The 144,179-nt window shown below is 42.2% G+C and overlaps 1 protein-coding gene across 2 annotated transcripts; it reads right to left on the reverse strand.

Annotated features, from left to right (window-relative positions):
* Positions 1–32,820: 32,820 nt before the first annotated feature.
* Positions 32,821–106,123, reverse strand: LOC137381450 (D(2) dopamine receptor B-like). 2 transcript variants are annotated; one of them, XM_068054060.1, is made up of 8 exons: positions 105,986–106,123; positions 69,555–69,860; positions 51,471–51,580; positions 49,042–49,178; positions 47,227–47,423; positions 45,431–45,517; positions 40,170–40,509; positions 32,821–36,162 (listed from the first exon to the last, which is right to left on the reverse strand). In XM_068054060.1, exons 1-8 carry the CDS (start codon positions 106,121–106,123, stop codon positions 35,966–35,968), a joined length of 1,512 nt encoding a protein of 503 aa, XP_067910161.1. In that variant the 3' UTR covers positions 32,821–35,965. The 2 variants fall into 2 exon arrangements, with proteins under 2 accessions (XP_067910161.1, XP_067910162.1); XM_068054061.1 differs by having other exon boundaries at positions 40,335–40,509; positions 105,986–106,064.
* Positions 106,124–144,179: the final 38,056 nt, after the last annotated feature.

The following is a 144,179-nucleotide window of genomic DNA, read 5'->3' on the forward strand; positions in this document are numbered from 1 at the left end:
AGCTTGCTGGGCACTAATCTGAAACCAAAGTCATCCACCATCACTTTTATACTGGCAGCACAAAACTGAATCTTAGTGAGAAACCATGGAGAATGGCCAAATAGTGTTGATATCAACAATCATTGAAATCACTTATGGTAGCATTGTGGTTATGTTATTGGGCTGGTAATCTGGAGACGTGAGTTTAAATCCCACCACAGCAACTGAGGAATTTAAATTCAATTCATTAAATCAATCTGGAATTAAAAGCTAGTATCAGTAATAATGACCATGAAATTACTGGGTTGTCATAATGTCCTTTAAGGAAGGAAATCTGCTATTCTTACCATGTCTGAAACGATGAGATAAATTAATGGTTTGGTTTTGAAACCTTCTAGATTGTGGGAGGTAGGAAGGACTGCAGGTGGTAGAGAGTTCCACAGTGGTAAATTATTGGGAAAGAGTGAGTTAAAGTAGAATGAGTCTTGTGTTTACTGCAGTGAGGATGCATCAAGGAGAAAGAATGTGCTGGAGTGTTTAACTGGAGCATAGAAAGAGCAAGAGTGTGAGTGTTCAGATGGGAGTAACAATGTAGTGTTCATAAAGTAAAGAAAGACAGTGGGGTAACTCTGATTTATTGCTGCTTCCTGCAGCTGGAGAGGAGAATCAATTGGAGCTGGGGAGTATGGACGCTACACTTCTGGATAACTGAATGATTGGTAGATTATTCCCAAATGCCTTGGATGTTCTCTGGCACCTTTGTGCGAATCGGGCCAATATAATGGTTAATGGGTTGTGTTAAAGCTGCTATTTAATCACAAAGCCTGTAATTACCTTGCCCTTATCGAGTCCTTTTCTACTACATCTGATGGCTTGTCATAATGTAAAGAACAAAGTGAACTGAAAAAAAAACCCAAATAGAACATCTATCCTCACCCACATGAGACCCAGTGAACTTTTAACGCTTTCAGATCATTTTTCTGCTGTGCACTTTCAAGTGATGAATAGAAGATAATGCAATGTATTGCTCTACTTTGATTAATTCTGGACTATGCTGCTAAAATGAGGAGTTCAGAGAGTTTCAGCAACAGGTCACTTTGCTTTGTATTAATGAAGATAAAGGTGTGCACTTATTCAGAAACTTCCACCATGCACCTCCTGACCCCAACACACATCAAAAAAGATATTTTCTAATGTTTGATGTAAAACTGAAGAACATGATAATAAGTACAGATTAAAAACTGTACTGTTAATATATTTAAATGAAGGACAGATGACATGATTAAAGGGATTAAATACTTTTGATAAATAACAATGCGACCAGCTCATTCAAAAGGGAACAGGTTGTCACCACCTACTCTCATTGTAGTCAAAGGAATCATATTAATTAGGAACCTCTGTGCATTTCTGATTTAAATGTTAGTTAAAATTTTATTTGCATTCACATGAACACTCAAACTGGAATTTCATTAATGCTCATCTTCACCTTTCATCCTCTGATGGTTTTATGTCCTTGCAACAAGAGTTCCAAAGAGCAAAGTTGCAATAGAGAGGTTTAAAGTGGTAATTTATCCTCTTCCTGTGTAGATTTAATTTCCTGTGTATCACTGGTTGGTGTACATGGCTGCGCTAACTCCCAGGTGTACAGCTTGCCTGGGGTCCAATGTTTTAGAGTAGTTTAAGTTCTTGGTGAAAGAAGAGTGACATTTGAGACTGGGACTGGATGTTTTTAATGGTACCAATACGGGTCTGTATATCAGTGTTTATGCGCAGGAAAAAAAGGATAGACTTGCATTTCTATAGCACCTTTCATGACCTCAGGATGTCTCAAAGTGCTTCACAGCCAATGAAGTACTTTTGAAATGTAGTTACTGTTGTAATGTACCCCAGCATCTACCTCCAACTTGTTGCTCCTACTCCCATGTACTCCTTGCTTTCCCTCTTTCTCCATGCGGCAGCCAACGTGCGCACTGCAAGGTACCATAAAGAGCACTGCGATTAATGATCTAATACATTTTATTGATGTTTGTTGATGGATAAATATTGGCTAACACACCAGGAGAACTCCCTGGATCTTTGATATCCTCCTGAGAGGTTGGACAGGGCCTCAGTTTAATGTCTCATCCAAAAGACAAATCCTCTGTCAGTGCAGCACTCCCTCACTACTGCACTGAAGTGTCAGCCTTTGGCCCAGCTGGGCTTCTGGACATCTCCATTTCTCCTTATAAGGGGAGATCAGCTTGGGCTGGGATAACCATTGCTCAGCTTCCCTTTTAAGCACCAGTGTTTTATTCCAGCTACACAAGTGACGCTATCTCTGGAGCTTAGAAAAGGAGTGGGGTGAAGAGAGGGGTATCGGGGGGAACAAAAATTCCCAAGACAATGTCTTTCCCAATCGCACCATGTACATGCATAAAGGAGGGGGGTGGGGGGGGGGGGGGGGAAATAAGGAGAAGGTGGAAGGGTAAATTTTGTGATTCAGTGCTTCCAGCACAGAGATCTGCATCTCTGCAGTTTATAACAAGAACTCAGATGCAGAAATCTGCATCCCTAATTCTTGACTGCATGAAACTCCATCCATTAATATAATCAAGTAGTTGTCTCCTCGCTTTGGGATGGCTATGTGGTAGACAATTACTAAAATAATCAAATATTCATGTTTGCAGTTGTGGATTGAATAATAATATATCTGCAGTTTTTTTCAGACCATTTTTCCCATTACTTCTCTGAACTTTCCCCTCATGTTCCTCCAAAACATCACGTGTTTTGCAACATATTCCTTGTCTGACCTAAGCTTCTTCGCTCTGTTGAAATCTCAATTTACCCTGCACCATTTCCATCTCTAACTTATTCTATTCCGGGATTTCAAAGCTGTTGAACTGCTTACCTCCCTCAATCTTGCCTTCTTGCCACAGTTACCAGGCTTAACTCAAGCAAGAACAACATATCACAAAGTATTCAGTGACAGATGAAATGACAGGCAGAGTACATAATCATTAATTCTGGGAAGTGAATTATGTGCGGAGATGAAAATAGCTGAATTAAAATCACTGAAATATAAACATTCATAAAAGCTTCCCTGTAGTTCTGCAAACGTCCATTAAATAATGGGGATTATTGTCTGTGAACAGGAAGCCTCTAATTATTTTCTTTAAGCTTTTCTCTCTTACTTTTATTCCTGAGCCCTTCTCCCCTCCTCACTCAGTGGGATAGGAGCATAAGGAAGCATTAATTGAAAAAAGTTCTCAGTCCTATAGTGACAACTTGTATTTACGTAACATCTTTAAAATAGAAAACCATCCTTCACTGAGGGGGAAAAAGAATGGTGCCATGCCTTCGAAAGAAAATTCATGGACGTGATTAAAAATCTTTTTGAGAATATGAGCTTCGAAAAGACCTTTAAATACTGGGAGAGAGGTGGAGAGATGTAGGGGCTTGGGGAGGAAATTCTGTAAGAGTTTTGTAGGCACCTGAAGGCTAGCCCACCAGAGGCTGAATAGATACAAATGTAACATGCAGAGGCCAGATCCACAGACCGGTGGGGAGGAAGACTGCAGACAATGACAAGGATCTTAATGCAGGACAGGATGACAGCAATAGTGTTTTAGATGAACTGAGTTTTTTTATTCATTCAGGTGTCATTGGCAGTGCCATCATTTATTGCACAGCCCCAATTGCCCTTGAGAATGTAGTGGTGAACAACCTTCTTGAACCACTGCAGCACGTGTGATGTAGACACTCCCACAGTGCTGTTAGACAGGGAATTCCAGAATTTTGACTCAGCGACAGTGAAGGAATGGCGATATATGCCTAAGTCAAGATAGTGTCTGACTTAGCGATGAACTTGCAGGTGGTGTTCCCATGCGCCTGCTGCCCTTGTTTCTGGAAGGTGAAGGCAGGCAAAGAGGGCATGGAAGAAAACAAGTTTAGACGTTTGGATAAGTATTTCACTGAAGTGTTGGGAAAGATAATGGAAGCAAGTAATGTTGCAGAGATAGAAGTAAGCAGTCTTGGTGGTGAACAAGAGGTGACATTGAAGCTCATCTCTGGGTCAAACAGAAGAGTAGTTTGCTATTTAGTTTAATCTAAGCAAGCAGCTCTGGTGAGATTGGAGTCTATGGTGAGGGAACAGAGTTTTTGATGGACGTGCATGTGTGCAGCTACGGGGAAAGAGCAGAAGTGCAGGGTACAGAACTCCTGAAATCCACAAAGAAGATATTTTAGGATGGAATTTTCGATCATCAAAGTTTAGAAATAAATAAAAAGTTGACTTTACATAGCACTGTTAGCATAGAAAATACTCCAAGATGTTTTACAGAGGGGGGAGAAAAATGAAAATGGATTAAAGGAAGTAAGGAAACTTGCAATGAACTTGCAGTTTTTTCTATTTTCAACAGCAGTCATAACTTGCATTTATATAAAACCTTTAACGTAGTAAATTCATAGGAACATTATCAAACAATTTGACACCGAGGCACATAAAGGACAAATTAGGACGATGACCAAAAACGTACTCCACGAGGTAGATTTTAAGGAGCATCTTAAAAAGCAGTGAGATCTAGAGAGGGAATGTCATAGCTTCGGGCCGAGGCAGCTGAAGGCATGTCTGCCAATAGTGGAGCGATTAAATTTGGAGGAGTGCAGCGACTTCTGTCCACTTGCCAATTTAACCCTCTGCCTGCACCAATCCCCCTGGTCAGAGCTGGGGTAAAATTCCAGTTTGCAAATTGAAAGTCCCACCATTGGCAACCCAAACAGATCTTCACTGGAAGTGGTTAGTTAAGGGCATTTTCACATTATCACAGTGCCTTTTTCTCTGGGTTTGACATTCCTTCGAATTCAATCTCCCTTGACAGGCATTAATTCGATCAGCCACCCAGCACTTTCTCTTGTTTTGGTTAATTTCTCTAATCTGAAATGAAATCAGTGATAATTGGTTTAACGGCTTCCAGAAAGATTAAATGCACAGGATTGTTAGGACTAAAAAGCAAATTTCCTAGGCGCTGACCTTGACATTTTGTCATTTGCTTTTCTTTTTAATGGGCATAGACAGAACTCTGGAACAGTCCGAGATGCACTCTCTAAACTGGGGTTGATACTTTCAGGAAGATGAAGATACTTTCTTTTGGATTAGCTGTTATATTTCATAGAATCATAAAATCATACAGGGTTCTTTTTAAATGGTGAAAAGCTAGAAACAATGGAAGTCCTAAGAGAATTTGGGATCCAGGAACACATTGTTAACATGTCATGAAAGGGGTACAGAAAATAATCAAAAATGCTAATGGAATGTTGGCTTTTATATCTAGAGGAATAGAATACAAGAGGGTAGAAGCCATAGTTCAGCTATACAAAGCCCTGGTTAGACCACACCTGGAGTTACCATGAGCAGTTCTGGGCACCACACCTTAGGATGGATATATTGGCCTTGGACCGCGCACAGCGTAGATTTACCAGAATGATAACTGGACACAAAGGACTAAATTATAAAGAAAGGTTACACAAACTAGGATTGTATTCTCTGGAATTTAGAAGATTAAAGGGTGATTAGAAGATTGACGTTTTCAAGATATTTAACGGAACAGATAGGGTAGATTGGGAGAAATTATTTCCACCAGTTGGGAGTCCAGGACTAGGAGGCATAGTCTAAAAGTTAGAGCCAAACTTTTTTCAAGAATGAACTTCTTCGATATGCATAGGGTGGTAGAAGTTTGGAACTCTCTTCTAGAAATGACAATTGATGCTAGATCAATTGTGATTGATAGATTTTTGATAATTGAAGGTATCAAGGGATTTGGAGTGGGTTACAGATCGGCAATGACCTCATTGTTTGGCAGCGGCTAAATTGCCTCCTCCTGCTCTTGTGTTTCTGGTAGGAGGCCTGTGTCAGCTTTTGAAAGAGGTATTAGTCCCACTCCCCTACTCTTTCCCAATAGCCCTGCAAATTTTCTCTCATTCAATTATCTATTCAATTCCCTTTTGAAAGTCACTATTGACTCTGCTTTGAGGCTTCGCATTCCAGATTGTGGGCCACATATGGTCAACATAATCAGCTTAAAATAAGAAAAATATACATGAACAGCCAGTAACTGGTGCCATTTCGGGAGAGATGTATAACAGGTGGCTGATTCGATGTTACCCATTTTACACTCTCATCCAAAGTCAAAATGACCTCCTCCATATGTGTAGGATGTTGTGACAGAATTGGGCCATGATGTCCTTCATGATGGATAATCCTTCATTCAAGGCCATGTGAAGGTACAAGAGAAAAAAGGACTTGTATTTACATAAGGCCTTTCACTTCCCAAACATTTTTAGAGCCAATGAAGTACTTTGGAAGTGTAGTCACTTTTATGATGTAGGCAACACAACAGCCAATTAGCACACAGCAAGGTCCCACAAACAGCAAGGTCCCACAAACAACAAGGTGTTAATGACCAGCTCATCTGTTTTTAGTGATCTTGGTTGAGGGATAAGTATTGGCCCAGGACACCAGGGATAACTCCCTTGCCCTTCTTCTTTGAACAATACCATTGGATCTTTTGCATCCACCTGAGAGGGAAGCTGGGGCTTTGGTTTAATGTCTCATCAATAGACATCACCTCTGACTGCACTGAATTGTCGGCCTAGATTAGGTGCTGAAGGCTCTGGAATGGAGCCTTCTGACTCTGAGGTGGGGGTGCTTCCCACTGAGTCATGGCTGACATCTAAGATTGGGAACGTGTGCGAGTTACTACGGGATGCTTTTGAAATTGAAAGGAGCCAACACTTTTAGGAGGTACGACAATGGAGAACTGTTTATTTTAAAAATAGAGACATATCGAGGTTCCGTGACTGTAATTCCCAATGATTCTACTGTGCACTTTACCCACTGAAACAAAATTTAACAGTCTGGTTAAAGTGCCACTGTCATCTCTGTTCCCCTTTTTGCATTAAACCAACCAAGCTGTGGTGGAAATGGGCCTTATTCTTACGAAAAACAGAGTTCATTCTCAGAATGTTTGTGTTACTGTGGAAACGAGAGGAGCTCTTTGTATCAATGAATAATCTACAGTGTCAGATTGGAAAAGGAGCCTGAGCAGTATAAATCAGGTCAAAGCAGTTGCTGCACTGGGAACATTAAATCATCTCATAAATCACCTCACCTGCATCTGTGTTTGTTTCTTTTTTTCTGCTTGTTATTAATTGCTAATTGAAAAAGGAAAGTATTAGAATTGAAGAGCTGGGATAATGGAACAGAATTTGCTGGTGAAGTCATGGCAAGTCTTAATGTGCACTCCATTATTAGTGGGTAAATTGTTCAGCAATTTGTGAAAAAGAAGAGAGAGAGGGTGTGGATTGCCACAAGTTGCTGGACAATCTGTGCCAGTCCACCGTTAGCTTCATGAAAACGGGAGCTCACCCTCAACCTCCTTACGTGTAACACAAAATTACTGTATTTGCGCTACTAAAATGTATTAAACTCAACACAGAAACTTAGGGCTGGTACTTAATGTAAGGACCCATTTGATGACAAGAATTATGTTTTTGCAATGCCATTCAAACTCTCTTCATCCCATATGTGGGCATCACTGGCAAGGCCCGCATTTGTTGCCCATCCCAATTTCCATTGAACAGAGAGGCTTGCTAGGCCATTTCAGAGGGCAGTTAAGAGTCAACCATATTGCTGTGGGTCTGGAGTCACATGTAGGCCAGACCACATAAGAACGGCAGATTTCCTTCCCTAAAGGACATTAGTGAACCAGGTGTATTTTTTTTGACACTTGATAGTTGCATGGCACCATTACTGAGATGAGCTTTCAATTACAGAATGTTATTAATTAATTGAATTTAAATTCTACCAGCTGTGCTGGCGGATTTGAACCCATGTTCCCAGGGCGTTAGCCTGGGTCTCTTGATTTACTAGTTCCAGTGACAATACCACTACGCCACTGTCTCCCCTCAAATGTGCAGTCTCATTCTTGCGGGTAGTAAATTGTTCTTAGAAGTTTTTAAAATGTATTTTTTTCTTACTTTTCCTTTTTCTCTTTATTCTCTCTCTTTATGCAGTATTTCTTTCCCTCTCTTTATTTCATTCTGTGCTGAATTCACCCACTCTAATTCACTCCATTTCCTTCTCTGTCATTCCTCTGTTTCTTCCTCTATCCTTAAATCCTGAGATTTAAGGAGATAGACTTTTGGTCCCATTGTTCACCAAGGTCCCTGATGCCCTGTTGCCTTCACCATATCATTATCAGTTCACATTTATAGCAACTTACAGAGCAAAAAAGCTTTCGAGCTGAAGGGTGAGGAAAACAATCTGAAAAACTGGTCACGCTGCGAGATTCCCTGCTCCAACAAAATCTGGGCCAATATATTTATGTGAGCACATAACATTTACAGCATGTATCTAGCCAAAAAGTCTACTAACTATACCCACAGGAATGATCATTTTTTTCCATTGTATTTGTATGACATTATAAGATGTTATATATGATTTAAAACAAAAAGCAACTGCACAATCAAGTGAATAGTTACAAGTATTTGAATATCTTTTGCTCTGGGAATAACCATTTTGCAAATCTGCAACATTAGCAAATGTTCAAATCCATTTAGAAATGTTTTGTAAATTACTCCTGGGAATAGCTTTCTGGCATTTTATTGTATACCTGTTTCAATGTGTGTTGTCCAACTCTACCTGCTTATTTCAGCAGATCTGCTCTGCTAATAGAAAAAGACTGACTTGCATTTATGTAGCACCTTTCGTGGCCTCGGGATGTCTCAAAGCACTTTACAGTCAATGAAGGAGTTTTAAAATGTAGTCACCATTGTAACATAGGAAACGTGGCAGCAATTTGTACATAGCAAGCTCCCTTGACAACAATGAAATCAATGACCAGATTATCTCTTTGCTGAGTCTAGTCTAAATGTGACACATGTGCCATAATATATGGCTGACTCTTAATGCCCTCAAACAGGTAGGTTTGGTCAATCAATATTGCCTAGTTCGTCCAAGGGTTAACCTTGTCGGATGGTGCCATTCCTCTCATTATTTAAATATGGAGTTACAGAGAAGAAGGAGCTGCACTTACCCCTCATAAATTGATCGTAATGGATTCAGTGTTGTCCATATGCCAAGAAAAAAATAAAAGGGGGAAAACACTGGGGAGGTTAATTAAGGACTGCAAACATTCTGGTTCTGGTACTTTGTTATGGGACAGTTTCTTTGACGTTTGAAATTTTTTTTGAAGTGTAATGCCGAAAATTGTGTGTAATGCTCGGTGTGATGGACAAGAAATGCGTGCACGAAGAACTGTTTATTTATTATTATAGATAGAAATAAGTATTACAGATTTATTTTGTTAATAGATTATTGCACATACATGATTCATTATTACAGTTGTATTCTGTCAAACTCTGGGGGCTAAATTTTACCAGCTCCTCGACGTTGGGGGTCATGGCAGGGGGAGCCTTCATTTAAATATTACAATTAATTAAATAAACATGCAAATCAACTTACCTGGTCCCGGCTGCTGTCCCACGCCAATATTATGGCCGCCAGCTGCAACTTGGGTGCCTTCAGAACTCCAAACGGAGTTCCGAGGAGAGACACTGGTGGGGAGAGGGGGAGGAGTGAAATTATCAGGGCGGGTGTGGGGGGTGTGGGGAAAACACTTTTTGTTGTCTGTGAGGATGGTGGGAAGGTGTTGAAGGGCAAATCTGAAGAGGTTGAGTGGGAAAGTTTTGGGTTGGGACTTGAATAACTTTTTGACATATAGGCCATTAATAAAACCATTGAGGGGGGGTTGGGAAAGGGCCTCCAGCTTTTAATTTGTTTAACAAAAATCAACAATGATATAACTTTAAAAAGTGAAATTTTTGCCAAGAGCTTGAAGCCCTTTAAAAATGGCACTGGACTCCATTGCCGGGGAAGGAGCGTCTGCCTCCTCCACGTCATTGTGGGCGGGCGCTCCGCCCCCTCCATTTAAATGAGCCTCGGCATGAAATATCGCGAGGGCTCAGCAGCAGCGCTTCCATGCCTGAAGGCTGCCGACTTCAAAGCGTGCCACCGCGATATACAGCTGCCAATAAAATTCAGCCCTGGATGTATATACAAGAAAATTTAACCTCAAAGAATACATCCTGACTTGGACATGTATCACCGTTCCTTCATCGTTGTTGGGTCAAAATCCTAGAACTCCTCTGGGATCTCCTTCACCACACAAACTGCAGCAGTACAAGAGGAAGGCCCACCACCACCTTCTCAAGGGCAACTAGGGCTAGGCAATAAATACTGGCCTAGCCAGCAATACCCTTATCCCTAGAATGAATAAAGCAAATATGGAAAATTGTGGAAAGTGCAACTAATAAAGCATCGAAAGTTAGAATCTTACAGGGGATGGAGGTTAACGGTCCTTGTCCCAGACCCCACTCCAGCAAAGGAAATCTCTTTTCCGCACACACACTTCCTTGAAAAAGTGTCCAAATTCACCACTGATTTTGGGTTAGTATAATTTGGCCATAGCAGTCCTTTCTGCTTCACACAGCAGATCAGCCAAGTTTTCTACTGATGATTGCTAGTGAGTAATTTCCGCTGGAAAATGTGGGGGCAGAATGTTGAGTGAGAATAGGATCAGATTCGGCTGTAACCCTCCCATGAGCAATCATCCTGCCCATGTTCAATCATTAGGCTCGCATGAAGATTGATCATGTGGATGAAATACTGAAGGTCTGCTAAGGCCAGCAATGCTGTATTTCAGCTGTCTAAAGGCGGTCCTCTCCAAAATTGTCCTATGATATTGTGTGTTAAAAAAAAATTGAGCTTTGTGTAAGTAGCATAAGTGAAATAAATGGAAACCATTGTTTTAATAACAGAGTCAAAGGCTTACGAATAAAATTAGCAGCTTTCATTATTATTGTTCACAACGTACTCAGTAGGTTTTGACTACCTGAAGAATTCTCTAAGTTTATTCTAAGGGAGAACACAACATTCATTTTAAAGGGTGGATAATTGAGGGCCAGTGGTTGCACAGGTGAAGGCTGTGACCAGCAGTTTAATCCAGTTGTGCATCTAACTGGAATAGATGCTGGCCTGGTTACCTGCAGCACATACAAAACAGGATGATCCCAGGTACATTATGCAAACAAGCCTTCAAAAAATTGAGTGACATAAAACATACAGGAATTGCTGATGCATTTAGCTTGCAGAACATTTCACTGCCTTCAAAAATGTTTCCCCAAAGATTTATTTAGATACAATTCAATGACATCTACCCAGAGGTTTTATCTTTTCTTTGATTATGAGTATAGTGCCTTTCATGACCTAAGTTCCTATGGAGCCAATGCAGTGCTTTTTTGAACTGTCGTCACTGTTGTACCGTAGGAAACACAGCAGCCAATTAGTGCACAGAAAGATCCCATAAACAGTACTGTGATAACGACCAGATAATCTGTTTTAGGTGGTGGTTGGAGGATGACTGCTGGCCGGGAGACGGGGATAACTCCCCTGCTCTTCGAAATAGTGCCATAGTATCTTTTATGGCCACGTAAGAGAATCGATGGGGCCTTGGCTTAATGCATTATCCAAAAGACTGTTGTTTTGCTCAGAGTAAGTTAACTGGGGCGGCACAGTGGCGCAGTGGTTAGCACCGCAGCCTCACAGCTCCAGAGACCCGGGTTCAATTCTGGGTACTGCCTGTGCGGAGTTTGCAAGTTCTCCTTGTGACTGAGTGGGTTTTCGCCGGGTGCTCCGGTTTCCTCCCACCGCCAAAGACTTGCAGGTAATAGGTAAATTGGCCATTGTAAATTGCCCCCAGTGTAGGTAGGTGGTAGGGAATATGGGATTACTGTAGGGTTAGTATAAATGGGTGGTTCTTGGTCGGCACAGACTCGGTGGGCCGAAGGGCCTGTTTCAGTGCCGTATCTCTAAATAAAAAAAAATAAATAACTATAGGGCAGCGCAGTGGTTGGCATCACAGCTCCAGCGACCCGGGTTCAGTTCTGGGTACTGCCTGTGCGGAGTTTGCAAGTTCTCCCTGTGACCATGTGGGTGTCTGCCGGGTGCTCCAGTTTCCTCCCACAGCCAAAGACTTGCAGGTTGATAGGTAAATTGGCCATTGTAAATTGCCCCTAGTGTAGGTAGATGGTAGGAGAATGGTGGGGATATGGTAGGGAATATGGGATTAATGTAGGATTCGTATAAATGGGTGGTTGTTGGTTGGCACAGACACGGTGGGCTGAACGGCCTGTTTCAGTGCTGTATCTCTAAATAAAAAATAAAAATAAATAAAATATAGTTTCTGCGGAGCTGTGACCCTGTTCAATCATTAGAAAAATGGTAAATGTTTAAATGCATCATTTCCCTTGCCTGATAAATATGACTGCTGACTAATGGGAAACTGAGCCAAACAGCTCAGGAAGGTTGCAGGCCATGTTCTAAATTGGCAGAATTTAGAAGGAGATGGTAGGATTGCTACAATTTGCCTCATTTGTACCTGAACTTGGGAGGAGAAATTGAGGACAGTCTCATCCTTTTTTTCCCCAAAAATATATTTTATTCACAAAATTGGTAAAAATACATTATAAAACAATTCAAATTGGACATTTCATAAAATGCAATGCAGATCAGTTTCTTTCAATACAGTACATGAGGTGCCTCACTACACTTGGCATTTCATGTTATATTTACAATGTGCTATGTAGCATTACATACTAAAAATATTCTCTGGTGCATATAGCCTGAGGGGTTTTATATGGGTTCCAGCCCCTCGGTATTCTACGGCGGGAAGGCCTTACACAGTGGTCTTTCCCCATTGACCCTTTGCAGCAGCTGCCCCAAGCTTTATTGCATCCTTCAGCACGTAGTCCTGGACCTTGGAATGTGCCAACCTGCAACACCCAGTTGTGGGCAGCTTGCACTGGAAGAGCAGCAAGTTTCAGGCAGACCAAAGTTCGTCTTTCACTGAGTTGATGGTCCTCCAGTAGCAGTTGATGTTTATCTCGGTGTGCTTCCCTGGGATCAGCTTGTAGAGCACTGAGTCCCGTGTTACGGAGCTGCTCGGGATAAACATGGCTAAAAACCACCATTTCTTTACAGACCTGTTTTGCAAAGGCACATTCCAGAAGGAGGTGGATGACGGTCTCTTCCCCACCACAGCCACCTCGAGGATGGTGTGCGGAGGCAGTGATGCTCAGGGTGTGCAGGATGGAGCTGACTGGGAGGGCCCTTCTCACCACCAGCCAAGCTTGTTTGAAAGTTCTGATGATGAGGCATTCTACCAAATCAGTTTGACAATCTGCTCGGGGAACCATCCGACAGGATCCACCATCTCCTTTTCCCATAAGGTCTCGAGGACATTATGTGTGGACCACTGCTTGATGGATTTATGGTCAAAGTTGTTTTTCTGTAAAAATCTTTTCCACGAAGGACAGGTGGTACAGCACGGTCCAATTAAATGGAGCATTCCACGGCAATGTGGCCAAACTCATCCTTCTTAATACTGGGGACAGATAGAACCTCAACACTTGGTGTTTGCGTACCGGGGATCTGTGCACAGTTTCATGCAGCTGCAGACATAGGTGACCATCAGGATGAGGACAACGTTCGGTATTTTTTCTCCCTTTATCTAGAGGTTTGAACATCATGTCCCTGTGGACACGGTCCATTTCCGATCTCCAGATAAAGCGGAAGCTGGCTTGGGGGATCACCATGGCGCAGGAGCAGGGTGTGGGCCAGACCTGCGCCATGTAGAGCCACACAGAGAGTGCCTCGCACCTGATGACCAAGTTTTTCCTTCTATCAAGTGACTCCTGTTGGGAAGTCTGTTTGCTGAATGTGATTTAGGGACAGAGCCTGACTTACTTGTGATCCCATTCAGTAATTGGCCTCACACAGTGAAAACCCATCAACCATACTGCACCATGTATCCTGACCAATATTTATCCCTCAACCAGCATAACTAAAACAAATTATCTGTTTGTTATCACATTGCTGTTTGTGGAAGCTTACTGAGTGCAATTTGGCTACTGAGTGGCCTATATTACAACAGTGACTACACTTCAGAAGTACTCCATTGGCTGTAAAGCACGTTGGGCCATCCTGAAATTGTGAAAGGTATGATATAAATGCAAGATCTATCTATCTTTATGGGTCAATACTTTCAGTACAAGAGAGAAGAAAATGGTAGAGAAATTACCTTAATATTACAGTAATAAAGCTACCCTGATATTTGAGTGGCAAGCCACTATTGTTAAAAAATAAATATTATCAATAATATGCAATATTGAGCCCCAATATTATTTTTGGTGTTAGTAATTTCCTGTTACAAAATGGCAACTTAATATTTGCATGATTTCACTATATTAAAAAGAGACTGACAGCTCTGAACTTTACGGAGGAGCCTGGGTTCCACATTTATCTTGACTGGTCTCCTGCATCAGCTTTCTTATTTCCTGTGAAGATTTGTGTATAAAGTTAAAATTGTTAAAGAATTTACTGAAAAGGCAAATCACAAATCAGCCAAAGTTTGCAATGATAACTGCTGATTTTGATGCTTCCATTTCAAGTATGAATTTGTAAAGCACATCAATGATGGGCTTGGTTCGTCTCCATCAAAAATAGTAACTTCTCATTGTTTCCAAGGAATTCCTGACATCATTCAATTGGAAAGAAAACCCTTCCCAAATTCAAATACTGGTCTTGAAATGGCTTATAATTATTATCTTTTTCAATAGCACAATGTCCCCAAACAAAGATTTGCATTTATATAGAACATTTCATGACCACTGAATGTCTCAAAGTGCTTTCCAGCATGAAGTACTTTTTTGAAGTGTCATCACTGTTGTAATGCAGGCAACGCAGCAGCCAATTTGTGCACAGCAAGCTCCCACAAACAGCAATGTGCTATTGACCAGATAATCTGTTTCTGTGATGTTGATTGAGGGATAAATATTGTCCAGGACACTGGGGAGAACTCTAAAATAAAAGCAAAATACTGCAGATGTAGGAAATCTGAAATAAAAACAGAAAGTGCTGGAAATACTCAGCAGGCCAGACAGCCTCTGTGAAGAGAGAAACAGAGTTAATTTTTCAGGTCTGATGAAAGGTCATAGACCTGAAATGTTAACATACTAATTAGGAGCAGGAATAGGCCACTCGGCCCCTCGAGCCTGCTCCACCATTCAATAAGTTTGTGTTTGAACTGATTACTCCACATTTCCACCTACCCCTGAAACCCTTTCATCCCCTTATCAAGAATCTATCTACCTCGGCCTTAAAAAATATTCAAAGACTCTGCTTCCACCGCCTTTTGAGGAAGAGAATTCCAAAGACTCAGGACCCTCAGAGAAATAATTTCTCCTCATCTCTGTCTTAAATGGGCGACCCCTTATTTTTAAATCCTGACTCCTAGTTCTAGATTCTCCCACAAGAGGAAACATCCTTTCCACATCCACCCTGTCAAGACTCCTCAGAATCTTATATGTTTCAATCAAGTTACCTCTTACTCTTCAAACCTCCAGCAAATACAAGCCTAGCCAGTCCAATCTTTCCTCGTAAGATAGCCTGCCCATTCCAGGTATTAGTCTAGTAATCCTTCTCTGAACTGCTTCCAACTCATTTACATCCTTCCTTAAATAAGACCAATACTGTACACAGTACTCCAGATATGGTCTCATCAATGCCCTGCATAACTGAAGCATAACCTCCCTACTTTTGTATTCAATTCCCCTCACAATAAATGATAATATTCTATTAACTTTCCTAATTATTTGCTGTATCTGCATATTAACCTTTTGCGATTCATGCACTAGGGCACCCAGATCCCTCTGCATCTCAGAACTCTGCAATCTCTCACCATTTCGATAATATGCTTTTTTATTCTGCCTGCCAAAAATGGCCAATTTCGCATTCTCCCACATCATACTTCATTTGCCAGAAGTTTGCACCCTCTGCTTAACCTGTCTATATCCATTTGTAGCCTCCTTATGTCCTCTTCACAACTTACTTTCCTGCCTATCTTTGTGTCATCAGCAAATTTAGCAACCATTCCTTCGGTCCCTTCATTCAAGTCATTTATACAAATTGTAAAAAGTTGAGGCCCCAGCACTGATCCCTGCGGCACACCAGTTGTTCAATCTTGCCAACCAGAAAATGAATCAGGTGTAACGCTGGTTTTACACCCTGCCCCCAATTTTTTTTTTATCTCCATTGATGTCAACAAAGAATAACATTTAATGTAGTCTAAAACTGGCCTTCCACCCGATTCAGCGGGATTCCTATTCCTGCCCATCAAGTTAGGTTTCTCCCAAAATGGCACTCAACAAAAACTCTAGGCTTTACAAAAAATGTATGTTTTACTGATTGGTGAAGATCATAAATGAACTCTTAATGATCATGAACTAAAAAAGAGCAATCTTGTAATTTATCATATCCTGATTTATTTCATCTAAGTATAGTCACGGTTGTGTATAGAAATGCAACAGCCAGTTTATTCACAGCAAGATTCCAAAAGCATCAAAAGCGATAATTCATCTGATTTGATGGTGTTGCTTGAGTGATACATGTTCGCCGGGATAGTAGGAGAGTTCCCCACCCTTCTTTGAATAGAAACCTTAAGATCACTTTCATGCATCTGAACAAACAGAAGGGGATCTATTTGATGTCTCATCCAAAAGACAGCCTCTATGACTCCTTTAGTGCTCCCTGAGGTGTCAGTCCATGTATTCAAATCTTTGAGTGGGTCTTGAACCCATGACCTCTGACTCAGAGGTGAGAAGACTACCACTGAACAAAGCTGATCCGGTTTATTTTAAAATAATGCACAGGAGAATGCAGTACGAGTGCATCAAGAGTGCATATAGATGGTGTCATAGTGGTTATGTTGCTGGGCTACGAGTCAACAGGACTAATAATCCAGAGAATGAGTTCAAATCACACCACATATTTGAGAATTTGAACATCAAGAAAAATATGGAAATGAAAAGCTGGCAAGAGTTACCATGAAACTGTTGGATTGTTGTAAAAAAAATCAACTTGTCTCTTTAATGAAGGACCACTGCTGCCCTTACACGGTCTGGGCTATATGTGACTCCAGTCACATATCAACGTGGTTGACTCTTAATTGCCCTCTGAAGCAAGCCGCTCAGTTGTAACCGCCACATGCAACTTTTCAAAAAGGGGGCCCACCACTGTCTAGGAAACTTTGCTCATGGGAACAAAATAAAGTTCATGCACGGTTTTCCCCAATCAGGAAATAGTTCCTGTGTCCCTGGACACAGACCAAGGTTATTTGAAAGATATTATAGGATATGGTGATAATATGGATATTATCCTATCATAGCTTTCATTTAACCTTGGTCTGTGCATATTATAGAGAATTATTTGACAATCTTTGTGAATCAGGGAGTAGTTACACAGAATTTCCCTTCGCGTCTCTGAGTGAGATTGAATCCATTGGTCTGAGTGGGAGGAGGCTTGAAGAGCTGAGTTGCCTAGTTCTTATTGCTCTTTCAGTTGCCAAAGTCAGATCTTTTGAACCCATTGTTTGAGTCTGAATGTACCAGGATAGTTCAAGGCAGAGATGTCTTAAGAGACATTACTAAATGTCATCATTGCCCTTCCGAGAAAAGATTTAATCAGAATAAAGATTTAAAGAAACAAAAAGGCCAACAGCTAAGCAATATTTATTAATAACACTCCTTCTCTGTGAATTCCAGTCCTCATTTGTAAATAGCCCCACAGCTAAACATAATCATATTTTTCAACCAGCATTAAACTCAAGTTCTGAGTGGATTTTTTCTAACGATTCAATGCTACCACTTTACAAAGCTACACATTTCCCAATGATGGTGCAGCAATCTTTCATCTAAAATTACAGATTACATACTTTCTTGTGTGTTCTCTATATATCTAATTGTTCACACCACTAAATATAAAACTCTCTCTTACATCCTGTGACTAACACTGAGTCTGCTAATTCTCTTCCATTTTCATTTTAGGTAACTCAACACTTGTCACACGGTTCTACTGAAGACACCCACAGTCATCACTGTTTTGAAATATGCAGACGATTCTCTTTATTACACTTGGGTGTGTTGCGAAAGTTCTGCTAGACTTCGATTCTTATTCCTAACTTCCTCACTTTTAATTTATGTCTCCTGCTGTTGAACCCTTAACTATAGAAAATATTTAAGCAATTTCCCTGAAATGAGTTTGTTCCTCCCCTATAATCTTGAAAATATTAATGAGATGACATTGAGGTTTCCTGTTTTCTAAGAAAAGAAACCCAATTTTGTTTAACTTCTCCTCATAACTTCCTAATCCTTGTGCTCAGTATCATTTGTATCTTCTCAAAGATCTTCTCAAGTAGTTACAGCACTCTGGAACAGAACATTTGAATTGATTTTGGATAAGGAAGTTAAGCATCAAATAAGATTCTTCAAAACTTCATTTGAATATGTTCCATGAGTTGTTGCACCACAGGACCTGTTGTAATGCCAAGCAGCCACAAATAACATTAGGCAGATAGCACAGATCTTGAGAAGATTTGAGATGGACGCCAGACAGCGTGTGATTGACAGTGTGGGGGCCTGGGATCGTCATAACCAATGAAAAATTCACATTGTGTTGGTGTCCCTCCATGTGTCATGTTGTGAAACTTCCCTGTCCCAGCCTCAGTGTATTGTCACCGTGAGAGTCTTATATTTTGGCAATTTGAAGCGGTGCATTTTTTAATATTCATTCATGGGATGTGGGAGTCGCTGGCTAGGACAGCATATATCCCTAATTGTCCTCGAGAAGGTGATGGTGAGCCACCTTCTTGAACCGCTGCAGTCTATGTGGTGTACGCGCACAGTGCTGTGAGAATGGGACTTCCAGGATTTTGACCTAGCGACAGTGAAGAAACGGCGATATTGTTCCAAGTCAGGATGGTGTGTGGCTTGGAGGGGAACTTGCAGGTGGTGGTGTTCCCATGCATCTGCGGCCCTTGTCCTTCTAGGTGGTAGAGACCATGGGTTTGGAAGGTGCTAGCTAAGGAAACTTGGTGTGTTGCTGCAGTGCAGCTTGTAGATGGTACGCACTGCTGCCACTGTTTGTTGGTGGTGGAGGGATTGAATGCTGGTGGATGGGGTCCCAATCAAGCGAGCTGCTTTGTCCTGGATGGTGTCGAGCTTCTTGAGTGTTGTTGGAGCAGCACCCATCCTGGCAAGTGGAGAGTATCCCATCACACTCCTGATTTGTGCCTTGTAGATGGTGGACAGGCTTTGGGGAGTCAGGAGGTGAGTTACTTGCCATAGGATTCCTAGCCTCTGACCTGCTCTTGTAGCCACGGTATTTATATGGCTATTCCAGTTTCTGGTCAGTGGTAACCCCCAGGATGTTGATAGTGAGGGATTCAGCAATTGTAATGCCATTGAATGTCAAGGGGAGATGGCTAGATTCTCTTGTTTGAGATGGTCATTGCCTGGCACTTGTGGGGTGAATGTTACTTGCCACTTATCAGCCCAAGCCTGGATATTATCCAGGTCATGCTGCATTTCTACATGGACTGCTTCAGTATCTGAGGAGTCGCAAATGGTGCTGGACATTGTGCAATCGTTAGCAAACCTCCCCACTTTTGATCTTATAATTGAAGCAAGGTCATTGATGAAGCAACTGAAGATGGCTGGGCCTAGGACACTACTCTGAGGAACTCCTGCAGTGATGTCCTGGAGCTCAGATGATTGACCTCCAACAACCACAACCATCTTCCTTTGTGCTAGGTATGACTCCACCAGCGGTGAGTTTTCCTCTATTCCCATTGACTCCAGTTTTGCTAGGGCTCCTTGATGCCATACTCGGTCAAATGCTGCCTTGATATCACTCTCACCTCACCTCACCTCTTGAGTTCAGCTCATTTGTCCATGTTTGAACCAAGTCAGGAGCTGAGTGGCCCTGGCGGAACCCAAACTGAGCAGGTTATTGCTAAGTAAATGCTGCTTGATAGCAATGTCGAGGACACCTTTCATCACTTTACTGATGATTAAGAGTAGACTGATGTGGCGGCAATTGGCCGGGTTGGACTTATCCTGCTTTTTTTGTACAGGACATACCTGGGCAATTTTCCACATTGCCGGGTAGATGCCAGTGTTGTAGCTGTACTGGAGCAGCTTGGGTAGGGGCACAGCAAGTTCTGGAGCACAGGTCTTCAGTACTATTGCCGGAATGTTTCAGGGTCCATAGCCTTTGCAGCATCCAATGCCTTCAGTCATTTCTTGATATCAGAGTGATATAATTACGGAGTGAATTGAATTGGCTGAAGACTGGCATCTGTGATGCTGGGGGCATTCAGGAGGAGGCCAAGATGGATCATCCATCATTGTTGCAAATGTTTCAGCCTTATCTTATGCATATAAAATAATGAACTCGGTTGATATATATGTTGTTAAATAGCATTCCTGCAGCAATCCAATGTAGCCCTTTTTTTCCCATTTGGTTGCTGGCTGTTTTCTAGAAAACTGGACAACCCATTTGTGTTTTTAAGCCCTTGGGAATAGGGAAAAAAATGTCAACTGAATCAAGCCAACTACAGGTATATGGTCACGGAACCACTTTCGTTAAGGCTTCCGATAAGCTTTCTTGATTGGGGAATAGAGGATGACATTGAAGCGAGGAGAAAGGACTGATTTTTCCTCTGCATGATATTTTTGGCCCACCATATACTTGCATTGGTCTCTGTTATTTTAATGCAGCCCTCAGCCTGTTTATTTTAAACATGTTGATATCTAGGTTATGATAACATGGCAGGAATAAAATCTGCTAAAGAGAAGGGAAGCAGGGAATAAGACTTTGTTTTTGCAAATACATATCTAGGTTTAAAAAAAATATTCCCACCATTTGCAGAGTTCTAAATGTCAACTTTGAAAGTGACACTGTCAAATAAGCTGGATGGCTGCCATAATGATGTTATATACGTACAATACAAAGGGTAGGTTTAGGTTTCATGCCATAGTGTTAAGTTGGTGATAGCGAGTCAATAGCCTGTTTTCCATTCTCCTGAATGGGAATTCTTTTGGGCCTCCTTATCTCGAGAGACAATGGATACGCGCCTGGAGGTGGTCAGTGGTTTGTGAAGCAGCGCCTGGAGTGGCTATAAAGGCCAATTCTGGAGTGACAGGCTCTTCCACAGGTGCTGCAGAGAAATTTGTTTGTTGGGGCTGTTGCACAGTTGGCTCTCCCCTTGCGCCTCTGTCTTTTTTCCTGCCAACTACTAAGTCTCTTCGACTCGCCACAATTTAGCCCTGTCTTTATGGCTGCCCGCCAGCTCTGGCGAATGCTGGCAACTGACTCCCACGACTTGTGATCAATGTCACACGATTTCATGTCGCGTTTGCAGACGTCTTTATAACGGAGACATGGACGGCCGGTGGGTCTGATACCAGTGGCGAGCTCGCTGTACAATGTGTCTTTGGGGATCCTGCCATCTTCCATGCGGCTCACATGGCCAAGCCATCTCAAGCGCCGCTGACTCAGTAGTGTGTATAAGCTGGGGATGTTGGCCGCTTCAAGGACTTCTGTGTTGGAGATATAGTCCTGCCACCTGATGCCAAGTATTCTCCGAAGGCAGCGAAGATGGAATGAATTGAGACGTCGCTCTTGGCTGGCATACGTTGTCCAGGCCTCGCTGCCGTAGAGCAAGGTACTGAGGACACAGGCCTGATACACTCGGACTTTTGTGTTCCGTGTCAGTGCGCCATTTTCCCACACTCTCTTGGCCAGTCTGGACATAGCAGTGGAAGCCTTACCCATGCGCTTGTTGATTTCTGCATCTAGAGACAGGTTACTGGTGATAGTTGAGCCTAGGTAGGTGAACTCTTGAACCACTTCCAGAGCGTGGTCGCCAATATTGATGGATGGAGCATTTCTGACATCCTGCCCCATGATGTTCGTTTTCTTGAGGCTGATGGTTAGGCCAAATTCATTGCAGGCAGACGCAAACCTGTCGATGAGACTCTGCAGGCATTCTTCAGTGTGAGATGTTAAAGCAGCATCGTCAGCAAAGAGGAGTTCTCTGATGAGGACTTTCCGTACTTTGGACTTCGCTCTTAGACGGGCAAGGTTGAACAACCTGCCCCCTGATCTTGTGTGGAGGAAAATTCCTTCTTCAGAGGATTTGAACGCATGTGAAAGCAGCAGGGAGAAGAAAATCCCAAAAAGTGTGGGTGCGAGAACACAGCCCTGTTTCACACCACTCAGGATAGGAAAGGGCTCTGATGAGGAGCCACCATGTTGAATTGTGCCTTTCATATTGTCATGGAATGAGGTGATGATACTTAGTAGCTTTGGTGGACATCCGATCTTTTCTAGTAGTCTGAAGAGACCACGTCTGCTGACGAGGTCAAAGGCTTTGGTGAGATCAATGAAAGCAATGTAGAGGGGCATCTGTTGTTCACGGCATTTCTCCTGTATCTGACGAAGGGAGAACAGCATGTCAATAGTCGATCTCTCTGCACGAAAGCCACACTGTGCCTCAGGGTAGACGCGCTCGGCCAGCTTCTGGAGCCTGTTCAGAGCGACTCGAGCAAAGACTTTCCCCACTATGCTGAGCAGGGAGATTCCACGGTAGTTGTTGCAGTCACCGCGGTCACCTTTGTTTTTATAGAGGGTGATGATGTTGGCATCGCGCATGTCCTGGGGTACTGCTCCCTCGTCCCAGCACAGGCATAGCAGTTCATGTAGTGCTGAGAGTATAGCAGGCTTGGCACTCTTGATTATTTCAGGGGTAATGCTGTCCTTCCCAGGGGCTTTTCCGCTGGCTAGGGAATCAATGGCATCACTGAGTTCCGATTTGGTTGGCTGTATGTCCAGCTCATCCATGACTGGTAGAGGCTGGGCTGCATTGAGGGCAATGGGAATAATAATCAGGAAAGATGCAAGACAGACTGCCCATTCACACTTGTTTGTTTTAAGATATTGCACACAGTCAAAATCTACCCCAGTGTAATTTTCGCGACTTAGCAATGTGGCTGCATGTGAGTTATCTCATTGTGGCGCAGTGTTCATCAAGCACAAATATATCTGAAACGTTTCACAGCGAAGAAGAAGGCTGTTTAATAATTCATCTCAGTTGCTCATTTTAACAGTTTGTTTTTCAGCAATGGTTAAAGCAATCTTGAATTCGTGAAAAAGTGTTTGATAAACTATAGGAATGGAGAGGGACCACAGAGTTCTTTCACTGTTGCAACGTATACAAGTAATATTGTGATGCGTTTGATGTGATTTGTTAAACGAATTGAGTGTTTGCAACAGCAAGTATGTTTGGCATCCATTTTAAAATGAAGACGGTATCCTTTAAAGTCTTACAGTTTCTATCTTCATACATTTTGAACAGTCTTAAAGTATTCTATTACAAATCTATAATTTTTTAAAAAATAGCTCTAAGTGTGACTGATTCATTTTTACATCAAGCCTATGTTTAAATAACAGCTAAATGCAGCTCTTTGTCCAGATTTCATACATTTAGGATAAATTATTTGCGTATCACAATGTCTTGTTTCTTTCCTAGTCTCTATCACTTCTGCTGGAGAGGACAAGGAAGTCCCGGTCACCTCTCCTGCTTTAGCAGTGATTGGTGGGAACATTAGAATGGCTTGGAATTACTTTCCTTTCAAATTTTCCTCCCTCCCAAGGACAATAAGGGGTTAACTCTTTGTTTGAGATTCTGCTGAAGTTACAAGTTTTCAGTAGAAACAGTCGTGTAGCCCAGTCAATGATCAAGGGCGCAATAAGCATCTGTGCCATGCAGCCACAATAGAAGAAGGGATTGGCACATGATGACCTGAAAAACCAGACAATGGAAGGAGATGGCCACAAGAATTGTATAAATCTAAGGATTGAAGAGGTGTGAAAGACTGGTCTTCCTGAAATCGATTATCAGCAGGAAATAGGTGATTGTGTCTTTCACAGAAGACTTTTTTTTAAAAAAAGTACATCAAGAATGAGGACATAAGTTGCCAATCAGAACTGAAGGTTTGGAGCATTGTCAAATTTGGAGAGGAGATGGCCCAGCCAGCAGCAAGCAATGTATAAATGTACACAACGATTCGGGTATGTTACTGTTCCTGCAGGCAGTCGAGGAAGACGGTCAAGCTTGGTCAACTCCACCAAAGGACCTACGAACACCTTCAGCAGAGCAACCGAGGGGTGATTGTAAGTATTAAGTTAAGAAATTAAATTAGGAATAGGGAGTTTAACCTATATTTAGCCTCTAGCAGGGCAGGGTCCTGGGTCACATAATTGTAGTTGCAACTGTAACTTGTGATTGCTGAGTGTAACCCTTCTCTAAGGATTGTGAATAATTCAATAAAGTAATTGTGAGTTATCAGAAGAAACTTGTCTCGCTGGTTATTCTGTTCAAGTCATACATTTGTAATTCTTTTGTCACAAACTCGAGTGTAAGGGAGGCAGGTCTTTGAGTGAGGAAGAGAATGCCCTACACAATGGGACAGGGGGATGTGCTCAGCACTTCATCTCAGCTGCAGGACTGATAATCAGGAACCAATGGAATCATGGATGCAAGCTGATGTCCCTCCACTCCACAGATTGGTGTAGTATGGGCTGCACTATCACACTATCCTTGTTCCTGGTGCTTCATACATTGCTCACTCTTGCCTCCTTAAATTACATGTGGCAACCTGACTTCTGCAGCAGAAACTGTAATGTATAGAGGGGGCTGCCCCTGTCATTGGAGGAGTGGAAGCCATGTTCAGCTCTTCCTCCAGAGCTCGAAATGCCAATGGGTACCAAACTGCAATAGTTGCTGCTGGAAACATTTGGCACTATTCTTCCTGGCTGTGGGCAGGCTGAGTGAGCAGGCAGGCCAGTGATTCATTCTTATCTGATGGGCTACAACCAGTGGGCAAAATCCAGGCTCGGAAATGTTTCTCCCAATCAACTGAGGAGATGTTAGCATGTGCATGCATTGTTTTGGATTGGTGCCAGTGCTGTAAAATCTAATAAGTGGCAAGGTTGATCTGACAGATTCCATCACATTGTGAGTCTCAGACTATTATGGAAGTTATGTTACAGTTATATAAACTCTGATTATATGTCATTTAGAGTACCTTGTTCAGTTCTGGGCACCACAAGTCAGCGATGGTGCATTGGCCTTGGAGTGGGTGCAGCACAGACTCAACAGAATGATACTGGGGCTAAAAGGGTTAAATTATGAGGACTGGACTAGACTTGTATTCCCTTGAACAAAGGAAATTAAGAGATGATCTACTTGAGGTGCTTAAGATGATTAAAGAATTTTATAGGGTAGATAGAGAAAAACTATTTTCTCTGGTATGGCAGTCCAGAACAAGGGGTATTAATTTAAAATTAGAGCTAGGCCATTCAAGGGTGATGCCAGAAGGCACTCTGACACATAAAGGGTCATGGAAATCTGGAACTCTGTCCCCCAGAAAACTATTCAGGCTAAAGTGGGGGTGTGTGGTCAGTTGAAAATTTCAAAATTGAGATTGATAGATTTTCATTCAGTAAGGGTATTAAGGGATAAGGCTCGTAGGTGGAACTAAGATATAGGTCACCCATGATCTAATTGAATGTGAAACAGGCTAAAGGGGATGAATTGCTGCCTTCCATTCTTACACTCCTGTTGTAGAACCACTCCTACAATGCAGAGAGGTATTTTTGTGTTGGGATATTCAGGAAAACAGTTTTTTCTGCCATCTTTTCTGGAGAACTAAATGGTAGCAAACATCTGACTTTAATTAAGGCAATTTTTTTTTGTATAAATCCTGTGTAGGAAAAACACAACCCTTTTCTTTTCCTTTTGAGTTATATTTCAAGTCAAAATTTCTATGGCTCTTCCAACTAACTTATTAATTTGAACATTATTACAAATGTACAGTGAGCTAAATACATTTTAATTGCTCTGCAGACTGGAGAATCTGATGTCTTTTCAGCTAGATGATCAGAGGTGAAATCTAGGTTAAAAAGAGCAGGCTGGGTGTATGAATTATACAATAATTTACATTTCAGTGTTAAACTTTCAGAGAAAATTGCAATATTGTACCACAAAATTAAATGTTTTATTTGTGAGGACCAACAATTTAAATGGATGCAAGTGCAATATTTTTCCTAGTTTTTAATTCACACATTCTGTTAACTAACATGTCCACCTAGAATGGGAACCAGTAATCATTAAATGGGTGTTTCAGTTTACAAGTCTAATGGAACTTTGTGTTTAGAGCTGGGAACTGCACGTGACCATCAAGGTGAAGATGCAATGTATCTGTGAACAGGAAGACCCTTTGATATCCATCCCTGCCATACTCACAGTTTGGCTCCTCTAGTCAGCTGTGCTGGACATGGCTCTGTTGGTACCATTCTTGCCTCTGAGTCAGAAGGTTGTGGGTTTAAATCCCACTCCAAGTCTTGAGTATAAAAATCAAGTTTAACACTCCCAGTACAGTACTGAGGGAGTGCTGCACTGTCTGAGGCTCTGTATTGCAGGGAGATGTTAAACCAAGGCCATAACTGCCCTCTCAAGTAAAAGATCCCATCGCCCCTACTTCAAAGAACAGCAGGGAGTTATCCCCGGTGTCCTGGTCAATATTTATCCCTTAATCACCAACACAAAAGCAGATTATCTGGTCATTATCACATTGCTGTTTGTGGGAGCTTGCTGTGTGAAAATTAGCTTCTGCATTTCCTACATTAAACAGTGACTACACTTCAAAAAAGTACATCATTGGCTGTAAAGTGCATTGGGACATCCTGTGTTCAGGAAAGTGTTATATAAAAGCAAGTCCCTTTTTAATGTTTAAGTTGTATTTTATAAATTGTAATTATGCATTCACACATATAAATAAAACCAGTTTGAATTCGTAGGGGCTCACTGAATGTGGAGGTGAGAGAAAAGTAACATAAATTGGATGGCAAGGACTACTGGCCTATATTACCAGAAGAATGACATTTTTTGCAATCTCATTCAGAACTGGTTTCTTATTCCCTACTCTCTTAATCTTGGGCTAACTTGGTCTCATTAGTCATCTTTGTTTGTGCCTCCATAACAGTGAGACACTTGTAATTCAACTCTTGTGTTTCTCCTTCTACATCATGAATCTTGTTCCTTGGTTGACCAACCAGGAAGTGATATTGACCAGTGCTGGAGAGGACATCTTGTCCAGTTAGGTTTCTTTGCTGACCATGCCTCTCTTAACGAAGACTTGCAAATCTTGCCCTTAGTGCTAGACTGTCCAAGCTTTTGCTTTCATGGGCTGCTTAGGAACAGCACGGAGCTTCAGATGCCCTAAGCAAAGTCTACATCAAATTCCTATTCACTTCACATGCCTCAAGCTGTGGATACCTCCCTAGAACCTCCTTCAGCCTTAGAACCATTCAAGGTCTCTGTGTTTCTCTAATTCTGGCCTCTTGCACAACCCTGATTTCTTTCACTCCACCATTGGCGGCCGTGTCTTCAGCTGTCTAGGCGCTAAGCTCTGGAATTCCCTCCCTAAGCCTCTCCTCCTTTAATTTGCTCCTTAAAACCTACCTCTTTGACCAAACTTTTGGTTAGCTGTCCTAATATCTCCTTGTGTGGCTTGGTGTCAAATTTTGTGTGATAATGATGCTGTGATGTGCCTTGGGTAGTTTTCCTACCTTAAAGATGCAATATAAATTAAAGTTGCTGTTGTTGCCTTGGTGTCCAATTTCAGAGTTATCTGCCAGTGAGGCTATAATACTGAAAACAACCCTTTGCAAACCTCTAAGGCTTATGATATTCAAACAGAAGCAGGACAATCCAGCAAGTAAGCAATATTAGCACAAATAGAACTGGTCTTCATGGGCTGCATTGCTGGGATTGCTGATAGATAGGTAGGATAATGACTGTGGCCATTTGCATTTGCGTTGGAGCCCTTGAAATCAGGAGTACAAATATCAGATAATATGGCATGTGAGTTTGTATGTCAGCATTTTAGTCTCTTGGACATGTCTCAGACGATCTCATTTCTCCTTCCTTTATACTCTGTTTCATATTCATGTTCCCCTTGAGCTGTTTATTTTAGTCAACAATTTCAAAGACCCATATACTCTATATCTTCACTGGTCTCCTACTGTGTTTCTGTACATGGGTGCGCTTGAGAAAGACATGCTTCATAATTAGAGATATTGTATTAGTTTTGGTACATCATATTGTGGAAAATGCAGTCTGAGACTCATCTTGCTGCTGACAGCCATCTCTTCATCCCGTCCCACTCTCCTCACTGACTGTTTCTTTCTGAGCCTGACCAGCAGCATTCAAACAAGATCTGGCTGTTCAAAATTTGCTCCCACCAGGAATTAGAATTGGCCTTTATATGTCAGTAGTGTGCTTTGCAAATAGGATTATATGGAGTATTTTAAAATATGCGTCTTTCAAAGATATGTTGAGAGATTATTTAATTAACAAGACTCATCCTTTCCTAACTAACTTAGCCCTCACTTTCCTACATGACCTTGCTTGGAAAGGTGGAGCTCAGTGTCATAGCACAGGAACACCCTTGAGGATCAGTTTTCCCTCTCCTACCCACGATACTCTGGCCAAATCTGGAAGCATATTTCCTGGGAAATCTGAATGTGAATGCCAAGTGAGAGTAGACGTCGAACTTGGATCTTCCAACTGAGATATGCCATTACCAGACAAAATCTCATCAATATAAGCGTGAAATCACACAATCATGCATTTTCTGTCAATGAAGACATCTGATCAGTACTATCTCAAAGGGTTTAATAATGTTGCCTGGATTGATGAATCCTGATTCAAAAGCACAAAATGTACAGCCTTCTGATGCCAGCTCTGTCTGACTCTCAGCTGCGTACCCTGTTGTATTTAGTTCCTTTTCTGCTCTCGTCATCTTGTTGGGTGGTGCAGATACACATTGCTTCAGAATAACTCCCAATGTTGAATGTCGGTACATCATCCCCCTCTTTATGATGAAAAAGAAGAGAAATCCAGTGACAAAACCTTACTATATTAGGTTTTTAAAAATTAAGAGGTTTAGTTTAGTTTAGAGATACAGCACTGAAACAGGCCCTTCGGCCCACCGAGTCTGTGCCAACCATCAACCACCAATTTATACTAATCCTACACTAATCCCATATTCCTATCACATCCCCACCTGTCCCTATATATTTCCCTACCACCTACCTATACTAGGGGCAATTTATAATGGCCAATTAACCTATCAACCTGCAAGTCTTTGACATGTGGGAGGAAACCGGAGCACCCGGAGGAAACCCACGCAGACACAGGGAGAACTTGCAAACTCCGCACAGGCAGTACCCAGAATCGAACCCGGGTCCCTGGAGCTGTGAGGCTGTGGTGCTAACCACTGCGCCACTGTGCCGCAAGGTATGGGGCAAAGATTAGCATTGTCAATAACTATTTTTCTACTGCTTGCAGCTATGTATTAAAAGGCAGTGCAGACATCAAGATGACGTTGGGTAGAATTAATGCTGAGTCACAACTTCCAAAGTAGATTTAACTTGATAAATAGTCTATGCTGGTGGAAACACCAAGTAGGTCAATTATATAGCAGTGGATCCAATTAACTTCAATCATGCTGCATATTCCAATTGTTTCCATGCTGTATTGCCATCAAACTGCAACCCACACTTGGAGGAATTCTTTAGAATGCCAATAAAATCAAATCAATGTGATTCAAGTCATCTTTTTGAATGGTGTACAGAATTTACCATTGCATGAGGAGGCATCATGCATCAAGACTGATGTTTTTTTTTCTGCTTGATGCGAGATATGCAACAGTCCCACTGTGCATCATTCCCATTAAGGCATTGGTCCGAATGGACACATTGGAAATGGATACAAGCAAACCATTTTACATGGAGGTGATCATTACACTGTTCCAACTGGGACAGGTCAAGCCATGCTCAATATGGATTATATTAACGCTGGAAGAAGCTGCAGGATTAAGAAGAGTCAAACATAGAATCATGGAATAGTACAATACTGAAGGAGACCATTCAGTCCATTGAGCCTGTGCCAGCTCTTTCGAAGAGCAATCCAGTTAATCCTACCCCTGGCTCTTTCCCCATATCCCTGCAATTTTTTTTCTCCTTCACATATTTATCTAATTTTCTTTGAAAGCTATGATTGAATCTGTTTCCACCACTCCATCAGGCAGTGCATTCTAAATCCTAACCTCTCATTGCCTAAAATAATGTTTCCCTCTTGCCAAGTTGGATGCCACATGAGAGAAATAGGCTTGCAGGGCTATGGGGATTGAACCAGGGAGTGGGACTGACAGCACAGCTCCATGGAGAGCTGGCATTGACTCGATGGGCCGAATGGCTACCTTCTGTGCCATAAATGACTCTATGACCTCCGGTGCTTTCGCCAATCGACTTTAAATCTGTCCCAACTGGGTATCGACCCTTCAGCCATTGGAAACCGTTTTTCTTTATTTACTCTATATAAAACCTTCATGATTTTAACCATCTTTATCAAGTCCCCTCTTAGCCTCCTCAGGACAGAGCATTCCATCCATGCATGAAATTGGATTAAAAATCTGCCAAGGAAGGCGAAAGGACACAGATCAGGACAGATATTGCAGGTGAAATAAATTTGGGCTTGCAAATTCAAACTAAATTTACAAAGTACCAGCTGCCAAGCTTCAGGACGACTTGCCACTCTGCAGATCCTCCACAGAAATGGTACTCTGGATTGGGGCCACCTCAGCCACAGGGGTTTGGATAAGATCCTGGAGACATATGGAGAAATGTTGCTGATTTCATGCCAGTGTAGCGAACAGATTGATTGAAGAGCCAGCTTTCACCAATTCGATTGAACATGACTATTGATGAAACAGATGTGCTCCTTTGCACCCTCTGGGCTAGTAGTGAGGGTGTTGGAGAGCAAATGTCTGGTTTTGTCTGAAAGTTTGTTGTTAAAGACTCTATGGACCTGAGGAATAAGTGATATGTTAAATGCCTTCCTACTATTTGACAGCATAGTGTGGTGTGTACTCTGGTCTCAAATTAGCATGTCTTTGATGGCTATTATTGGTTCTCTTTCACATGAGGGTTTAGCATCTTTTTTTTATTCATTCATGGGATGTGGGCATTGCTGGCCAGGCCAGCATTTATTGCCCATCCCTAATTGCCCTTGAGAAGGTGCTGGTTAGCTGCCTTCTTGAACCGCTGCTGTCCATGTGAAGTAGGTATACCCACAGTGCTGTTAGAAAGGGAGTTCCAGGATTTTGACCCAGCAACAGTGAAGGAAGGGCGATATAGTTCCAAGTCAGGATGGTGTGTGACTTGGCGGGGAACCTACAGGTGGTGGTGTTCCCATGTATTTGCTGCCCTTGTCCTTCCAGTTGGTAGAGGTCACGGGTTTGGAAGGTGCTGTCTAAGGAGCCTTGGTGCGTTGCTGCAGTGCATCTTGTAGATGGTACACGCTGCTGGATGGTGTCGAGCTTTTTGAGTGTTGTTGGAGCTGCACCCATCCAGGCAAGTGGAGAGTATTCCATCACACTCCTGACTTATGACTTGTAGATGGTGGACAGGCTTTGGGGAGTCAGTAGATGAGTTACTCGCTGCAGGATTCCTAGCCTCTGACCTGCTCGTAGCCACGGTATTTATATGGCTACTCCAGTTCAGTTTCTGGTCAGTGGTAGCCCCTAGGATGTTGATAGCGGGGGATTCAGGGATGGTAATGCCGTTGAATGTCAAGGGGAGATGGTTAGATTCTCTCTTGTTGGAGATGGTCATTGCCTGGCACTTGTGTGGCACGAATGTTACTTGCCACCTATCAGCCCAAGCCTGGATATTGTCCACGTCTTACTGCATTTCTACACTGACTGCTTCAGTATCTGAGGAGTCGCAAATGGTGCTGAACATTGTGCAATCATCAGCGAACATCCCCACTTCTGACCTAATGATTGAAGGAAGGTCATTGATGAAGCAGCTGAAGATGGTTGGGCCTAGGACACTACCCTGAGAAACACCTGGAGCTCAGATGATTGACATCCAACAGCCACAACCATCTTCCTTTGCGTTAGGTATGACTCCAGACAGTGGAGAATCTTCCCCCTGATTCCCATTGACTTCAGTTTTGCTAGGGCTCCTTGATGCCATACTCGGTCAAATGCTGCCTTGATGTCAAGGGCAGTCACTCTCACCTCACCTCATCTCTTGAGTTCAGCTCTCTTATCCATGTTTGAACCAAGGCTGTAATGAGGTCAGGAGCTGAGTGGCCCTGGCAGAACCCAAACTGAACGTCAGTGAGCAGGTTATTGCTCAGCAAATGCTGCTTGATAGCACTGTTGATGACACCTTTCATCACTTTACTGATGATTGAGAGTAGACGGATGGGTCGATAATTGGCCGAGTTGGACTTGTCCCGCTTTTTGTGTACAGGACAAATCTGGGCAATTTTCCACATTGCCGGGTAGATGCCAGTGTTGTAGCTGTACTGGAACAGCTTGGCTAGTGGCGCGGCAAGTTCTAGAGCACAGGTCTTCAGTACTATTGCCGGAATGTTGTCAGGGCCCATAGCCTTTGCAGTATCCAGTGCCTTCAGTCTTCCTGTGACTTGTCATTGTCCTCCAAGTTTGTAGTTGCCTCAACGTTGGGTTGAGCAGGTCTAGACAAAATTGGCTCGCTGTGAAGACAAGTACAATGTTCAATTCATTTCTTTGGATGACAGTTGTATCGAAAAGGAATAATGCAGATGCCAATCAGATAGAGAATAATTTATATAGTTCAGATAGAGCAGAAGAATATTTTCATGTGCTTTCATGACTTTTTTTGCAAAAAAGTTAACATTGTGAACAATGCTTTTGTTATACTTTTACTAGATAGGTAAACTGATGGAAATCACTCAATAAGGCTTACCAAGCAATTAGGAATCTGGAAAATACTGGCTTTCTTATCTAGAAGTTAGAAATGTTTAGAAACAATGTAGTTCAGCCAGTCAAGCCTCTGATTTTTGTTTTGTCTCTTTACAATTTGGCTTCTTTGTAATCAAATTTCATCCTTGCCAACCTTGGAGGTATTTGATATATTCAAACAATACCAGGCACTCCATGCAATCTTAGCTTTGTAGACCTGATGTGTCATCATGATCTAAGCCTTTACCTTCCTGTGGTTGGGTGGGGGAGCACATTTTGTACAGAAAATTGTTTGACTAGAACAAATAACTCAACTTGTTAAAAAATGTGGTCATCTTTGAATTCTGGCATTTCTTTCTGTTTCCCATCTTCACATAGCTCAATTATTTTGTTTCCACTTGTTGAGGCAGCAAATTTGGATAATTTCACCTGACATCTGACTGCACAGTCCTGCGGTATGCCTGTCTATTGTGTCCAAGCATTTTTTGTCCTTGTTGACAGATTAGGTGTATATTATGAAGACTTGTGGACCTCATATAGGGGTTGAAATTAGCCTATGCCAGAAACGTGAAATGGGCTCTTAGTGAATTGACAGCTGATTTTTCACCACGCATGATCTTCCTTCCATGAAGTTCACAGAACAATAGTTCAAACTCTTTTTGGAGTTTACTCGTCTCACTTGGTTTGAAATTAAAAATCTTGACAATATTTTCCAAGTCAATTGAAAATAAAAACTGGCAGGGTGAAAAATCGGCTGCCACTTTGATATGAGCCCATTTGCGCCCTGCCGATGTGGACCAGTTTCGCCCTCATAATGTTTAAATCAATGCTGCTGTTAACTTAGATATATTTTTATTTATTTTATTTTGAGATACAGCACTGAAACAGGCCCTTCAGCCCACCGAGTCTGTGCCGACCAACAACCACCCATTTATACTAATCCTACATTAATCCCATATTCCCTACCACATCCCCACCATTCTCCTACCACCTACCTACACTAGGGACAATTTACAATGGCCAATTTACCTATCAACCTGCAAGTCTTTGGCTGTGGGAGGAAACTGGAGCACCCGGCGGAAACCCACGCAGTCACAGGGAGAACTTGCAAAGTCCGCACAGACAGTACCCAGAATCGAACCGGGTTGCTGGAGCTGTGAGGCTGCGGTACTAACCACTGTGCCACCCATTGTGGATACCATACAGCCCTCAGTGTTCTGATGCAGACAGCAGGACTAAGCATGCAGGCACTAAGAAATTCAAACAGGATAAACTAGCAAGTATGAAATATAGGCACAAATAAGACTGATTTGCCCAGGCTTTGAGCGCCAGATTTCCAGGTCTACAGTTTGAACACCTCTAGTCTAAAGTGTCTTAATAACTAATCGTCTGAAAATCAATTCCTTAATTCTTATATCAGTGCTGGTCTTGGTGATCTGACACTCAGCTTTATAATCCTGACTTGGATATGAATCATCAATATTTTCTATTTTCCCAATGTTTAGGTGAGTGGCGGTGTTAGAGACCTAAGGTGGTGCCATTGATCTAGTTCCATCTAGTTGATATATAATGGCTACAAATTCTTTACAAACTCTCGTGAATTTCATTAATGCCCTTTTACTGAAATCATGAAACATCACTGCCCTTTTCTGAAACTGCACCAAGCATTAAGGAAGTACCATACACTGTCAAAAAAATGCCTGAAGTAGAATACAATATCCCACAACCCAATGAATTGTATAAAATATGATTCCAGGGAATTAATTCACAGTATCAATATTAATCTCTAAAACTGTCAATGTTGCCTCTAACCTGCTTGAACTGCACTGTCAGTAGTTCTATTTCTTTCTGAATATTCTTCCCTTCATTCTGTTGAATCTTGCCAGGGTAGGATTTACAGGCATTGATGCCCTTCAGTACCTCACTCAAGTTTTAAAAAAAAATTAATTCTCAGGGTCTAGGCATCGCTGGCAGGGTCAGCATGTACTGTCCATTCACTTGAGAAGTGGGTGTGGAGCTGCCTCCTTGAACCACTGCAGTCCATGTGCTGAAGGTACTCAATTGACCATTCTTGAAATGGGCAGCTTGACATGAGTGTCAACAGGCTTTCTGACCTTGGAGGGTTTCATAGCCTCATTTAACACTCACACCACTCCTGTTTCCAGGAAGAATCCTTGGTTTAGGAATGGGAATTCGAGATGATATTTTCCCTTGCTAGAGGAGGGATACTGAGACAAATTGTAGTAGATCAACTGCTGATATCAAATTTTCACAAGTTTATGATGCTTTCAGCTTATCTTTATTCTACATATGAGAAAAGGGGCATGGCGAGATTTACATTTTTAACTTGACTTGGCAGGAGTTTGTGCGCAGTTTAGTTTGGCCTGTCGCGCATCTGGTTTGCTCACCTCTGGAGAGCCTTATGCCATTCCTATCTTCAGTACATCATTTCTAAGCAAGATTTAAACAAACACTGACCAGTCTTAGAGCTGTTGTGGTTGGACTACGTGAACACTGATTTCAGGGTTTTGAATCTGTTATTGAAAACACTGCCCCAGACAACCAGTCCATAATAATTCAAATAACAAATTTTTCCTAGGTCCAATACTAATACTAATTTCAGTAATTACATTCAAGGTATAACATAAACTCTTCATATCCTTATATTTCCGTGTTGGGCCACTATCTCATGTTGGCTTGTTGCTGGGCAGAGGTTCTTGATGCTCCAAGTTAGTGTTTTGAAGTGGACAAGAGGAAGGTGTCTTTAAGAATCTGATGTTTAGTCCATTGATCCACCAGATAGCAAAGTTCACTGACCCTAAACCAACCTTTGGCAGTCATGGAGTAGTAATTACATGGAAATTTCTAGCCATGCGGATGGACTTATTTTACATCATGGTGTTGACTCTGAGTGCTGAAGGACAGCTGACATCAGAGGTGAACAGGCACAAAGCCCCATAGTGTCCTCAATGAACAATTTTCTGTTTTCTCCATTCTTTTTCTAGTCCATAATGACACATGAGTTAGATACTGTTCGTTTTTAAAGGAGAGCGTACAAAGTTATCTCTGTACACTTTCAGGGTGGAGGTTAGAAGAAATGTGGCACAATTACATCCTTTGGGCATGTTCTTCAGCAGTGGAGGATTTTGATGAAAGCCTTTCTGAACTCCACATTGAAGGTAGTGTAAATGATTGGATTCACAGCACTATTGACATATCCCAGCCAGGTGACAGCACTGTACATTGCTGGAGAGATGTAGCATTTTGTGCAGTGCATATTGAGGATATGGGTGATGAAGAATGGCAACCAACATATAACGAAGACACCTAGAAACAAGAGAAGCAGATATTAGTATTCAACATTGAAGACAAAATACATTTGAAATCTGTTGACACCTTGGAGGAAACTGTTTGTTTATTTTCTAGACTCTTCTAATGAAGACAATTCTAATGCTCCGCTGGCCGGCCTCCCATTTTCTGCTCTCTGCTCATCCAAAACTCTTGTGCCCCTTTCCTAACACATTCTGTTTAACCATCACCGTACTGTTCACTGGCTTACATTATTTTCTGGTCTATTGATGCCTCAAATTTATATTTTTCATCCTTGTGTTCAAATTCCTCCATTGCCTCACGCCCTCCCTACTTCCATAACCTTCTCCTCTAACCCTCTCAGAACTCTTTGTTGCCTCTTGTGCATCCCCAATTTCCATCACACATTGGGAGCAATGCCCTCAGCATCTAGGTTTTAAGCCCTGGAATTTTCTCCTTAAACCTCTCCACCTTTCTCTTATCTTAAAGGCACTTCCTAAAACATACTTTTTTTCCTGATGTCTCCTTCTTTGTTTCAATATCAACTTATGTTTGATTACACTCCTGTGGAGTGCGTTGGGACGTTTTACTATGTTAAAGGTGCTATATAAATGAAAATTGTTGTTTAAAAAACATTTTGGCGATCAATGGTGTGAGATACTTTAAAACCCCTGGGTTAATTGCTGGTCCCTGTGCTGCTTGGAGCAGGAGGAATTTTGTGTGGAAAAGTGAGGATAGATGAATATTTGAGAGTTTTTCTGCCCTTTGAGGATCAGGCTGTATTTATACAGAACAGTCCCTCAGGAGATTAAATGAGCTGGGTAGAATCTTGATCAGATAGATTGTACATAGTTTATAGAGCAATAAACTGAATGACCTTTACTCATTCCATGAGTCTTTACTTCTATGAGTTTTATTGTGGGGCCACCATGCCATTGCCATAGCTTTTGATAGGCAGGGTCCCCGATGATATCATCAATGATCAGCCTTCAATTCTGGAAGGATTATACCGAGAGATATATGGCACATTTAGGACTGGGTACAATGCACATCATGAATGTGATTTATTTTATTAAAGGGGGAGGGGCGAATTGAATGTGCACGCCCTCCCCCATTCTAGTGCACCACCCTCCAGTTCACTTTGAGTTTTGACACCATTTTGTACATTCTGCAGCATTTTGGACATCAGTATATGTGTTTGCATCTATGTGTGTCTTTTGTATACAGAATGTTTATAAAGTCCTTGTGCACAAGAAGCATAATGGTGTGTGTAAACATAATTTATAAAGTTTTTTTCAATGCTAGCGTTGTTAATGTTGTTTAATGATGCTGAAAATGATTGAAAATGGTGACATTAGAGAAAAGGTTGGAAGATAGGATTGTTCGACGTATCACAAAAGAAGGCGGTTATGTTGAAGCCTGGAAATTTGAACTGTATTGTGGTAAAACTTTATTTTGTAGCACCAAGTATTTTGAGTATATTTAAAGGAATCAGTTTGAGCACATACTGAGGAGGGACAGGATATTGTAACAGGTATTGGAAGGATGGATAGAAGGAAAAAGATAAAGATGGAGGAAAAGAAGGATGCATTTGGACCTCCCGAAGGATGGGCGATTGTATGGAGAACTGAACAGAGATGCGCACGGAAGAAAGGTTTGGATAAGAGAGACTTGACCCAGTATCTGCCTTAGGGTAACCACTAATGATGATGCTGATGCTCAGTATACCCTCAATTACATGCTGCCAAAAAAGCAGGGAACACACTAGCCTTAAAATAAATGGTGAGTATATTCTCTGTACCTTAATATACCCTCACGACACACTTGACTGTACCATCATTCAAATAGGGAGGGATGTCTTCTATAAATAGTCCTGAATGTAGCCATGATGTATAAGAAGGAGGGCTTTGGTGATAATAATTCATCTTGCAGTGATGTTTGGTCAAAATGGAATGAAGCAAGTACTTCCTTAAGTTAGAGTTTCTGATTTTAAGTATGAAAACCTATCTTTTGTTCCAATGAATAAGTCTGCTTATTTGATCGTTTTGTAGGCAAGACCTAGAATTTTCTTTTTCTCTGAAAAGTATTATAGTTGTAATGATTTTGTACTTCTAAATATGTCAGAAACATGGACCAAATTGCGAGGCAGATGTGCAGCTTTTCACTTGTTGACAGAATATGAATCTTGTCATTCAATTTTTATTATGTGGCTGAATGAATGGAATCTCTTTAATGGTGAATAAAAGTTATTTATTTGATCACATCTGGCTGACACCTGAGTCTAATTGAAGTAGAGAGAGTCTGTGCAGAGAAAATAAGGACATAAATACAGAAGCACACTGCAGATTATCCATTTGAACTATTGCCATGTAATAGAAAGTTACAGTGCCAAATCTCTTGTTTGACAGTTAACCAGTTGATCTAAACATATAGCTTTTGCTACTTAAAGAAAAAGCCTTGCTTTGATTAAGACTTTACACATCCTTGGGATGTTTGAAAATGCTTCATGACCATTGAATTACTTTTAAAATGTAGTCCCTGCTGCTTTGTAAAAAGAGACAGCAGCCAATTTTACTCTCAGTAAGGTCTCGCAAACATCCAAGATTATGACCAGTTAATCTGTTTTGGTGATGTTGGCTGAGGGATAAATGTTGGCCAGGACACTGTGGAGATATCTCTCCATGCAGAGCTGCGGCTGCTAAGCCAAGCTAATATGTATAGAGAAGGCTGAGGGGTGACCTGATCGAGGTCTTTAAAACTATAAAGGAGTTTGATAAGGTTGACACAGAAGATTTTTTTAGGGTGGCCAAAACTGAGGGTCATAATTGTAAAATAGTCACTAATAAACCTAATAAGGAATTCAGGAGAAATTTCTTTACCTGTGAGTGATTAGAATGTGGAACTCTCTACCACAAGAAGTAATGAGGTGAATAGCATTGATGCATTTAAGGGGAAGCTAGATAAGCACATGAGGGAGAAAGGAATACAAGGATGTCCTGATCGAGTTAGATGAGGTACGGTGGGAGGAAGCTCGTGCAGTGTGGAGCATAAATGCTGGCATAGCCCAGTTGGGCTGAATAGCCTGTTACTGTACTGCCATTTCTATGTAATTTTGTTTTTCTTTCATGGGATGTGGGCATCGCTGGCAAGGCCATCCCTAATTGCCCTTGAACTGAGTGGCTTGCTAGGCCATTTCAGAGTCAACCACGTTGCTGTGGGTCTGGAGTCACATGTAGGCCAGACCAGGTAGGGACAGCAGATTTTCTTCCCTACCAGGTGGGATATTATGACAGTCAATGATAGTTTCATGGCATTGTTACTGAGACTAGTTTTCAGTTCCAGATTTTTCATCAATTGAATTTAAATTCCACCAGCTGCCGTGGTGGGATTTGAACCCGGGTCCCCAGGGCATTAGCATGGGTCTCTGGATTACTAGTGCAGTGACATTACCACTACACCACCGTCTCCAACTGTTCTTTCTATAACTGAGTTAGCTTGGAACTTTAAGATGATCCCTCTTTTTGGATTTCTTTCCTGGCTGTAAAAGTCATTTACTAATTTCCCTGTCAATTATTTTAACATTTCAATCAAATGACCCCTTAACCACCTCATCCCTAGCGAGTGATTCGAGCTGAGATCTATCTTTGAAGCAATATTGCTAGACCTATGTTACATTTTGTAAGAAGATAGTTTGGTCATGAGGGAACGGGACTATTTTTTTTCTCCAATTCTAAAGCTGTTAGCTTTAAGCTCTTGCGTATACAACAGGTGCTTGGTTTAAACTTTCCAAACTCATTCTGCATCAGACCCTTAATGAGGAGGGAGAGGTCACTGCGATCTGGTATTGGTGGTGGGAGTCCATAGTCATCCAACAAACGGTGTTGACCAGAAGGTGAGACATCTTGCCATTCCATTTAGAGGAGCAACAAGATACCAGTATAACAAATGATCAGCAAGGAATATGAGCGAACGCACTTGTGTCAACCCCTCCTTAAAGAAATGAGTGAAGCGAGGGCAGTACTAACCGAGGACAATGGCCAACATCTGAGTTGCCTTTTTCTCCTTTTGCTGGGACAGCTTCCTTTTGCTCAAGGTCTTGAGTGAAGTTCTTGTTTTGCCATTCGGCAACGATTGGATTTCAAAAGCTTTGGGTGCTTTGGTTATATCTTTGGGGTGTCCGTTCTTCTCACCTTTTATCGGGCTGCCCCCAGGTGATGGCAGACTAGAGCAGGCGCCTTGATTGGAGGGAGCAGGCACAGTCAGCTGGCGGTTGACCCCTGCCATTCTGAGCTTGGGCTTCTCCAGCGGTGGGCTGGCAGATGACATCATCTCCATCTCCATATCTTCTTGGTGGTTGACTGCTTCCTGAACCAGGATCAAATATCCCAAAACAAAACCAAATAAATATGCAATGTGCATGTTAGGCCACTGAAAATAAATGTCAGTACGAATGGACCCTGTGAGGACATTGAATAGCAAATCTACATCAAGATAACATGTCAGTTGTTTTTAAATCTTTATCATCTTTCAAAATTCTACAAATTCTGCAATGGTGCCTGCAGACTGGAAGGTTGCAAGTATAACCCCACTGTTTAAGAAAGGACGGAAAAAGAAAACGGGGAACTACAGACCTGTTAGCCTCACGTCAGTAGTTGGGAAAATACTAGAATCTATTATAAAGGATGTGATTACTAGATACTTAGAAAATAATGGTCTGATTGGGCAGAGTCAACATGGATTTATGAAGGGGAAATTATGTTTGACAAACTTGTTAAGAGTTTTTTGTGGATGTTACAAGCAGAGTGGATAAGGATGTCATGGAACTTTTTTGTTCTCCTCTGTTTAAATCAGCGTGCCTTTAAAACTAAGTTGGTGGGCACAGTGTGCCAGCTGCACCTGTTCCTAAGCCATTGCAGGAGAGAGAGAAGGTCACATGGTGTACTGTAACTTTTAACTGTGTGTAAAAACCAGCTAAAACCAATTTGAGCTGGAGACAAACGAAGCATGCTGTACACTGAAAAGAAGCTGTCTATTTCTCAGCAGAAAAAATCGGCATTGAGCTCAGACTGTGTTTGCCTATGGAGGAATAAACCCCTGAAAAAGAACAATTTGCATTGTTCTAAGCAGTAAATTTTGTTTTATTTCGAAACTCTAAGAAGTCTGCTACAGAAGTAACTCTCTCTATTACCCATTTGTTTGCTGGAATTCTCAGAAAAATTTTTCTCAAAAGACTGCCTATTTTAAAATCCAAGTGGACATATTGCTGTGCTTCTCACTGAAAGAACTGTGTGACGCCTGCTGCAGCTGAAATACTTTGCCTATTTTAAAAAACTGTTTTGGCGAATTTGCCTACAGACCTCGAGTGGCACCTGGCCACTCTACTCTGGGATACCTCATCAACCGGGAATATAACTTACCAGGACTTACAACCCAGCTACTTATTTTATTCCTAAGAAACACTTTTTTTTTGAAAAAAACGGTTACCATTGTTAGTTTTTGAATGTATGTGTGTATGCATGGGGAGGCTTAGATTAAGTAAGAAGTTATAAGGTCTTTAGACATGGGTTTATCTTAATAGTATTTAAGATTTAGTGATTTAATAAATAGTTAATTTGTTGTCTAAAGATACCTAGTTTGGTGTATTTTATTCTGGGGGTTTCTAGAGTGTTTAATTTGGCTGTTTTCCAGTTAGGTGGGAAAACTTTAATGATATGCTGCGACCTGTGGAGTGATGGGACTGAATTGACAGTGCATTGCTCCCGCCTCAGTTGTAACAAGGGGGAATCAGTGGATGTGGTGTATTTGGACTTTCAGAAGGTTTCTGCTAAAGTCTGCATAGGAAGTTACTAAGCAAAATTAAAGCACATAGGATTGGGAGTAATATACTAGCTTAGATTGAGAATTGGGTAACAGGCAGAAAATGGAGAATAGGAATAAATGGGTCATTCTCAGGTAGGCAGGCTGTGACCAGTGGGGTACCGCAAGGATCAGTGCTTGGGCCCCAGCTGTTCACAATCTATAGCAATGATTTGGATGTGGGGACCAATTGTAATATTTCCGAGTTTCTGTCCCAGAGGGTGGTGGAAGCTCAGTCACTAAATAAGTTCAAGATAGGGATCGATTGATTTCTAGTTGCTAATGACATCAAGGAGTATGGGGATAGTGCGGAAATATGACATTGAGTTAGATGTTCTAGAATGGCGAAGCCGGCTGGAAGGGCTGAATGGCCTACTCCTGCTCCTATGTTTCTTCTTTCCTTTCTAAATTAGGAACAAAAGGAGGTCATTCAATCCCTCAGTTCTGCTGTGCCATTAATTGGATCATGGCTGATCTGTACCTCAACCTTCTTTTTCCACCTTAGCTACAGATCCCTTGATATCTTCAACTAACACGAATCTATTGATCTCAGTCCTGAGAGCTCCGTGATCCAGCATTCACAGCCTGCTGGTGGAGAGATTTCCATATTCCCATTACATTTTGGTGAAAACGTGCTTTCTACTTTCCTTCCTAAATGGCCTAGCTTTATAAGTATATGTCCCCTCATTCTTGATTCGCCCACCAGAGAGTACACGAGCCGCAGAGTTAAAGGGACAGGCCACGTTAAACACGGCTCTGTGTTTGCAGCTAAAACATCACAAGCATGCTACAGTGGGCTGATCACTGAGCAACAACAGAGGAGATCAGCTAGTAAGGTGATAAACAACAGAGAAAAGGAAATCCTGGAGCACTGCTACAACAACGGGCAGTGGTTCAAATTTTCGAAAGGCAAATTTAAGACCAATTTCAGGAGCTTACTCTACACAAATAGTGATTAACACTTGGAAAGGAGTTTTAAGTATAAAAGTGGAGGCAAAAAGTCTCATTAAAGAGATGCTGGGCAACTGTAGCTTGTTTTGGATGGATGGATAAGCTCAACAAGATTGAATAGTGCTTCTTATCAGTATATCTTCATGTATTCCTGTGAGGGGGCTTTAATGTTAACCAATTAAACTGATCAAAAAAAATGTCTGAGTCACTTTTCAATAAGCAAATCTGTTTAACTTCCAATTCCTCCAGTATCACCACAGAGCTGCTGCCCAGTAAACAAGGACAGAATGTAATCTATTCAGCAGTGAGTTGTCCACAAAATATTCATGTTGCGGAAACTGAAAAAAATACTTCCACAGGGATGAGGGGTTTCAGTTATATGGAGAGATTGGAGAATCTGGGAGTGTTCTCGTTAGAGCAGAGAAGGTTAAGGTGATTTAATAGAGGTATTCAAAAATCATAATGCTTTTCATAGAGTAGATAGGGTGAAACCCAGAGGACACTGATTTTAAGATAGGGAGGGAGGCAGAAAGCTGGAAACTACAGGCCAGTTAGCTTAACATCTATCTTAGGGAAAATGTTAGAAGCTAGCATTAAAGACATTAGAAAAATTCAAGCTAATCAGGCAGAGTCAACATGGTTTTGTGAAAGGGAAATCATGTTTAACCAATTTATTGGAGTTCTTTGAAGAAGTAAAATGTGCTGTGGATAAATGGGAACTGGTGGATGTACTGTACGTAGATTTCCAGAAGGCGTTTGATAAGGTATTACATCAAAGGTTATTGTGGAAAATAAAAGCTCATGGTGTAGGGGGTAACATATTGGCATGAACGGAAGATTGGCGAGCTAACAGAAAACAGAGGGTAGACATAAATGGGTCATTTTCTAGTTGACAAGATGTAATGAGTGGTGTGCCCTCAACGTTTTACAATTTATATGAATGACTTGGATATAGGGACTGAAGATATGGTTGCTAAATTTGCCGATAACACAAAGATATACAGGAAAGTAAGTTGTGAAGAGGACATAAGGAGGCTACAAAGGGATATAGATAGGGTAAGTGAGTGGGCAAAGAGCTGGCAAATGGAGCATAATGTGGGAAAATGTGAAACTGCAAAGATTGCAGAGCTCTGAGATGCAGAGGGATCTGGATATCCTCGTGCATGAATCGCAAAAGGTTAGTATGCAGGTTCAGCAAGTAATTAGCAAAGTGAATAGAATGTTATCATTTATTCTGAGTGGAGTTGAGTACAAAAGTATGCTTCAGTTATACAGGGCATTGGTGATATCAGATCTGGAATACTGTGTACAGTACTGGTCTCCTTATTTAAGGAAGGATGTAAATGAGTTGTAAACAGTTCAGAGAAGGTTTACTAGACTGATACCTGGAATGGGCAGGTTGCCTTATGAAGAAAGGTTGGACAGTCTAGGACTTGTATCCGCTGGAGTTGAGAAGAGTAAGAGGCGTTTTGATTGAAACATATAAAATCCTGAGGGGTCTTGACAGGGTGGATGTGGAAAGGATATTTCCTCTTGTGGGAGAATCTAGAACTAGGGGTCACTATTTAAAAATAAGGGGTCGCCCATTTAAGACACAGATGAGGAGAAATTATTTCTCTGAGGGTCCTGAGTCTTTGGCACTCTCTTCCTCAAAAGGCGGTGGAAGCAGAGTCTTTAAGTATTTATAAGGCAGAAGTAGATAAATTCTTGATAAGCAAAGGGGTGAAAGGTTATCGGGCTGAAAGGTTATCGGGGGTAGGCGGGAATGTGGAGTCGAGGTTACAAGCAGATCAGCCATGATCTTATTGAATGGCAGACCAGGCTCGAGGGGCCGAGTGTCCTACTCCTGCTCCTAATTCCTATGTTCATATGTTCATATAATGGCAAAAGGACCAGAGGGGAGAAGAGGAGAAATTAGTTTCTGTGGCAAGTTATGACCAGAAATGCGCTGCCTGAAAAGGCAGTGAAAGCAGACTTAGTAGTAGCTTTCAAAAAGGAATTCGATAAATACTTGAAGGGGAAAATATTTCAGGGCTATAGGAAAACATCAGGGGAGTGGGTCTAATTGGATAGCTCTTTCAAAGAGTCAGCAGTGGCTGCCTTCTGCAGTGTATGATTCTCTCATCTACTTTTAGAGTGAATTACATTTAACAAAGAGTTCAAATACAGTATCACTTTTACATTGACTCTAGCTGTACAATGACACAACACTAGCAAGAAGTCCTGGGAGACCAAATTAGCTTTCATTGATCATGTGGAGAAAGATGGCTCAACCTGTGCTTGCCTGATACAATTTAATCAACAAGGAGTTGAGCTCGGCATGTGGGCCCAAATTAGCGCACACCTTTATGGTAACATTTGGGTGACCCACAGTCGTGCACACTTATAATTTTCCAATTGTATATCGCACTGGTCTGCGATTGGTAGCTGAACTATAACTGCAATAAGTCAACACGTTAATAGAATTATTAATACTCACCACTTTCTTTTTATTGACTGGGAAGCTCCCGTTTGATTTCACGATTACTGTGCACAGCTTTACATCCTCCGGGTGGGTACATTTATCCTAAATGTACAAATAGAATGTTTATTCCAGCAGTGAGAGAATTCTGAGGGTTTTTTTTCTCATTTTGTATATTCTCCTGCACATTTCACCACCTAATTTGTAAATTACTTTGATATCATAACACTGAAATACAAAATCCTCATTAAAGTGATGGAAAATTAGACTTATTTACTGAACTGCATTAAGGGCTCTCAACCTGGTTGGTGCACAACGAATTACTTTGGAGTGCAGCACAGTTGCCGAGGCAAATGAGACAGTGATTTTGTAAAAAGTAATAGACCACTAATAGAAATGAGGTGACTGACCAGATTATGTATTTTTGGTAAAGTTGGTTAGAGGAGGAGTTTTGCCAAAGGCACCAGGAGAATTCTCTGCTCTTCCCATAGTGCCATGAATTCATTTAACATACAATAGATCCATGTTGTTATGAACAAGGCGGAGGAAATGCACTTTTAATTCAGTCCCACTGCTCCACAGGTCACAGCATATCAAAAAATTTTCCCACCTACTGAAGAATAGCAAATTAGACACTATATTTGTTCTCCAGAATAAAACACACCAAACCAGGTTTTTTTAACCAACAACAACATTAACTATTTATCAGTAAGAAAATAAGAAGTCTTAACTACTAATGAGATAAATCTATATCTAAATGAAAAGCTCCTTAGTTCCTTAGCCCTCATGCACACACACATACATTTAAAAAAAACGGTTAACTGGGGAAAAAGGATTATGGTTTACAGCTGTTTCTGAGGAATAGAAGGAATAATAAAAATAAATCAGCTTGTCACGTTCTGGTAGGAAATCTTCAGTTGGGTGAGGTGCCCCAGAGTTGAATAGTCGGATGCCAGTCGCAGTCTCTCCAGGCGAGGTTGATGAACAGTCTTTGATGGGTAGGCATTCAAGGAAATCTGACTACAACAGGCGTCGCACAGGTCTTTCAGCAGGGGTGTAGCAACAGGTCTGCTCAGGACTCACAGCAGCAACACTGCTGTAGAAGCTTTGTTCAGGTTCCAGGATTTCCCAAAATGCAAGAGGCAACCGGAACCACACTGGATGCAGGAATTCTTCAGAGACAGGAGGCAATAGGAATCTGCCACCTTTCAAATGCAGGATTTTTTTTCAAGAGATGCAGGTTTCCTTGACAGAGACAGGTCTTTTTCTCTAGCCTTCAGGCAGGTCAGGTCAAAGTTTCAAATGCCTGCTCTTTGTCCAACTCGCTCTTTTTTAAAAGCCCAATGTGAAAGCAAAGAGCCTTCCTGAGCTGATCACGTGACCAGACAGAATGTCTCCCCTGTCATTCAAAGTGTTGCTGTTAGGAGGTGAAAACTCCTTGCTGTTTCCTTGAAACTGCTTACTTTTCCTATACATGTGTATACAAAGTCAACATCCAAACATTCCAGCTATTTGCAGGTGTCCAGGTCCACTGAAAACACTTTTTTCAGTTTTTAAAAACACACAGAATTCTAAGATTTTAGTACAAAAATAAAACCTCTTGTAATAATGGTAACATGGAGGCAGCACCTTCATTTAATATCCTGTTTAAATTACGTTACCTCCACCAATGTAGCAGTCCCTCAATAGCACACTGAAGTGCCAGACTTGGCCATGTGTCTAAATCTTTGGAAGGAGCTTGAACCCGGAACTGTCAATTTGATGCAAAATAAAATCGGACAAATATGCTATGTCACCTTGCCATGACAGTTTACCTTCAATGGTGCTCGAATTTCCGACTCAAACCTGCTGCTCCTCTTCGTGTTCACACGCTTCCTCCTTTTCCGCAGAACCACGTAAATCTGGACGTACACCAGCAGTGTGACAATGAAAGGGATGTAAAACGAGAAAATGGATGAGTAGACAACAAAGTCAGGATTGATAATGGTGCAGATGGCATCGTCCCTGATATCTGTAATTTAGAAATGATCAAAAGATTATTCACACTGTCACTGAATAGAAGTGTTGCATAATATTGCTCTAAGTTTGGCTTTGTGAAAAATGTAACATCAGACTCTACTGTTGCGAGGCATCCATTATATTCTAAGTCAGGACTCCTCTTGGCTTTGAACAACAGTGGCATCTACTCAGCATCTCCTGCTGTAAATAATTTCAGAAGCAATGTCTTGAATAACACAACTTTTGTTGATGATTTTAATAACAAAAAGACAAGAGGTTCAATTCCCCTCCATTTTCCCCCACTCCTCCCTTGAAAGACTTGCATTTATATAACATCTTTCATGATCTCAGGATGCCCATTGTGGTCCACAGCCAATGAAGTACTTTTTGTAGACTCCGTTGCATTGAGGGAAATGTGGCAGAACATTTGCACAAACAGTAATGCGATAATGATCAGATAATTGATTTCTTTTTTTGGTGTTGCTTGAGGGATAAATGGGATAAAATTGGCCAGGAGACCAGGGAGAACTCCCCTGCTCTTCTTTGAAATGGTGCCATAGGATATTTTACATCCACTTGAAAAGGCAGAGAGGGAGTTGGTTTAATGGCTCATCTGAAACATGGCACCTTTGACAGTGCAGCACTTCTTCAGCACCACACTGGGGTTTCAGCTTGGATTTTGTGCTCAGGTCTCAGAGATGAGCCATGGCAGACACTACAGTAGGATTTGGGGACTTGAAATTGGCATTGTACCACTTTGCAGCATGGTGAACTGATGCATCAGCATCTTGCACCTCAGGGTTTAATTTCAATTCACATTAAATTATTTTGCCCAATATTGGTCATTTCAATGGAGCCATTAGCCCATATAAAATAAATATTACAAAAGGGCTTTAGTAGCAGTCTTCTGTCAGAGATTTAAATGCTCAAAGAGAAAAGAAATTCAACTGATGGAGCCTTAAATAGCATGTGATATTCCAACCTCGTCATAAAAGGAGCAAACGAAATTATCCGACTAAAAGCAATTTTTTCTTGGAACTATAGATTTATTTGCTCCCTTCTAAGAAGCGTTTATTGCCCATCCCTAATGACCCTTGAGACACTGGTGGTGGGCTGCCTTCTTGAACCACTGCAGTTTGTATGGTGGAGGTCTTCCCATAGTGCTGTTAGTTGAGGAATTCTGGGATTTTGACCCAGCACCGATGATGGAACGGTGATGTATTTCCAAGCTGGGTTGGTTGAAGGTGATGGTGTTCCCATGGACCTTTATTCTTCGAGATGGTAGAGGGTGTGGGTTTGGGAAAGTGCTGTTGAAGAAGCCTTGGTGAGTTGCTGCAAAGCAGCTTGTAGATGGTACACACTGTAGACGTGGTGTGGGAGCGTACGTGATATGCATGCAGATGTGTGGGGGTGTGTGTGTAGATTTTATAACATCATAGAAATCACCATTTAGCCCATTGCACCAGTGCCAATGCTAGCTCTTACAGTTCAAATACTTTAAGATTCTTCAAATCAATCTTAGCTGCATCTTTTGAAGATGAACATCTAACTATAGACCGAGCAGAAAAAGAATAACACATAAAATAGGAAAATAATGACCTATTTTATTTTCAATTATAGCATGTTGCTACCTGAATCATTTAGTCCAAACAGCAATGGGCAGGATATGGCAAAGGACAAGGCCCAGACAATGGAAATCATAACTGTGACCCTTCGCTTGGAGCTGTACCGGGTATTATAAAGCATCGGCATGGCAACAGCAGTGTACCTGCACAATGAGACAGCATAAGGGGATTATTAAGGAAATGGCTAAATCATCATGAGCAAATCTTTTTATCCAGCTCCCTGCTCCAATTTGCTTGTGCACTTTTATTTCAAAACCTTTTAATTTTTAAATATTTGTATGGAATTCAAATTTGATAAAGCAGTCATCAAATACAAGTAATGTCATTCTTTACTTACAGACAGTTTTCTAGAATATGAGAGAGAGAGAGCGATGGACAGAGAGAAAATGAAAGATAGACACAAACACACATGCAGGTAGAGATTGAGGTACACAAACACACAAGAAAAAGAAAGAGAAAACACAGGCAGAGAGTCAGACATAAACAGGCTCATCGAGCGAAAGATACAGCCAGACAGATAGACAGACAGACATCGAAACATGCACAGCTTGACAAACAGATTGAAAGACATCTAGGGGTAAAATTTCACCTTCACCTCTTGGGCAGTAATCTGTCTGAACAGATAACCCATCTGTTAAGGAACCTGTCAGATTTAGTTGGAACAGAAGTAGACCATTCAACCCCTCAAGACTGTTTTACCAATCAGTTGTAGCATGGCTGACCTTTATCTCAATTCCATTTACCTGCTTTGGCTGAGTTGGGCAGAATACTCCTGCCCAACAAAAATCTATCAATCTCCGTTTTGAAATTTTCAATTGACCCTCCCTTCACCCCTCCCCTCCCCCTCCCCCTCTTCCTCCCCTCTCCCCTTCCTCCCTCCCCTCCCACTTCCCTCTCCCACTTAACCCCTCCTCTACCCCTTCTCCCTCCCCTTCCCCCTCTCCCTCCCCTTCCCTCTCTCCCTCTCTTTACACTCCCCATCCTCCCTTCCCCCTCCCCCTCTCCCCTCCTACCTTCACCTTACCCCTCCTCCCTTCCCCCTCCCCTCTCCTCCCTCTTCCCCTCCCCTCCCCTTCCCCATCCTTCCCTCTCCCCTCCCCTCCCCCTCCTTCCCCCTCCCCCTCCCCCTCCTTCCCCTCCCCCTCCTTCCCCCTCCCCCTCCCCTCTCCCCCTCCCTCTCCCCCTCCCTCTCCCCCTCCCTCTCCCCCTCCCTCTCCCCCTCCCTCTCCCCCTCCCTCTCCCCCTCCCCACCCTCTCCCCTTCCCCTCCCCCTTTTCCTCCGCACCTCCCCCTTTTCCTCCGCACCTCCCCCTTTTCCTCCGCACCTCCCCCTCTTCCTCCCTTCCCTTCCCCTCTTCCCCTTCCCCTCCTCTCCCCCCTTCCCCTCCCCTCCCCCGCCCCTCTTTATCTACCCTGTTGACTCCTTTAATCATTTTAAACATCTCAATTAGATCAGTGGGATGAAAATCAATCAGGTTCCAGTATGGACAGGTGACCTGCTCTGCCATATTATTGCCGAGATGGTGGAAGCAAACTTTACCCCCATCGATCCTAAAAGACACATTCTTATCATTTGGCAGTCACTGGTTATTTCAAGAATGATACGAGTCTCATGAACCATTGGTTCGAGTTATTGATCCATTTTCTTGCTCAATGAACTCTCTGAAGCTATACGTAAATTTAGAACTGCCATTTATCTAAAGGAAATGGTCTCCAGGTTCAGCTTCTGATGACCTTGTAAAATCTCCCAGTTTCTGAGCGACTCCGGGTCACATGTGCCTTTAAACCTGTGGGTGATGACAGTGTCTGGTCTGGTCTGGTTTGGTCCATTGGGCATTCTATTAACTCCAGTACAGCAGGGAAGGCAAGTGATTATTGTAATAAACCAAATGTTCAAAATGTAACAACATCTGCATGTTATTTTAAACCAATACAATGTGTACATCTGTAATACATTAAATTTGCTAAACATATCATGGCAGTTTGGGAATTTGAAATCAATTTTTAGAAATCTGGAAATAAAAAAGCTGGTATGATGTAAAGGTAATCATGAAGCTGTTGGATTGTTGCAAAAACCCAACTGATTCACCACTGTCCTTACCTAGTCAGCTCTTTACAAGATTCCAGTCCCACACCAATGTGGTTGATGCTTAAATGCCCTCTGAAGTGGCCTAGCAAACCACTCAGTTGTATCAAACCATTGCCAGCGGGGTTTAAGAGTACCACCTTCTCAGGCAACCAAGGATAGGCAGTAAATGCTGACCTTGCCAGTGACAGTGACATCTTGAGAATGGATGAAAGATATAAACCCCTATTTGTAAGTCACTGCGCAGCTACACCCATCTGCCACTAGACTGGGCTTATGTTGTTGGAAGCTGCAGATCCCAATCTTTATACCTACAATTCCGGAGTTGTATTGTAAATGCATACATTACCTGTCAATGCTAATGGCACAAAGGTTAAGGATACTTGCTGTGCACAGCATGACATCTAGCGTCACGAAAATATCACAATGGATCCTGCTGAATCTCCACTCCCCCACCACCTTGGAACATAAATATAAATACAGATCTCAGTTTGAATGGAATGGCTGCATAAATTTAAAAATCTCAATTTGTATAGCATCTCATCATGTTAAAGCACTTCACATGACAAAAGTGCAATTCCTGTTGCTATGTAGGCAAACACAGCAGCCATTTCTGCTCTAACAATGCCCTTCAAGCAACAATGAGTCAAATCTGTTTTGTTGGTGCTGTTGCTCTTCAAATAACAGCACAGGATCTTTTAAGCACTTGAGTAGCAGACAGGGCTCTCAGTCTAATGCCTTGTGAAAAAGACACCTTCTCCAGCAATGCAAAACCCCCTCCATAAAAAGAAAGACTTGCATTTCTACAGTGTCTTTCATGACCTCTGGCCACCAAACCACTTTACAACCAATGAAGTCGTTTTGTAGTGTACTCACTGTTGTAATGTAAGAAGTATGGCAGCTAATTGGTACACAGCAAGATTCCACAAAAAAAAATGGAATAATGGACAGATAGTCTGTTGTAATGATATTGGTTGAGGGATAATTATTGGCCAGGATACTGGAGAGAAGTCCCTGATTCTTCTTCGAAATAAGGCCATAGGATCTTTTTACATCCAGCTGAGAGGGCAGACAGAGGCTCGCTTTAACATCTAATCTGAAAGGTAGCACCTCTGATAGTGCAGCACTCCTTCGGTACCACACTGCAGAATCAGTCTAGATTTTGTGCTCAAGGCTCAGCAGTGGGACTATGAACCCACAACCTTCTTTGTTCTTTAGAAAATAGGCGACATGTTTAGATAGAGGATCTGGATCGGTGCAGGCTTGGAGGGCCGAAGGGCTTGTTCCTGTGCTGTAATTTTCTTTGTTCTGACTCATAGGTGAGAGTGCCACCATTGACCTATGGCTAACACTGTAACGATACTATATAGCACTGGCGTGTCAGTCTGGATTATGATGTCAAACCCGGATATCAGGCAGGGGTGACTTTGAACCCACAATCTGCTGATCCAGAGCAGACCCAAGTTGGCATGATGCGATTAAGCAAAGGCATCAATAAACTGAAAACTCTTCGATTTGAAAAGGTTACAAGACTAGAATTCTTATCACTCAGCTAAAACATTTCAGTGACAAGGACTGGGTGACAAATTGCATTTGAACATGGTCCTTTCAGCTGTAAGACTTTGTGGTTGCTGGGGGACCTGCCATTAAACCTGATGCATAAATCATCCTTTCCTTTGTGTTTTATGCCCTTCATGTTTGTGGCTGTTATTTGTACCAGATTTATGGAGAAGACAGTGGGAAAGCTGGTTTGCAGTTTACACACTAGGGGGTCGTTTTGACTTTCGTCAATAGTTTAAAATGGGCAATAGGAAATCAGCCATTCGTTAAACATCTCTCCCGATTCTCATTTTCATTGAAGTTACTGAGAGAGATGAGTGACAGGCGGCCGATCCAATATCACTTGTTGTAACTTATTGTCCAAGGTCCAGGGTTTTATGAGAGGTGGGTTTGGCCTGTCTTAAAAAGAAAGTGACTGTGAGTAACTTGAAATTATAGAGCCAATTCTACAATCCTGCATTCTTAGTACATAAGCCGCATTAGTCTAATTCATGCTTCCAGTGAGCATGGGTCTCTGTTGCCATCATGGGATCTTAGGATTTCCCAAAAATTCTGTGTTCCTATTGAGGCAAGATGCTGTTCCTATCACAGATTTCTTTCCTCCTATTCACAGCACATAAGAACATCAGAAATAGGAGCAGGAGTAGGCTATTCCGCCCCTCAAGCCTGCCCCGCCATTCAATAAGATCGTGGCTGATCTGTCCTAGGCCTCAACTCCTCTTTTGTGCCAGCTCCTAATAGCCCTCAACTCCCCAATATTTCAAAAATCTATCTACCTCCTCTTTAAATACTTTCAGTGATCTAGCCTCCACAACTCTCTGGGGTAGAGAATTCCAGACATTCACTACCCTCTGAGAGAAGTATTATTTGTAAATGTAACAATGCTACTTTATTCAATCTCTCGCTCCACATTAATGAACAAATCCCTGCAGATGTATAGTTGCTTTACCTTTGAGTCTTTGTGTTAGGATAGAGCGCTTGTGCGTAGGATCTGGAAGTAAGTTCATGCATTACCTCTCTTACCTGTTGTCATTTTGGCTTTGCTCCTCTCTGTCATGCTCTCTCTCCATTGCTCAGAGAAGCATTTGGGTGGGATTGCAGCAAGAGGGAACAGACAATTGGCTAAGGTCCAGCAGGAGGAGGCACCATTGGGAGTGAGGGGTGGAGTAGTGAGTTTGGGTGCAACAGAGGCTCTGAGTGGGGGGCTAGAAATGGCCAGGAAATGGTGGTGGTAGTTGGGTGGGTAAGGGGAGTTGAGCAGTCAAGCAAGGGAAAAATATATTTTAAATAATCCTCTTGTTAAAATTCAAAATGCCCAAAAATCGTTAAAAAAAACTGAACTGAAAGCTATGGTGACTTGAAGCTGAGCTATGCATCTACCTATCTAGGGCGGCACAGTGGCGCAGTGGTTAGCACCGCAGCCTCACAGCTCCAGGGACCCGGGTTCAATTCCGGGTACTGCCTGTGTGGAGTTTGCAAGTTCTCCCTGTGTCTGCGTGGGTTTTCTCCGGGTGCTCCGGTTTCCTCCCACAAGCCAAAAGACTTGCAGGTTGATAGGTAAATTGGCCATTATAAATTGTCACTAGTATAGGTAGGTGGTAGGGAAATATAGGGACAGGTGGGGATGTTTGGTAGGAATATGGGATTAGTGTAGGATTAGTATAAATGGGTGGTTGATGTTCGGCACAGACTCGGTGGGCCGAAGGGCCTGTTTCAGTGCTGTATCTCTAATCTAATCTAATCTAGACCAGTGTGCATGGTTCACAGAGGAAATGAAATCCAACAGAAGAACACAACAGAAAAGTGTGATGATGTAAGAGAACACCAGTGTGACTCTGACAGGAAGTCGATGTTACACAACAGGAAGTGTACGCAGAGGTAATTTTTTTATATTATAGCTGGTCTTCTGATTGGGGCATTACTGCATCCAATACCATAATAACGTTTCCCCTGGCGTCCTTCATTACCTGAGGATATACATCATCTGGCTCAGTGGATTTGTTAATCCTCAGTGTCCTCTCATTTTATCAGGTGCCTACTTCCTCCTCGTAGAATGCTCTGGTCTGGCAAGGCTCAATGGTAATGCTGTATGCCAAAATGGGAACTCCTCCAACAGCCAAAAATAGCATCCCTCTGTGCCATGAGCCCAAATTACACACCAACAAAATGTGAGATACAATAAAGTCAAATGCTGCCTCATGTGTAAACAGCAAATCATAATAATAGCACACATCTCACCTATTCACATGATTATATTGATATTGCACCATTTGTGAGAAGGCGAGAACACACATTTTAAATTACTTTCTGTTACCAACAAAAATTACCTTAGCCTCCAGTAAAATGTAGGCCATTCTCAGTACTTTGCAAAAATGAGTAAAATTGTGAGAATCATTTGATTCACCGCATTTAGGAAATGTAAAACCTGCTAGAAATGAAGCAATCTGTACAAATCTGAACTCGTTTCCAGTAGTATGGAGACGGTCTGTTCATGTCTTTGTGCTGTGTGGGTATGGGGAGGATTGTTCAAAAATATTGTCAAACAATATGAAAGCAAGCCACAAAGCACAAGAAAAGCTTTTCTTAAAGGCGTAGGATGTATCTTTGGAAACAGACACTGGGCTGGGAGGTAGCCTAGTAGTGTATTGCATTTCTGTACATGACAATTTCAAGATATTGGCCAAACTGCTGAGGGAGAGAAGAAGGGCCAAGCTTTTTCCTCAGAGAATCTGCTAGTGAGATACAAGAGAGAAAGACATTGAGTGGTTAAATGAGTAAAACACAATTCTTAAAGAGGTAGGAGAGGATAAAGAGAGTACTTTTTTTCAAAGCACTCCTCCATTTCTCAATGGAAAATAAATATATAATAAAGCCTGATTGGTTGGTATCGATTGATTTGGACCGATCTCAAGAAGATGACTAAATCTGATGGTGGCACTGAGAACAGACATTCCCGTCAAATTGGAATTTGGTCAGAAGATTGAAGTCCCACTCTAGAGACTTAGGCAAATAATCTTGACTGAGGAAGTGCTGCACTGTCAGAGGTGCTGTTTTTCAGATGAGACGTTAAACTGAGATCTCATCTGCCCTCCGAGGTAGAACAAAGAACAAAGAAAATTACAGCACAGGAACAGGCCCTTTGGCCCTCCAAGCCTGCGCCGATCCAGATCCTCTACCTAAACATGTCGCCTATTTTTGAAGGGTCTGTATCTCTTTGCTTCCTGCCCATTCATGTATCTGTCCAGATACATCTTAAAAGACGCTATCGTGTTCGCATCTACCACCTCCACTGGCAACGCGTTCCAGGCACCCACCACCCTCTGCGTAAAGAACTTTCCACGCATATCCCCCCGAAACTTTTCCCCTCTCACTTTGAACTCATGACCCCTAGTATTTGAATCCCCCACTCTGGGAAAAAGCTTCTTGCTATCCACCCTGTCTATACCTCTCATGATTTTGTACACCTCAATCAGGTCCCCCCTCAACCTCCGCCTTTCTATGAAAATAATCCTAATCTACTCAACCTCTCTTCATAGCTAGCACCCTCCATACCAGGCAACATCCTGGTGAACCTCCTCTGCACCCTCTCCAAAGCATCCACATCCTTTTGGTAATGTGGCGACCAGAACTGCACGCAGTATTCCAAATGTGGCCGAACCAAAGTCCTATACAACTGTAACATGACCTGCCAACTCTTGTACTCAATACCCCGTCCGATGAAGGGAAGCATGCCGTATGCCTTCTTGACCACTCTATTTACCTGCGTTGCCACCTTCAGGGAACAATGGACCTGAACACCCAAATCTCTCAGTACATCAATTTTCCCCAGGACTTTTCCATTTACTGTATTGGTAGATGTAAAAGATCCCATAGTTTCAAAGAAGAGCAGAGAAGTTTACCTTAGTGTCCTGGACAATAATTATCTCTCAACCAACATCACTAAAACAGATTATCTGATCATATATTTCATTGCTGTTCGCTGGAGCTTGTAGTTCATAAATTGGCTGCTGTGTTTCCTACATTACAACAGTGACTACACTTTAAAGTATCTCACTGGCTGCAAATTGCTTTGCGACATCCTGAAATAATGAAAGATGCAAGTTCTTATCTTTTTAAATTCCAGGCCTACCTTGAATGTAATTTTCAACACTGTTTCCATGGCTTTTATTTGAAAGCAATCGTTCTTTGTATAACCAGTTTGAGTCGTGCATGGGGAGAAGTTAAACCATTGATTGATAAATAGCTGTCGTACTGCCAGTACATCATACTAAAATACCTTTAGACAAAGATCTTCTGCATTTCAAGGAAGATGTGCTAAATGAATGTTAAAAGTTATTATTAAAATAGTTCCTTGAAGTTCAATTCAAATTTAACAGTGGTGCTTGCTCCCAACCCTGCTCAGCTCTTCAGGGCACCCATGAGCAATGCTGGAAAACATTCTTTAGACATTTGAAAACAAAAAATAAATTATTCTTCCTTTTTCACAGCACAAACAGATTAATATAATGATGCAAGCTTAAACTTAAATGGATCTTTACATCTGCCTGATACTATAAGTGATTCATTGGATATAGAAATATCTGGTCGAAAACACCTGCCACACTTGAAAGTGTTGCTTATGCAAAGTGTGTATCACACTTTCATCTGAGTGAGGCAAATATATTCATAAAACAGCATTAGATAGGGAAGGGAACAATTCACAAAGTGAAGGGACTGCTCAGAAAAAAACTAATGGTCCTGAACTGTCATGCTAGGCTAACATTTATTACCCATCCCTAACTGCCCTTGAGAATTTTGTGGTGAGCCACCTTCTTGAATCGTTGCAGTCTTCATGGTGAAGGTACTCCCACAGTGCTATTAGGGAGCTCCACAACTTGGCGATGAAGGAACAACAATAAATTTCCAAGTCAGGAATGTTTGATGTGGAGGGGAACTTGGGGGTGGTTGTGTTCTCCTTCCCTAAGGGGAGAAGCCAGCGATTTACAAGAAACTGCTAAATTACAGTGGAATTTCCTGCTGGCACAGCAATTAGGCTCCAGTTGATCTTGGATCTATACCCTATTTATAGCAATCGGCCATAATGAAACAGGCCAACTTATCTGAAAAATAACACATTGGTCTAATCCCCTATCTATATGAACAGCATGTCATCTGACCTAGTGTAAGCAACATCATGGAAGAACTAGCTAGTTGATGTAAGAAATAAGTGTTGATATTTTTTTCGAATGTTTTAAAAAAAAGTTTTCAAAGTGCTCTGACTGAAACTTGCTAAGCCAGATCATTAACCGTCAGGTAGGATGTTAAAATGACATTCTACCCAGTCTGTTCAGTTAGGTAATTGGCTGGGAATTTCCCCCGTGTTTTGACCAACATTCCTCCTTCAATCGAAATCACCAATGGCCAATTGCAACTTTGCTGTTTGAGCTGTTATAGGCTTAGAATGGCTGTGTTGGCTTGCATAAAAGGTTAATGGATTCCAGAAATAGTTTGCTGTCTGATGTGCTTTGAGGTGTTTCAGTGATACAATAAGGTGCTATATAAATGCAAATATTCCTTTCTTTCTTATTTTTCATATTGCCACCTCAGTGACATCAATAGCAAGGAGGCATCACAGAGTGGCAAATGAGACTGCAACTTTGGACTGGCTTCAGAGCTGATACAGAAACACTGAAGCTCGGGAGTACATTCTAACAACTGGATGTCTCCCCAATATTAACATCACAGATTGAGAAGAAATGACAAGAAAACACATATCAATTATATGAGTAATTTTCTTTCAATAGGCATTGAAGACATGCTTTGAACAACTAAAAAACCCTTCTTCCTCACCCTTTATTGAACTTTGCAATCTTAATTTGCTATAATTCAGGATGATCAAATTTCACTTGCTTTCAAAGATAATGTTCCTTACTTCTGTAACGATTATGTGCGAAGCTAAAGGTAAATACTGGTTTGGGAAAAGTGGTTATGCATGAGAGGTTCTCAGTGAGTGTTTTGATATGGGTTGGATTATCTGACATCAAATTAGCTGAATTTAAATTAACAATTTTCACAGCGTTTTGTTGGATTGGGTAGAGAAAGAGTGACTTGTGGTGCCTGATTGAAGTTGTTTTTGTATGGCAGGCAGGCTGAAAGAACAAAATTAATTCTCTCTGATTGGAACATTTCTACTGAATATATTACAAAATCTTCAGGTCTTGATAGATCCCTTATACAGATGGGCGGCACAGTGGTGCAGTGGTTAGCACCGCAGCCTCACAGCTCCAGCGACCCGGGTTCAATTCTGGGTACTGCCTGCGCGGAGTTTGCAAGTTCTCCCTATGACCGTGTGGGTTTTCACCGGGTGCTCTGATTTCCTCCCACAGCCAAAAACTTGCAGGTTGGTAGGTAAATTGGCCATTATAAATTCCCCCTGTAATAGGTAGGTGGTAGGGGAATACAGGGACAGGTGGGGATGTGGTAGAAATGTAGGATTAGTATAAATGGGTGGTTGATGGTTGGTACAGACTCTAAGGGCCTGTTTCAGTGCTGTATCTCTAAATAAATAAATAAATGGCACTGTGTGTTTGCTGTGCAATTTTATGGCCCCTTTTAAATTGCAGAACTACCTCTCCAGGAATTAGTTCTGCAATATGCTGGTACTCTTGGCACTGTGAAATTCATTGCACTTACATGGTGACAATTGAGAAATGCACATTCTAGCACAGGCACTTTATTAAGAGTTACACCTTCCTTTTAAGAATTGTGTCATGGACCTGCCCTCGCACCCCTCCTCCAACTATCCCAATGTCAGAGGGAAGATGTGCACAAGCCAGAAATGTTAAAATTGAATCTCAAGCCTGTGTGAGCAGTTGAAATATTGCAAAGAAAAACAAATTAACAATCCCATCATCAACTCTGGCAACTAGAGCATGGAAGAGATACAGAAAGGTAGTTTTAAATGGGTTATCACATCGCCGGCATTGCTGTAGTGTTCCCTCCTAGTAGTTAACAATTCAGTAAATTGTCTTGGAGACAACCTACCAGAGGGCATTGCTTCTTTAAGAGAGCTATTTACCAGATTGAGAAGCTTCTTATCATCTATCGTCGTATCATCGTATCATCTTCCAGGTACTCCCTGTGACCACGTGGGTTTCCGCTGGGTGCTCTGGTTTCCTCCCACAGCCAAAGACTTGCAGGTTGATAGGTAAATTGGCCATTGTAAATTGCCCCTAGTATAGGTAGGTGGTAGGAGAATTGAGGGAAGGTGGGGATGTGGTAGAGAATATGGGATTAATGTAGGATTAGTATAAATGGGTGGTTGATGGTCGGCACAGACTCGGTGGGCCGAAGGGCCTGTTTCAGTGCTGTATCTCTCTATGACTCTATATATAATGACTTTCTTATTCTCAATACACTTCACTGAACATACTGCAAAGAACAGGAGTAAGCCATTCAGCCCCTTGAGCCTGCTCTGCCATTTAATAAGATCATGGGTGATCGGATTGTGGCCTTAACTCCACTTTCCTGCCTAACCCACTTAACCCTTAAGTCCCTTGTAGATCAAAAATCTGCCGAACTCAGCCTTGAATATATTCAATTTCCCAGACTCCACTGCTCTCTGGGGAAAAGAATTCCAAAGAATAACGACCCTCTGAGAGAAGAAATTTCTCCTCAACTTCGTCTTAAGAGGGTGACCCCTTATTTTGAAACTGTGCCCCCTAGTTCTAGATTCTGCCATGGGGGGGAACATCTTCTTAGCATGAACCTTGTCAAGACCCCTCAGAATCTTATCTGTTTCATAGAGTCTTAGAGAGATACAGCACTAAAACAGGCCCTTCGGCCCACTGAGTCTATGCTGACCATCAACCACCCATTTATACCAATCCTACATTAATCCCATATTCCCAACCACATCCCCACAATTCTCCTACCACCTACCTATACTAGGGGCAATTTACAATGGCCAATTTACCTATCAGCCTGCAAGTCTTTGGCTGTGGGAGGAAACCAGAGCACCTGGTGGAAACCCGCACGGTCACAGGGAGAACTTGCAAACTCCGCACAGGCAGTACCCAGAACCGAACCCGGGTCGCTGGAGCTGTGAGGCTGCAGTGCTAGCCATTGCGCCACTGTGCCACCCAATTAGTTCGCCTCTCATTCTTCAAATCGCCAATGAATATAGGCCCAATCAGCTCAACCTTTCCTTATAAGACAACTCCTTCATCCCAGGAATCAGCCTAATGCTCCTTCCCTGAACTGCTTCAAATGCAAGTATATCCCTCTTTAAGTAAGGAGACCAAACTGTATGCAGTACTCTAGGTGCGGTCTCAGCAATGCCCTGTACAGTTCTTTCAAGACTTCCTTGCTTTTATACTCCATGAGGATGAAGCTGAGAAGGCAATCAGCATTTCCAATCTGCAAAGCTCAACGTTTGAAGAACAAATGAATCCTTTGAATCTTGTACCAGATTCTGATTTTGCCTTCTGATACCATTCTGTGTTGAGTTGTTGTTACAAATTGCGACTGACCCTGTCTAACTAACTAATCTGAGTGCTTGGTCTGCATCACAACACGCCTTCTGCAATTAGTGACTCTCTGTGACAGGAGCTTCAGGCTTCTGAGCATTTGGGGCTGCAACTCTGGACTTTAATTACAGTGTGCCATTTTCCATAAGGCTTCACTGTAATATGGATTTATCAAGAGAGACGGTGAGGGAGGGAAGACCAGAGGTGAACTTAGCATGTACAGAATGTCTGTCCTTGAGCTACGAAAAGTCAAAATAAAAAGTAAAGGAATCTTTGACCTAGTAGAAGACGTTTGCGTTTTAACTCTTTGGGGTAATTCCCTGAGTGCCTCATGTGCTAGCTGGATACATTATTATTTCCTGATGTGCACATATAATGTCACAGAATGACATAGCATTTACAATGCAGAAGCAGGTCATTCAGCTCAACAGGTCTTTGTTGGTGTTTATGCTCCACACGAATCTCCTCTCACTGTACTTCATCTCATCTATTCAGCATATCCTTTGATTCCTTTCTCCCTCATGTGTTTATCATCTTCCCCTTAAATACATCTATACTATTCACCTCAACTACTCCTTATAGTAGCGAGTTCCACATTCTAACCACTTCTCTAACCAAGTTTCTCCTGAATTCATTAATGGATTTATTAGTGGCTATCTTATATTTATAGTCCCCTAGTTTTGGACTCCCCACACAAATTGAAACATCTTTTCTATATCTACCCTATTGAATCTTTTTATAATTTAAAAAAAAACCTCTTTCAGGTACCCCTAAGCCTCCTATTCTCGAAAGAAAAGAGCCTCATTCTGTTCAATCCTTTCTGAAAGGTATCATAATAGTTCTGGTATCATCTTGTAATTTTGTTTTGCACCTTCAGTGCCTCAGTATCCTTTGTGTAATATGGAGACCAGAACTGTGCACAGTACTTTGAGTCTGCTCTAACCAATGTTGTATAAAATTTAACATAACTTCTCTGTTTTTCAATTCTATTTCTGGATAACCTTCCCTGTCGGTATTGCAACCTCCCTAAATAATAACAACAACTTGTATTTAAATACTATCTTTAACATAAATCATTCCAAAGCACTTTTTGGGAGCATTATAAAGCAAAATTTGACACCAAGCCATATAAGGAGACATTAGGACAGATGGCCATGAGCTTGGTGAAAGAGGTAGCTTTTAAGGAGCATGTTAAAGGAGGAAAGTGAGGTGGAAAGATTTAGCGAGGGAATTTCAGAGTTTAGGGTCTTGGCAGCTGAAGGCACAGCCACCATTGGTGGAGCGATTTAAAATTGGGGATGCTCAGAATTATGCCCAGAATTGGAGGAGCGCAAATATACCGCAGGATTGAGGCTGGAGGAGATTACAGAGATAGGGAGGGATGAGGCCACAGAAGGATTTAAAAACAAGGATGAAAACTTAAAAATCAAGGGATTGCTTAACTGGGAGCCAGTGAAGGTTAGTCAGCACAGAGTTGACGAGCGAATGGGACTTGATAAGAGTTAGGACACAGTATCAGAGTTTTGGATGACCTCAGGTTTATGGAGGGTAGGATACGGGAGGCTCAATAACATAGTGTAACCCTTACCCCATTCAGTACCCTTGCTTATATATTCTTGCTTGAACCTTTTAGTCCTGCTTTAGACTTTGACTGTTGTGTACCAAGATGGACAGAAGCATTTCACATGATGTGTGTAAGAGCCATTTTACCTCTCTTTAAGCATCTATGCTGCCATTTTGTTAAGGGCACAATCACATCCAAAACCTACTGGTGCTGAATTGGGCCAAACTTGTGTTCTTCCCTTCCAATTTAGACAGCTTCAAATTTGTTTTCCATCGACACTTTGATTGTCTTTAGAAATGTACACGAGAAGGAACTATTTTGTCAGCTGCCAGTTTTTCAGTACCCATAGGGTTAATGCTTACACTGAGGCACCATCTGGATCATACTGTTCCTGTGCCTTATGATAGGAAATAACTGAACAGACAGGATTATAAACAAATGTTGGAGCGAAAGGGAGAGAGAAAATCTATCTGTGAAGTCAATAATTGACTAATTTTATACACAATCTCTGCACCTATTAATTGGGATATGCATTTTATGACAGGAAGTATTCAAGCAGTAAGATGGAACACAATTTGTTAAAACCAAGGTAACCTTGTCTGAAACTCTTGTTTTTTGAAACACAGTTGAATCCATTTGTAGTTGATGAAGCTGTCAGATGTAAATCTGCTCATTTTTCCCAGTGAGAATGCAGAAAGATCAAAGATCCATCACTCAGAAAACAGCAAGCTTCCTACCCACGTCCCGCTGTGAGAAACGTGATTCAAGTGTAGATTTGAGCCTTTTTCTTTTGTCAAATGTTCTCTGCACGACTAGTGCTGTACAATTTGTGTAATAATTCAGAGCCCTGATAAGTGATTACTGTAACAGACTATCTTTTTCTCGCACCTTCTATTCGCCCGTTTTATCAATTCAGAAGCAACAGGTTTGGTTATTTTAAAGATTTCAACTCCCCCTCAGAAGCAACTAAATAGATTACAGAAATTAAAGTGAACAATGCAAAAGATAAATTGCCTGGTTGAAGTCATTTGGAATGGGAAAAATGCCACTTTCACAATTTATTGTTGGGTTTAATCTTAGCCTATTCATCCAGCCTTCTGCTCTGAGTGTTGAATGAATGGGTAATAACAAGTATTAGTACTTTGAATGTAACAATGCCCTTCACTTTAAAGGGGCACTGCCTTTACATGATGCCAGTCCATGTGGAAAGGTGGGGTAAGTTGGAGAACCTTCCTGTTCGTTTGTTCCAAGGCATGGCCAAGATGACGATTCACAGATCCAGGATGAGCAGAGCCTACAAAGAAAATCACTCTGGCTGCCTATCTCTCGTCCGCAACCTATCTGTGCCCCATGTGACCCTGGAGAGGCCTATTGTGACCCGTGTGGAATAGAGTGTTTGACAGACACACAAGATAACATTATACTTTAACTTTATAAATTTCCTTTTTGGTTTCCATTTGAATTCCTATATTTGTTGCACCTCTTTGAAACAAAGATGCATGCACTGTACAAATGCAAGTTATTGTTATAATAGATACCCCTTAATTCTCATCCCATTATGGGATGAAAATCCTGCGAGTTCTACAATGAGTAGAAGTACTTCCAATGTTTAACGTGAGCACATTTATATCCTCCACCTCTTCTGTTCAGAGACTAGGTGGCCTTTGCTGAATTATTGGTAAACTCACTTGTGAGGCCACATAGGTACCCAGGACAAGCTCCCCCAACATCAGCCTAGAACTCATCCAGCAAATTACCCTTAACACCCAGAAAACGAGCTTACTCATTCAGCTCTGCTCCTCTCTCTGGGTGATGTGTTTGCTGGGCGGCTGGAACCTATTTGACATTGAAAAATGGCATCAAAGTGCGTGAGCTGAAGGTTTATGAACCTGCTTAACCCAAAGAGCAGGACTTTTCCTGAAGCTGCCAACAGTCTAAGCCTTATGCTCGATAAATTAGATTTAGTGACATAAAATGGTTGTTTGCATTTAAGAGGCGACAGTAAATCATGGAAACTAGCCATTAAACTAATGGGCGGATGTGGTCCATGGCAGACCTTAGTAGTTTTATTTTCCTAGTTTCTTGTAACCAGGAGGTGCATCAGAACAAAACCACTTCTCTTGGTACAATATGGTGGTGTAGTGATTATGTTACTGGACTAGTAATCCATAGGTCATGACTAATCTTCCAGAGACATAAATTGAAATCCTATCACGAGAAATTGAATAAAAAAAGAAAATTAGCAGAGTGTGACCAGACTGTCAATGCATTCTCGCCCATTTTACGCTGCCACTCAAGGTGAATTTTTATCGCCCTCAGACTCACTATTCCCTCTTAATTCCTTATTGTTTTCTTTTATTAGACCTTTTAATTAGATTTTAAAATTTGCATCCTTATTTCCAAATCCATGGCCTCACATCTCCCCATCTCTGTAAACTCCTCTAGCCCTAAAACCCGCCAGGATCTCAGGACTCCTCCAATTCTGGCCACTTGCACATCCCCGATTTCCATTACCTCACCATTGGTCGCTGTGCCTTCAGTTGATGAGGCCTTAAATTCTGTAATTCCCTCCCTAAACCTCCCAACCCCTCTACCTCTCTCTCCTCTTTTAAGATGCTCCTTAAATCTACCTCCTCTGTCTGAATATCACATGTGGCTTGGTGTGAAATTTTCTTTGATAAATGCTCCCATGAAGTGCAGTAGGATGTTTCAGTATATTAAGGGTGCTATATAAATGCAAGTTGTTGTAGTTATTAGTGCATTTGTTAAGATCTTTGAGCCTTTTGCAAAGGGAATCGTTCCAATTTGGATATACCTGGAATGGACACCAGTAAAGCATGGATACTAATTACTACATCAACATTGATGACTTCCAAATAGTTCTCAACACAACCATTGGTCACTCTTTGTGCTATGAGAGAAGTGAAGTAATAACAAGGAGTGCAGATTAGTATGCCAGGAGCAGCACCAGGCACACCTAAAAATGAGGTGCTGAGCTGGTGAAGCTACAACATAGGACTAGCATTCTATATAGTGAAAGCAGCATGCGATAGACAGAGATAAGCAATCCCACAACCAACGGACCAGATCAAAGTCCTGTCACATCCAGTCGTGAATGGTGGTGGACAATTAAACAACTAACCAGAGGAGGAGACTCCACAAACATCCCCATCCTCAATGATGGGGGAGCCCAGCACGTCAGTGCAAAAGACGAGCATTTGCAACCATCTTCGGCCAGAAGTCCTAAGTGGATGATCCATCTCGGCCTCCTCCTGAGGTCTCCACCATCACAGATGCCAGACTTTAGCCAATTCGATTTACTTCACGTGATATCAAGAAATTGCTGAAGGCATTGGATACAGAAAAGGCTATAGGTCCTGACAACATCCCAGCTATAATACTGAAAACTTGTGTTACAGAACTAGCTGCGCCCCTGGTCAAGTTCTTCCAGTACAACTACAACACTGGCATCTACCCGACAATGTGGAAAATTACCCGGGTATGTCCTGTCCACAAAATGCAGGACAAATCCAATCCAGCCAATTACTGCCCCATCAGTCTACTCTCATCAGCAAATGATGGGAGGTATCATCGACAGTGCTATCAAAAATGGCACTTACACAGCAATAACCTGCTCACCGATGCCCAATTTGGGTTCCGCCAGGGCCACTTGGTTCCAGACCTCATGCCAGCCTTAGTCCAAACATGGACGAAAGAGCTGAATTCCGGAAGTGAGGTGGGAGTGACTGCCCTTGACATCAAGGCAGCATTTGACCATGTGTGGCATCAAGGAGCCCTAGCAAAATTGAAGTCAATGGGAATCGGGGAAAATTCTCCACTGGTTGGAGTCATACCTAGCACAAAGGAAAATGGTTGTAGTTGTCGGAGGTGAAACAGCTAAGCCGCAGGACATTGCTGCAGGAGTTCCTCGGGTAAAGTGTCCTATTTTACAAGATTGCCAGTCAGATCCTACTCAATGTTTTTAAACTGTAAAAAAAAAATTGCATTCTGCCTGTTTGAGATATAGACATAGCTACCATGAGTCAGTGAGACTTTGAGCTTCCTAATTTTTCAATAAACTTACCTCAGATGCTGTTCATAACAGTTTCCTGCATTACAACAGTGACAACATCTCAAAAGTACTTACAAGAAATGCTGGAACCACTCAGCAGGTCTGGCAGCATCTGTGAAAAGAGAAGCAGAGTTAACGTTTCGGGTCAGTGACCCTTCTTCAGAACTGACAAATATTAGAAAAGTCACAGGTTTAGTTTAGTTTAGAGATACAGCACTGAAACAGGCCCTTCGGCCCACTGAGTCTGTGCCGACCATCAACCACCCATTTATAACTAATCCTACACTAATCCCATATTCCTACCACATCCCCACCTGTCCTTATATTTCCCTACCACCTACCTATGCTAGGGGCAATTTATAATGGCCAATTAACCTATCAACCTGCAAGTCTTTTGGCATGTGGGAGGAAACCGGAGCACCCGGAGGAAACCCATGCAGACACAGGGAGAACTTGCAAACTCCACACAGGCAGTACCCAGAATTGAACCCGGGTCGCTGGAGCTGTGAGGCTGCGGTGCTAACCACTGCGCCACTGTGCCGCCCAAAAGGTCATGGAGCAACGGTCAGCTATGTGGCCTTGTTCAATCTACACCTTCTCCTTTGTTATCTCTTGCCCCACCCCCACCTCACTTGCTTATAACCTGTGACTTTTCTAATATTTGTCAGTTCCGAAGAAGGGTCACTGACCCAAAACGTTAACTCTGCTTCTGTTTCCACAGATGCTGCCAGACCTGCTGAGTGGTTCCAGCATTTCTTGTTTTTATTTCAGATTTCCAGCATCCGCAGTATTTTGCTTTTATCTCAAAAGTACTTAACTGGCAGTTAAGCAATTTGGAACGTCCTGAGGTCACGAAGAGCGCTATATAAATGCAAGTCTTTCTTTCTTTCCAGCTGTCAGCTGTCCATATCAATTTAAGTGCAAATACCTGAGGAATCAAAGACCTCTTTCCAGCTCTTTTATTTGACTGGTGTACCCTTAAATGGCCAGAATCAGTTGTACCTAAAAATGTGTTACCATCAGAATACGTAGCACAAAAAGAGGCCATTTGGCCCAACTGCTCCGTGCTGGTGTTTGCTCAACACGAGCCTCCTTCCACCCCTCTTCATCCCACTCTATCATCATATCCTTCTAAGGTTGCTTATTCACGTTTGAAAAGGTTTTTATAAACTTATTATTCAAACATGACGCCGGGAATTTATATGGGAGGGGACGGAAAATGGTTTTCATAAAGCTGGCACAGATTTAAGATAATTGGCAAAAACTGCCAGGTGGCAGATGAGAATTTCTTTTACGCATTGAGTTGTGATCTGCAGTGCACTGCCTGAAAGATTCGGGGAAGGTAAATTCAGAAGTAACTTTCAAAAGGGAATTGGCTCTATACTTCAAAAGGAAACGTTTACAGGGCTATGGGGAAAGAACAGGGGAGTGGAATTAATTATATAGTTCTTTCAAAAGAGCTAGAACAGGCACCATGGGCCGAATGGCAGCCTCCTTCTGAGCTGTAAGCTTCTATAAACGGGAATCCTATGGCGTTTGGAGAATTGAAAAATCTATTGCAGTCTCAAGAAGCCAAGGAGAGTTTTATTTGGCTGAAAGGCACCTTTTCTGGTACTTTCAAACTGGGTGTTTTCTGTTGTTGACCCCATGAAATGCATGCACAACCCTATCCCTTTGGAAGCTTTTATTTATTGGCAATCGGCTCCTACAAATGCTTTTGTGTCCAAAATGCATAAAGTGAGCATACATCAACTAGCACTATTTAATGTAAGGAATACAGGCATAAGTCTCATAGCAACATCCCTTAGATAAGTGGCCAGTATTGCAGATTTTGCTTCAGGTATTTTGAAATACAGAAAAAGAAACTCAAATCAGGTTAATATATCGAAAGTGCGACACACTTGGCAGGCTTCAAGCAAAGGATGCAGATACTATAGAATTGCAATATGGATTCTGGTGGTTAATTTAGAGACTGTAGGAGTTCTAGTGATCAGGGATGCATGAGGACTGACTAGTGTCAATAAAGGTTCTGAAAGAAAGCTTACTACAATATGGTAGACATCCCTGATAACACCACTAAGTAAAAAGATTTAAATGGAAAATATCTCAATGGAGAAATAATTTGTTTCTCAGCATTATTCTGACTTTTCTCCACTTAACTTCTAAGAATGTTTCTCAACTCTTTCTTGTCCTCTAGTAAGTGTGCTCTGTGCTCATGGCCTGATTTTCCATGGCTTCTTCTGGATCTATGGGAAAAATGGTGAACCTGACTCATAAGAGTAAATTCAGTGATGCAGTACTGTCAATGTAGAACCTCTCTAGACAGGAATACATAGGCCCCTTAACATTTCGTGAAGCAAGACTCCAGGTCAGGATCATACCGTCGCTGAATTTATTGTGTAGTTCTACAGCAAAGCCTACCCAGTGTCTTAGTTTTTAATCACTTGAACACTGGAAATCCAAAACATTAGGGCTGATCTCCTCAGCTTGTGAAGAATCTTACCCATTGACAAATAGGGAATTTGTGAAACAGTGCCCGCAGTCATGATTTCCCATCCATTAATGATGAATGGAAAATCATGGGTCGCAGACCTGAGGTTTGCTGATAGGCTTTGCTGGTGGACATTTCTGCCCACTGGCATCACGACTTAAGAGATCTGCCAACTTGGTGGGACTTCACTGAAAGATCTTACATTCTACTTTCACACCTCTATATAAAAAAAACCTTACCTCCACATAAACAACCCATGGCATTACCAAGGTGGCCACAAGAAGGTCTGCCACTGCTAAGCTGACAATAAGATAGTTGGTGGTGGTCTGTAGGGCCTTTTCTCTGGATACAGCTATGCAAACCAGCACATTTCCAAACACAACCACAAAGATGAGAAGAGTCAGGAGCATGGCATAATAGTTGTAATGGTACTTCTGCTCTGCCTCTGTGCCATTGATCGATCCAGTCCAGTTTCCTTCATAGGTCTCATTGAACACAATCATGCTAAAAGGATCCATGGATGATGAGTAGATCCACCCTGTGGCCTGGAATGCAAATGTGAGAGTCAATTTAGTGCAATGCGGACCAGGAATGCAATGTTATCAACTGAAGGTGAAGCAAAGTCAGAAACATAAAACTCCAGTATTGTGATTTTACTTTTAGAGAAGAATTGGTGCATTTTCAAAATGTGATGTAATTATGTTTAATCACACCAGCTGAAAAATGACCCATTCTCTTAAGAAGACAATTGATTTTTTTCTCTCTCTCTCTTTTCCAACAATGCTATTGTAATGATCAAACTACAAAGGAGCTGTTGTTGGCATCTGTGGTGAATAACAATTTGTGTATTTATGTGCAGTGGGTACAGATTTCTCTCTCACATCATTGTGTCTATACAGTTGAGAGACATTTTTATTGACCAGTCCTATAGTCTCTTTTAATGACACTAGCACATTGCTAAATTCTTTCTTTTTCTTTTGGGCCTCCTTATCTCGAGAGACAATGGATACGCGCCTGGAGGTGGTCAGTGGTTTGTGAAGCAGCGCCTGGAGTGGCTATAAAGGCCAATTCTGGAGTGACAGGCTCTTCCACATTGCTAAATATAGTCACAATAATGAGAAGAGTAGTCTCATGACATATTAGTTCATTAACAAGGTCTTCATTAGAAACAAATCTTCATTAGAAACAAACCAATTAATCAATCTTCCTCAGAGAGGCCACACATGTCACACAGGTGTAGTAGGAAGTGCTTGGTTGAAGTTAAGAATTAAAGGACACTGGTGGATCAGGATAAAAAAAGCTTTTATTCTGGCTCAGGTCTTTGCTGAATTTGACCTGAGAACAATGTGTAAAGACGCTGGCAATTGAAAATGGAGACTGTTTCCATTTGCTAGCACTGGCATGTTTCACCTTTATGGGTACATGGTTCACAAATGAAATAAAGATAAGAAAAACTTGCATTTATATAGTGCCTTTTGCGACCACAGGATGTCCCAAAGCACTTCACAGCCAACAAAGTACTCTTGAAGTGTAGTTACTGATGTAGTTAGGAAATGCGGCGGCCAATTTGCATGCAACAAGCTCCCACAAACCAACAACACGATGATGACCAGATAATCTGTTTTTGTGATGTTGGTTGCGGGATAAATGTTCCTCTTCCAAATAACGCCATGGAATCTTTTATATCCACCTGAGAGTACATGCAGGGCCTCAGTTTAATATCTCACCTGAAAGATGGCACCTCTGATAGTGCTGCACTCTCAGTGCTGCAGTTGTGTTTCAGCTTTGATTTTTGTGTTCAAGTCTCTGGCATGAGACTTGAACCCACAATCTTCTGCCTCAGAGGTGAGAGTGCTGCTGGCAGGGTCTCGTCTTTCTTTCTTTTGGGCCTCCTTATCTCGAGAGACAATGGATACGCGCCTGGAGGTGGTCAGTGGTTTGTGAAGCAGCGCCTGGAGTGGCTATAAAGGCCAATTCTGGAGTGACAGGCTCTTCCACAGGTGCTGCAGAGAAATTTGTTTGTTGGGGCTGTTGCACAGTTGGCTCTCCCCTTGCGCCTCTGTCTTTTTTCCTGCCAACTACTAAGTCTCTTCGACTCGCCACATTTAGCCCTGTCTTTATGGCTGCCCGCCAGCTCTGGCGAATGCTGGCAACTGACTCCCACGACTTGTGATCAATGTCACACGATTTCATGTCGCGTTTGCAGACGTCTTTATAACGGAGACATGGACGGCCGGTGGGTCTGATACCAGTGGCGAGCTCGCTGTACAATGTGTCTTTGGGGATCCTGCCATCTTCCATGCGGCTCACATGGCCAAGCCATCTCAAGCGCCGCTGACTCAGTAGTGTGTATAAGCTGGGGGTGTTGGCCGCTTCAAGGACTTCTGTGTTGGAGATATAGTCCTGCCACCTGATGCCAAGTATTCTCCGAAGGCAGCGAAGATGGAATGAATTGAGACGTCGCTCTTGGCTGGCATACGTTGTCCAGGCCTCGCTGCCGTAGAGCAAGGTACTGAGGACACAGGCCTGATACACTCGGACTTTTGTGTTCCGTGTCAGTGCGCCATTTTCCCACACTCTCTTGGCCAGTCTGGACATAGCAGTGGAAGCCTTACCCATGCGCTTGTTGATTTCTGCATCTAGAGACAGGTTACTGGTGATAGTTGAGCCTAGGTAGGTGAACTCTTGAACCACTTCCAGAGCGTGGTCGCCAATATTGATGGATGGAGCATTTCTGACATCCTGCCCCATGATGTTCGTTTTCTTGAGGCTGATGGTTAGGCCAAATTCATTGCAGGCAGACGCAAACCTGTCGATGAGACTCTGCAGGCATTCTTCAGTGTGAGATGTTAAAGCAGCATCGTCAGCAAAGAGGAGTTCTCTGATGAGGACTTTCCGTACTTTGGACTTCGCTCTTAGACGGGCAAGGTTGAACAACCTGCCCCCTGATCTTGTGTGGAGGAAAATTCCTTCTTCAGAGGATTTGAACGCATGTGAAAGCAGCAGGGAGAAGAAAATCCCAAAAAGTGTGGGTGCGAGAACACAGCCCTGTTTCACACCACTCAGGATAGGAAAGGGCTCTGATGAGGAGCCACCATGTTGAATTGTGCCTTTCATATTGTCATGGAATGAGGTGATGATACTTAGTAGCTTTGGTGGACATCCGATCTTTTCTAGTAGTCTGAAGAGACCACGTCTGCTGACGAGGTCAAAGGCTTTGGTGAGATCAATGAAAGCAATGTCGAGGGGCATCTGTTGTTCACGGCATTTCTCCTGTATCTGACGAAGGGAGAACAGCATGTCAATAGTCGATCTCTCTGCACGAAAGCCACACTGTGCCTCAGGGTAGACGCGCTCGGCCAGCTTCTGGAGCCTGTTCAGAGCGACTCGAGCAAAGACTTTCCCCACTATGCTGAGCAGGGAGATTCCACGGTAGTTGTTGCAGTCACCGCGGTCACCTTTGTTTTTATAGAGGGTGATGATGTTGGCATCGCGCATGTCCTGGGGTACTGCTCCCTCGTCCCAGCACAGGCATAGTCACAACTGACAATAACAGTCACATACACATTAAATTGAAGTGTAAACCAAATGGCCCAACCAATCACTGAATGCAAGAGTATAAGTACAGAATGCAACGAGGACAATGTTGACAGTTAACTGCTTGTTACTACTTTGTAGCATGTGTTTGACTCCTGTATGCAAAAATGGGTATATTGTTTATGAAACTCTTATTTGAGAGGAAGAAATATTGGTGAAAGAGGAGCTGATATTGATTATAAATGGTGTACATTTCCTACACAATTATGAACTTCTCTAGTACAAAAAGAAAAAAAACTTCAGTTTATATAGTGCCTTTCACAATTACGACATCCCAAAGCACTCTACGTTCAATGAAGTACAGTCAGTGTTGTAATGTAGGAAATGCAACAGCTGTGCAAGCTCCCATTTACAGCAATGTGATAATGACCAGGTTTTTTTTTTGTGATGTTGGTTGAGGGATAGATATTGGCCAGAATACCAGGGATAACTCCACTGGTCTTCTTCAAAACAGTGCCATGGGATCTCTTGCATTCATCTGAGGGGGCAGGCAGGATCTCCTTTGAGAGACAACACCTCTGGCAGTGTAGCATTCCCTCAGTACTTGACTGGAGTGCCAGTCTAGATTTTTGGGCTCAAGTCCTGTAGTGGACTTCCTGACTCAGTGGCAAGAGTACAACCAACTGAGCCACAGCTGACACACAAAGATACGGAGGTTTCATATGTTGCACGTATCATGCAAATTCTAAGTTCAGCTTTGTGTGCACTGTACAGTATTGCCTGTTGGTTATTTTTCCAATGCTTTCTTTGGATAAATCACTGCAGTAGGTGATCCAACTGTGGGAAGAGGGTGATACCCTGAGAGTGTGTGCAGGAGGATATTCAGGGCCATATATAGATATGTAAATATACATAGTATTTTTCCTTCACTCTTCTCTTCCTATGAAACCTATAAATTTGTAATAAGACATTAATCCAATCTTATCCAAACCTCAGGATCAAAGTCACATCCACAGAGGTTTCAGGGGTACAGTAACATAGTGGTCATATTACTGGACCAGTAATTCAGAGACCAGTAATCCCAGACGAATGATCTGGAGACATGAGTTCAAATACCAATATGAGAGATGGGGAATTTAAATTTAATTAATTAAATAAATCTGGAATAAATCATTCACAGTGACCATGAAACTACCGGATTATCATACAAATCCATCTGGTCATTAACGTCCTTTAGGGAAAGAAATCTGTTGTCCTTGCCTATTTGAGCTTGAGCTGGAGGCCGAACTACAGACATTGTGATACATCAGGGAGGGGGGAAAGTTACCTGGACATTTGTTCCAAAAGGCAGTCACATCCCATAGGATAGGGTCCTCTGATTTGGTCAGTGGTCAGGGACAGCGGGATGTGACAGTAAGGCAGGTAAGGGGATATCGAGAGGCAGAAGTGGAGGAGCTTCAGCCCTCCCAATTGTCTAACAGGTTTGAGGTGCTGCCTCACCCCTTTATTTCACTGCCCCGCCATGGATTCAGCTGCTGTCATTGGCAAGGCAGTGGTAGGTTCCATCATGGGTGCTGCCTGCTTTTGCCACTCGAGCTTCCACCTCCTGCAGATGCTCGGCGCCACTATTTGGGCAGGAGGTGAGCTCAGCACCCAGTTAGGGCATTACCATTTGCAGATCGCACTATCTACGATGCTTGGGCACGTTGTCAGGACCTGGAAATCATTCCGGAGTCGGGTTCCCGACCAGCTTTGAAAGTTCAGCTCATGGATTCCATACCACCATTTGTGCCACTGCACATTCAATGATTGGAGACATGTTTTGTGACTCCCGAAGAAAGTCATTGAAGTCTAAATGCGCTACCAGTTTCGGATTCCAGTAGGGACCAGTTGCTTACTTTCCCCTCTAAAATGACACCTATTAGCATTGAGAGGTCTTTTTGCCTAGCAGTTCAACTAATAACTAGGAGGGCCCGTTGTTTACAGGGTGTAGCTTAGTTTTGATATTTTCTTCTAGGTGCTCTGCTTTTCTCCCATGAATACCCTTGCCCAGGTAACCATTCTTCATGCATGAACCTTGATAGCAAATATTGGCTGTTTGATCACACTTTTTTCTTCATTCACTGTCCAGCTGAAGCCTCGGAAGTGCAAACCTTGGCTGACTTCCCTCTAACCCAGCTCAGAAGCTAATTGCAATATCCAACTCACACCCTGGCCAAAATCAGTTAATTTTTTACAGACCTGGAACTGAATCTGGGACCTTCTGGTCTGCTTGGCACAGTGCTATACTTTGCTTATGAGCCAGTAGGGGACTTTTATTCTATCATCTCAACCCAAACCCTGAAGGGGGAAAGCACCCGTCCATCACTGGATCCAGTGACCTGTGATTTACAGACGTGAAAATTAAGATCATTAAAGCAAAATAATTTGAGTAAACAGCTAACAGCAACAGGCAAGGAAAGGTGAAGCAGGCTTCAGTAACCTATGTGTCCCATTCTAAATCTAAAGTAGAAGATTATATTATGAATGAATCATTGGTTACTTAGAGAATGCCCTTTGAGGTTTCAAAACTGATGTGGCTTTGACTCACTAAAAGTGAAGCAAGCTCAACCCAGACACTAACTCTTCAAAGCATTATGTCTTAAGAGGAGGTTTCATCTATTGTGCTGCCACATAATTCTAAATGCCATGAGGAGAAGATGCTGAATCATTCACCACTGTTTTGTCATCATTCCTTGTTGTTCCACTTTAGTTATTAATTGTTAGTTAGGGACATGGAAACAGAACTTTTCTGTCAAGCTCTTCCTCATGTGGGATCATGAAGTTCCGCTTCAGTGGCATTTGGAAAGATTAATTTGTGACGCTATTGGAGCAGAATGTCAAGAGGTCACAACATGAGAAGCTCTATTCACGATGTCTGCTCTTTTGCTCTATGAAGTAGTTTTAAAGTACAAGCAGCGGCTGATGAACACTGATTATTGTATAAGAACCTCCTTTGCAACAAAGAGAATTGGGGGCATTTAGGACAATGGGACAATTTCTTTTCATTGTGCCCTGTGCAGTGCTGTGTGTAATGGTGATCTGCCCAAGGGCAGGTCATCTGTTCATTTCTCCATGCCTCACAGTCCTGTGCTTTCCTCTTCAATTGTTCGTATGAGCCTTCCATTTTTTTAACGTCCATGAGAAATGAGCAATATGACTAGGGAAAATGCACATGAGGCGGTTTCCTGTTGCGTTCTTCATGTGTGCTTTAAAGAAAGAAAAAGTCCTCTTCCTGAAGAATCCTCTGTCCCTCAAGATTCTAGCTCTTCCACCATCACCACTGAAAATTTGCCGTTTCCGTCGTTGGACGTGGCTCGTAACCCTGAGCATGGGACCCTTGTCTGGGCCTGGGGCGACTTGCAAAAGGGCAGGGACCACTATCTCGAGGTCTCAAATGGCCCTGCTACCCTCATATGCTGTATTTCTACCCAACATAATTCTCAGCCTCAGCTCAACCCCTATTATTTTTTAAAGAAACATATAGAGTGAGATTTTATCCACATAACTTTGGTGACATCTGTCATTCAGTGGTAGAACCTTTGAGTCAGAGGTTGTGGGTTCAAGTTGCACTCCAGAAACTTTAGCACATAATCTAGACAGACACTCCCAGTGAGGTACTGAGGGAGTGAAGCACTCTTGATGGTGCTGCCTTTTCGATGAGATGTTAAACTCTTTCAGGTGGATGTAGAATCTGGATGGCACTATTTGAAGAAGAGCAGAGGATCTCTCCCCGGTGTCCTGGCCAATATTTATCCCATTTAACCCTCACTAAACATCACTAAAACGGATTATCTGGCCATTGCTGCTTGGGGGTCTTGTACACAAATTGGCTGCCGCTTTTCCCTACATCACTTTGAAGGTACTTAGTTGGGTATAAAGTGCTTTGGGATGTCCTAGGCTCATGAAAGAGGCTGTATAAATGCAAGTTATTCTTTCTGTTGGTAAGATGTTGCTAAATGGGAATTTATGCTGTTTCTGTATCTATGTATGTTTCCTTCTATATCTATCTGTGTCTCAGTTCCTATTTTGTACAATTTTCCATTGCATTGCAGGGCAAATTATTCATGACTCTGCTACCAGTCCAAAGCCTCACTTGATGGGAAAGAGGATTGATTGGGTGCCCAGGTCAGCTCACTGAATTTCCAGTTGTTAATTTTAATGACCGCAAAATTGGAAATGACGCATTCTGGCATGCTGACATCTGTGCCTGATTTCCTAATGCTTACTCCCCATCGAGTAACACACTGTACTGGGAGATGAGTATCAGAGCACTTATGCAGTAAGTCTAATCATTTCCTTATTAGCAGCATGCAGGTTTTATAGTGACAATTCTTTGGTTTATCACTTTCAGCCCATCAGAATTAACTACTCCCCCATTCTCACTTGTTCTGTAACCTAATCCTAGAAGGTTTATGGAAAGAACACAGGGTCAATGGTCTGGATGAGTTTTCTTTGTCTTTCTCCATTTGTTGTGGAAAAAATATCTTCTACTTCATACCTTCCTCACAGCCAATATTTCACAGTTCAGAGAATCACAGATTGAAATCCACTTCATGACTTTAAAGACAATGCTTTCTTGCAGACTTGAAGAGCTGGGGTGTTTTTCCTTTTCAGGTGTTTTTCAGTTTTTATTTTTAGCACCATAACTCGGGAGAATCTCAGCAGAAAAATTAAAATGCAAATGACCTGGGTAAATTCAGAGAAGCAGTTTTTGTTTGAACATCACTAAACCTCTTGGAAATGAGCAAAAGACCAACAAAACACAGGTTAGGTTAAACGACAACCCACAATTATTTTCAAAGCTCAGAGACACCACTTTTATGAGCCTCAATATAAGTTCCCAGGGTAATGCAATATAAGCTTTCACGATCGTAAAATTCTGTCAAGCTGCTTTAGGTGTAAATTGATTGATAGCACTTGCGAATGGATTCTGTGCTGTGAAATGTCAACTGTATTTCACCACCATAGTACCATGAGGCACAAATATTATTAAAGTCTGATTGAGACACAAAGTAGTTGATGCTAAAGCTTAACTTTACAGTACTTCCTACGAGCAATATACTGAGATCATTATGTAAGGGAGTCGAGGGATATAGGGATAGGGCAGGAAGATGGAATTAAGGTAGAAGATCAGCCATGACCTTACTGAATGGTTTGAGGGGCCATATGGTTTACTTCTGTTCCTATTTCTTATATTCTTAGTGCAGTGTATCCATTTGCTGTAGTAATTATCAAGGCAAATTAGCCCTAACAACTTTCTGTTTATATAGCGGCTTCAAGACAGATAAACATCCTGCAGAGCACAGTCAGACCAAAATGGACACCAAGCCTAAGAAGGCGATATTAGGAGGAGTGAGCAAAAATGTTTGGTCAAAGAGCTTGATTTTAGGAATGGTCTTAAAGGAGGAGAGGGAGATGGAGAGTTGGGGGATTTAAGGAGTGAGTCACAGATATGATGAGTGAGGATCTCGCAATCTGATTTTTGGTAAGGAAACTTTGGGAAATTTCAAGTTTGTGAAGAAATTGTTTTTACTGCTTCATTGCTCAAAATAATTTGCACATTTAGCGGTGGAAGTAGTTGTATGACGGGCACATCACAAAAAACATTCTCTATCTTTTACAATGCATAGGCCGCTGTGGCATATTTATAAAGGTGCAGCATTTGAAATATAACAATAACTAATATCTGTAGCGCTGCTCCTATAAAGGTTAGAAATGTTTAAAAAAAATAGAAAATTCTGGAAATACACAGCAGGTCAGGCAGCATATGTGGAGAGGGAAACAGAGTTAATGGTGGGGGCAGTGGGGGGAGAAAAGTTTTTTTTACTTACCTGACCCACAGGGAGCAGGTCGGTCAGAGAGTGGTGGGGAAACCGCAATTAGGGATTCTCCCACACGCTGTGAATTTTTAATTCACTTCTTTTATGGGTTAAAATTTCCTCAATGTTTAGGCTTCAATAAGATCATGGCTGAACCTTTACGTCAACTCCACCTTCCGACCCTATCACATATCCCTGGATTCTCTTAGTGCCCAAAAATCTATTGATCTCATTCTCGAATATATTCAACAACTGAGCATCCCAGGCCTCTGTGTTAGAGAATTCCAAAGATTCACAATCCTACAAGTAAATAAATTTCTCTTCACCTCTTTCTCCTAAGATGATTGTAAATTATATATTCTATGTATATAGTGACAGGAAACAAAGAGTAATGGTTAATGGATGTTTTTTGGGCTGGAGGAAGGTTTGTAGTGGAGTTCCCCAGGGATCAGTGTTGGGACCCTTACTTTTCCTGATGTATATTAATGATCTAGACCTTGGTGTGCAGGGCATAATTTCAAAGGTTGCAGATGATACGAAACTTGGAAGCACTGTGAACTGTGAGGAGGATAGTGTAGAACTTCAAAAGGACATAGACAAGTTGGTGGAATGTGCAGACAGGTGGCAGATGAAGTTCAATGCAGAGAAATGTGAAGTGATTCATTTTGGTAGGAAGAACATGGAGAGACAATATAGAATAAAGGGTACAATTTTAAAGGGGGTGCAGGAGCAGAGGGACCTATGTGTATAGGTGCATAAGTTATTGACGGTGGCAGGACAGGTTGAGAGAGTGGTTAATAAAGCATACAGTATCCTGGGCTTTATTAGTAGGGGTATAGAGAACAAGAGCAAGGAAGTTATGTTGAATTTGTACAAGACACCAGCTCGGCCTCAGCTGGAGTATTGCATCCAATTCTGGGCGTTGCACTTGAGGAAAGATGTGAGGGCATTGGAGAGAGTACAGAAAAGATTCACGAGATGAATCTTTCAGGGATGAGGAATTTCAGTTATGAAGTTATATTGGAGAAGTTAGGACTGTTTTCCTTGGAGAAGAGAAGGCTGAGAGGTGATTTGATAGAAGTATTCAAAATCATGAGGGGTCTGGACAGAGTAGATCGAGAGAAACTGTTCCCACTTGTGAAAGGATTGAGAATGAGAGGGCACAGATTTAAAGTATTTGGTAAGAGAAGCAAAAGTGACATGAGGAAAAACTTTTTCATGTAGTGAGTGGGTAAGGTCTGGAATGCACTGCCTGAAAGTGTGGTGCACGCAAGTTCAATCGAGGCGTTCAAAAGGGAATTACATAGTTCCCTGAAAAGGAAGAATGTGCAGTGTTATGGGGAGAAGGCAGGGGAATGGAGCTGAGGGAATTGCTCTTTCAGAGAGCCAATGCGGTCACGATAGGCCGAATGGCCTCCTTCATTGTAACAAATCTTTGATTCTGTGATTCTGTAATTGGTTTAATTGTATGTGGGTGTAGCAGGGTCATTTGAAACCTCGCAGTGGTTGTCCCTGCCCTTTTGTGAGTTGCCCCAGGGCCAGGTAAAGTTCCCATGCTCAGGGTTACAAAACTTGGCCAACGGCGGAACCAGCAAATTGTCGGTGGTGATGGTGGAAGAGCCAGAATCTTGAGGGACATCGGCTGCTTAAAGGCAGAGGATCCTTCGGGAAGAGGACCTGTGTTTCCTTTAAAGAACACATGAGGAAGGCAATGACAAAGCACCTCATGCACTTTTTCCCTAGTCATATTGCTCATTTCTCATCGTTAAAAAATGGGAGGCTCTTAGAAATAACTGAAGAGGAAATCACAGGATCGTGAGGCATGGACAAATGTGCAAAAGACCTGCTCTTGGGCTGATCACCACTGCTGGTATGCAGGTGCTGGGCATTCACTGGGGTTTCACTTGAGCACATATAAAGAGACACTTATTGAAACTGTGGGGTGCTTGAATTAGGAGGTGTATGCTTGTGATGTTTAACTCTGTAAATAAATGTAAGAATGAGTAAAGATTGGCTCCGGTACTATCCTTCACCAACTGGTTTTCTAGAAGATAACGCTATGATCCCTAGTTCTAGATTGTGTGGTCTTTCAGCATCTACCCTGTCAAGCCCTGTCAGAATTTTATATGTTTCAAAGAGATTAGATTAGATTAGATTAGAGATACAGCACTGAAACAGGCCCTTCGGCCCACCAAGTCTGTGCCGAACATCAACCACCCATCCATACTAATCCTACACTAATCCCATATTCCCAACAAACATCCACACCTGTCCCTATATTTCCCTACCACCTACCTATACTGGTGACAATTTATATAATGGCCAATTTACCTATCAACCTGCAAGTCTTTTGGCTTGTGGGAGGAAACCGGAGCACCCGGAGAAAACCCACGCAGACACAGGGAGAACTTGCAAACTCCACACAGGCAGTACCCGGAATCGAACCCGGGTCCCTGGAGCTGTGAGGCTGCGGTGCTAACCACTGCGCCACTGTGCCGCCCTCAATCACCTCTCATTCTTTAAACTCCAAAGAATATAGGCCCATTCTGCTCAATCTCTCCTCATAGCTCTCTCATTCCAAGAATCAATCTAGTGAACCTTTTTTGCAACCCTTCGAAGGCGAGTAAATCCTTCCTTCGAAGGAGGCCAAAACTGTATTAAGTAGTCCAGGCGTGGTCTCACCAAATCCCTATATAGCTGCAGCAAGGCTACCTTACTCTTGTAATCTAACCCCCTTGCCATAAAGACTAGCATACCATTTGCCTTCTTAACTGCTTGTTGTACCTTTATGTTAACTTTCTATGATTCGCATATGAGATCCCCTGAATCCATCTGAATATAATGGCCTCTTTCTGTGCTGTAAACTTTTCTATGTTTTTTAGGCAGAATGCCTAAACTCATTTAAAAGGTACCTGGACCTGCACCTGAAGTGCTGTAACCTGCAAGGCTACGAACCAGGTGCTGGAAGGTGGGATTAGTTTGGGTGGCTAGTTTTTTCAGCCGGCGCAGACACAAAGGGCTGAATGGCCTCTTTCTGTGCCATAGCTTTTCTACCATCATTTACTAGTCTCTTGCCTTTTAAAAAATGTTCAGCTTTTCCGTTCTCCCTACCAAAGTGGATAATTTCACATTTCCACACATTATACTCCATCTACCACTTTCTTGCCCAATCATTTAACAAGTCTAGATACCTTTGCAGCCTCTTGCTGTCTTCATCACAGTTTACTTTTCACCATAGCTTTGTGTCATCAGCAAACTTGGATGTATTACACTTGGTGCTTCACCTAAATCATTGACATTGTATATCACTGAGGCCCAAGCACTGATCCTTGAGGGATTCCACAAGTTACATCCTGACGGGAGGCAGCAGCATAGTGGTGATGTCACTGGACTAGCAATCCAGAAGCCCAGGCTAATTCTGGGGACATGGATTCAATTCCCACCATGGCATCTGGTGGAATTGAAATTCAATTAATAAATCGGGATTTGAAAGCTAATCTCAGTAATCTCATAAAACCATTGTCGATTGTCATAAAAACCCATCTGGTTCACTAATGTTCCCTAGGGAAGGAGATCTGTCATCCTTACCTGGTCTGGCCTACATGTGACTCCGGACGCACAGTAATGTGGTTGACTCTCAACTGCCCTCTGAAATGGCCTAACAAGCCACTCAGTTGTGAAAGGCAACTAGGGATGGGCAACAAAGGATGGCCTTGCCAGCAACACCTACATCTCATGAAAGAATTAAAAAAAACCTGCCAACCTGAAACCGACCCGTTTATTCCTCTGTAATTCTTCACACCTATAATCCTCCATATATTGAGTCTATGATATCAGTTTGGCTCTTATGGAAAGTTGCTAACTAAAGGCCAGGCATTTTTCCACAGAGAGGGGACAATTGAAGAGAGAACTGAACCTCTCGCATCCTTAGTGAACAGCTTTAAACTGCTGGGGTGCCATGTTTCCCTTTGGAGCAGTTTGGTGAGAATGGGAGGACAACATTTTTAAATGGCTCATGTTTTCACTCATCTCAGCTGTGATGGTAATGGAAACAGTGATATTGGTTATCATTGTTGCTAAGTGAGGATTCTCACTCCTGATTTCTATCCAGTAGCTCTTAATACAAAGCCTGCTTGCATTGACATTGGATAAGGAGAGGCCTAGGAACAACTGTGATCCTTCCTACAAATTACCTCTTGACATTCAATACCTAACAAAAAGGAATCAAAGGACTGCTCCCTCTCTGTACAGCATGAAGGATAGGTACTGTGGAAACAAACAGAATAACTGCACACTCTCCTAAGTGCTGTGAGAGAAGTATTAATTGTAGCAGGATACAATGCCACTGTGATCTACCTGAACAGATACAACAGTCTTCTTAAATCAGAATAATGACACTACGAGACGCACAAGCAATTGTGTATTTTGCTATGAGCTCTGGAAAGAAATTACTGCTGTGAACTGTCTCTGCCACACACTAACACACATATCAAAGATAATTTCATTTGACAGTTTTAGAAATTTCATCACTGACTCTCCAGTCTTTGAAATTTCCATAAATGCCTTTACTGTAAAATTTATATATTAGATTCCAATGCCTATTCCACCCACCCTAACTTCAACACTCTTTGCTTGGAGTTTTAGTGCACACAAGTGTTCTACTTTCAAGTTCCAAATTCTAGCACAGGAAATGATTTTTCCTTCCCACTATTTTTGCATAAACATTTGTGAACAAAAATGGGAAACATAGTTTGGAGAGGTTTTATTGCAAACAGCCTCAACCTTCCTGGTTTCCCGTTTTACATCTGCACGGGATCACTGGGACATTAATTGGATGTATAAATGGAGAAAGCAAATGGTCAATTGATGGAAAATGCACCACCACTAACTGAGCGGTCTTGTGGAGCCTATTTGCCCAATTCACTTTTTTCACAAGTAAAAACAGGTCGCCAGATAAGATGAAGGGCCTCAGCAAACACAGTAAAGGTTGGATTGATGTGATCAAGCATTGCACATGAAATAAACCTATTTTTTGGAATTGGATGTGTGAGGACAGCATTAGCAATTGCCCTTGCAATCCTCTCCCTCCCTCCTTCCATCTACCTGATTGCAAAGAGTTTAAAAGATCTCAATCTTATTTCAAGTGGTAACGAGACCAACTACAATTGTACATAATTGGCCAATCTTACTCAGAGCATCCCAAAATGATACCCTTTTCCGTTTGCAGAGCCTAAAATAACATCTGTAAGTGTCATACTGATATCTAGTTGAGTCGGTGGTGCTCTTCTCAGATTAAAGTTAAATGAAGTATATTTGAAGGTTACTGTCAGGCAGTTCCACATTACCTCTTAATTCAGAGAAATGCTGAGCACTGAATACAGAATAAAATGTGTTGCATCTCATCTTTACTCCTCCAAGGCCAATGGAAATTGGAAGGAGAAATTGGGGTGGAGAGGATGCATAGAAAAACATATGTAATATGTCTATCTCCTCCCAATGTATTTTATGATCAACAAAACTTATGCTATGAACCACATGCTATCAATAGAACAGGTACCAAGCAACAAAACAAAGACATGACTCAGTTACATGGAGCTGTGATTAGTTTGAACATTTATTAAACAGGCATGCAACAACCTCATTAATCAAATTTACAAACTCATTTAGCTGTCTAATCATCATACATTATTACATTTCAGCGCTCACATTGTTTTTCCCTGATTGCTTTGATCATCTTTCAAGAGGTTGCTATGCATAATGAAAGAACTGCCAATGTCAGATGTGTTGTCTACCATCCAAATAAGACACGAAGCTTGCTGTGCTGATCTTTTTCTTAAAATTGGGAAACCTCAGCGTAAGGTTATGTAAGGTCCACAGTGAAAGGCCAAAAGTGGTAGGAAAGAAGATTGCAGAAATAAGGAAGCATTATCATTGTGATGCCAAGCTTAGAAAGTTAAAGAATGAAGATTGTAAGAATCGAATTGTGTTGATGACTCTATCGCAGTATTCCTATGAAAACAACAACAATTTGCACTTATATAGCATCTTTAACATAGGAACATAGGAGCAGAGTAGGCCGTTCAGCCCATCGAGCCTGCCCTGCCATTCAATGCAATCATGGCAGATCATCCAGTTCAATGCCTTTTTCCCACTCTATCCCCATATCCCTTTATGTCATTGCTATTTAGAAATCTGTCAATCTCTGCTTTAAACATAATCGATGACTGAGCTTCCACAGCCCTCTGGGGTAGAGGATTCCAAAGATTCACAATGCTCTGAGTAAAGAAACCCTCCTAAGTGGCTTCTTCCTTATTTTGAAATTGTGCGCCTTGGTTCTAGACTCCCCAACCAGGGGAAATATCTTACCTGCAGCTACCCTGTCCAACTCTTTAAGTATTGTAAGTTTCAATGAGATCACCTCTCATTCTTCGAAACTCTAGAGATTACAGGCCCAGTTTCCCCAATCTCTTTTCACAGGACAGTCCTGCCATCCTGGGAACAAGTTTGGTGAACCTTCGTTGCACTCCCTCTATGGCAATAATATCCTTCCTCAGGTAAGGTGGCCAAAACTGCACACAGTACGCCAGGGGCGATCTAACCAAGGTTCTATACAATTGAAGCAAGACTTCGCTACTTCTATACTCAAATCCTTTTGCGATAAAGGCTAACGTACCATTAGCCTTCTTAATTGCTTGCTGCACTTGCATGTTAGCTTTCAGTGACTTACTGACACAGCAACACAGGAGAGTAACCAGACCAAAACTGACATGAACCAAAGAAGGAGATGTTGGGACAGGTGATCAAATGCTTGGTCAAAGAGGTAGGTTTTCAGAAGCATCTTAAAGGAGGAGAGAATATAGAGAGGTGCAGAGGTTCGGGGAGGTTTGAGACATACTTCAGTTTAATTTGTCAAGGCAGGCACATTTCCCATATTGCTCCCTAACATTGCAAGAATAAGAGAAGCCAAGCAGACAATGGAAGGAAAGGTACAGAGCATCCAGTGGAGATTGTGATGAGGAAGTTGGAGTTGGAGATATGAGCTGCACATCAAGCAGGAGCAAAGTTTCAGAAGCAGGTCAAGCTGGCAGGCAAGGAATGGGAAATGGGTTGAACCAAAGTGCAGTTTGGGTGCCACTATTTGCGTCATTTTTACAGTTATATAACAGGAGTTAAAAAGATTGTTCAAAATAAAGTGAAAGGAAATACTATTAAAAATGAGTTAGGGTCTGTGCAGCAATGCACATGGTGTCTGTAATAAAACAGGGGAACTGGAGGCAATAATATGTCAGGAGGAATCATATATAGTCGGGATTACTGAAACATGGGGCAGGATTTTCCTGTGTGCTTCTGAAATCCACTTTCAAGCTCAAATGGGGGTTAGAAGCCTGCACTGTGTGGGAAACAGTCAATCACTTGTAATTTTCCCCAAATTGGAAAATCAGTGGCCAGAGAGTGGGCTTGCTGTCCAATTAAGGATGGTGGGTGGGCTCTTGAAGCTGGAGGGCTAGTAGGAGGCCTTCCAGCTTGAAAGCAGCAGCAGGATGCCAGTGCAGGCAAGTGAGAGAGGGTGCACCCAAAAATGGAGGTGGCCTCGCTCCAACCTTTTCAAAGCTAAGGTATAAAAATGGTCTTTGCAGTCAGGCAGCCACTGTTGGGGGTGGTGGGGGGGGGGAGCTTGCAGCTGTTGCTGAAATCAGGCAGGCATTGGGGGGGGGGGGGGGGTGGTGGGCGGGCGCCAGGTCTGCCTAGAGTGCTGTCCCATCCCCCCGCCCAGTCTGCCACCTGGAAAACCCCAGTCGGCCTCCTTCAATAGGCCTCAATAGACCTTTAAATGCTTCAATTAGCTACCCGCCAGTTGCAGGCAGGTAGCCCTGCTACCACGACCCCTTCCCCCCCCATCCCACCTCCGGGGAAATGGCCTTGGGGGTGGATGGAGCCAGGGAAACGGCACTATTTTTAGTGCCACCCGCCTCCATTCCCGGCCCCGGCTGGGACTTAAAGTTCTGCCCAGACTTACAGAAGAATCAAGACTGTGAATTCAACATTGCAAGGTATAGTATACTTAGAAAAGAAAGAGAAGGAAAAAGGGGTGGTGGATAGGGATAACATAATGGCAGTAGAAAAAAGTAACACAGCCATCAGTAAGACAGAAACAGAATCCATATGGGTAGAGACAAGAGATAAAAAGGATCAATCACACTAAGAAGGGTAGTCTACAGACCACGTAATAGTGGAATGGAGGTGGAGGAAGAAATATGCAGACAAATTAGGGAAATAAGTAACAAACTTAGAATAATAATCATGAGGGATTTAAATTTTATCAAAAAAAGGCTAAACACATTGAACAGAGCAAAGGCTATGGCCCTTGACAACATTCCGGCTGTAGTACTGAAAACGTGTGCTCCAGAACTAGCCATGCCTCGATCCAAGCTACTCCAGTACAGCTACAACACTGGCACATACCCGAAGAAACAAAAATTGTCCACATATGTTCTGTCTATAAAAAGCAGGACCAATCCAATCTGGCCAATTATCACCCCAACAGTCTACTCTCAATCATCAGCAAAGTGATGGAAGGTGTCGTTGACAGTGCTATCAAGCAGCACTTCCTCATTAATAACCTGCTAACCTATGCTCAGTCTGGATTCTGTCAGAACCACTTTGCTCCAGACATTATTACTGCCTTGGTCCAGACATGGACAAAAGAGCTGAATTCAAGAGGTGAGATGACAGCGAATGCACTTGACATCAAGGCAGCATTTGAACGAGTGTGATATCAAGGAGCCCTAACAAAATTGATTTCAATGGGAATCATACCTAGCACAAAGAAAGATGGTTGTGGTTGTTGGAGGCCAATCATCTCAGCTCCAGGACTTGGCTGCAGGAGTTCCTCAGAGTAGTGTCCTAGGCCCAACCATCTTCAGCTACTTCATCAATGACCTCCCTCTATCATAAGCGGGGACATTTGCTCAGAATTGCACAGTGTTCAATTCCATTCACAACTCCTCAGATAAGGAGGCAGCCCATGCCCACATGTAACAAGACCTGGATAACATTCAGGCTTGGGCTGATAAGTGGCAAGTAACATTCGCATCAGACAAGTGCCAGGCAATGACCATCTCCAATAAGAGAAGTCTAACCACCTCCTAGTGACATTCACGGCATTACAACTATTGAATGCCCCACTATCAATATCCTGGGGTTCACCATTGACCAGAAACTTCACTAGACCAGCCACATAAACACTGTGGCTACAAGAGCAGGTCAGAGGCTCAGAATCCTGCGGCGAGTAACTCACCTCCTGACTCTCCAAAGCCTGTCCACTATCTACAAGGCACAAGTCAGGAGTGTGATAGAATACTCTCTACTTGCCTGGATGAGTACAGCTCCAACAACACTCAAGAGGCCCAACACCATCCAGGATAAAGCCCACTTGATTGGCACTCTATCCACCACCTTAAATATTTATTCTCTCCACCACAGGTGCACTGTGGCTGCAGTGTGTTACATGTACAAGATACAGTACAGCAACTTGTCAAGACTTCTTCGATAGCATGCCCCAAACCCGCGACTTCTATTATCTAGAACACAAGGGCATCAGGTGCATGGGAACACCACCACCTCCAAGTTCCCTTCCAAGTCACACATCATCCTGACTTAGACATATATTGCTATTCCTTCATTGTTGCTGGGTCAAAATCCTGGAACTTCCTCCCTCACAGCACTGTGGGAGTACTTTCACCACACAGACTGCAGGAGTTCAAGAAGGAAGCTCACTACTACCTTCCCAGAGGCAGTTAGGGATGGGAAATAAATGCTGGCCTTGCCAGTAATGCCCACATGCTGTGAATGACATCAGAAGATGGCATTATAAATGATATAATTGCATTTAAAATAAAAAGAGGAGAAATATTAAATAAAATAATTAATCTCAAAGAGGATAAAACACCTGGTCCAGAGGATTGCATCTACACATTCTAAAAGAATCTATGGAAGAGATAGCAGAGGTTCTATTACACATATTTAATAATTCATTAGAAAAACATCTCGTGCCAGATTACTGGTAGGTAGCTAACATATTTATATTTAAGAAAGGAAAAGAAGGGAAATAGAACATGTCCAGTGAACAATAGAGCAGCCAACATAGCATCAGTAGTAGGAAAATAATAGAATCGCTACTAAAGGACGAAATAGAAAAATATTTAGAAACCAAAAATAAAATAATGAATACTCAACATGGATTTCAAAAGAGTAAGTCTTGTCTGACCAACCTCATTGAATTCTTTGAGGAAGTAACAGAGTAGACAAGGTAATGTAGTAGATGTAATATATCTAAATTTCCAGAAGGCCTGTGATAAGGTACCACATAATAGACTAATGAATAAGCACATGGAGTCAGGGGACAAGTAGCAGAATGGATCACTAGCTGGCTTCAAGACAGAATGCAAAGAGTAGGAGTAAAGAGTAGCTATTCAGAGTGGCAAAAGGATCAGTGCTGGGACCACTGTTGTTCACAATTTATATTAACGATTTATATTTTGGAAATGCAAAACAGAAATTCAAAATATGCGGTCAACACCAAATTGGGAGGGGTAAGCGACACTGAGAAGAATTCCCAACAAATTACAAGAAAACATCAATAAACTTGAAGAATGGCATATAATTGACAAGTGAATTTCAACATAGGTAAGCATTACATTTTGGTAGGAAAAATAAAGAGGTCACGTATTATTTAGAAAATAAGAATCTAAATGGGGTAGAAGAGCAAAGGGATCTGGGAGGACAAATAGACCAATCACCAGAAGCTGCGACGCAGGCCAATAAGTTCATAACGAAAGTAAACCAAGCACTTGGGTTTATTTCTAGAGGGATAGAACTGAAAGTAGAGAAGTTATGCTAAACTTGTATCAAACAGTGGTTACACCACACTTGGAGCACAGTGTGCAATTTGCTTACCATAATACAAAATGGATATAGAGGCAACTGGAGAGGGTTCAAAAAAATTTACAAGGATGATACCAAAACTGCAAGGTTATATCTATCAGGAAAGGATGAACAGGCTGGGGATCTTTTCTCTTGGAAAAAGCTGACCTAATAGGGGTCTTTAAAATTATGAACGGTTTTGATGGACTGAACCCAGAGAGAGCATGTTTTCACTTGTGGGGAAGAACAAAACTAGAAGCCATTAAGAAATCAAAAAGTGAATTCAAAAGAAACCTCTTTATCCAGAGAGTGGTGAGAATGTGGGACTTGCTACCACAGGGAGTGATTGTGGTGAACAGTATAGATGCATTTAAAAGGAAAGCTAGGTAAACAAATGAGGAAGCAAGGAATAGAGGGTATGCTGATAGGATGAGATGAGGAAGGATGGGCGGATGCTCGAGTGGAGCATAAACACCAACATAGGCTGGTCGGGACAAATGGCCTGTTTTTACATATTTTATGTAATTTGTTAGAGTTCAATGTTCTACTCTTGATTGCATCAGTAATATTTCTTTTTGATTTGTCTTCCAGCTGTGGTCACTTGAGACCAATGATTTTACACATCATTGAGATTGTTTCTTCATGATTATGTTAGCCTTTCACTTAGTATAGACTAAAACTTCTGCATGAAGGTTAGCCTTTTTGTCATTTGCTATTGCAAAGCTTGACCACATTGTTCATCTGCTTTCTGCAGAAACATTTGATAAAACAGAAATTGAAGATATGAAAATCTTCCATTGTGGCTGTCTTCTATCTGTAAGTCATCAGCTCTTCTAAATTAACATCATGGTACATGCAGCTTTGACAGCTCATTCCTTAGGAGACTCAGATTCTTCAAGGAAGGCCTTGGTTCCTTCAGAATTTGTTCACAAAGACAGGTTTTCCAGAACGTACTTCGCAACGTCACCAACTGCAAACAGCTTACTGCAGACCTTGTTCGTGCAGATCATAATATCATGGTGTAAACTTGGTTCACGATTGCCCCCAGTCCTCAACAAGGACAAAAAGTAAGAATTGGCATATCGGGATTTGATTGAATCAGAGCAAAAACAAATCAGTTCTTGGCTGGCTGGCCTGAGGAATGGCTGCAGTAATATGTCTTTACTTTGAGTCATTTCTGGATCCGGGTCTTGGAGTCTGGTTACAGTTCTGTTGTGTAGGTAAATAGATTCAGGCAGAATTCCATCTTATTGTATGTATTGACATCAGAATTCATTAGTTTCTGGCTTATTTTCCAAGGCAATAATAATGCGCACAAAGACTTTGTAAAATCAAACACAAATCCGTCTGTCCAGACCCTCAAAGCGGAGCCATCCTTTGAATTTAAGCGACTCAGTATATGTAGACCCCACTATGAAATAAAATGGGGAGAACAGGTTAAAACATGATTACCAATAGAAATCATTGGAAAAAATTGTAAAGCATAAACGTAAAATAAATACAACCAGTACTTGCAAAACCAACATCAGCATCGTAGCTATTTTCACATAGCAAACGGTTTAGATTAAAACCTGTGAACTATGACTTTCAATTTGCAGAACGTTTTGTTTCAGACATTAGTGTTTGCATGACAGAATCTACCAATTCCACAGAGTGTGTGATTCAGAGAGAAAATAAAGTGTGGCCAAAATGAATAACACTGAGATGGAAGTGGTCAGCATCTGTTCTAGAACATCAGTTTCTCTTTCACTATGGATTTCCGGACCAATAACCCATTGGACTGTGATGGCATTGGATGTGTTCAATACAGGTCGGGGGTCTGTACTATCAAGTTCTCTGTGTTCAGGATAGCTCTGTTCTATTAATCTCTGCACTTAGTATCGGTGATGTCTAAACTATAAATCTGTGTTCAATATGGATGGAGTCTTTATTGTAAATCTCTCTGTGTTCAGCATAGGTAAGGATCTGTGCTGTTAATCTCTTTGTGTTTAGTGGTTTAGGTGCAGTTGGATCAGTTTAGAGCCTCAATAATAGCACAGTTACAGAGATTGGGTTGTAACATGACAAAAAAAAAATTGTGTCATATGCTTTGCTGCATTTTTGATGTGTGCTTCCCGTGATCAGACAATTACTTTTCTGATACCAGTGAAAACTGGTACAGGGGAAAGATAAATGGAAAATATGCTGTTCTACAAAGTAAAAGCATCTCGCAGTACAAAATGGGATTACAAATTACAGGATGCCCAGGGCGTAAAAAGTATTAAGTGATTAATTGAAAAACCTTTGATAAGTAGTTGGAGATAAATAAGGATAAAACAGTGTGCACGCAAATTAAGCTTTGAAAGGGAAGAATATTTGGGACCCTTGTATTTATCCTTTTGCTCTGTCTCCTTGTTCTTCTTCAGACACTCATGCTGTATCCTTTTCATTGTGCATCATTTTGTCGTTAAGCATTGTGCTTCTCCTATGCATACCAGATTGTTCACAGGGACGGGAATTTATTTCTTACCGAGGCTTTTTTTCTCCCGGACTCCACACTCCCAGTAGGGAGCCTTTCCCACTGGAACATAAAACAGAAAATCCCAAATTTCCAATATGGGTTTCTTGCAGGCAAGGCTCCCCACTGGGAGCATGAAGTTGGAAAATAGTCCTTATTTTTGACAGCTTATGCGATGGTATCCCTTAGAACTGAATGAAGGGAATCTCCAGTGTATGACCCCTCCTTCCCCATCCCCTGCCAGTGCTTAAAGCAGGCCTGGTTTCTCTAAACCTTGTCACTATTTACAAAGCTGATTTACACAGGCATTGTAGATTCTAGCTTTCATCCATCATAGCTTTCGCAACCAACCTCCTATCTTGCATCCTCCATAAACTGAAACTCATCCAAAACTCTGTTCTCTGTATTCTATCCTGCACAAGCTCACTGACCTAAATTGGCTCCAGGTCTGGGAACATCTCAAATTTAAAATTCTCATCCCTGTGTTCAAAAGCCCTCCCTGGCCTCACCCCTCCCTATCTCTATAACCTTCGTCAGCCCCACAACCCTCCAAGATCTCTGCATTCCTCCATTTCTGGCTGATATCCATCACACCACCATCAGTGGCCCTAAGCTCTGAAATTCCCTCCCTAAACCTTACTACCTCTTTACCTCTCTCTTCTCCTTTAATACCTACCTCTTTGATGAAGCTTTTGGTCACCTGACCTAATATCTCCTTATGTGCCTTGATGTCAAGTTATGTCTGATAATTGCACCTGTGAAGTGCTTGAAATGTTTTACCACTTTTGATGGGATGGGCTATATAAATTCAAGCGTTGTTTTCGTTAAAAGTATCTGCGAGATGAATTATAAACAATCATATACATGATAATGATTTAAAAGATTGTCCTACCTTGCTTTCTGTTTCTTCTTTCTTGCCATGGAGATTTTTAGCCCTTGTCTGTTTTGGGATACATCCTGAGGGAGACTGGGTGCAGCAGTTGGTAAGAAAACTGTCCTTTCAGCTCTGCGACTTGGGTTTTTGTATGACTGAGCCAGGTGGGGCGATAGTTTCCTCGCCTTCATGGTTGACAGTTCCTTAGAATCTGGGCATCAGCCCAATTCCTATGCCAATGATTCAACTGAGCTTCTTGTAACATGGCACTAATTAGCACTAATCACACTGAGAGAGACCAGACTTATGGCTGCTAAAGCAAATTGATAATGCAGCTTTGACACAGGAGAGGGGATTTGGTCCGAGCCACTGTTGAGGCACATTCCTGGCAGAGTGTTGAGGCACTGGCACAAGGGAGTACTTGCTGCTGACATTGCGTGTAATAGGGAAAGGGAGCTTCCATATCCTGTCACTGTGGATTCCTTTGAGACACTACATCAGTGCCACCATATTATCGAGTTTTTTATGTTACAGCTGAGCTGAATTAATTTACTGCTGGTCAATGCATTTAATCTGGACAGGCTTTTAAAGCCCAAACATTACTTTGTGATTTATCTCGGTTTCTCTCCTGTTTTTAAACCTGGTGCTACCCTTTACAATGACCTTCGGCCTTTCACCTCGGGTCTCTCAATCAAACAAAGGATAAAAAAGAAACATTTCCTAGCATCAATTTAATTGACTTACAAATAGTTAAGATGCTTGAAACATTTGGGAGTAGGTTGGAATCCATAATTGGTCCCTTACAGAGGACATTAATTATTTTTATTTATCCTGTGGGATTTCAGTTTCGCCTTGATGCATAGCACCAGCTGGGATGAGAAGCTGGTAAAATTCCCATGGAAATTAGCACACAGTACATGACTCTCTCACTCAATGATGGCTCTGCATCATTCCAGGCACTGTTTGCTGGTGTCATTTCCAAACAATGTTCACATAATATGAACAGCAAAGAAGCTTTTGGATGCTCTAGAAATCTGCTGGCATTTTGATATTTTCATTTGATGAGCATGGAGGGGACCTTTGGCTGATAAGCAACTGAGACACGTGGAAGTGAAAATAACTTTGCTTGCAAGTAAAAACGCACACTGAGTTTGCACACTGCCCTTTTACCTCAAGGTTCAATATTGTATGCTCCTGATTTTTTTTAAATTATTAGTGCTGATGGGTTCCCACAATGGACCCAAATAATCTTCACCAAAGGTTTTCCAATTGAAAAAAAAACATTGTGCACTATGGCAGTCTGTTATAGAAAAACCCATCTCTGAACAAAGTGGAAAATGTCAAATGCACCAAACTGTCATTCAGACAGCACCTGAAGATTTGTCCATGTGTAAAATTGCAACTCCCCCACCGTTTTCTCTTTATCTCTCCTGAAGGTACTGATTCATGCCGGGTTACAGATCCAGGAGTGCAGGCTGCTGTCTGCAACCTCAACAAAATATTCAATCTTTGTGCGGTGGCCTTGACAATTATTATCAAACAAAGGAAGCCTTGCATTTATATAGCACCCTTCGTGATCAGTGAAGTACTTTTGGGGCGTAGTCACTGTTGCAATGCAGGAAACCTGGCAATTTGTGCACAGAAAAATCCCTCATACAGCAATGTGTTTTTGTAGTGAGAGATGAGTGTTGTCCAGGATGCCGAGGAGAATGCCCCTGATCATCTTCAAAATTGTGCCATGGGATCTTTTTATGTCCACCTGAGAGAGCAGACGGGGCCTCGGTTTAATGTTACAAAAATAATAAAAGGACAAAACTAAAGGCTCTGTATCTGAATGTACATAGTATTCAAAACAAAACAGATGAACGGATAGCACAAATAGAAATAAATAAATACGATCTGATAGCCATTACAAAGACATGGCTGCAGGATGTCAGAGATTAGGACCTGAATATTGAAGGGTACATGACTTTTAGAAATGACAGGAAGCTAGGAAAAGGTGGAGGGGTCTCTCTGTTAATTAATGATGCCATTAGCACATTAGAGAGGGATGACCTAATTTCAGGAAAGCAGCACGTAGAAGCGGTTTGGGTAGCGATGAGAAATGATAAAGGTAAGAAGTCACTTGTGGGAGTGGTGTATAGGCCCCCGAACAGTAATCACATGATAGGACAGAGTATAAAGGAAGAAATAATGGCAGCTTGTCAGAAAGGTACACCGATAATCATGGGATATTTTAATTTATATAAAGACTGGAAGAATCAAATGGGCAAAGGTAGCCTAGATGAGGAATTCATAGAATATTTTCGGAATAATTTCTTAGAACAGCACATTCTGGAACCAACCAGAGAGCAGGCTATACTAGACCTGGTATTGTGCAACGAGTAGGATTAATTGATGACTTCATAGTGAAGACGCCTCTAGATAGCAGGGCTCATAATATGATTGAATTTTACATTCAGTTTGCGGGAGAGAAGAATGGGTCCAAAACTAGTATTTTACACTTAAACAAGGGCAAATATGAGGGCATGAAAGCACAGCTAGCTAAAGTGAACTGGCAAATTAGGTTAAGGAATAGGTCAATAGAGATGCAGTGGCAGACATTTAAGGGGATATTTCAGAATACACAGAATAGATACATTCCAATGAGGAAGAAAAATTCCAAGAGGAGGACCCACCATCCATGGTTAACTAAAAAAGTTAAGATAGTGTCAACCTTAACGAAAAAGCATATAATCACTCAAAGATGGGTGGCAGGTCAGAAGATTGGATAGAATATAAAAAACAGCAAAGAATGACTAAAAGATTGATAAAGAGGGAAAAATTAGAGTACAAAAGAAATCTAGCAGGAAATATAAAAACAGATAGTAAGAGTTTCTGTAGATATTTAAAAAAGAAAAGAGTTATCAAAGTGAGAGTTGATCCTACAGAAAGTCAGTCTGGGGAATAAATAAGGGAAAGTTAGGAACTGGCAGATGAATTGAACAGGTATTTTGCATCAGTCTTCACTATAGAGGATACAAGTAACAGTCCAGAAATAGCTGTAAATCAGGAAATAGAAGGGAGGGAGAAACTCAAGAAAATTACAATCACCGGGGTAAGTGGTACTGAGCGAATTGTTGGAGCTGTGGGCTGACAAGTCCCCACGTCCTGATGAACTTCATCCTAGGGTTCTAAAAGACGTGGCTAGTGAGATAGTTGATGTGTTGGTTTTAATTTTCCAAAATTCCCTTGATTCGGGGAAAGTTCCATTAGATGGGAAAATAATGAATTAAACTCTGTGGTCAAAAAGGGAGGGAAATAGAAAGCAGGAAACAGGCCAGTTAGCTTAACATCTGTCATATGGAAAATGTTAGAAGCTATTATTAAAGACATTATAGCAGGGTACTTAGAAAAATTCAAGGTAATCAGGCTGAGTCAACATGGTTTTGTGAAAGGGAAATCATGTTTATTGAAGAAGTAACATGTGCTGTGGATAAAGGGGAACTGGTGGATGTACTGTACTCAGATTTCCAGAAGGTATTTGATAAGGTGCCATATCAAAGGTTATTGCAGAAAATAAAAGCTCATGGTGTAGGGGGTGACATATTGGCATGGATAGAGGATTGGCTAGCTAACAGGAAACAGAGTGTTGGCATAAATGGGTCATTTTCTGTTTGGCAAGATGTAATGAGTAGTGTGCCGCAGGTATCAGTTCAGGGGCCTCAACTTGTTACAATTTATATAAATGACTTGGATGAAGGGACCAAAGGTATGGTTGCTAAATTTTATAATGACACAAAGATTGGTAGGAAAGTAAGTTGTGAAGAGGACATAAGGAGACTAGAAATGGATATAGATAGGCTAAGTGAGTGGGCAAAGATCTGGCAAATGGAATATGATGTGGGAAAATGTGAAATTGTCCATTTTGTCAGGAAAAATAAAAAAGAAGCATATTATCTAAATGGTGAGAGATTGCAGAGGGATCTGGGTGTCCCAGTGCATGAATCGCAAAAGGTTAGTTTGCAGCACGTAATTAGGAAAGCTAATAGAATGTTATTGTTTATTGTGAGGGGAATTGAATACAAAAGTAAGGAGTTATGCTTCAGTTATACAGGGCATTGGTGAGACCACATCTGGAGTACTGTGTACAGTATTGGTCTATTTATTTAAGGAAGGATGTAAAGGTGTTGGAAGCAGTTTAGAGAAGGTTTACTAGACTAATACCTGGAATGGGTGGGTTGTCTTATGAGGAAAGGTTGGACAGGCTAGGCTTGTATCCACTGGAGTTGAGAAGAGTAAGAGGCAACTTGATTGAAACATATAAGATACTGAGGGTCTTGACAGGGTGGATGTGGAAAGTATATTTCCTCTTGTGGGAGAATCTAGAACTAGGGGTCACTATTTAGGACAGAGTTGAAGAATTATTTTTTCTCTGAGGGTTGTAAGTCTTTGGAATTCTCTTCCTCAAAAGGCAGTGGAAGCAGAGTCTTTAAATATTTTTAAGGCAGAGGCAGATAGATTCTTGATAAGCAAGGGGGTGAAAGGTTATCTGGGATAGGTGGGAATGTGGAGTCGAGGTTACAATCAGATCAGCCAGGATCTTATTGAATGGCGGAGCAGAGTCGAGGGGCTGAGTGGCCTACTCCTCCTCATTTGTTTGTTCGTATGTAACATTTACAGCAGGCTATTTGGCTGTGAGCGGACATCACAGGTGAGTCTGACCCTTTCCTCACACTTGCACTTTCTAGCAGGATTTACTGGTTTTGAATAGGAGAATGAATCCTATCTGATTTTATAAGTGTTGAAGAAGTGTAGCAACACTAAGCCTAGCCTCAGTAAGCATCAGCTAATTTAACACGTACCTGAGATTTGCAACTGGACCCTTCCTACTCTGTAAGGCTTGTTTCCACAGTAGTAACAGTAATATTCTAAATTTGATTTTTGGAACAGTTGTCCAACTGTTGGTGATACCATTGTACCTCGAGCAAAAACTTGGCCTGCACTGGGCATCCTCAGTGGATGAAAGCACCAAATTAGTGGGTTGTGTTTTCATCAGCTCTTTAATTGCATTGATCTGCATCTCGACAAGCGCATGACTGGTTTATCACCAAGTCCTAGACGTTAATGATAATTCACAGATAAACAGCGCCCAGCTAGAAATTATCATCCCTGAAGCCATTTAATAATTAACATAGAACTTAATTTAACTGCATACAAAGCAAACAACCATCTCATATAATTTTCACACAAGTCAGTAAACTCCTACAATATGCAAGATTTCAAGGTGAAAGAATTGCATTTCTATAGTGCCTTTCAGAGCATCCCAAAGTGCTTTGCAGCAATTAAGTACTTTTTGAAGTGCAGTCGCTGTTGTAATAAGAAACCTGACAGCCATTTGTGCATGGCAAGATTCCACAAACAGTAATATGATAATGACCAGATAATTTGTTTTAGTGATGTTGGTTGAGGATAAAAACTGGCCAGGACACTAGGAGGAATTTCCCTGTTTTTCTTTGAAATAGTGCCACAGTATCTTTTATGTTGACCCTAGAGGGCAAATGGGTCTTGATTTAACATCTCAATTTAAAGCTGGCACCTCTAACAGTGCAGCACTCTCTCAGTACTGCACTGGAATGTCAGCCCACATTTTGTGCTCAAGTGTCTGGAGTGAGCATTGAAGTCATGATCCTTCTAAGTGAGAGGTGACAGTACTTCCATTGAGCCACAGCTGAAACGTACCAATCACTTGTCTATCATGTTACAAATGAAATAATTGTGATGAGGTAATTAGGATCATCTAATAATACAACAATGGGCTCCTGGAACTTGCTTGATTATCGAATGGGAGAAATGAGCCCTCTGGTCTCTTCATAGAATCATACAACACAGAAAGAAACATTCAGCCCATTGAGTCTGCACCAGCCCTTTCGAAGAGCAATCCAGATAGTCTCACTCCTGTACTCTTTCCCCATATTCCTGCAACTTTTTCTCCCTCTAGTATTTATCCAATTCCCTTTTGAAGGCTACGACTGAATCTGTATCCATCACCCTATCGGACAGTGCATTCCAAATCCTAACCACTCATTGTGTAAAAAAAGCTTTTCCTCATGTGCTACTCGCTTGCTCTTTTCACATTTCCCGACAAATTTTGCTTTCAAGTATATATCTAATTCCCTTTTGAAAGTTACTACTGAATCGGCTTCCACCACCCAGCAAGCAGTGTACTTCAGATCACAACAGCTCGCTGTGTAAAATAATTCTCCATCACTCCTCTGCTTCTTTTACCAATCATCTTCAATTATCTGTCACATACACAAACACCCATCAATTAAAATACCCCAGAAAGGACCAAGTGTTGGTATTGTTGTTGCCAAACAATTAAAGGAACCAAAATCCCACGAGTTGAATTCCACTGGGATGTATCATCAGATTAAGACAAGTGGAAGTCTCAGGAATGGGAGAACCTCGGAGGATGACTTGAACTTGCCCTGAGTAATTCCTGAAAATTGGTAGGACAGAAATACTTCAGAGTAAAAAGACTTTCTAATGCAAGTTAATTGTTGGGTATTTTTAATGGCTTTCTGAATTGGAGAATTGTCTCTTTACCAGCTGATATTTCGATCCAAATGTTTGAATCTCCCGTGACTTGTCGTCCTACTTAATGTAACCTACTAATGATTAATGAAACCAAACAGTCTCTGAAGCAGTTTTGTCTGAAAGGTGTGACAAATACTTCTGGCCAAATACAATTCTGCTAAAAAGCAATTATTTTTAGTGTACATGAGCAAAATGATCTTATACCTCAGTCTTGAAGGAAAAGCTTAATCAAACTGTTCTGTGTATAGCAGGTAGGATTTTTATTGTATTTTGGAATGATCTTTCAAATGACGCATTCTGAACATAGTGTGCAAATATTCCATTTCAAACATCAAAAACGTACATTTACATAGTGCCTTTAATGCAGAAAAATGTCCCAAGTCTCTTCACAGGAGCGTAATCAGACAAAGCTTGACACTGAGCTACAAAATGACATATTAGGAGAGGTGACCAAATATCTCCTTGTGTGGATGACCTCACGTATATGGAGGGTGGAAGGTTGCAGACTGGTCAAGAGAGCATTGGAATAGTTGAGTTGGAATTAACAAATGCATGGATGAGTGTTTGAGCAGCAGCTGGGCTATTGCAGGGTGGAGATGGGGGGATGTTACAGAGGTGGAAGTAGGCGGACTTGGTGATGAAAAAGGTATGGGCTCAGCAGCTGAGCTCAGCTCAGGATCAAATACAATGCTGTTTAAAGTAATTTAAAAATTTGGGTGTATTTTATATATGGATTTATTAATCATGCCTATCGAGGCTAAATTCAGGTCAATTAGCACTTCAAGCTCATGAGCCCTAGTTTTCGAACAATGGGCAGTTGTATTCAAATTGGAAAGTAATGGCAGGATAACATCAGATGCCATATTTCTCACCATTGCTGCCTCAGTGTTATTGGATGCCTACATTTAACTGGTGTTTCACATTGCTATGGTGACTGGGAGGGGATGTAAAATTTAAATCCCTCCTGTTGATGGGTCGATTGATTACATTATAACCGACCCTGCTCAATTGTTGCAGCTGCTCAAGCCGACCTATTACTAGAGGAGTGCTCCCCAGCAGAGAGGGGAATCCCTGGGGCACGAGCTGTAATTTGATTGAAGTTTTCAAGATGTTAAAGGAAATGACAAGGTAGATAGAGAGAAACTATTTCCACTGTTTGAGAAATGTAGGACTTCGGGGTTAGAATCTAAAAATTAGAGCCAGACCATTCAGGAGTGAAATTGGGAAACATTTCTACACGCAAAGGGTGGTAGAAGTTTGGAACTCTCTTCTGCATATGGCAGTTTTTGCTAGATCAGTTGTGAATTTTAAATCTGCAAATGATAGATTTTTGTTAAAAGGTATAAAGAGATAAGGGGCAAAGGCAGGTATATGGAGTTATGTCGCACATCAGCCATGATTTGATTGAATGGTGGAACAGGCTCGAAGGGTTAAATGGCCTCCTGTATTCCGTGGAAAATTCACCAGGGTCAGCAGCTGCCAAGGTGGGCAGGCATAAAACCCATTTTCATACCCGTTTTCTGCCAAGAATCTGCGTAAATAAGGCAACGTTGAATTTCACATTCCCTCAGTTGCGCAGGAGATCGATTTACAATCATAAGACTTGCTTTCATATCAAGGAAATCAGACTCCAAAGCAACAAGCTTTAGCCAGAGCTTGAACCTTGCGATCTAACAGAGAAGCTGAGGGTTCCTGGATCTAATATTGAGACTTGACTGCCAAAAGTTGCAATTGAGCTGCCAGGCTGGCATGAAAGGTAGGTGATATTGCGATTGTTTCCATCCAAAATTTTAAATATATGAACTGTCCTTTCTTCTGGCATATTTTCCTTTTCAAAATATGCTGCTTGTGAATTCTTCCATCTTTAATAGGGGAAAGTGGACATTGATGAGTTGTTGCTGTTCCCCTGAGAAAGCTATTGACTAACTGAATTAGCTGGCTGGGACACAGAGAGCAAAGCCTGTCCCAAGGAGTGTGGGAGAACGGTGATCCTGTGCATACACAGTGGACTTGGAAAAAAAATGTTTAAATACATTCTTGGGATCTGGGTGTTGCTGCCACGGCCAACGTTTATTGCCCATCTCTAGCCGCCCTGAGAAGGTGGTGGTGGGTTGTCGTCTTCTTATAGCAGTCTTGATAAAACTGAGTGACACACTTGACCACTTTAGAGGGCAGTTATGAGTCAACCATGGGACTGGAATCACACATAGTCCAGATCGGAGTCAGGACAGCAGGCTTCCTTCCCTAAAGGATATTAGTTGGGTTCTTACAACAATCCAGTGTGTGTTTTCCAGCATTTTCAGATGTCTTTATTTCAGATTTGCAGCATCTGCGGTATTTTCCTTTTGTGGAAGGAGTATAGCTTAGATTAGGGAGCTCGCTGCATGTGTGGCCATGGGTGTTATCTCACACTCCACCTCTCAGACTGCCACATATTGACACTCACAACATGCAGTCAAAGCCTTACCTGTTAGAAATGGAAACATTGATGGCATAATGGTTTTCTTAGTACAAGGTCTCGACACAGTTAGTTATCATATGGTAAATGCTGTTTACTTGAGCGTAGCACAAGAATACAATAATTCACCATCTGCTGTGCTTGTTGTTCCTAATTGGATCCATTGCGTATCCTTTCCCCTGTGCCCTAGCACCTGCCTGTATAGCCGTCAAACAAAGTGGCACTCTGAAATCCCATATTGTGAATACCAGTTAATAGAGCCTGCAGCTCAGACCGAATACCACGTATTACTAATTAGAGCATATTAAACCTTTAGAAAGAACAGCAACATGCCAAGGCTCATTAGTCAGCACCTTCCAAACATGTGACCTCGACCACCTGGAAGAACAAAGGCAGCAAATGCATGGGAACACCACCACCTGCAAGTTCCCCTCTAAGCCACACACCATCCTGACTTGGAACTATATCACTTTTCCTTCACTGTCACTGGGTCAAAATCTTGGAACTCCCATCCTAACAACACTGTGGGTGTACCTACCCCACATGGACTGCAGCAGTTCAAGAAGGCAGCTCACCATCACCTTCTCAAGGACAATTAGGGATGGGCAATAAATGCTGGCCTAGCCAGCGATGCCCACATCCCATGAATGAATTAAAAAAAGAACCTCCATTTATATAAGCCTTTTCACAACCTCAGGACGTCTCAAAGCGCTTCATAGCAAATGAAGTACTTTTGAAGGGTAATCGCTGTTGAAATGTAGGCAAACATAGCAGCCAATTGGAGGTCAGCAAGGCCTCACAATAGTCATGAGATAAATCTACTTGTTATCTTGTCTTTTTTATGTGGGCCTATGTTTAGGCCCAGACCCGTGCTGCCCTTACCGAGAGTCCTGAGGATCAGTGGGAATTGGTCCTTGGGCCTCATAACCATACTGAGCTGCTGCCATTGTTTGCACCTCCACAGGGAGCTTGCCCAAGACTGCCTCGCTGGTATCAGCCCTCAAGTGAGTTCCAGGAGAGGAGCATTGGAGCAGACTATGGGGTGAGTTGGAAGTTGGGGGAGTGAAGATGGAGGGAGGGCAGAGGTTGTCGAGTGTGACACCGGTGGAGTGTTTTCTAAAAATAAGTGACCTTACTTTTTGTTGGATAGGCACTGGGTCCACTGAATGAATCCTGAGCAGGACAGGCTCAACGCTTCCCTGCTAATGTGTTCAAAAAGCGCTAGGCCCTTAATTTACATATTTAAAGGGCCTAACCACTGTTTTAGGTGACGGTCCAGGAAGCTTTAAAGAAAGGGCCCCACGAATTTTGCAGTGGGACCAACACCTGTGTAGGCAATCTCATTGCTATATTGAAAATGCTTTGCACCCATTTTACCCCTGAGAAACCATGCAGACTGCATACCAATTTCTACCTCGATATGTTTCAGTGGTGTTGGGTTAGGGATAATCCTTGGCCAGGACAGCTTCCCTCCTCTTTTTTGAACAGTGTTGCAAGATCTTTTATGTTCACCTGAGAGGGCAGATGGGACACTGGAATAAAGTGTCATCCAAAATGCATCACCGTCAATAGGGCAGCCCTCCCTCAATACTGCACTGAACTGTCAATCTAGATTATGTGTTCAGGTGTCTGAACTGGGGCTTGAATCCACTACCTTTTGTCTCTGAGATGAGGGTGCTGCTACTGAAGCAAGGCTGACACATATTTTGCATTCCCTGGTTCTTATAGTGATCCATGATGGGCATGCAGATGGAGAAATTGGCAAAAGAGCCAGAAGGAGACGAGGAGAGTTTTTTTTTAATGCAGCGAGTTGTTATGATCTGGAAAGCACTGCCTGATGGGGTGGTGGAAGCAGATTAAATAATAACTTTCAAAAGGAAATTGGGTAAATACTTGAAGGGAACAGGTTTGCAGGTCTATGGGGAAAAAAACAGGGGAGTGGAAATAATTAGGTAGCTCTTTCAAAGAGCTGGCACAGGCATGATGGGCCAAATGGCCTCCTTCTGTGCTTAATGATTCTATGATCCTACATGGAAGAGTGCAACACAGGTCATTTTAAACCAATGCACATGGAGCAGCAAAGTCTAATTGGATACAGCTTACAACACCATCGGGCAGTTAATGCACAGCAATGGGCAGTCAATAACGGACGGAAGTAAACATCAGTGCAGAGAGAAAGTGGCCAGTTTATTTTGCAAGCATAGCTGGCTTGCAAACCTGTAGCTCGTAACTGTAAACAAACCATCTGCTGGCAATGGCTGTTGAAAGTGTCTCAGAAAGATAATGCTAAAGATGAAGATTCTTCTTGACAATGTGATAAGGCACAACTCATTTAAAGGATATGTGTTGTCTCCCTGGTGATGGATTAGGATCAGTGAGTAACTCATTCTCTACAAGTAACTTGACAAACTTTAACATATGACAGACGTCAACTGTTTTGGGATGCAGGAAACAATCTAAACAGGCAAGATAGACCGAGGAGTTCAGAACTTGAAATTCAACTCAAATCTTTTACTTCTTCAAATTACGCTCCGGTACACCATTGTATGAAAGCGTACTGTGCTAGCTGAAATTCCTGCCAGTGCTATTTTAGCAGTGGCGATAAACCGTTTGATTTAAATGGATTAATGCCAAAATAATGGTGTGAGGAATTCCATGTGGCTATTTTAAGCATTCTTATCCTAATGTTTTTATATAATTTCTACTTCTCCATTCTTATATTACATCTACTCACACACTTTAACTGTATTTTCACCAGCCATTAAGAGGTCCCCAAATATAGCCAGAGCGGTTTTCCCTATCAGTTTATCTCCCTTCTTTGGACAGTAATATAGTTTTTCATTTTTCCACTCAAAAAATTGAAGGCTGCTCCTTAGCTTGATGCCACTGAGGCCCATTGCAGCCTCTCAACTGCCATTAGGATTGCTATTTCCCAATTTAGCAGAGACTGGGTTTGGAACTGGGACCTCCTTTCTTGTGCCTTTGCCATCTTAACCAAGCTGGTACTACTCTTCCCAGTAAATCAGATGATTGTGGTTTCAATCCTCATTCCAGAATCTGAACATCTAATTTAGGCCAACAGCTCATTGTCATATTGAGGGTGTGCTCTTTCTTATAGATGAGACATTAAAACAAAGCCCCACCTGCATATTCTGGTGATTCCTGTGGATGTAAAAGACCGCCTGACTTTATTTGAAGAAGAGAAAGGTGTTTTCCTTGTGTCCTTGCCAACGTTCCTCCTTCAAACACAACTACACCAATTAAGTGGTCATTTACCTGATTGCTGCCTGTGGGATTATGCTTTGCACGATTGGCTTGTGTTTGTCCACAGAACAATAGTGACTACACTTTGCCTTAAACTGAATCCATCGTGAAGCACTTTGAGATATCCTAGATATCCTATAAAAATTCAAGGTCACGCTTTTTTTGAGATAACCGGACACTTTCTCATGAGGTATCACAGGACTCAAAGCATATACTAACTATGTGACAACATCAGAATATTACCAGTTCTTATAGGACTTTATCCTTTAAACTCCAGGCTCAGATTGAATTGTAGCGGCCTCAATATCCAAGCAAGACTGTTTCAAAACAGGTCGTGATGTCATCCCATGTACATTCTGAATACCTTTCACCCTAAGACTGCTCACAAAGTTGTCAACAGACTTAACAAACGTCTTTAAAACCTGCAAGTTTCTATGCTGAGGGCACCAGACATACAAGGCGTAAACATAGTACATAGTAGGATATAGTGCTTTATGAAAAATAAACCATTCATGCTGCACCTTCCATAACAGGATACATAGTGACCTTGTCCACATCTCTTGGTAGTTTCTCATTTTGAAAACACAGTTCCTCAAACCACACTCATCATCTAGATGTCTCTGAAGATGGAAATTAAAGAGAATTTTACAATGTATCATTACAACAATATCTTTTACCTTCTCTTCTGTCCTTGGCCTGATGTTCTGCAGTGAGAAGAATTGCTTGTCCTGTATCAGAACCTCCGTGTGTTTTCCCTGTGACTCCCAGGGAGAGATTGAAGCGATCATAGATTCCAGTCTGGCATTGAAAAGCATTGGAAATGCTTCCAACAGCCGTTGCTGTATGCAACCTCCTGCCTCTCCATTCCCTCCCTTCACCCACCCCCACTCTCCCCACCCCCTCCCCCTCCCCTCCCCCACCCCCTCCCAATGCTCGCCTGAGAAAATTATGACATTATGCTAAGGTCAAAGTACATCTCCAGTAATGCCATGAACTACAACTGTCAGCTGAGGAAAATACAATGTAATTTTTCTTAAAAGCTAACTCTAATGCATATCGATTTTTCCATATCAATTTTGCTCAGTGGGAAGCATTAAGGCGACAGCATTCGGAAATTGCTATTTTTTTTTTTGATTATATTTTACTCCTCAAGGGGAGGAACATCAGGACTGGAGAGCTTTTCTGTACTTGCTGCATCGACTACTTATGTTAAGTACAGATTTAAAACTCCTCTTCTCTGCTGTAACAATACACCTTAATTTCAAAACAGCACCCACAAGTTTACTATTGGCATGTCCCACACCAGCCATCCTGGTGATATATAAGAGTTATAAATGTTCACTGGGGAATTTTCTGCTGCGAACTTTCACATACACACACATTAAAGAAAGAAAAGTGTCACAGGACTTTCCAAAGCATTTACAATTAATTAAGTACATTTTTTGAAGTGCACTCAGTCATGTAATGCAGGAAACATGGCAGCTAATTTGCACAAGGCAAGGTCCCACAAACAGATAATCTGTTTTATTAATGTTGGCTGAAGGATAATTATTGGCCAACATACCAGGGAGAACTCCCCAGCTCTTCTTCAAAAATATCGCCTTGGGCATCTTTTACATCCTTCTGCGAGGGCAGATGGGGCCTTGGGTTAACATCTCATCTGAAAGATGGCTCCTCTGACAGTGCAGCACTCCCTCAGTACAGCATTGGAATGTCAGCCTAGATTATTTGCTCAAATCCCTGGAATGGGGCTTGAACCTATAACATTCTGACCCAGATGCAAGAGTGCTACCAGTGAGTGATGGTTGACACCCAAAATTAAGATTAGATTAGGTCTGGGCAAACTCATTTCAATTTGGCTCCTAATCAATAGCAAAGAGATTTTGGTTTGGACTTGAAGCAGGATCCCAACACTCTGCATCCCACTTTTTTTTTTTACATTTTAAGCCCAATGGACATATTGGATATGTTACAGTGGCTGAGAAGAACTGTGCAATTGCAGAAGAATTGTGCCCAAATTTCTAAAGCTCCCCTGCCCCACTAATCTCTTAAACTTGGATGCTGATGAGAAAAGTCTGCACCATAATATACAATATTTGGACAATATATTGAAAAATAATATGATATGGACAGTTGTGTAGAAATTCCAACAAAAACAAGAAATGCTGGAATCACTCAGCAGGTCTGGCAGCATCTGTGGAAAGAGAAGCAGAGTTAACGTTTCGGGTCAGTGACCCTTCTTCGGAACTGACCCGAAACGTTAACTCTGCTTCTGTTTCCACAGATGCTGCCAGACCTGCTGAGTGATTCCAGCATTTCTTGTTTTTGTTTCAGATTTCCAGCATCCGCAGTATTTTGCTTTTATTATATATGTGTGTGTAGAAATTCCATTTGGGGGAAGCTGGAACTGTGATGCTATCCTGATGCTGGAGTACAATTTGGGGTGGAACCCTTAAATAAACATGTGCCTCCTAATGTCATCGGCAAATCGTCATTCTTGGACGGTCCCTTTTTCGGCCCACCCACATTATATTAAAAATTCATATAATCGGAGGGATGTTATTCTAGGGTTGCCACAGGAATTCAAGCCAGGCCACCCCTGGGCTGCTGTGGGTTCCAATATGGGCCTCCTGAAGGCTGCACCCACCTAAGCCTGGTCAATTACCATGGAATTGATGACCTGCCCATCACAGGAAATTCTCGGGTGCTTTTTGCCTTGCCCAATCTCGGAATGGCAGAGTGCTGATCTGACTTTAGCCGCCAAACTTGTGAGTGTCCTGTAAGTATGGGCACCTTCTCCTGATTATTTAAATAACCACCATTCACGGGATTTAGGATCCATGGCAGGGCACAGTGGTGAATGAAAGTCAAACCCTTCCCCCTCCAGAGACTTTGTGACATTTCTAGGATGTCTTCAGGTGAAAAAAGCCCTTTGGCAAATTTTACTTCTTTTGTTCCAAACCATCGACCCATTAGACCAGGTAGCTGCTTCTAAAAGCGGTCTGGTGTCCTGAACTTAGTCACCTTTACTAGCTGATGGTCATCCTCTGTGAAGAAATACTGCCATCCTAAACTTGCCCTTTAAAACCCTGACCCCATGCCCTCTTGTCCTATAGAAAGAAAAGAAAGGCTTGTATTTATACAACACCTTTCACATCCTAGGACATCCCAAAGCACTTTACAGTCAATGAAATAGTTTTAAAATGTAGTCACTGGTGTAGGGAAATGTGGCAACCAATCTGAGTTCCAGCAAGCTCCCACTAACAGCAATGAAATAAATCACCAGATAATCTGTTTGCGATATTGGTTCTGGGATCAATATTGGTCAGGACACTGAGGAGAACCTCCCTGCTCTTCTTCAAAAATAGTGCCGTGGGAATCGTTTACATCCACCTGAGGGGACAGACGGGACCTCAGTTTAACACCTCATTCAAGAGACAGATGTACTGTACTGTACATGGTATCAATCTGGTTACACTGTGATCCAAGAGCTGAGGGCCGCACAACATCTCCTAACCCCTAGTTGCTGCTTAGAATCCATGAGGAAAGGCATCATCACCCTCATTTACAAGCGGAAGGGGGAGAGGGCAGAAATCAGAAATTGGCACCCCATCTCACTGCTTAATGTTGACTACAAGATTCTGTCCAAAGTCATAGCCAGTCGAGTCAAGTCTGCTCTGGAGTTGGTGATTCACCCCGATCAGACCTGCACTGTACCCGGCAGGAAGATCTCTGATAGCCTCGCGCTACTCAGGGATACAATCACCTACGTACGGGACAGGAGGGTGGACGCCTGCCTCATCAGCCTGGACCAAGAGAAGGCTTTTGACAGGATATCGCACACCTACATGATGGACGTGCTCTCCAAAATGGGGTTTGGGGACGGAATCTGAAATTGGATCAAACTGCTCTACACAAACATCAGTAGCGCAGTCTCAATCAATGGGTGGGAATCGGAATGTTTCCCGATCCAATCTGGAGTCAGACAGGGCTAACCTCTCTCCCTGGTCTTGTTTGTTTGCTGTATTGAACCCTTTGCTGAGTCTATTAGGAAGGATGCGAGCATAAGAGGGGTGACAATCCCAGACAGTGGAGGCACTCAGGTGAAAACCTCCCTGTACATGGATGACGTCGCCGTCTTCTGACCGATCCTTTGTCCCCTTCACCGTCAGGTCAGACTACCTGAAAGTGCTGGGGATATGGTTCGGAAGGGCCGGGGCATGCACCAAAACCTGGGAGGAGCGAGTAGCCAAGGTACAACAAAAGTTGAGCATGTGGGGGCAGCGATCTCTCTCCATTGTGGGTAAGAACCTGGTCATCAGGTGCGAGGCGCTCACGTTGTTGCTCTACGTGGCGCAGGTCTGGCCCATACCCCATTCCTGCGCTGTGGCGGTCACCCGAGCCATTTTCCGCTTCATCTGGGGATCTAAAATGGACCGGGTCCGGAGGGACACGATGTTCAAATCTCTGGACAAGGGCGGGAAAAATGTACCCAACGTGGCCCTCATCCTGATGACCACCTTCGTGTGCAGCTGCATCAAGCTGTGTGTAGACCTCCAGTACGCAAACTCCAAGTGTCACTATGTGCTGAGGTTCTATCTGTCCCCGGTGTTGTGAAGGATGGGCCTGGTCACATTGCCGTGGAACGCTCCATGCAGCTGGACCGTGCCGTACCACCTATCTTTCGTGGAGCAGTTTCTGCGGGAAAACACCTTTGACCACCGATCCATCAGGCAGTGGTCTGCACAGAATGTCCTCAAGGCCCTACGGGAAAAGGAGACGGGGGATCCTGTCGGATGGTTCCCCGAGCAGACCACCAAAGTCATTTGGCGGAATGCCTCATCACCAGAACTTTCAAACAAGCACCAAGAGGTAGCTTGGCTGGTGGTGAGAAGAGCCCTCCCCGTCAGATCCTTCCTGCACGCCCGAAGTCTCGCCCCCTCCACCCAATGCCCCCGTGGTGGCTTGATGGGGAAGAGACGGTTGCCCACCTCCTCCTGGAAAGTGTCTTTGCAAAGCAGGTGTGGAAAGAGATGCAGTGGTTTTTGTCGCGGTTCATCCCAAGCAGCTCTGTAACACAGGAGTCTGTGCTCTACGGGCTGTTTCCAGGGACACACACTGAGACAAACGTCAACTGCTGCTGGAGGACTATCAATTTGGTGAAAGACGCCCTTTGGTCTGCCCGAAACGTGTTGGTCTTCCAGCGCAAAGAGTGGTCCACGAGCGAATGTTGCAGACTGGCACATTCCAAGGTCCAGGACTACGTGCTGAGGGACGCACTAAAGCTTGGGGCAGCCGCAGCAAAGGCTCAATGGGGAAAGACCACAGTGTAAGGTCCCCCCACCAAGCTGAACTGAGGGGCTGGATCCATGGGAAACCCCTCAAACTGTATCGGAAAAATTTTCATTTGCTGTAAAATGTAAAAATGTTAATGGCATGACCAATGTGAAATGGAAGGGTTGTGAGGCAACTCATGATTGTATTGAAGGAAATTGATCACCTTTGCACTGTTTGTATTTTTTGACTTGACACTGTTTTAAACTGTTTGGGAATGTATTTTTTTACAGATTTTTATGAATAAAGTTTATTTTGGAAATAAAAAAGAAAGTTATTGTAGCTATTACCCTTTCTGCATTACGCCTGCATGCCGGATACATTGCAGTCTTTTTAAAAATTGCAAACTTACATTATTAAAAACAATAGGCTATCGATCATGGAAAATAGCAAATGTCTGACAGTGACTTTGAAGAGATAATCCAATTCTGTGGGTTTTACTGAAAACTGCGAGAGTTTTGCCCTCACAGTCGATGATGTCATCGGAGACGCTCGATTGACTTAGTGTTTCGTAATTCACTGTCAGACATCTGGTAACAAACATACAGCACTGATGTGCGATGTACAATTGTATAAAATGGAAGCAGTCCTTTATACGGTGCAGTGAGGGTGCTCTCTCGTAATAAGATCTGTCTTGTCTAATTATCGTGTCTTATGGCTAAACTAGTGGCCTAGTTGGCTGCATATTGTCAGCACTGCTAAAGACAAGCCTGATTATATAGCCCATATTACCCTCCCACTTTATGTTTTCTGTTTGATAAGATGGCACTCTAGCTCCTACATTGGGTGGAGAAGCATCTGATTCATTTTTCAAAGCATTTCACAGTAAAAAAAAACTGGACAGAGAATTAAAGGCTGTGCTGGTGTTGAGCACAAGCTTCACTTAATTGGGAAATTTGTGTACAAGAGGTCCTGTGACAAATTCAACATTTAGCTGTTTGGTAGTGTTGAACTTGAGTATTGCTGAAAATAGGGACATGTTGTTGAAGCTTTTCATCTTGCACTCATCAGGACAATCTGCAAGAATATCAATGTAAGCACACTGAGGATTATTTAGCAAATGTTCAATCACGGAATCACATCTAATGTTGGACACTGTGTTTTGAGTTTTGCAAGCAAGGGCTGGTTGGGTACGTACATCCCAAAGGCTGGCAGATCGTATCAAACAATATGTCCCTTCCGCTGTTTGCAATGGCAAGGTACGGTTGGACAACATTTGCAAAATAATCATCAGTATGCTAAGAATTACGCTGACAACCAATTTAAGATTTTCAGCAGGGCTTGCAATGTGGTGCATTTCCACATACTGGAAGCTACATATATTAAAACACAGGGCCATGTTCTTTGCAGACAGCAAGAACATGAACGCACATTACGCCTGCTTCAGCTAAAGAAAATAAATGGCAGCCATTTGCTGGTTCGTTCGACCAATCAGAGTCAAGCTGCCTGGTTTAAATTTCAAACAAAGCTTGAAGCTTGGCAGTTAACTGTCAGTCATCATAAACTGGTGCATTCTCCATGGCAGCGCCACTACCAACCAATCAGCACTCTCTTCTCATACAGTATAAAGTTGTTTTCCCTTACATTGGTATTCTTGCGGATTGTCCTGATGAGTGCAAGATGAAAAGCTTCAACAACATGTCCCTATTTTCAGCAATATTCAAATTCAACATTGTTCACTATGTCACATGTGCTCACCTTGCTCCTCTAAAATGACCATATAATGAATCCACTGACCTTGAGCTGACCTGTAGAAGTATATGAGAACATAGGAACAGGAGGAGGCCATTCAGCAGCTTGAGCATGTTCCGCCATTCCATTAGATCATGGGTGATCTATTCCTCAACTCCATTTACCTGTCTTTTCTCCATATTTCTTGGTAGCATTACCTCACAAAAGTCTATTGATCTCAGCCTTGAAAGTTTCAGTTGACCCTCAACCTTTGGAGGAGAGAGTTGCGGAGTTTCACTACTGTTTGTACGAAAAGTGTTTCCTTCTTTCACTCCTAATTGGCCTAACTCTGAAATTAATATTATGCCCACTGGTTCTGGATTCTCCCACCAGCATATTATTTTAAAACTATGAATCATTTAGAAAAGCTATCTAAACATTTTTTTGGTGTTGTGGGGGGTAAATTGTTTATATTGCAAAAATATCATTTGTCAATATGTTCAACTGTTCCAGAAGTTGCAGCAAACACAGTCCTGAGGTTAGGAATTCCTTTGAATTTTCCTCTTGTACTTAATCCTCCCAGAACTGCTGTGTGCTTTACTCGCTGCTGGCTTGTTTATTATTCCATATTTTTCTGAAACGACCCTTGATTCATGACCGTGGAAAGGAATAAAACGTACCTTTGGGATACATTAGTAGCTGGTTTGTGGAACCGGGAAAAGCTGTAGCATGACAAAATGGTCAGAGATTTTGCAGCAGAGAAACATTGGAGGGTGAAAGGAATAACCATTTTGACAGATGCAAGACAGCAGCAGCAATTTATAATTTGCAGTGTGGCTCAGTTGGTAACACTCTTGCCTCTGGGTTCAAGTCCCACTCCAGGGCTTGTGTGCAAAAATCAAGTCTGACACTCCAGTGCAGTACTGAGGGAGTGCTGCACTGTTTCAGGTGCCATCTTTCAGGTGAGATTTTAAACAGAGGCCCCATCTGCTTGCTTGGGTGGATGTATAAGATCCCATAGCGCTACTTTGAAGAAGAGCAGGGGAGTTATCCCTGCTGTCCTGGCCAATACTTATCCCTCAATTAAAATTACAAAAACAGATTATCTGGTTATTATCACATTTCTGTTTGTGGGAATCTGTGAGCATACTGGCTGCTGCGTTTCCTGCATTACAACAGTGTCTACACTTCAAAAAGTACTTCATTGGCTATGAAGCATTTTGAGATGTCCTGTGGTCATAAAAGACACTATATACATGCACTTCTTTCCTTTTGTTTTTAAAAGAGCTTCTCTAACATAGTAAACATCCCAAGACACTTTATCGGAATGCGCCAAAATTGACATCAAGCCACATAAGGAGATTTCAGGACAGGTGACTCAAAGCTTGGTCAAAGACATAGGTTTTAAGGAGGAGGGAGACATAGACAGGCGGAGAGGTTTCAGAAGGAATTTTCAGAGCTTAGGGCGAATGGTGCAGCTACTAAAATTGGGGGTTCACAAGAGACCAGAAATGGAAGAGCGCAGAGTGCTTGGAGGGTTGTCAGGCTGGAGGGGGTTACAGAGATAGGGTGGGGACAAGGCTTTGGAGCTATTTGAAAACAAGGATGAGAATTTTAAAATCAAGGCATGTGAGATAGAGGAATAAGCACACTGACTGGAAAGAAAGGGAGTAATAAAGAATTGAAGATGGAGGGATAAACATGCTGATGTTACTTGGGACTTGTCAGGTTTCTTTTTGCTTCACTTTAATAGCCTTGGCTAATTATCTAGTAGTCAGTATTGTGACACTCACTCCCTTAGTTCTGCACTGCAGGATCTTACAACAGGAAGAGGAAAAGATCATTAGGCACAAGAACCCCATCTTCTTTTGGAACCCTGCTCACTCACTTTCAAAACAAGCCCTCGATCTCTTTTTCAGAAACTCCCTCTCATTGCCTCTTGAACCCATTTATAGGGCCCAATTTTAACTCTGTGAAAGTGGGTGGGCTTTAATGGGTTAGAATCAGGCCCTTTATATAGAATCTACTCAATAGCTTCTCATTGCAATTTCACAAATTGCTGACCTGTGAAAATAGAAGCGCTGCCTGACTTTTCCTCTTACTCCTCTTTGAACACTTTGTTGGTTTTCCTAACTAGTGTGGTGACAGATGGCTGTTGTTCATATTAATATCTATTTTACAGTTGATTTATTTTCTAGTTGGAACCACACAGTATGACACTAACTGACATTGCTATGAAATAAGTCCAGACAATGCATGCTCCCCACTGGGGTGAGAGTAGATGAGGTCATGAATCATCAGTGGCTGCTGACAGTGTCCATTCAGCTGGCAAGAAATATTCAGGCAGTGTAGATAAGGCAGGACTCTTTGGCACTTCTTTTGTACTCAGAAATAAATGAGGAACCATTTTTCCACACAGTGCTTTATACAGAACAGACCTCTTCCATGTGCCTGTGTTTCTGTCCATAGTTTGAGGGTTATGCTTAATCTTAAGTCTTACCCAAATGATCCAACCACGTACCTAAAGCGCACTTTGAAATTTATTCCCAAAATATAATAATTGAGCTAGACACAATCCTTCACACCCAGTGCTTTTTAATGTTAATGATAAATTGCTTCAAACCAAACAGCCTCTCACATATTTTGTGCCAGTAACCTTGACGAATAAGCTCTATCCTTTGCAGGGCAAAGTTCAAAGACTGTGTTAATCGTCTCTAAGTGAATCAGGATTACTAAAGGCTGAAGGCCATGGGAAAGTTGTGACTTTGCTATTCCAGTATAGTTTCTCCAGGACTTTCTATCTGTCAGCAATCCTCAGGGTTCAGTTTGTGAGATATCCGGGCCATATTACAGTCATGCCTAATGTTGCACCATCAAATTAAACACAAAATATAATGTTGCCACCATTTTTTCAGTAATGCCCAAATTGTCTGCTATTTTCCCTTGAAGTCATGTGTTGTACTGAGGCTGCCATTGGTATCTGTTACCATGCATTGCCATCCAGTATTCCCAAAGCTGCTGTCAATCTTTTCAATGCTGCTACGTTACACCCCAATATCACTTGCACCAAAGCCAAAAGGTAAAGTAGCAGCGTCTCCATATAAGTTGATGATTTCTGTGGGCCCGACATCTCTGATACCTGACCTATCCTTGTCCTCAGCCATTTCAAACTAACCCCGGCTGAACAGAAAGCTCTCTGCATTGTGCCAATCTTGGCCTCAATCGCTTCACCATTGGTGGCTTTGACTTCAGCTCTAGGCCCGAGGCTCTGGAATACCCTCCCTAAATCTCTGTCTCTCTTTAAGATGCTCCTTAAAACCTACCTCATTGACCAAGCTTTTGATCACCTGTCCTAACATCTCCTTATGTGCGTTGGTGTCAAACCTTGTTTGGTAATGCTCCTGTGAAGTGTCCTGGGACGTTTCACTATGTTAAAGGTGATATCTGTAAGCTCAAGTTGTTGTTGCTATACACATGCCGACCAATATGTGATGTGACAGATGTGGCGTATTGCTGTGGAATCACATTGGCAATCTGATTTTAACTGGCTATTCTCAATTGCCATTAACACAAATTTAGCACCAATTTTAACTCCTCACGCCTGGCAGAAACCAGGCCATTTGGGGAGACGGGTGGTAATTTACCCATTCCTTTCCCACCCTGATATAACCACCTGCACGTTTTAATTACAGGCAGCAAGGACACCCGGTGCAAGCTGGCCGGGTCCTCTATAAATATGCAAATTGGGCTTAAAGCATCTGAAAGGAAGAGCGAGAGATACCGATGTGTAGAGTTTTAGGGAGAAAATTCCAGAGCTTAGGGCCCAGTAAGCTGGAGGAATGGTCATCAATCATGGAACAATTAAAATCGGGGATGCGCAAGAGCCACGAGTTGGAGGAGCGCAGAGATCTCAGAGGGTTGTAGGGCTGGAGGAGGTTACAGAGAGAGGGATGGGTGAGGCCATGGTTGAGAATTTAAAAAATCTAATTAAAAGGTCGAATGAAAGTAAACAGGGTGGAAAAAAAAGCCTCGCACATATGGGGGAATAGAGAATCCGAGGGGGAGAAATTCACCTTGGCTGGTAGACTAAAGTGGGTGATAGCGCCTCGGCAACCCATTTTACACTCTATCCCTTTCTGTTCATGAAGTTCTTAAATTCACATGGTGGGCTTTGAACTCATCAGAGGCAAGAATTGGAGGAGTGCAGAGACCTCGGAGGCTGAAAGTTACAGGGGTAACCATGCCAGTATTTAAATCTTTATCAATTGACTGGCTAAAAGAAAGACCCGTGAAGCCAAGTTCTAGCTAATCTTACATAGGATCACATAGAATATACAGCACAGAAACAGGCCATTCAGCCCAATTAGTCTGTGCTGGTGTTTATACTCTAGCGAGTCTTTTTCCATTCCATGCACCTCACCTTGGCCTTTCAGTGTATTTTCTATTCCCTTTTCTCTCATGTACTTGTCTTGTTTCTTTTTGAAAGCACCTGAGTTATATGCCTCAATCATTTCCTGTGGGAGTGGGTTTGACATTCTAACCACTTAAGTAAAGAAATTCCTCCTTATTTCCCTGTTGGTATTATTAGGAATGAGCAAAACCCTTAGTTTTGGATTCTCCCACAAGTGGAAATGTGCTTACCATATCAACGCTGTCCAAACCATTCATAATTTGAAACTCCTCTATCGGGTCATCTCTAAGTCTTTTTAAAGAAAAAACCCAACCTGTTCAATCTTTCCCAGTGGCTATAATCTCTCAGTTCTGCTACCATTCTTGTAAATCTTTTTTTCACTTTCTCCAGTGTCTCTTTCTTTGGCCTCCTTATCTCGAGAGACAATGGGTAAGCGCCTGGAGGTGGTCAGTGGTGTGTGGAGCATCGCCTGGAGTGGCTATAAAGGCCAATTCTAGAGTGACAGGCTCTTCCACAGGTGCTGCGGAAAAATGTGTTTGTCGGGGCTGTTACACAGTTGGCTGTTCCCTTGCGCCTCTGTCTTTTTTCCTGCCAACTGCTAAGTCTCTTCCACTCGCCACACTTTAGCCCTGCCTTTATGGCTGCCCGCCAGCTCTGGCGAACGCCGGCAACTGACTCCCACGACTTGTGATCAATGTCACAGGATTTCATGTCGCGTTTGCAGACGTCTTTAAAGCGGAGACATGGACGGCCGATGGGTCTGATACCAGTGGCGAGCTCGTTGTACAATCTTTGGGGATCCTGCCATCTTCCATGCGGCTCACATGGCCAAGCCATCTCAAGCGCCGCTGACTCAGTTGTGTGTATAAGCTGGGGATGTTGGCCGCCTCGAGGACTTCTGTGTTGGAGATACAGTCCTGCCACCTGATGCCAAGTATTCTCCGGAGGCAGCGAAGATGGAATGAATTGAGACGTCGGATACACTCGGACTTTTGTGTTCCGTGTCAGTGCGCCATTTTCCCACACTCTCTTGGCCAGTCTGGACATAGCAGTGGAAGTCTTTCCCATGCGCTTGTTGATTTCTGCATCTAGAGACAGGTTACTGGTGATAGTTGAGCCTAGGTAGGTGAACTCTTGAACCACTTCCAGAGCGTGGTCGCCAATATTGATGGATGGAGCATTTCTGACGTCCTGCCCCATGATGTTCGTTTTCTTGAGGCTGATTCTCTATTTCCTTTTTTTAGTATGGAGACCAGAACAGTGCAGCACTGTGTGCACAGCCTGACCATGGTCCGATACAAGTGCAAAGTATCTTCACTACTTAAGAATTCTATACCACTAGAAATAAATCCCAGTGCTTTGTGAGCATTTTGAATTGCTTTGCTGACCTGCAATGTTGATTTTAATGATTAGTTCACCGGTATCCCTAGATCCCATTGCTGTTGCTCTGACTTTGGGATTGTATCTGATGGTTTACATCCTGCCTGAGGTTGCAGGGTCAGAAGAAGGTCATCTTACTTGCACGGGTACAAGCATCACGTTGGGCACGTCCCTGATGCCAGTCTGCCTGATGGAAACTTGACCACCCACCCGCCTGTGTAAGTGAAAGGCGGTGGGGAGGGAGTTTGTAAATCTCCAACCCAAGGCATTACATCTTCAATCCCTGGAATAAAGGGATCTTTTCTAGGACCTGCCACCTGTCTAATGCCTAAGGCACAAATATATTTGCAGACTCTGACAGACAGATATAATACTTTGTAGTGTGGCAATTACTCTAAAGGAAAGAAATGATGCGACAAACATGGGCCATTTTATTACAGGGTTCTTTTGACAAAAGGCTTTGATTTGCTTTGCCACAATATATGAATTCAATCTGCTGTTTCATAACCCAGGCTACAATAGATCTTTTCAAGTGTATTTGTCAGGTAGCTAAGGAAGTCCAAAGAGACAGAAAGCTGAGCAATGAGCATGCACCTGATTCATCTGTCTGATTCTCCTGTGCAAGTGTTGTGGGAAGTATTATATATGTGTGTGTGTGTATATATATCTATATATAGATATATATATATATATAGATATATACACACACACACACATATATAATTATAATATAATATATATATTTAATACATATGTATATATAATGTATATAATAATATATATCCAGCAGCCCAATCACTGCCGGAGAGGACTACAGAAGATTGGTCTTCCCTTTTATTTGAAGTCCGTTTTTTTGTGTCTCAAACTCTCTTTTAAGTGGCTTCAGAAAATGGATTTCCTGCTGGAGAGATGCTCCAGTTTTTGCAATTTTCTTTCGGTAAGGCTGTTAAGAGAGGCAGAGGCGCAGTAATGAAACAAGAGTGCTGGGGTATTAGATAGTTGTGAATTGGCACATGTAATACTATTGGGAATAGTTTGCATTTCTATAGCGCCTTTCATGACCTCAGGACGTCCCACAGCACTTTACAAACAATGAAGCACTTTTGAAGTGCTTTTCCTACAGTTGTAATTTAGGAAAAACACAATACCCAATTTGCACACAGCAAGGTCCCACAAAGAGCAACAGCTCCTGTGAAGCACTTGGGGCATTGTACTGCATAGAAGACGCTGCATAAATACAAGTTGTTGTGAGAACGACCAGATAACCTGTTTTAATGTTGTCAATTGACAAACAAAGTTTGGTCAGGACACCAGGAAGAACTCCCCTGCTGTTCTTTGAAATAGTACCATGGGATCTTTCATGTCCACCTTAAAGGGAAGATGGGGCCTTAATTTAAAATCTCCTCTGAAAGACAGTGGGATACATGTTATTGTTGCTACGGGGGTCCCGGCAGCAGACCGGGAGGCTGGGGGAGATCCTGCCTCAGCCCGCCATTAATTGGCCACTTAAGTGCCAATTGGCCTGGAGAGAGAAGACCGTCCTTGGCCTTCCCCATTCCATGCAAAATGGCAGGGGCCCAGGGCAATATTGGGAATGGTGCCCCCCCCATTTTGCTTGCCACCCCCCCTGCCCGCTTCCATGTCCGCCTCCAAGAACAGGATAAAATTCTGCCCGGCATCTCCAACAGGGCAGCACTCCGTTAGTTCTGCACTGGAGTCTCAGCCTGGATTTTATGCTCAAGTTGCTCGAGTGAGATTTGAAACAATGGAATTCTGATTCAGGGGGTAAGAGTGCTACGCACTGAGTCAAGTCTGACACTATATACCACTGTAGCGTATAACTAGTACTTGGAATATCACCATTCTTTTGTCCAGCTACAAACCTTTATACAGCCTAGGCACCCCCTCACCTGGATGGTGATGGCTGGCAGCTTTCACTGGCGACTTTGAGCCTTGCCGTCCTTTGTCAAGCCTGCTGTCAAAATGACGTGTGCGTCTCAGTGACATCATCGGGGTGCTACTTTGCCATTTAAATTAGACCCCATTCCTCTCGGGTTGGCGGCTTTTCTGTGCCTGATTTCAGGCTAGTTAAGATGGTGGAGAATGCATCCTGAACCCCCTGCCATCTAACCCTCACCCATACCTTTCTCGCTGGATGGAAGGGTAGGTTAAAATTCCCCATTTTAAGTGTTATTTCATTTTACATTTATATTTCAAAGAATTCGCTCTCAATATACAATTTAAAATTGTATCATTAAAACATACTGAGATTAATTGTAAAAATGTTTTTTCCTGTCCATTGATATGAAATTATTGAATATTTCTGTTTAAGTAAGGGTGCTAATAATATCATTGAGTCAGACCAGGAGGGTAAAATTGGTCCATGATGGTAGCACAAATTGGGCAATAGAAAATTGATAGTCTGTTTTACATCCTGCCTGATTTTTTTCTACTGGCGCCGCTTAAAGGAATAACTTTCACATGTAACAGCATGTTTAATGGCCAAACTAGTTAAGTGATGACATTCGTGTTTTCATATGTAAAACAGAGTTGTTACCTGAATGACAGAGAAGCACATGAATATTCCCTAGAATAATCAACTTTATAGGGTATTAAGAAAGATCTTGCATCGATAAACTGCTATACTCTCAGCACTACATGAACTGCTATGCCTGTGCTGGGACGAGGGAGCAGTACCTCAGGACATGCGTGCTGCCAATATCATCACCCTCCATAAAAACAAAGGTGACCGCAGTGACTGCAACAACTACTGTGGAATCTCCCTGCTCAGCATAGTGGGGAAAGTCTTTGCTCGAGTCGCTCTAAACAGGCTCCAGAAGCTGGCCGACGCGTCTACCCTGAGGCACAGTGTGGCATTCGTGCAGAGAGATTGACAGTTGACATGCTGTTCTCCCTTCGTCAGATACAGGAGAAATGCCGCGAACAACAGATGCCCCTCTACATTGCTTTCATTGATCTCACCAAAGCCTTTGACCTCGTCAGCAGACGTGGTCTCTTCAGACTACTAGGAAAGATTGGATGCTCACCAAAGCTACTAAGTATCATCACCTCATTCTATGACGATATGAAAGGCACAATTCAACATGGCGGCACCTCATCAGACCCCTTTCCTAGCGTGAGTGGTGTGAAACAGGGCTGTGTTCTCGCACTCACACTTTTTGGGATTTTCTTCTCCCTGCTGCTTTCACATGCGTTCAGGTCTTCTGAAGAAGGAATTTTCCTCCACACAAGATCAGGGGGCAGGTTGTTCAACCTTGCCCATCTAAGAGCGAAGTCCAAAGTACGGAAAGTCCTCATGAGGGAACTCCTCTTTGCTGATGATGCTGCTTTAACATCTCATACTGAAGAGTGCCTGCAGAGTCTCATCGACAGGTTTGCGGCTGCCTGCAATGAATTTGGCCTAACCATCAGCCTCAAGAAAACGAACATCATGGGGCAGGACATCAGAAATGCTCCATCCATCAATATTGGCGACCACGCTCTGGAAGTGGTTCAAGAGTTCACCTACCTAGGCTCAACTATCACCAGTAACCTGTCTCTAGATGCAGAAATCAACAAGCGCATGGGAAAGGCTTCCACTGCTATGTCCAGACTGGCCATGAGAGTGTGGGAAAATGGCACACTGACACGGAACACAAAGGTCCGAGTGTATCAAGCCTGTGTCCTCAGTACCTTGCTCTATGGCAGCGAGGCCTGGACAACGTACGTCAGCCAAGAGCAATTCATTCCATCTTCGCTGCCTCCGGAGAATACTTGGCATCAGGTGGCAGGACCGTATCTCCAAAACAGAAGTCTTCGAGGCAGCCAACATCCCCAGTTTATACACACTACTGAGTCAGCGGCGCTTGAGATGGCTTGGCCATGTGAGCCGCATGGAAGATGGCAGGATCCCCAAAGACACATTGTACAGCGAGCTCGCCACTGGTATCAGACCCATCGGCCGTCCATGTCTCCGCTTTAAAGATGTCTGCAAACGCGACATGAAGTCCTGTGACATTGATCACAAGTCGTGGGAGTCAGTTGCCAGTGATCACCAGAGCTGGCGGGCAGCCATAAAGACGGGGCTAAAGTGTGGCGAGTCGAAGAGACTTAGCAGTTGGCAGGAAAAAAGACAAAAGCGCAAGGGGAGAGCCAACTGTGTAACAGCCCCGACAAACAAATTTTTCTGCAGCACCTGTGGAAGAGCCTGTCACTCTAGAATTGGCCTTTATAGCCACTCCAGGCGCTGCTCCACACACCACTGACCACCTCCAGGCGCTTACCCATTGTCTCTCGAGATAAGGAGGCCAAAGAAAGCATCGATAAAGCGTTTTTCATGATCTCTGGATGTTCCAAGGCAACTTCCAGTCAATGAAGTACCTTTAAAGTGTAGCCACTGTTGTACTGTAGGAAACGTGACAGGCAATTTGCACACAACATCAAATTGCATCGTGTTCCTTGTCCCAGAAGCAATGTCACTTGGCAACACCTGTCACGCATCCTCTAACGCATACCGGCATGCTGCAGCCTCACAACTAGGTCCGTGATCATCCACTTGATATTGCTGCCATTTATTTCACAAATCCTGACTGCTTGTGACTGCAGGTTCTGGCGACTAAAGCAGTAATTATCCGTACATTTCCCCTGTGCACAACAGCAGCATACTGAAGAGGGACATCCCAAAATCTGCACGTGAAGCAATAACCATATTTGTTTTCCACTCTGGCCTGGCATAAGAAACATAAGAAATGGGAGCAGGAATAGGCTACAGGGCCCCTCATGCCTGCTCCATCATTCAGTAAGACCATGGCTGATCTTACACATCAACTCCACTTTCTTGCCCAATCTCCATTTCCCTTGATTCCCTTAGTGTCCAAAAATCTATCGATCTCATTCTTGAATCTACTCAGTGACTGAGCATCCACAGCCCTCGGGATAGAGAATTTCAAAGATTCACAACCCTCTGAGTGAAGAGATTTCTCCTCAGCTCAGTCCTAAATCCCTTCATCAGCTAGCACATCCCTCATAAGAGATCCACAAAGTAACTGATAAAGATAAAATACTGTAGAATTTAGTTTTAATACAAGTAGGTAATAGGACCTTAATGGCATAGTGCTGATCCTTTGATCCATGCTCCCTCAAGCTCAGCTACCTACTTGGAGTTACCAACTCTTATTGGACATATTCTTGGAGGTGTCATCACCTGACCTCTTGCCACCAATGGTCCTGCCATTGGTCAGTCAACATGTCCATCCTCACAGTGCCCTGCCTTCCCATGCTAATTGAAGGCAAACAGCCTCTTCATTATCAAATTGGATGATTTTTCACTGTCAGTCAAACAGCCTTTTTATCCCCTGTCCAATATTTTTATAATTAGTAAACAAAAATTTTCAAAGAAAGTTTAAAAAAGCACAATTTTTTATTGCCCCTATGATTTTTCTACTCACAACAGTGTCCTGCAGATTAGTCTTTATTTCCTGGTGAGTCTGGAGGAATCCTGGAGGGCTGGAAACCCTGGGTGCACTTGATGTTTAGGTTTAAAATGAGAAATATGTGAACAAAATTCACACCAATATTTCTGAAGCATCTGATGCCCACTCGCGGTATCACATGGAATGTGCTCGTGATTGTCTGTGGGAAGGAAAAGCTATCAGATGGGAAGCAGCAATCTAAATCTCGGACTCTGCTGTAAAAAGCATCATTATAAATATATAGAAATCATTTTTAACAGATGTTCCATTAAAAACAAACAGAATGTACTTGGACAGATGAATTATTCATTTGGGTTACAAAGCTTAGGAGCACATTGCATTTTTATGTTTTCCGCTTTTCTGCTGTCTTGAATGTGCTGACCCACAATGAGTTCCACAGATGATGACAGCTCTTTGTTGCTTCATGCAAATAGCTATATTCATGTCTCAGACTAGATAGTGAGTGGTGGAAATATGGACTCATCACATCCAAGACTGATCCTGGCTTCATCTGACATCCAAACAGATGCAAATCCCCAAAAAGGCTGTGAAAGCTGGGGGTCAATTGAAATCTTCAAGACTGAGAACACTAGATTTTTATTAGGTAAGGATATGAAGGGATATGGATCAAGTGGAATTGATGTACAGATCATCCATTATCTGACTGAATGACAGAACATGCTCAAGGGGCTGAATGGCCTACTTCTGTTCCTATGGCAATAGGAGAGCATTGGACAACCATCAGAAGCAACGAAACCTTTCCAAAGCCAATAGTGCTTTCTCTAGTGCCACTCGGTGAGATCAGCTGACCCAACGCCAACTGTGAATTGAACTGGGGTCTTTCTCTTCTGTTTGTCCAATTTCACACTGGATAATAGACTATGGAACTGATCCATTGTGGATCTAACACACTTGTTTCCAAATCTTCCTATCTCACCAATTGTACTCTGGTAAAGGCAGTGAGGAAGGAGCTCAGTATAAGGCCCTTTCCATTGCCATTCTTAATTCATCTATTCAAAGGTGAATAAGAGCAGCCTATGGTTTGTCATTCTCCAAACTGTCCCTCCCCCCAGGAAGCATCTAACGTCCACTATTGCGCCACCCCATCTGCCTCAAGATCAGAAATTCAAGGTTTTTTAAATATTCGTTCATGGGGTGTGGGCATCGCTGGCAAGGCCATCAGTTGTCCTTGCAAAGTGTGAACTTTATGTGTGAACCACATCTTGCCAACATGCATAGCCAAGCCATGTTACAATTAAGCCCACCGTCGTCTTCAGAATGAATGTTATTACTTCTTTAAAATGTATTTATTTAGAGTGGGCCCTTCGGCCCACTAAGTCTGTGCCGACCATCAACCACCCATTTATACTAATCCTACATTAAACCCATATTCCTACCACATCCCCACCTTCCTTCAATTCCCCTACCACCTACTTATACTAGGGACAATTTTTATAATGGCCAATTTACCTATCAACCTGCAAGTCTTTGGCTGTGGGAGGAAACCGGAGCACCCGGCGAAAACCCACGGGGTCACAGGGAGAACTTGCAAACTCCACACAGGCAGTACCCAGAATTGAACCCAAGTCGCTGGAGCTGTGAGGCTGCTGTGCTAACCACTGAGCCACTGTGCCGGCCAGAATGTCAGAAGAATGGATAACTATTACAGTACCTATTTATTCATTGTAAGTAGGATTGTATACTGTGCTGCTCATAGAAGGTTGGCTCTTTCCTGTAAATCTGTGAATGCCTTTTGTAGAAATTGCAACGTTATGAACACAGTTTAAGTCTATTATCACTGTGCCATGTAGGCATCAGCATTACATCAATGACCATCTCCAACAAGAGAGAATCTAACCATCTCCCTTTGACATTCAATGGCATTACCATCGCTGAATCCCCCACGATCAACATCCTAGGGGCTACCATTGACCAGAAACTGAACTGGGGTAGCCATATAAATACCGTTGCTACAAGAGCAGGTCAGAGGCTAGGAATCCTGAGGCGAGTAACTCAGCTCCGGACTCCCCAAAGCCTGTCCACCATCTACAAGGAACAAGTCAGGAGTGTGATGGAATACTCTCCACTTGCCTGGATGGGTGCAGCTCCAACAACACTCAAGAAGCTCAACACCATCCAGGACAAAGCAGCCCGCTTGATTGGCAACCCATCTACAAACATTCACTCCCTCCACCACCGATGCACAGTGGCAGCAGTGTGTACCATCTACAAGATGCACTGCAGCAATGCACCAAGGCTCCTTCGACAGCACGTTCCAAACCCACAACCTCTACCAACTAGAAAGACCCGGGCAGCAAATGCATGGGAACACCACCACCTGCAAGTTCCCCTCCAAGTCACACACCACCCTGACTTGGAACTATATTGCCCCTCCTTCACTGTAGCTGGGTCAAAATCCTGGAACTCCCTTCCTAACAGCACTGTGGGTATACCTATCTCACATAAACTGCAGCGGTTCAAGAAGGCAGCTCACCACCAGCTTCTCAAGGGCAATTAGGGATGGGCAATAAATGTTGGCCTGGCCAGCGACACCCACATCCCATGAATGAATAAAAAAAAACACATCAGGAGTTGATAATTTATCTCAGTATGCAAGAAATCACAAAAATATTGCATTGTATACTTTAACAAAGGAAGTCAGTCTGAGATAACAGCATATCCCACAAATGGATCCTAAATATTGGAGACATCCTGAAAGAAGTTATACACTTGAAATAAAGTCTCATGGGGACTTTTCTAAGACTAACTGGATTTCTGTCTTATGTCGTCATAAATTATTATTATTATTAGATTCTCCTGTGGCATTGTTCACTGGTAAGGAGGTTGACCACATATTTAAACTAAATTGACAGAAGCGATTTGGTTTTGGATTTTAGAACTTTATACACACATTTTTTTTCATGTTTCTGATTGGTACATCCTAAGTATGTCATTGAGAATACTGCATGGACCAATCAGGAAGCCAGCAGAAACTCTTCCGTCATACTGACATTGGAACAGGAGGAGGCCATTCAGCCTCTCGAGGCTGCCTCATCATTCAATTAGATAATGGTTGATCTGTACCACAACTCCAATGACCCGCCTTATCGCCATATTCCTTGAATCTCCATTTCATTCCTAATATTCATCCCTTCCCTATGTACCCTCTCCCTACTATTGGTAGTGGAGCATACAGCTGCTTCAGTCCTGCTCTCTGGAATTTTCTCCCTGGGCCTCTCTACCTCATCATCTCTTTCTCCACTTCCCAATGTCCAAGACTTTGCTGTAACTCCTAATCTCTCCACTGCTGGCTCAGGATCCCAGTGGCGTAGCTAGGAATGGGAATTTGTGTGCCTGCCACAAACCCCACCCCCACAACCTATGGTGACCAAAGGTCACAGTAAATCATTCATATTAAATTGCACAATTAATTCAAGTTGCTACTTTGTTTTAGGTGCTCCTCCCATCCTAATCGCCGCAAGTGAATCCACAATGTGGAAACATTTTAAAGGCAGATATGCAAAGACATTGTATTTACAGGTCCATCCCATATCAGCATGTGTTATCCATCTATTAGCCTCATTACAATCATCTTTTCCAGTGGCCAATCTCCCTCACAGTGTGCCTTTTAAAGCTGGACATTCCTGCACTGCTAACGTGAGGGAATCAATACTACTCTCCTCCGCTCCTTTAACACGCTCGTTAAAATCTACCTCTTTAGCAAAACTTTTGGTCACCTGCCCTAAATATCTCCTTGTGTGAGTCAGTGTCAGATTTTGTTTGATAACACTCCTGTGAGGTCCGTTGGGGCGCTTTACGATGTTAGAGGTGCTATATAAATGCAAAGTGTTGTTGCTGCATTTCATTTAAGTAACCACCCAGACCCACCATGCGCTCTGACCTGTAGCATCCATTTCCAATGGCCATCAGTGAAACGCTTTGGTTAAATGCACTGCATGATCTCATATTGTTGTTGAATATCATTGGAAAATCATGCGCGCAGCATTCCTTCTCTGGCCTTGGACCTTCTGTAAAGTCTGGCTTATATGGAGGGCCTGAGTGTCAAGCCACCCCTGACCACAAGAAATGGCAGCCAGCAGAGCTGGCAGTGGCAATCATTTGCATTCAATGGCACTTCTGCCTCTGAAGGGCCCTTGAAATACCAGCTCCTGAGGTGGATCATAAACCTTTCACTGTCCCCCCCCCCGCCCCAACTTTAAGGCAATAGAGCCACCTCATTTAAAGTATGACTGCCAAAATTAAGACTATTGTTGGGAAAGATTAGGAGCAGTGAATCATTACATGAGGAAGAAGCTCCATACGACACTGAGGACATGGGAAAGGTGGCAGCCTAATGTCATTGACTTCTCTCTTGACACATTTAAGCAATGCACTGATATATTCAAATTGTTATCACATTTCTCCATTGGCGTTAGTTTGCTGTTCGGAGTAGTGCTACTGTTGGTGATACTATAATTAGGGATACTAGGGAAATTGAGATGGAAAGTCATAACCACCCCCTCACCACCATCCCCCACCAATCCCATCACTGCATGGGTCCAAGTCTAGAACTTGACTGCCTTCCATTCTCTCTTGCACTGGAAAATGGTGCATGGCGGAAAGGGACGTAGAGTGGAGAAGAATGTGAATTTTAATCAGTTTGCTCACTTACAATTAGTGGCCTCATGACATAACAAATATTACTTAATATTCCAAGGATTTTTGAGATTATTCAACTTGACATCACCTCCTCCTTTGATGACTGTTTCACTGAAGTGTCAGAACACAGCAATTACACATTGATTTCAATAGGATCTACTCTCAGATGAAGCAACAACTTGAATATCTATGGGCTTATACATTCCTTTTGGGTCTTACAATTATTTGTCATCTTAAGAATCAATGTTAAGTAAAGATATGAATTTTAAGTCATATTAATTCAGTCTCGCCATGAATACTCTCAGAAATGAGTACCTCAGAGAACCTTCAGAGCACACACTTTTACCAGGAATGTTCAAACACTGGACACTATAAACTCAACAACAAGTGGGATGTCGGACTGGGCCTGGTCTTGATCGGATTAGAAGTCCAAGTCTCCATTGGAAATTCCACTGGGAGATCATAAAAGAATCTAAGGACAATGCCAATGTCCAAATTGGCATTGAGCCAAACCCAGGTAAATCTCTAAAGAGAGGGAATAGCAATTGGAAGGTGAATCATTCACTGACAGCTGGTTGAGAAGCTAAGGACAGGGAAGCAGCTGCTGGTCCTTTCAGCCTGGGAATGCTGTGTCGCACCAGGGAGGAACCTGAAAGAGGTGAATAAAGCAGAATAAACATTTGAAATAACGAACTAATGGCATTTTAAGAAATGAACACATAATTTAATTCTGTCTCACGACAAAAAATAAATTGATTCAAATGTTGTTTACCTATCAGATTGAAGGTCGTCTAACATTGCGCTGTGTGAAGTTCAGAAACATCAGCCATGATCTCTGAATGAGTGAACACAAGGTGGCGCAGAAAGTATGCAGGTAGTAATGGTATTTTTAACCTGTTCTCGTCAAGAAGTTAGGCCTTTTTTTATAAACTAATATGAGAAAAAAGCTACTTGAGTACTAACATTCTTGGGATCATTACTAAAATGCCAGCTTAATGTTACTTCAATATGGTCAGAGTTTGATTACTGTTTGGTGACTGAGTGGACTTTGCTGACACAGAGAATGAACACATGTTAATGTCAAGTGCTGCGGAGTGATCAGGTGAAGTTTCATTTCCATGACTATCCCACACAATAAGTTTCAGTTTTTCCTCAGTGAATAACCTAATCTATGTGGCTCATCTAACTCATAAACTCACTAGATCCTGTGCTCTCTGATTTATATTAGCTCTGGTTCTAGCAACCCCTCGATTTCAAAATTCTCATCCTTGGGTTCAAATCCCTCCATACCCTCCACTCCCTGTCCTTTTCTCTGTAATCACCTCCAGCCCTACAACCCTCCAAGACATTCATGCTTCTCCAAATCTGACCTCTTGGTGGATGTGTCTTCAGCTGCCTCGGCACTAATTGTCTCCCGAAACCTTGCTAGCTCTCTTCCTCTCTTTCCTCATTTACGTCGCTCCTTAAAACCAACCTCTTTGACCAAGCTTTTGGTCACCTGTCCAAATATCTCTTTGTGGCTCGGTGTCAAATGCTGTTTGACAATATTCCTGTGAAGAGCCTTGGGATGTTTTACTATGTTAAAGGTGCTATAAAAATGTAAGTTGTTCTTGTTGGTCATAGGGGCCTCTATTCAGTTATTAGTCATTTTCTTCCCTATTTTAGCACCGCCTCCTCTCCCTGCAACATTCCCTGGGCTACAATGAACACCAAGTCACTATAGTTTTAGTTTAGTTTTAGTTTTAGAGATACAGCACTGAAACAGGCCCTTCGGCCCACTGAGTCTGTGCCAACCATCAACCACCCATTTATACTAATCCTACACTAATTCCATATTCCTACCACATCCCCACCTTCCCTATATTTCCCTACCAGCTACCTACACTAGGGTCAATTTATAATGGCCAATTAACCTATCAACCAGCAAGTCTTTGGCATGTGGAAGGAAACCGGAGCACCCGGAGGAAACCCACACAGACACAGGGAGAACTTGCAAACTCCACACAGGCAGTACCCGGAATTGAACCCGGGTCGCTGGAGCTGTGAGGCTGCGGTGCTAACCACTGCGCCACTGTGCCACCCCAGTGAAGTCGAGGAATGTCCCTGGATGGAGGAAAGTTCGAAGACTAAGCACTCTATATTTTCTTGCGTATGTCCTCAGTTGGTTTTACAGTGAACGAGCACCATCGACTACAGATGTGCAACACCACTGTGGCTGTTGGTACTCTTCAATATAAAGCAGCAAATCTCTGGAAAGCCAACAGTATTGCAAATTGGTATTTTCATTGGGTTTCCTGTTATAATTAAAAGAGCAGTACCAGACTGCATTCCTTTTAATGATAAGAATGGTGGGTCTGTGGCTTTAATTGACAGTGGTGGCAGGAATAAATCTAAATAAGGGGTTTTCAGTGGTGTTGGAGCACATGGGGGGTTTCTGCTCATAACTGGGATCAGATTGTGTAGAGTAAAAGGGATACTACTGGCTGAAGTTTAAGCGAGTAGGAAGGTCACTCTTTCCTTATTGTGGCCCAAAGAATGCTGCAGGAGGACATGATGATAAAGTAGGGGGGGGGGGGGGGGGGAGGGAAATAACAAATAAATGGATGGAGGGTCTTATGACTTAGTGAGTAGTTGAGCCATTTGGAACAGATCCGTGCTGTGTTAACTGATGATAATGATGCTCTAACTGACCTCAGCACCTCTGGGAGGGAGGGAGCAGGTGGAAATTAGTCATAATTCCCTGATCCCTATTCAGTGACTGTTATGAGGAGTATATGTGAAGGTGAGGGTGGGATGAGGTATGGCTGTGATGTCCTCTTCTGTGGTTGAGCCACTTGCTGTCACTTATTGCTTTGTACACGAATGATGGCATCTTGAGAAAGTTATAGGAAACCAACAGTAACTCATATCCTAGTAAGGAGTTAAAACCTTCAGGAAAGGAAAACAAAATAAATAGTGGAGGTTACAGTAGATAAAAAGAATGGGATCCATGACACAATTCATACAGAGATCAAAGTTGATGCCACATTTGGACATTGTATCGTGGAGAGAACTGTTCTTGCACTGGTGAATGGGGCACTTAAATGAAGGTCTCATCAAAGAAGGCCTGCCAAATCACTCGTATGACCTGCACTTGGCTGTGGATGAATGTTCTTTTGATCCTTTGAAAGACAAAGGTGTGGAGTGAGCAGCAAACACGGCTGTGTGTTTGCTATTGGTCGTGGCTGTCTCAGATATGTCCAAAGCCAGAGATGAAGAGGGTAGCCATATCTCTGAGAACCTCCTTTCTTTCTTTCGTCAAATAACCCAGACACGGTAGATTGCCTGGAAGCAAATGCATCTTGGCTGCAGCCTGGGAAGCAGTCAGTCACTTATATGGTCCTGTTACGATGGTCAAAGCTAACCTGTATGCTAATGGATTGGAAGTCTGTGTGATGCATAAAGCCAATGGGATTGTGTGCAAGAGCTGTATGGGGACACAGCACTTACTAGTTGAGAAAATTGCACTGCTCTCCCATTCTACTGCTGATTGTCCATTGGGAGCATGAAAGCATTATTTATCCCAGGGAATAATGCAACAGTTACCTGCTTGATATATTTCTGAACAGTAATGCACATTTCTGCATTTTTATCATTTGTTTCTAAATTAAAGACAAATGACTGAGTATAAGCATGTATTTTCCTGCAAACCGATGCTTGGTCCAATATTAGATAATGTCAATGTCTTTTCAAATCTGGCGACAGGATTCAATTCAGCGCACAAGACAGGATGAATGTCTCCTGTCATATAATTGTCCCAAGAGACCTACCTGAGTTTAAGCTGCCTTTATGCAGCTCCCTGTGGGCCTGTTTACAGCACAAAGCTATCAATACATTAGGTACTAAATTATATTCATCCAGTCATCTTGTCTTGAAAGGTCATAGGAACAGAAAATGTAGGAATTCATAACGGCACATAGGAGATTCTTGGCGGCAGGTGGGATTAAGCAGACTCAGGAAATGTTCTGCTTTAATAAACTTCCTGGACAGGATAAGAGTCTTGTGGGCTGTTCTTCTTGCAGGACTATTATCCAGTTCTCTCTTTCTAGCTGATATCTAAAACAAATGGGTTACCGTTGCCACTAATTTAATGTAACCAGAAAATCACAACTTCTCTTGTCCTTCCCTGTCACTCTCTTTCTCTTTCTTTCTCTTTCTCTTTCTCTCTCTTTTACCAAAAATATTATGGTTGGTGCTCTCCTTCATTTTGCTGTCTTCTTCCTCTTACTCTCCAAATTAAATGGTTGTGCAATCTCTTTCTCCTCTTTGCATCCTCAATGTGTTGAAATCAAATCTCATTGCACGGTCATAAACTCATTCTTTTCCAAGGCTTCCAAATTGTGGATCTGCTCACCTCTCCAATCTTCCCTTCCTCTGAAAATGTACAGGTTTTAAAACTCAAGCTTGGCATCATCTGACAACACTTCTAGAGTTATCTCATCTTATTTCCTACTGTTTTTAGAGGGGCAGTAGCATAGTGGTTATGTTGCCTGACTAGTAATCCAGAGGCCTACACTAATGATCCAGAGAGATGGGGCTGAATTTTGCCCCAATATGCGGATGCATAACTTTGCGCCATGAGCCATGTTCCCGGAGGCAGGATCAGGGTGGAAGGGCTACCCACCCACAAGCAGCAGGAGGCCAATTAAGGTAAGTTTAAGGCCAATTATCAAAGACCGAGTGGAATTTAGAGGGGCTTCCCCTCCACAATGGTGGCCTGGCAGCTTCGGCTATTTTTAGTTCAATTTCTTTAAATTTGCTGAGAGGGCACCTCAAGGTGGAGGAGCCCTCTCTCTCCCTTACCTGCAATGGCAGGCTGCAGCTCCTTCCGTGCTGGAGTGCCTCCTACTGGCCCTCCAGCTTTGAGAGCCCACTCGTCATCCTTAATGGGATGGCGAGTGTGCCCTCTGACCACCAGTTGGCCAATTCAGGGGAAATCACTGTTGGGTGACTTTTCTCGACACAGTGCAGGGTCAGGCGCCCACTTGACCCCGACGTTGGGGTTTTGACCCCAAACCCAAAATCCTGCCTATAAGTTCCAAATCCCACTACAGTAGCTGGGAAATTTAAATTCAATTAACTAAATAAATCTGGAATACAAAGCTGGTATCAATAATGGTGATCATGAAACTACTAGATTGTTGCAAAAACCCATCTGATTCACTAATGTCCTTCAGAGAAGGAAATCTGCTGTCCTTACTTGGTTTGACCTATATACAAATCCAGACCCACAGCAATGTTGTTGACTCTTAACTGCCCTCTGAAATCACATAGCAAGCCATTCAGTTGTATTCAAGAAGACAGCTGACCACCACCTTCTCAAGGGCAATTAGGGAGGAGCAATAAATGCTGGTCTTTCCCGTGATACCCACATCCCATGAATGAATAAAAGAATGGTTGTGTGGTTCTTGCCCGTTCTTATTAATAAAAAGCTGGGCCCTCCCGAATTTGAACATGACTATTGATGTAGACACATGTATCCTTGTTGCTGTAAGATAATGCAAGCAGTCACAAAGACAAAAATACTGTGACCAGAATTTTACGCCCCCAAACTCACGGGCCGAGGTGGTGGGGGGGGGGGGGGGGGGGGGGGTGGCGGGAGGCTGTTCCCGAACTCCTTCCGCCCCCATTGTAATTCTACACGGGGCGGCGACAAGAAAAGGCCCGCCAGCCCCAAGCCAATCAAGGCCCTGAAGTGGCCAAATAACTGACACTTAAGGGCCTCTGCCCACTGCCGCGGGTGTTTTACCCTTGGCTAGCAGGCAGCCTAGGCCTCAAAAAGCCCACCTGGCGAAACCAGCTAACCTTTTTCTAGGCTGGTGGGGGGCCTTCCTGATCGGGCACCCTGTGCCCCATGGAGGACTGCCCCCCAAAGCCCCAATTGCCCCCAACCCACAACACTCACCCCGCCCTCTTAACTGAACCCCCCCTTGCCTCACCAGGTCTCCGACCAATTGTCCTCGGTGAGGCCCTGAAAACGTACCTTTTTTCCAGGGCCATCCTTCCTATTGGTTCCAACGGCTGGGTGTAGTCCCAGCAGTGACCACCGTTCCCTGTGGTGCTGCAGGGACTAAGAGCTGGTGGACCCACTGATTGGCCAGCAGCTCCATTAGGTGGAAGTCCTGCCCAAGACGAATTATGGGCCTGGGAAGCGAAAAATCCCAGTTTGGCTCCCCAGGCTCGGCGGAGGTGGGCTCGCCACCAACTTTTCGGCTGGTGGATGGGGCCTCCCGCCCAACGAAAAATTCCAGCCTGTGTATCTCTCTCCCCATCATGTCCAACTCAAACATGCAAAAGCTCACGTGCACATACTGTGCAGTCACATGTACATGGGTGCGCACACAGCTTTATGCACAGTCACACATATTAACAACCCAATAAGTTATAACATGAATTGATCCGACAGTGGATTTAACAGTGGAACATAGGAACAGGAGGAGCTCTTCGGACCTGCTCTGCCATTCAGTTAGATCATGGCTGATCTGTACCTCAAAACCATTTTTCCACCTTTGTTCCATTTCCCTTGATACCCTTACCTAACAAAAATCTGTTGATCTCAGTCTTGTAAGCTCCAATTGTCCCAGCATCCACAGCCTATTTCGGGGAGAGAGTTCCAAATTTCTACCATCCTTTGTGTGCAAAATGGCTTCCTGATTTCGCTCCTGAATGGTCTAGCTCTAATTTTCCAGCTACCCTATCAAATCCTTTTAACATTTTGAACACCTTGATTAGATCTCCCCTCAATCCTATATACTCAGGGAATGAAAGCCAAGTTTATACAACCTGCTCTGACAATTGGACCCTTTAAGCTCAGCTCTGAACCTGCAGAGGAATTTAAGATTTTCACCATATCAATATAATAACTACATCACTTCTGCCACTGGTCAGTTCTGTTATACATTTCCAGATATCCTTGATTCTTTCACATAGCTGAACAAACAGAGCTTGCAATAACATGATCAGAGAAGCATCCTTGAAGATTTCATGGTCTCAGCATGTAGAGTCGAATAAATATTCTGCACTGTAGCATGCATTACCTTGCTGTATATCTCTGTCTCCCTATAGAAAACCCAACCAAGCCTTGAGCAGCCATGGCTCAGTGGGTAGCCCGCTCATCGCTGAGTCAATAGGGCATGGGTTTAAGTCTCACCCGTGAGATCTGAGTGGACATTTAAGGCTGACACTCTGGTGCCTTACTGAGAGAACACTATAAAATTGCCTTCAGCTGAGATGTTAAACTGAGTCCCTGTTTGCCCTCTCAGGTACATAAAATACCTCATGACACTATTTCAATGAAGAACAGAGGACTTCTAATCAATAGATTATCCTGGCCAATATTGATCCCTCAAACAATGCCACAAAGCAATCCAAATTATCTGGTCATTGATGTTTCTGGGACCTTGCTGTATGCAAATTGGCTGCACTACAACAATGACTACACTTCTAAATTACTCATTGACTGTAAAGTGCTTTGGGATATCCTGAAGTCATGAAAGGTGCTATATAAATACAAGTCTTTTTTTCCCCCAGTTCTTATTTGAAAAGTAAAGACCCTTTCTGGTCTACCTTCCACGCCCAGCAAAAGTTAATCTTGCACATTGCAGCTGATATCCAAGTTGTGCGTCAAAACAAAATTATTTCAGAATAGTTTTTTGGAGGAATGTTGTAATGTATTTTGCCTCAGGCAACACAGAATAATAATGGAATCTTCAAAGCAATGTTATTTCCTAAATCAATTTAATGTTTGTTTCTTCCTTCATTCATTCTAAATCTACATTAGGTATTGTTATGGTCTAGGTTATTTGCTTATTGACTATAAATTCTACGCAAGTTTTGAAATTCTTTACAGCTCAGTCCTAATTCATTTTTTCTTCCATGTTTATTGTAAACATTCGAATTTCTTAACCATTATGAAAAACCCTCCAAACACAAATTAATTTAGTGACCATGTGATCTTTGCAAATAAAACTTGTTTGGAATATAAATAATCTGGTGCCATTCCAGTTTCCACAGGTGCTTCAAATTCTGTAACATAATACCTTAAAATCCTATTCTTTGTAATCTGTGGAGAATCAAAATATTTCCTACATGAGTCACTTAATGCGATGTGAATGTAACATTTTATGCCAGTCACAACACACAATGTTCAATGACCTTAGGAGATACAATATATTGATTAATCACTTATCTGCCTGCCAGGTCTTTTAAGTTTGTGGGTGTCACTCTTGGGTCTCTAACTAAATCAATGGTACATATGGATAATAATTTATCCCCCACTAACTTAATGCACTTGCAAAATGCACATACTTTCAAGCTTGGTAATCAAAGAGTTAAAAATCAGAACCCTGATGTTATCTTAACTCATTCTCACATAAAGCAGGAGGAGAGAAACAAGTGATAATCAGGCAGCTGGTATGATTTTTTTAAAAAATTATTAATTCACAGGACGTGGGCATCATTGGCAAGATCAGCATTTATTGTCCATCCCTAGTTGCCCTTGAGGAGGTGGTGAACAACTAAGTGGCTTGCTCGGCCATTTCAGAGAGCAGTTAAGAATCAACCCCATTGCTGTGGGTCTGGAGTCACATATAGGCCAGACTGGGTAATGACAGCATATTTCCTTCCCTAAAGGACATTAGTGAACCAGATGGGTTTTATAGCAATCCAGAAGTTACATGATCATCATTATTTTAATTAATTAATTAATCAACTGGATTTAAATTCCCCAACTACCATGTTGGGATTGAAACTCAAGTCTCAGAATGGTTAGTCCAGGCCTCTAAGTTACTAGTCCAGTAATATAACCACTATGTACTGTAACCCAGAATGTCTCTCTTCATATCATGCCAAAGAGAACAGTGCAGCTTCATGAAAGGATGTAAGTAAGATATAACAGAAAGAGGAAATCTCTGAATCTGAAACCACTCTTCATCCCCACCCTCCTAAATCTCCTACGCTTGCCCCGTTCTTTCCAGCCCCACTACAAACTTGCATATATTGTATGTTTTCTTTACAGAACAGTGTTTAAATAAATGACCACCTTTATCTAAAACAAGCTGGGTAGAAAAAAAGAGGTAGGTAGGTAGTTCGATAAGTATATAGATAAGCAGTTTCATATTCAAATACAAAACATAAATCTATGTATCAGTCATATAAGTGTATTAGTCACACCCACTTTAAAATTGCCTTTTTAATAAACTCTCTATGAAGTGCATTGGGTTTATAAGCCATGCCCTGTAGTTAGTGGTAACAAAACACACATGAAACTGCAGTCTATACACAAGATATGATGGTAGATACTAATATGAGTCAGAACAGTATTGATGATCCTGCCTTTGTCTTGACAGATAGAAACTGTTACTAGTGTCTTTGTTCTTATTTTGATTTTAATGCTGAAATCCCCTTTCCCCGTGTCCGCAATAGTTTCACACTTTCTAGTGTTCCTGGTATGTATGAGGGCTGTCTATAACCAGAACCACATCTTTTCAGCAACAGTAATGCACAGATTGATCTCCAAATCCAGCCTGCACTATAAACAGGGCAAATTTGGAACATAGGAAACTGTGCCAGTGCAGAGCAGCTTTCACTGCTCATAACTCCAAGATGGATTTGGGTAATAAATACTTTTATCCCATTGACCTGTTAGAATTTTCAAACTATTTTTTTAAATATTTGTTCCTCAGATGTGGATGACACTGGCAAGTTGACATTGATTGGCCATCTTTAATTGTCCTGAGAGAAGTAAGAGTTGGATTTTACTAGCCATCTGGAGGCAGGCTGGGAGGTGGGAGGGCTGGTAAAATGGCTGTGTATGGCATTGAGAGGGGAGTGTGATGTCTTCCCACTATGACAGCATATTACCAGCGGCGGGCACCTCAGCGGCGTGGCTGCCCACTGTGTGGCCATTTAGGCCAGTTAAGTGCCCAATTAAAAGCCACTTCCTGCTCCCACCAGCATTTTACCAGTTTCAGAAGGCGCTGCCAGCACATGGGGAGACTGCCAGGTCAACCCTGGCGGCCTCCCAGTGGGTTCCAGGGGTGGGAGGGGGGGGGGGGGCCTGCTTTATGGCTGCTCCATGGCCCATGGAAGGCCCCCCCTGGTGGCAATAGCCATCCCTGCGGCTACGGCACCACCAATGGAGGATGCACTCCACTCCCCGGATTGTTGGGGCCTGCCGAAAAGAACTTCTGAGCTGCCCCCTCCTTCAACTTGCAGCCTCAGCAGTGGCCACCTCCAACTGTGGTGCTGCCAAGGCTGCCGAGCTGCTGGCCCTCTGATCAGGCCGGCAGCTCTGGGATGCGGGCTGCACCCTCAGTTGGACAGATGACCCAGCAGTGGCCTCTTAATTAGTCACCACCAGTAAAATGCAGCCCTGGGTTCCACCGCCACTGGTGTGGGTTTGGGTTTGCTTTTGGTCCCAGTGGCAGGACCACTTACCTTCTCCAAAAATTCAGCCTTAAGAGTCAACCATGGTGTATGTTGCTGGAGTCAGGGTTAGCACAGGCATGATAGGGCTCGCAGGTTCCCTTTCCTGAAGGGCATTCATGAACCAGTTGGGTTTTTAACAATCATCTGTTGTTATTTTTCCCCATAGTAATTTTATCCAATGCTAGCCCACAAATTATCTCATTTGCTAAACTCAGTTTCCCTGTTTACTATGATAGGATTTGAACTCACAAATTCTAACATTGCTAGTCTATTCCCCTATCCATTTGTCTACTGTACCCTTCTTAATAGCCACCCTGAAAATAGATTCATCTTGAAGTTGTTTGTGGGATCTTGATGTGGGCAAAATGCTGTCTTTGCTTACATAATAAGAACCATTGTACTTCAAAGTAATTTATTGCATGTGAAGTGTTTTGAGATGCTTCTAAACAATACGTTAAGGTACCACATAAATGCATGACTTTCTTTTGGACATAGAATTTAGAAAATATCTCAGGGGAATCATTGGACTGTCTTTACATTATTAATATTCATAAAAAGCTGACAAGACAGTCAGTTCTTCACTATGTTTTAAATAAGCAGACAGCTTCATTAATGCCTGGCCAACTGAAGCAATCTAGCATATCGCTATGCTTCCAGCTGATTGTGCGACAAGGCATCACACTGGTTATTGGGGCTACCCCATTAAATAAACAGTATGGGGCATGTCTTTCCTTGTGTTTCATTATGAAGCAACAGGAAAAGACAGTCCGACAGATCAAGTTCTGAAGCGCTTGACTCCCGATTAGAATGCTCCAGCTTCCAGCCCTGTGGCTATTTCAGATGGCTGAGCCTTATCTGTTCTGAGCTTGGTTACTCAATGTTATGCCATTTGGAAGTGTGGCATTACATCTTAAGAAGTAAGGGGAGTGGGAAGAGAATGACTGATACAGCCTCTCTAGATGTTACCAAATTGTGTACCTATTTTAGATCACACATAGCATTTGGACTACAAGGCCAATTATTTGTGTCTTGAGAGGTTGCTTGGTGATGAGAAAAAGCTGAATTGGAGACTGGAAAGAAATTGAATATACATACTCTGAAGCTCTCTGTGTTAACTTGCTAATGATAGACATTTATTGAAAAACCCGTTTTGTCTGCTAAAGATTATGCAGGACCAAATAAGCTTTCTTTATAATGCAGAACATGTGCACAGTGCAAAATGTACACAAGGGTGCAAACAGAATTAAATTAGAAACTTAATTCTGCATATGTTTAAAGATAGATAAGTGCCACAAAATCTATAGTGTAAACCTCAGCAATCTTTAAATCACACACTTATATTACTGTTGCCATTTAGTAATGAGTAAAAAATAGAGTGAGCTTCATGTTTACACTTCTTTCCTATATTTAGAAAACATCAAAGTGTACATGAATATGTGACTCATGTACTGTATCTTATATTTACCCCTCAAGCTGAATATGAAAATAGGTTCTAATACCATTTGGTTAAGATCACAGCATCTCAGTTTCAGAACCATGCACAGTGATAAGAATCTAATTATCATCTACATACTTACATACAGAAGGAGGACACCATAATATCTAGTGTAAATGTCACAGCTATATATATATATATATATATATATATAAAACACATTCCTATTTTATCATTGCACTTAAAAATACACTTTGAATCAACAAGTATAGATTTCTGTTTTACATTTAAGGTACATTAAAGTGTGAATGGAAATCTGAATCATCCAAAGCCAATCACAGTAGATAGTTAGAGAGATAATAGATATAGCTGCTCCCTATCTTACACTATGCGACCTAAATCTTGGGTGCATAGTTTGTGTAACCTCTATATAACAGCAAGAATATGAAAACTTGTAAATAAGGTTTAGTATGATACAGAAAATATATAGCAGGACAGGTATGTGGAAGAATTATCAGTTGTTATCCCACTTTGGAGCTCACAGGGTCTTCAGAAATCACTGGAACTTTCCTCTTTGAATGTTTCATACCCTCAGATCCCCTGAATCACAGTCTTATCATTCTTGTTTGGGTGTCCCTTTCTTTCTTTCTCTCTCTCTTTCTCACTCTATTCATTCTTCAATACATATCATTTTCTCACCAAATTTTAGCTGAAATTTAAATTTAATCAATAATCAGGATAAACAGGTCCAAAATCTCATTATGAGAGTTATACTGTGTATCAATTGAAAGCACATATATTGACAGAGAGAGAAAATTTAAACTTAACTGGAGAGATGTAACGATGGGCTCCCACAGAAAAAAGATAACTAAACAAGGTACAACCAAGAATGGATATTCAATCTGAGTAATTGATTGTCTAAAGGCACCTTTCCAGAACCTTAAATAACACAGTAAAGCATTTTACAAATGATCAATGCTGTATTCCTAAACTAGCGTCATTGGAATTCATTAACATCAGTTCTTAATTTCTACTTTCTCTACTATATCTGTCATCAATAATACAGTGAAGCAAAGACACTGAGCTGAAGGTGGAAATTAGACTGTGGCTGAAACACAAACACTGTGCAACTAATATTCTCATCCAGTTCCTATGAAACAAAGCTCCCAGTTGCCTGCTGAAGAAACAGGTGTGGCTGAAATGTAACATTCTGTGATAGCATTGCAGAAGATTTCCATGATGTAATTCATTTAGAGGATAAGCCAGAGTTAACCAATATCATTTATAAAACAAAACACATTTTGATGCAGATAAACACACATTGCTAATGGTAAACCATTCAAAATAAGAATCCATTTAATATAGTACTGTTGAATAGTGCAGGCAGATTTCAGGACAGTACAGCTTAAGAGAGTGCTTTCTTACAACACAGCATTCATTGTATTGAACATTGTTCAAGACTAAACCCTATTTCTGATGAAAAATTCCATGAATGATTATTTAATTTCACTAGTTCTATATTTTATTGAAGTACCTATCCTCCCAAGTCTTGGTATTTAAATCTGTGTGCACCATCTGAATATGGTAATTCCTTTCACATCATTGAGTATTTTAATTAAGGGTACAGTTTTATCTGAGAATGCCTGAAGGAGGGCTTTCATTGTGTGAAGACTCCTTTATCACCAATGGTCTACTGAGCACTGAACGTTTCCATTAACAATAGAAATTTGGACCCATCCACCTCACTGAGATAAAATGAGCGCTCACAAAGCAAAGATGAGCTAATTAACATCATAAGATGTAATCCATAAAGCTGGTCTGCATCCTAACAATAGAACCGAGTCTCCAGTGAATGTTGTCTCTGTTGTGTCACTGTTCCTGTGCTATAGGGCTTACTAGTCATACTCCATTCAAACCCCAGCTTTCGAGATCAAAAGTCTTCCATATTAAAAGGACAAATGTGAAAATCTAAAGTTGCAAAGTGTGTTATGAAAAGACAGAAACCTTAAATTCAACATTTCAAAATCTTAGCATTATTATCTAAAAAAAAAAGACTGCCAGCCATAACCAGCATAAACATCCCATTGTGCAATAAGCAATAGCTAAATGAAAGAGCTGGACAGCACTCTCTTGAAGCGTTGTTCAGAAGTTCCTGCCGACCTGAGTCTGTGTTTAAACACATTTTATGTATAGAATTATAAAAATAATGAGGATATATCCAATTCTGATCATTTTACTGACAGCTGGTTTCTGTAGCTTATTACAGCATGGATAATTACGATCTATTTCTCATTCACTACCAGTTGTTTTTTTTTTCATTCATTCAACACATCTAGGGAAACTGGTTTTGTGTATATGTAGATATGTTTATAAATGTGTGTCTATAAGTGACTGATTTCAGTGTGAGCATATTTCTGTGCACATGAACCTGACTCTGTATGAGAGAGAAATGGTTGTGTTCCTGTGTGAGTTTGTTGGTTAAGTGCATGTGGAACTGTGCGGGTATAAAATCAGAATGTAAATAGTTGAGTGTTCATTAGACTTCAATCAGTTTTAAAGACTACACTTCATCTTTATCATTCCACAGGTATGAAAGTATGTATGATTGCAACCAGCAACATGAATTACAGTGAAGGTGAAGATACATATTTGAACATTTTCAGCTTTGGGGATGTCCGAAATAAATAAAAGCTGTCTCACTTTTTAAGACAGTTTTGAAGATCAGCCGCCCTCAGACTTCAGACGCCGGAGTTAAGCTTAAAGGGAAAAGCTGACGGTTCCTTGAGAGATGCTTTTTGATGTGATTAAGCCTTTTGATTGTTGCGAACAGGACTCGCGTTTCAAAGTAAATGAAACGCTAAACCATCAAAAAAAAAATCATCGAAATTAACTGATCATACAGCTGAAGCCTTGTTAAAACTGAAATAATATTTCCTTTCATTCTCAACCAGCACCCCTGGAGGGGTGGGATTTCTTCAAACAAGCACCGTACTCAACACTGACACGCTACAGTATCTTCTATCAATTCTTAAGTGACGCGGCAACTAGCTTAAAATCCTAGTTTCCATGTAAATTGATTTAAAAGGTTATTCCTTTAAAAGTTATACCGTAGCAAATATCTTGATCAAACCCCATTATACCGTAGTTTGACACGGCCACTATTTGCCAACAAGAAAGTTTGTTTAATTTGTGCAGTTAAATGGTTTTCATGTCCCCACCCCCCAAAAAACAAGACGTGGACACATTTTGATCCGTCCAGCTAGAATCTGTATCTTACCTTAACGAGCCATAAAATGTCCAAATTCGCTTCCAAATTGGCTGCAGAAAAAGTCCTCGTCCCCTGCTGGTATAATCCAACCACAAATTTGGGCAAAGTAAAAGAGGAAAAAGAACCAAAAAAAAAAGTCCTTTTCAGCAAAGGTGTGGGTCAGGGGGAAAGGTGGGAGAGCCACTTCGCCATGGCTGGGTTGGGCGGCAGCACACGGTAGACGAGCCAGTGGCTCCGTCCCTCTCCTTGGGAAGGTGTTGAAGAAGTGAGAAGATCAGCACCAGCTCCAGTGGACAGCTCCGAGTGTCTGCGCCCAGTGCGCAGTGGAGCCGCCGTGACAGGCATCAGCAATCCCAGACTGAGAGGGAGCTTCGGAGAGAGTGTCTGAAACCCGGTTCAAGAGCTACTCAAAAAATAAAGGGAGAGCTGGCAATGCAAGGCTGTCAACCTCACAGATCGTGAGCTGTGCAGGAAAAAAAAGAAACCCCTAGCAATATTTACAGTAGATCCACATTCTGCTCTGAGCGCTGTCAGCTGTTATAAAAGCCCCACTTTTTTTAGTTTTACTTTGTACTTTTTTAAAATTTCATTGTATTTTGGTTTGCTTCATCATTACACTTCTTTTTTTACCATGTGCCTGCCCACTTTTTTTCATGTCTTGCTTTTGGCTAGGGCTTTCATTATTCTGTCATTTGACACCCTTCCTGCACTAACGCTTTGTATTTCACCACACCATTAACACACTCTTTGTCTTTGCCCCATGACCTCCTTGTCA

The sequence above is a fragment of the Heterodontus francisci genome, chromosome 22, assembly GCF_036365525.1.
Source record: "Heterodontus francisci isolate sHetFra1 chromosome 22, sHetFra1.hap1, whole genome shotgun sequence".
Lineage (NCBI taxonomy): Eukaryota > Metazoa > Chordata > Chondrichthyes > Heterodontiformes > Heterodontidae > Heterodontus > Heterodontus francisci.

Bases quoted from the DNA above. Each gene is read 5' to 3' on its own strand.
- LOC137381450 (XM_068054060.1), bottom strand. From the start codon at position 106,123: ATGCTTTTCAATGCCAGACTGGAATCTATGATCGCTTCAATCTCTCCC. The intron at 45,518-47,226 runs GTAAACTGTCAT...TTGTACATTTAG, and splicing joins AAATTCGAGCACCATTGAAG to GATAAATGTACCCACCCGGA. The intron at 36,163-40,169 runs GTTAGTACTGCC...TCTTGTTTCTAG, and splicing joins GATGTTGGCCATTGTCCTCG to GTGTCTTCGTTATATGTTGG.